This window comes from Schistocerca nitens, chromosome 9 (genome assembly GCF_023898315.1).
Source record: "Schistocerca nitens isolate TAMUIC-IGC-003100 chromosome 9, iqSchNite1.1, whole genome shotgun sequence".
In the NCBI taxonomy this organism is placed as follows: Eukaryota; Metazoa; Arthropoda; class Insecta; order Orthoptera; family Acrididae; genus Schistocerca; species Schistocerca nitens.
In genome coordinates, this window is record NC_064622.1 from 161,467,533 (window position 1) to 161,589,428 (window position 121,896).

The 121,896-nt window shown below is 43.1% G+C and overlaps 1 protein-coding gene across 1 annotated transcript; it reads left to right on the forward strand.

Annotated features, from left to right (window-relative positions):
• The first annotated feature begins 49,596 nt into the window (after positions 1-49,596).
• LOC126204077 (zinc finger protein SNAI2) lies at positions 49,597-121,009 on the forward strand. Its single transcript, XM_049938497.1, has 7 exons — positions 49,597-49,800; positions 66,640-66,716; positions 77,577-77,812; positions 95,878-96,017; positions 108,462-108,619; positions 114,914-115,027; positions 120,865-121,009. Exons 1-7 carry the CDS (start codon positions 49,597-49,599, stop codon positions 121,007-121,009), a joined length of 1,074 nt encoding a protein of 357 aa, XP_049794454.1.
• The last annotated feature ends 887 nt before the right edge of the window (positions 121,010-121,896 follow it).

Below are 121,896 nucleotides of genomic sequence, written 5' to 3' on the forward strand. Positions count from 1 at the left end.
AGATCAGTATCTAGCACGTCAGATATTCTGAACGTGCGTTTGAACGCAAATCAATGAGATGGAAGAAAGCCACGTACTTCACATGACGTCAGTACAGACTTGCGACACATCATAATGGCTTTCAGTTGAACACCATACGTACACATATACAGGGTGGTCCTTTGATTGTGACCGGGCCAAATATCTCACGAAATGAGCGTTAAACGAAAAAACTGCAAAGAACAAAACTCGTCTAGCTTGAAGGGGGAAACCAGATGGCGCTATGGTTGGCCCGCTAGATGGCGATGCCATAGGTCAAACGGATATCAACTGCGTTTTTTTTAATAGAAACCCCCATTTTATTACATATTCGTGTAGTACGTAAAGAAATATGAATGTTTTAGTTAGACCACTTTTTTCGCTTTGTGACAGATGGCGCTGTAATAGTCACAAACATATGGCTCACAGTTTTAGACAAACAGTTGGTAACAGGTATGTCTTTTAAATTAAAATACAGAACGTAGGTACGTTTGAACATTTTATTTAGGTTGTTCCAATGTGATACGTTTACCTTTGTGAACCTATCATTTCTGAGAACGCATGCTGTTACAGCGTGATTACCTGTAAATACCACATTAATGCAATAAATGCTCAAAATGATGTCCGTCAACGTCAATGCATTTGGCAATACGTCTAACGACATTCCTCTCAACAGCGAGCAGTTCTCCTTCAGTAATGTTCGCACATGCATTAACAATGCACTGACGCATATTGTCAGGCGTTGTCGGTGGATCACGATAGCAAATATCCTTCAACTTTCCCCACAGAAATCCGGGGACGTCAGATCCGGTGAATGTGCTTCGACGACCAATCCACTTGTCATGAAATATGCTATTCAATACCGCTTCAATCGCAGGCGAGCTACGTGCCGGACATCCGTCATGTTGGACGTACATCGCCATTCTGTCATGCAGTGAAACATCTTGTAGTAACATCGGTAGAACATTACGTAGATTTAGATTGCCATCGATAAAATGGGGGCCAATTATCCTTCCTCCCATAATGCCACACCATACATTAACCCGCCAAGGTCGCTGACGTTCCACTTGTCGCAGCCATCTTGGATTTTCCATTGCGCAATAGTGCATATTATGCCGGTTTACGTTAGCGCTGTTGGTGAATGACGCTTCGTCGCTAAATAGAACGCGTGCAAAAAATCTGTCATCGTCCCATAATTTCTCTTGTGCCCAGTGGCAGAACTGTACATGACGTTCAAAGTCGTCGCCATGCAATTCCTGGTCCATAGAAATATGGTACGGGTGCAATCGATGTTGATGTAGCATGCTCAACACCGACGTTTCTGAGATTCCCGATTCTCGCGCAATTTGTCTGCTACAGATGTGCGGATTAGCCGCGACAGCAGCTAAAACACCTACTTGGGCATCATCATTTGTTGCAGGTCGTGGTTGGCGTTTCACATGTGGCTGAACATTTCCTGTTTTCTTAAATAACGTAACTATCCGGCGAACGGTCCGGACACTTGGATGATGTCCTCCAGGATACCGAGCAGCATACATAGCACACGCCCGTTGGGCATTTTGCTGACAATAGCCATACATCAACACGATATCGACCTTTTCTGCAATTGGTAAACGGTCCATTTTAACACGGGTAATGTCTCCCGAAGCAAATACCGTCCGCACTGGCGGAATGTTACGTGATACCACGTAGTTGTACGTTTGTGACTATTACAGCGCCATCTCTATCACAAAGCGAAGAAAGTGGTCCAACTAAAACATTCATATTTCTTTACGCACTACACGAATATGTAATGAAATAGGGTGGTTCCTATTTAAAAAACGCAGTTGATATCCGTTTGACCTATGTTAGCGCTATCTAGCGGGCCAACCATAGCGCCATATGGTTTCCCCCTTCAACCTACACGAGTTTCGTTCTTTGTAGTTTCTTCGTTTGGCGCTTATTTCGTGAGATATTTGTCCCAGTCACTATTAATGGACCACCCTGTATATGCCGTTTCAAAGCACCCGAAAATTGTGTATCTCTTGAAAACCCATCTTTAATTGTATGATTTGTTGTAATGAATGACGGGAAACGTCATATTGGTGGTTAAAGAATTATTATAATTTGCGTATTGTGAAAGTATACGGTTTCAAAGCAACGGCACAGTGGGGATACAACAAAAACGCATTTTTCTTGGCACAATTTGTTATAGTTAAATGTCAGTCAATAACATATCTGCGATTAAAGCTTTCAGTACATGGTAAGATGGAAAGCGTGATCGTAAACATTCATGGCCGGTGTAACGTAATGGATAGAGACGAAAAATTGTAAGATGTCGGATGTTGGTTGCTGTCTCACTGGATTCCCAACATCTTTTTACCAACCTTCGCGTTTTCCAATAGGTTCTGATAATTTCTCTTTAGTTTAATAGAAGTGTATTCTGACGAATTTGTTCGATTAGACTTTAGCTATAAGACTACTTGCAATGAGAGAGTTTGCATTTTCAACTTTTATATTTCATATGCTGTAAAGATTCTGCTACTGGATAGGAACAGTGATCAAGTAAGAATGGCCTTATGATTTTACTATGAAGAGAGAATGACGAAATAATTTTTATCTTATGTGCAGAACTACTGCAAATTTTTTTCGCACTATTTGTAATATAACTTTTATAAGCAAAGGTGCTTTCCTTTATGTCTTACGACATGTTGATGGATACTGAAGTTTTTATTTATGAGTAGGCCTACTACGGACAGAACAACATTACTAGCATACGGACCAGGGAAGAAATTTGCGTTTTCAAAGGGCTAACGTGGGAATCTTATGCCCCTCCATTTCGCTAATAGTGGAATCTACGAGCCAGACACAGCCGACAACTGCCACGGAAGGGCGCTGCTATCGCGTATACCACGTAGAGGCACACGTGCCGTATGTGCAAGTCCCATCGGTTCTGAGCCTTTATCAGCACTTTGAAGTCGGCGCGCTCAACGTTGACGTTCGGAAGCACGGCCCGTGTGCTGACGACTTTAGCCTCCACAAGCTGGACGCATCCACCTGAACGGAAGACAGCACCGCCGTGTCACTTACTGGATGACTGCCTCATTTGGATGTCAAGGCATTGAGTTCCGCAAGAGAATAACGACCGACACGGCATTCTGTGCAATATGAAAACCTATGGCAAATATTACTTGACTCAAATACTGAAAAGAAAGTTTTACAATCCGCTGGACTAACAAAGAAAGAGACTCTGTAGAAGTTACCACATGGAGTTATTAGAGTTGGACTCGTGTATGGAAATCTAGTGTTTTTTCACTCAAATTTAAACGGATAAAGTGGTATGAGGGACGTTTAAGCAAGCGAACATGCTTCATGGTGCACGCAACCAGGCATTTAAAAAGACATTTGAAAGTGCACAGTTCCGGTGTCCTCACCTCTGATGAATGGGGGCAAAAGTGGAATTTAGTGACGAATAGCAGGACATTCCCCGTCTTCTGTATATCCTGCAGTTGATCATAAACATTCGTAACCACAAGAACACGTGATTTCGCTGCAAGCCGATGTCGGTCTAAGGCGCTGTAGTCATGCACTGTGCGGCAGGTTCCGGCGGAGGTTCGAGTCCTCCCTCGGGCATGGGTGTGTGTGTTTGTCCTTAGGATAAATTAGGTTAAGTAGTGTGTAAGCTTCGGGACTGATGACCTTAGCAGTTAAGTCCCATAAGATTTCACACACATTTGAACATTTGAACAAGCCGATGTCACGAACTAAATTACTGGTCTAACAGCGGGTATCAATACTCAATTGTTGATGTAGATCTTGTAAATTAAACAACATGTGGCTGCAGTAAATGCGAATCACGCATAGTTACACTACACTGACGTTCTCTTGTTGCTAGCGATGAACATTTCCAAGCAACGAAATGTATCATAATACATTAATTATCAGATAAAGACGAACCTATTTGCAAACAGGTTACTTATTCAAGTTTCCTCAAATGAAATTCTCTGATATTTCCCTGGTTTCCAGACATGTTTTAGCATTTTGCTCGGGTAAACTTTGAGATCTCAAGGGTACCGTAAGTAAAGACGTAAGTTGATAAAAAAATGTAAGGACTTCTGTATGTCTAAACATGCGGGCAAAGTCTGAAGTACTAACATCAACATCTTTTGTAATGAACTGTTTTTAGATGGAGAAAGCAAGCCAAATGGTATATATGTTTCATTGCTCAAACGGAAACACATTTGGCGACCAAAATACACGAGGGAGTTTTAAAATACCTTCACTGCTTTCAAAAATAACCTCAGAAAAAAGTAGGCCTCTTGAAATAATTGTATAAGATGGGGAAGAGTTGTGTAAACCAGCATTATAGGTGACCGCCAATAAAATGTTGTATGGATATGGTGTCCATTCTTTCGTACATGTCCGAAAGAACAGATACAATAGGTGACCTGCAACCGTCTAGAACGAAATTAGAATTATATTAATACCTTCAGCTGCTCATGGGCGTTGATATATATCAACAGGGACAGGTGAAAATGTGTGCCCCGACCGGGACTCAAACCCGGGGTCTCCTGCTTACATGGCAGCCACTGTATCCATCTGAGCCACCGAGGGCACAGAGGATAGTGACTGCAAGGACTATCTCGCGCACGCCTCCCGCGAGACCCACATTCTCACCTTGTATGTCCACACACTACATTCGCAGTGTCCCACCCCAACACACTCATTACTAGTGGAAGACATTCGCACCAAGTCCCGTAAGAGTCCGGGGAATATGTGTGTATCCGCACAGAAGGAGGTCATGGCCGGTATTGCCAGAACTATATACTTATATGGATATGGTGTCTGTTTTTCCGGACATGTCTATTATTGTACAGGTATTGCGTGATTCTTCTTTCGAGAGATACACGGGAACACAGTGCACAAACTGTCAGCGACTGCCACAGATTTCTTCTTCTTATCGGCCGTACTTTCAAATATATGAACTACTTTCGAAGTGCCAAAATGTACTGGAATAAATAGAACGTCTGTAGAACGCAGCACTGTGCAATGAAATTGCGGTGAGGCAGTCGCAATTCCTGAAAGCCATCGCCTGTGGCCTGTGGCCTGCCGTGGAGCACCACAGTCCTGGGTCCATGGATAAACCACGAAAATCAGCCGCATAACGCCACACACAGACAGACCCTGTCTGCGGGCAGATAGGTGAGATTAGATCCAATAGGCAGGACCCGCACATTAGTAGGAAACTATAGGCTTCAGATCGGCAAGCCCGATCCGTTAAGAGATACCCACAGAAATGGTCTGCGGTTTTGGCCCGTCATGGTAGTCCACTAGTGTGGCAAGCTATTCACGTGTCACAGACATCATGTTGATGAAATGAGATCGCGGTGATCACCCGCGCAACAGGTAACTTGTTCAAATACTCTGAGAATCAATACTAATGTTGATAGGTAGCAACTCACCGTAAAGATGATAGCTAACAAGGGGAGGCCGCCAATTGTGAAATTCAGATTCGATTCATACTGCGCATAATAGAAGCTCATGGCCAGAGGTGTAATGTGGCAAAGCACCAAGATGCACTTCTCAGCCGTTGTCGAGAAAATCGACAGTTAAAAGAAACCGTTGCTGTGAAATATTCTCTACGATTCATAATTTTATACAGCGTCGTGGCGCAGCGGTAAGCGCTCGGGTTCGTAATCCGAAGGTCGCCGGATCGAATCTCGCGCCATGCAACCTTTTTTTTATTTTTTTTTTTTTTGTAATTTAAAATTTATATATATATAATTCCCGGCAATCTGTTGCAACAATTATGCATATAATAAGTTGTTAAAAGTCGTTTGTCGTGGAAAAATAAAACTTGAAATAAAACACAATATCACAAATAGTATTCAAGTGGATACAATTTATTGAAAAGTTCGGTATACACTCGCACATAATTAACAATTAGTGACCAGAAGTAGCTGGAGTATCGCACGAACCAGAGTGATAGTTATCATAGAAACATGGAAAGCAGAAAACAGCACTACATCGAGCACATCTGATAAGCGATGCGTTTTTACAGGAACAATTGTTTTTTTAAATTATCTGTTGGGAGACACACCTGATTGACATTCTGAAAAATTGTTCTATCATTCGTCAGGTTTGATGCATACCACACGTATCGTATCATATCGGCAAAAATCGGAGAAGACAATTGGTGGTGGACGATATATATATATATATATATATATATATATATATATATATATATATATATATATATGTGTGTGTGTGTGTGTGTGTGTGTGTGTGTGTGTGTGTGTGTGTGTGTGTGTGTGTACATCTGAATTACAATAAACCAAAAACAAAATGTTGCATAGCGCGAGATTCGATCCGGTGACCTTCAGATTACGAATCCGAGCGCTTACCGCTGCGCCACGATGCTGCAGAAAATTGTTAATCGTAGAGAGTATTTCACCGCAACGGTTTCTTTTAACAGTCGATTTTCTCGACAAAGGCTGAGAAGTGCATCTTGGTGCTTTGCCACATTACACCTCTGGCCATGAGCTTTTATTATGCGCAGTATGAATCGAATCTGAATTTCACAATTGGCGGCCTCCCCTTGTAAGACACAAACAAGCACACAGAAAAGACAATCACACTCTCACAATTAAATTTCTGGCCATAGCCCTTGTCAGAAGACGAGAGCGCACACACATTCACACAATCACTCAGACACAACACATGCACTCACGACCGTTGTCTCTGGCCACTGCATCAATAATCTCTGAGAATCAGATCCAAACAAACCGCTCCTCACGCCTCCCTGCCTCTCATCGGCAGCTGCTAGACTACCAGCAAGTAGTGGTGGCAGCACCGACTGCGAGCTGTGAGGAGGGATGGGAAGGTGGGAAGCAGTAGGAATGAGAGAGTGGGGAAGCGGTGCACTTACTCAGCTGCGCGCAGCCAGCGACTGTGGCGTCCTCGCTCTAACCGCGTGCTGATATTGTCGACGCCGTAGAGCTGCTACTGCCGCAGCTCTCGCAGTGGAGTTGAGACACGATGCGCGCTGGCGTAGGTCCCCGTTGGTGAACGGGAGACAGAAATGCGAACTCGTACGATGGATGCTTCTTCTGATTTAAGATTGAATCATTCATTGCCCGGATATGCAATAGTTGTTAAATCTTATCTCATCCGCATCGTACACACCACCAGTTGCGAGGAAACATTGTAATTGTCGGTCTTCTCGTACGTTGTTGGCTCGTTGCTATGGAGTTGTTGAACCTGTATGAAGCGAGATCCACAGATACCCTTTGATCACGTCTGAGTGAACTTACGCCGTAATGTTAAAAATATGTTCAAAAGTTCTCTTTTCAATTACTGAAGTAGGTAGTTTGATATTCAGATTAAATTGTCCCTGCTGAACAGTCGATGGTTAACTATCATTGATTAAATCACTTAATAATGTAGTCCACGCTTGATATTTCACTTGGAACGAACAGTTTATTGTTCCTTGGCCACTAAATACTTTATAACTTTCGCACCACACGCACACGCAGTTGGTTGGTAAAGTCAGTTCTATTAAAATTAAGTTTCTTGACAATTACGACAACTTGACTCGTCAGTGTAATTGTATTATCTTCGTGAAGTCGTGTAATTGTGTCCTACTCGAGACTAACCGAGTGTAGTCCTTTGATATACTATTCACTCTTCTTTTAGTTCCAGCTATTTGAAAGTCAAGTCCAATATCCACTAGTTTCGTCAATAAAGGTGAATTAGCCCGTTATGCACGGTTAAACGCGTCTATCAGTTCCTGTCTCTGCTTAGAAAATCAGTTTCCGAAGTTCGTGAATCACGTCACGCAAGAAACACTTCTGAACGCAAAACAATCTCGTCGCGTTGCGTACTCTCAATAACTAAGACAAGAATACTTCTCGCACGTCTTTACAGGACGAGAGCCAGCAAGCGACTTCTTCTGTGAAAGAGTATTGTAGGCGCATTGAATTTCTTCGTTGCGCTTACAACTCTCTTCCACATAAAAGTTATCGCTTACTAACACCACCTTGGACTTAGCTTTCAAGATATTAATTGCAATTATCACTTGGATATTTGTCCATTAACTAAATCTGGGGTTTCTTCCTCCTCTTTTCAAAACAAAAACTCTCGGTGATGTATAATGTTGTTGTTATCAAAACTTCTTGGTGTTAGCTTATCGGCAAAGATGTCGTATTTGCCAAAATATCTCTTCCCTACTTCATATTATGGTATTCTGTCTTATTTGACTTTAAGGGGGTCGTTGGGATGTTATACGACGAAGCATGACATCTCAGTAAACAAACAATTTCATACTACTGAGACAAAAACGAGACTTTTCCAGTGTTTTCTGTGTTAAAATTTCCCTCATATTTCCCTGATACATTTGAAATTCCTTGATATTCCCTGATTTCCAGAAATTTTGGCAACCCTGGTAATGCATTTAGTAAACAGTTTTACCAACCTCCTGTTGATGAAAAACTATATGCTGCACTGATTCACAGAGCAGCATTGAGTGTCAAGCCTTAATGAAAAACTGATATCGCCCCTATGAATGTTTTACGTACAGGGCCTTGTGCGGTTTGAAGAGCAACACGCCAGCCGACCTGTGCAGCGACCGTCAGCTGTCTTCCGCGGCGGCTGTGCCTGTTGACTTCCCCGCACCCCTGCTGGCGCGACGCAGCCTACCTGCCGTCGCCTGGCTTCAGTCACTCGTCGCAGCACAAGGATGCGGCAACCGCGGTTCAATCATCGACGACGTCATTTTATGTTTACGTACAAAACGTTTCTGGAGAACTAAACTCTGGCAAAAAATATCGACGGTAAACAAACAGAAAGATTTTATGACTTTATTAGTCAATTATCTGTGGATAATATATTAAAACACTAGAAACCCGCCTCGATTGCGAAAAAAGCACCTAGTGTTAACCTAGATTTCGGCGTAGATAACTACACCTTCTTCAGAACAATAAAACCCACAAGTGCCTAAGAAGACCTTTGTCAATGATTAAAAGAACACCATAGCTATACATTTATAAACGAAAAAAAAGGAAAACACAAACAGTACATATGTACAAAGTCTAAACCGTTACTTAACTTAATGGTGTGAGGTGGAGGTTACAGTATTAAGTTAAGTAACTGTTTAGACTTTGTACATATGTACTGCTTCTGTTTTCCTTCTTTTCGTTTATAAATGTATAGCTATGGTGTTCTTTTAATCATTGACAAAGGTCTTCTTAGGCACTTGTGGGTTTTATTGTTCTGAAGAAGGTGTAGTTATCTACGCCGAAACTTAGGTTAACACTAGGTGCTTTTTTCGCAATCGAGGCGGGTTTCTAGTTTTTTAATATATTAACCAACGATTGCTGACGCGCTGCGATGTTGAAGGTTCTTAAATATGTGGATAAAGCAATTATGAACACTCTATGCACATACTTTTTTAAGTGTGTAAATGCCGAAAAGTATGTAAAATCTGAGATTCCGTGTGTCAAAAACGCATGACTGTAACTCATGAACGCGTTCCTAAATACACAATTTTGAGTCAGAGCAGTAAATGTTGACCACATGATGACGTCGCTCACTTGATGTTTTTTGTTTTTTCTCGTTGGCTCTTTTTTCCCGCGAGATGATCCCAGTTGGGGAAGGACTGAGAAATCAAAACCATAAATGAGCCAAGGACATTGAGATGACTGTTGAGTTCTCATCACGTACTGAAACACGAAAATTAACTTAGTTTTCATTTGGATAGTTAACAATGGAGCAATTACCCTGAATCTTTTTAAGAGTTGTCATATTTGTAAGGTTTCCTTAACAATTCAACCACAAAATATTTTATTTTCTATTTCTTGTCTTACATTCTGTGTTCCTTTACGAAACGATTTGAATGCTTGTAGTGTATGCTTTTGTCACGATAACTGCAAGCGTTCAAGGGGGCGACAAAACGTTTCCACAAAATGCAAAAGTGGTGAATGTAATGAAGCCACCGACTAAAAAAGTGAAGAGCGATGCTCTTTAATGTTCTGCTTGCATCATCACCGTTTCGTCGTTGGAGTTCGACCTGAGTGGATGTAAGTGTACATTACACAGATCAGCCAGAACATTATGACATCCCACCTAATACCGGTAAGTCCATCTTTGGCACGGATAACATCGGCGACGCATAGTGGCATGGAAGCAATGAGGCCACGGCAGGTCGCTGGAGGGAAGTTGGCACCACACCTACACACACACGTCACCTAACTTCCGTAAATTCCGCAAAGGGGCGATGAGTTCTGACGCCACGTTCAGTCACGTCCTATATGTGTTCTATGGAATTCATTTACATTTAAATTTATACTCCGCAAGCCACCCAACGGCGTGTGGCGGAGGGCACTTTACGTGCCACTGTCATTACCTCCGTTTCCTGTTCCAGTCGCGTATGGTTCGCGGGAAGAACGACTGCCGGAAAGCCTCCGTGCGCGCTCGAGTCTCTAATTTTACATTCGTGATCTCCTCGGGAGGTATAAGTAGGGGGAAGCAATATATTCGATACCTCATACAAAAACGCACCCACTCGAAACCTGGACAGCAAACTACACCGCGATGCAGAGCGCCTCTCTTGCAGGTTGTCACTTGAGTTTGCTAAACATCTCCGTAACGCTATCACGCTTACCAAATAACCCTGTGACGAAACGCGCCGCTCTTCTTTGGATCTTCTCTGTCAACCCGTCCTGGTACGGATCCCACACTGATGAGCAATACTCAAGTATAGGTCGAACGAGTGTTTTGTAAGCCACCTTCTTCGTTGATGGACTACATTTTCTAAGGACTCTCCCAATGAATGTCATCCTGGCACCCACCTTACCAACAATTAATTTTATATGATCATTCCACTTCAAATCGTTCCTTACGCATACTCCCAGATATTTTACAGAAGTAACTATTCAAAAAAAATGGTTCAAATGGCTCTGAGCACTATGGGACTTAACATCTATGGTCATCAGTCCCCTAGCACTACTTAAACCTAACTAACCTAAGGACAGCACACAACACCCAGCAATCACGAGGCAGAGAAAATCCCTGACCCCGCCGGGAATCGAACCCCGGAACCCGGGCGTGGGAAGCGAGAACGCTACCGCACGACCACGAGATGCGGGCAAGTGACTGTTACCAATGTTTGTTCTGCTATCATATCATCATATAATAAAGGATTCTTCTTTCTATGTATTCGCAATACATTACATTTGTCTATGTTAAGGGTAAGTTGCCACTCCCTGCACCAAGTGCCTATCCGCTGGAGATCTTCCTGCATTTTGCTGCAATTTTCTAATGCTGCAACTTCTCTGTATACTACAGCATCATCCGCGAAAAGCCGCATGGAACTTCCGACACTATCTAACAGGTCATTTATATATATTGTGAAAAGTAATTGTCCCATAGGACTCCCCTGTAGTAGGCCAGAGGTTAGTTTAACGTCTGTAGACGTCTCTCCATTGAGAACAACATGGTGTGTTCTGTTTGGTAAAAACTCTACAATCCAGCCACACAGCTGGTCTGATATTCCGAAGGCTCTAACATTGTTTATCAGGCGACAGTGCGGAACTGTATCGAACGCCTTCCGGAAATAAAGAAAAATAGCATCTACCTGGGAGCCTGTATCTAATATTTTCTGGGTCTCATGAACAAATAACGCGAGTTGGGTCTCACACGATCGCTGTTTCCGGAATCCATGTTGATTCCTACATAGTAGATTCTGGGTTTCCAAAAATGACATGATACTCGAGCAAAAAACATGTTCTAAAATTCTACAACAGATCGATGTCAGAGATGTAGGCCTATAGTTTTGCGCATCTGCTCGATGACCCTTCTTGAAAACTGGAACTACCTGTGCTCTTTTCCAATCATTTGGAACCTTCCGCTCGTCTACAGACTTGCGGTACACGGCTGTTAGAAGGGGGGCAAGTTCTTTCGCGTACTCTGTGTAGAATCGAATTGGTATCCCGTCAGGTCCAGTGGACTTTCCTATATTGAGTTATTTCAGTTGCTTTTCTATTCCTTGGACACTTATTTCGATGTCAGCCATTTTTTCGTTCGTGCGGTGATTTAGAGAAGGAACTGCAGTGCGGTCTTCCTCTGTGAAACAGCTTTGGAGAAAGGTGTTTAGTATTTCAGCTTTACGCGTGTCATCCTCTGTTTCAATGCCATCATCGTCGCAGAGTGCCTGGATATGCTGTTTCGAGCCACTTACTGATTTAACGTAAGACCAGAACTTCCTAGGATTTTCTGTTAAGTCAGTACATAGAATTTTACTTTCGAATTCACTGAACGCTTCACGCATAACCCTCCTTACGCTGACTTTGACATCGTTTAGGTTCTGTTTGTCTGAGAGTTTTTGGCTCGTTTAAACTTGCAGTGAAGCTCTCTTTGCTTTCGCAGTAGTTTCCCAACTTTATTTTTGAACCACGGTGGGTTTTTCCCGTCCCTCAGAGCACGTACCTGTCTAAAACGCATTTTACGATTGCCTTGAACTTTTTCCATAAACACTCAACATTGTCAGTGTCGGAACAGAAATGTTCGTTTTGATCTGTTACGTAGTCTGAAATCTGCTTCCTATTACTCTTGCTAAACAGATAAACCTTCCTCCCTTTTTTTATAATCCTATTTACTTCCATATTCAGGGATGCTGCAACAGCCTTATGATCACTGATTCCCTGTTCTGCGCTTACAGAGTCGAAAAGTTAGGGCCTGTTTGTTATCAATAGGTTCAAGATCTGGAGATCTGGAGGAAGGGGAGGGGGGGGCAGCACATCAGTTCGAACCACTCCATCACACTCCTGTCCTTGTGACATGGCGCATTATCGTGTTGAAATATGTCACTGCCTTCGGGAGGAAACATGATCGTCATGAAGGGGTGTACTTGGACTGCAGCCAGTGTACGATACTGCTCGGCAGTTACGATGCCTTGCACGAGGTCCACTGGACCCGTAGATGCCCACGTGAATGTTTCCAAGAGCGTAATGGAGTCACCACCAGCAATACAGGTGTCAAGGAGCTGTTCCCCTCGAAGATAACGCATTCGCGCCTTCACATCGCCATTGTGAAGAAGGTATCGGAGTTCATCAGACCATGCAACCCTCCGACACTGTGCCAACGTCCAGAGCCGTTGGTTAAGTGTCTATTTCAGTCGCAGTTGGCGATGTTCTGGTGTTAACATTGACACACGCATGGGCTACAGAGGCCCATCGTTAGGAGTGTTAGGTGCACTGTGTTCACACCTCTGCTCTGACCAGCATCAAAGTGTGATGTTACTTCCGCCACAGTTCTCCTCCTGTCCTTTTCTACCCGTCTGCCAAGCCTACGACGTCCGACATCTGGAACGAAGGGTGGCCGCCCAATCTCACGACGTTAAGACGTGGTTTCACCTTGGTTTCACAAGGTGTTGGAAACACTTACCACAGAACTACTCGAACACGCGACAAGTCGTGCAGTTTCCGAACTGCTCGTTCCCAGCCTCCGGGCTCTCACAATCTGCCCTCCGTCGAAGTCTGATAAATCGCGCGCCTTCCTCGTTCTACACACGGACAGCACACTCTCTGATATTACACGCACCGTGCGTCTGTCTGACTAGCAATCATTCCTCGCCAGCTGACGCTGCTCTGATTTATATCGACAGTAGGTACAGTGGTCATAATGTTCTGGCTGATAAAGATTATTCAGACATAACTGTTGTTTCGGCTCCTTTATTAATTAATCTTACCTTATCTTGGATTCCGTAGAAATATTGGAACACGTGAGGCAACACTGACCGTACGACTTATCTTAGAAGCTAGATTAAGGAAAGGCAAACCTACGTTTCTAGCATTTGTAGACTTAGAGAAAGCTTTTGACAATGTTGACTGGAATACTCTCTTTCAAATTCTGAAGGTGGCAGGGGTAAAATACAGGCAGCGAAAGGCTATTTACAATTTGTATAGAAACCAGATGGCAGTTATAAGAGTCGAGGGGCATGAAAGGGAAGCAGTGGTTGGAAAGGGAGTAAAACAGGGTTGTAGTCTCTCCCCGATGTTATTGAATCTGTATATTGAGCAAGCAGTCAAGGAAACAAAAGAAAAATTCGGAGTAGGTATTAAAATCCACGGGGAAGAAATAAAAACTTTGAGGTTCGCCGATGACATTGTAATTCTGTCAGAGACAGCAAAGGACTTGGAAGAGCAGTTGAACGGAATGGACAGTGTCTTGAAAGGAGGATATAAGATGAACATCACCAAAAGCAAAACGAGGATAATGGAATGTAGCCGAATTAAATGGGGCGATGCTGAGGGAATTAGATTAGGGAATGAGACACTTAAAGTAGTAAAGGAGTTTTGCTATTTGGGGAGCAAAATAACTGATGATGGTCGAAATAGAGAGGATATAAAATGTAGACTGGCAATAGCAAGGAAAGCGTTTCTGAAGAAGAGAAATTTGTTAACATCGAGTATAGATTTGTGTGTCAGGAAGTCGTTTCTGAAAGTATTTGTATGGAGTGTAGCCATGTATGGAAGTGAAACATGGACGATAACTGGTTTGGACATGAAGAGAATAGAAGCTTTCGAAATTTGGTGCTACAGAAGAATGGTGAAGATTAGCTGGGTAGATATACAGTATAACTAATGAGGAGGTATTGAATAGGATTGGGGAGAAGAGAAGTTTGTGGCACAACGTGAGTAGAAGAAGGGATCGGTTGGTAGGAAATTTTCTGAGGCAGCAAGGGATCACCAATTTACTGTTGGAGGGCAGCGTGGAGGGTAAAAATCGTAGAGGGAGACCAAGAGATGAATACATTAAACAGATACAGAGGGATGTTGGTTGCAGTAGGTACTGGGAGATGAAGAAGCTTGCACAGGATAGAATAGCATGGAGAGCTGCAGCAAACCAGTCTCAGGACTGAAGACCACAACAACAACAACATCTTTTAATCGTTTATGTTGTCTTCTTCACATGTTACTGGTAAAATAGTTGAGGCTGGCGGCTGATTGTTTGGATGCGAACAGTGTCGTTTCACTAATTTTTTTTTCAGTCAAGTGTCCGAAAACCCATGAGATGTTCTTTCAGATCACTTCTCGGCTGTATAAACATTTTGCAATTGAAACTGCTCCGGTCTGATCGGATGCATTTTCCGAACAATGACGTCAGACAGCCTTCTCAGTGGCCTAATGCCACGCAGATCTGCAGGTAAAAATAACGAGGGTTGATTTCAGTAGCGTAAACTGTTGTGCTAAAGCAGGGAATTTTCATGTGACGCACTACACTGTGCACTTTTCAGTAAAATCGTCCGTCCTCATTGAACGTTCCTTGCATGTCGCGACAGTTCTATTGTTTTTAATGTGCCTCATTTGTAAACTGTTAAATTCTTGATCCCTTTTGAGCAATGCCTCATCTGGCTCGCATCTTAAGACTGGAGGGAGAAACGTTTCGGCTTTAGACACAATACTATGTCTAGAACTGTTGCAAAGCGCACCACTGTATGTTGACAATATTCTCATAGCAAACAGATACTTGGGAAGAACACTTACACATTCTAGAAAAGACACTAGAAAAGTTTTCACAGCAAGGATTAACGGCAAATCTACAAAAATCTAAGTTTTCGAGAGAGGAGATCAAATTTTTAGGACAGCTAATATCTTCACAAGGAATAAGACCAGTTTCTGATAAAATTAGGGCAATCAAGAATTTCCCATATCCAAACGCCGAGACATTCCTCTGACTCTCCTCATTCTTCCGCCTTTTCGATCCAGACTAATTATTAAACAGTGCATCATTACTAGGTTTACTTAAGGAGAACGTTTTTTTGGACACAACAATGCACCAATGACTTTAACGCAATGAAAGAAGCATTAGTTAACTCAGATAACTTGTCTCATCCTAATATGAGCAAAGATTTTTTTGTTACTACAGATGCCTCAGACACAGGTTTGAGTTCATGTCAGTTTCAGATTTATCAAGAACAGGGTAAGTATGAAGTAAAAGCAATCACCGTTGCTAGTAGAACACTCATTGAATGCGAGTCTTCCTACTCAGCGACATAATTAAAAACACTGGCGATTGTGTGGGCATTCAAGAAGTTCAGTTATTACGTATGTGGTAAAAACATAAAAGTATGTACTGACCATCGATGATGTCATGCAAATTATTACAATCACGCCTAGCGCGCTGGGCACTGTCTTTGCACGAATATTCGTTTCAAATAAATCATACACCAGGAAAACAAAACATCGTAACTGACTCGTTATCTAGACTATCACAAGCTCTAACTGAAAATGCAGAAACACTAGAACACGTAACAGAATATCGCACTTTACTCATGAAAGGCAAATACTATGTACAGAAACATGATAAAATTACAACAAGCAGATTCACATTGGCATAGATGAGGAGACAGTTAAAACGGAATAATGCAGGTCGTATGACACAATCTTACACCTTATACATTGACGTTTTGTTCTACAAGAGACATCTTAACACAAATACCTGGTGTGTGTTCATTCCGTCTGAAAATGCAGACGTTACGGTGCCACAATAAGAGTAAGAAAACTTAACCTGTTTTGCTATTTTCCAAATATGTGACGAACAGCACATCGATTACTAAGCACTAGTGTTATCTATCAGAAAGCAAAACCAGTCAACAGAACTTGTCAGAGTGAATTGCACTCTATTTTGCCTGGTAAACTACTTGAAAATGTAGCCCTTGATATTGCTGATCCATACCCGACCATCTGTGGAGGTATGAAATATGTTGTCGCATTATATAACTTTTCATTACCACGGTAGGAAAACCAAAGTTACTCTTCACAAACAATGCATCTTACTGAACTGATTACAAATGGAAACAGTTTTTGCAAGACAGTGGCATACAAGTAATTTTAATATCACTCTTTAGTCCGCAAACAAATCCCTCCGAACGAATGTTTAACTAATTATGCAGGTTCATACACCTATAATCAACACATACGTTTCGTGCAGTATCTTGATTTGTTTGAGCAGATAGTTAACTATCTTCCTATATACGAGACACAAAACACACCATCAGATTTGAGGTTGAAAGTCAGAGAAAGCAGCGAGTGGGTAGACCCTCTTCTGAAAATTCCAAGACAAGCAGAATCCTACGAATAAAAGGTAAGGTTTGTGTTAATCGCACTCACTCGCCGCGCACATCTTAGAAAATCATAGTATAACAAGAAAATCAGAAACATGCAGACTTATGAAGTAGGAAATTATGTTTTACTCAGAACTCACCGCAAGTCTTAACATCTCAATCGCAAATAGACTCGTATTTGCTGTTCTTTTCCGGGCAAATAGACTCGTATTTGCTGTTCTTTTCCGGTTGGGATGTTAAGACTTGCGGAGTTTTGTTAGAGTGAAAAATAAATTAGTGGTATGCGGCTGATAATCAGTGACCAGTCGTGTGTTGGGAATAGAGAATGAGTGCATGGCGTGTAGTCTTGATCCCTGGAGGAGTGGCCAGGTAAAACGTACACATTAACACACGTTCGACAAAACAAAACTTAAGGACACGCGATAATCGTATGAACTCAACAACTTTCAACTCTTGTAAAAAAGCAATTTAGCCTCCAAACAAAGAACGGAATTTCAGCTTGAATTTGTGTAAAGTAATGTTATTCCTATGCCATGAAGAATGTCAAAGCCTTTCCCACTGAAAAAATACAGTAAAAACATGAACAGTTGTGTATTACAATCCTATATTGTTATCTATTGTGAAGAAGTGAATCTAGGATTTCAGCTTTGCCTGAATTTGTGTAAAGTCATGTTATTCCTATGCCATGAAGAATGTAAAAGCCTTTCCCAATGATAAAATACAATAAAAACATGAACAGTTGTGTATTACAATCCTATGTTGTTATCTATTGTGAAGAAATGAATCTAGGATATTTATCTACTGCAAATTGTATTTCACTATACTCTACTGGCCATTAAAATTGCTACACCAAGAAGAAATGCAGATGATAAACGGGTATTCATTGGACAAATATATTATACTAGAACTGCCATGTGATTACATTCTGGCCGCCTGGAGTGACCGAGCGGTTCTAGGCGCTACAGTCTAGAGCCACGCGACGGCTACGGTCTCAGGTACGAATCCTACCTCGGGCATGGATGTGTGTGATGTCCTTAGGTTAGTTAGGTTTAAGTAGTTCAAAGTTCTAGGGGACTGATGACCTCAGCAGTTAAGTCTCATAGTGTTCAGAGCCATTTGAACCATTTCATTACATTTTCACGCAATTCGGGTGCATAGATCCTGAGAAATCAGTACCCATAACAATCACCTCTGGCCGTAATAACGGCCTTGATACGCCTGGGCATTGAGTCAAACAGAGCTTGGATGGCTTGTACAGGTACAACTGCCCATGCAGCTTTAACACGATACCACAGTGCATCAAGAGTAGTCACTGGCGTATTGTGATGAGCCTGACGTTTTCAATTGGTGAGAGATCTGGAGAATGTGCTGGCCAGGGCAGCAGTCGAACATTTTCTGTATCCAGAAAGGCCCGAACAGCACCTGCAACATGCGGTCGTGCATTATCCTGCTGAAATGTAGGGTTTCGCAGGGATCGAATGAAGGGTAGAGCCACGGGTCATAACACATCTGAATTGTAACGTCCACTGTTCAAAGTGCCGTCAGTGCGAACAAGAGGTGACCGAGACGTGTTGCATGGGGGCTTAATTCTATGTAATGAAAATGATTTTGATTTCTCGCTTTAGCAGCTGTCTGTCCGTTTACGAAGTCTCGTAACGGTTGGCCCTGACTAGTATTATTACGCTATCTGACTGCATAGAACAACAAGGAATGAAATGGAAATTTTCATTAACACAATTAATTAATTAATTAATTAATTAAGTCCCCAGCAACTATAAAACCTACGAAACCAAAGCACAAGTATCACTGTTCTGTGTGTGGGAGTGTGACTCAACGTACACATCTGGCACGGTTCTTCTTCAAAAGACAAGAATTTCAAATACCATTTATACTGAATTAATTAAAGAAAATACAAATACCATAATTACTCAAGAGAACCACAATTACACTCTAATCCAAGAACACAAGCCAGATGCTTTGTTGACTGAACCTGTAATGACACATTATTTAAAACATGGAAATAATGAAAAATAAATCAAGTTTCGTTACCTTCATATATTGACCAAAATCACTCTCATAATTACAATATATCTCCACACCGACTCGCTATTACCACATCTCAACAAGAACCTTTCAGCATCACATCTCAGCAAGCACTCCCTACTAGCACATCTGAACACGAACTGACTACTACGAGCTCTCGACAAGCACTGCCCCTACGACATCTCAATAATGACTGCCCGTGGAGGCGGCGGAACAATGCTCTCTAGCGATCTCTGGCGCTGTGGCTCAGTGTAGCCACCTTTCATATGCCCTTCCTCCACGGCTAGAATTTGATGGTATTTTTGCCAGCATTGGTGGTGAAAATACCACCAAATTCGTCAAAAAAATACAGACAAAAATAAAAGATAATATTAATACGTAAATATCATATAACTAGATAAAATTTTGGCTTTGCACTGACCTTTCAATAACCTAATATATAAAATACAGTAAGCAATACAAATTCTTTCATACATGTGACTTTACATAATAGTTTACACAAGTATTATGTGGTTAAACAGTTCAATCAATAGCGTCAGCAATGACGAATATGTGCAAGTAAGAGTCTCATAATTTTTCACTAACAGTAATACACAAAAAATCAGTTTATACAAATATTCACATAAACGCTTTCCATAGCTCAAGAATAAGCAGTTGACAGTTCCAGCAGTAGCACCCAGCAATGGTCAACAGGTGCTGACACCAACAAGTGACATCATCTCAGTAGAATCAGTCCATTAGTGGCACCAGCAATGTTGATCAGGTGCACACAGCGACAGGTGACTTCATTTCAGTAGAAGCAGTCCATCAGTGGCACCCAGCAATGTTGAGCAGGTGCACACAGCAACAGGTGACTTCATTTCAGTAGAAGCAATCCATCAGTGGCACCCAGCAATGTTGAGCAGGTGCAGACATCAACAAGTAACACCATTTCAGTAGAAGCAGTCCATCAGTGGTACCCAGCAATGTTGAGCAGGTACACACAGCAACAGGTGACATCTTTTCAGTAGAAACAGTCCATCAGTGGTACCCAGCAATGTTGAGCAGGTACACACAGCAACAAGTCACATTTCTCAGCAGAAGCAGTTCAATAAAATACACTGTCACTGATCACACTGTTCATCAGAGTTTATAAGCAGAAATTAAACATGTCCTAGTGGCACCAATATTGTAGAAAAGGTACAAGTAACAGTCCATAATTTTTTTTTACAATCACTGATCACACAGTTCATCAGCAGAAATTAAACATGTCCTTGTGGCACCAATCATGTAGAAAAAGTGCAAGTAACAGTCCATACTATTCACCATAACTACTGAGACAGTTCAGTCATGAACAATAGTTTGAATGCACATACAATTTCTTTAACAAAATATAATCAATGCTCTTACACTAAACATACAAATCATAATAAACACACAAATGATATCAGTTAATTGTCACATTAACTATTACAGTACACAATAACAGTTAACCTATAATATTTATGGGTGTCAGTGCAAGCCACAACAAACAAGTGAAATAATATTTAGGAGATAGGTTGGGATCACTTCTCTGGGATTATAAAAGGAAAACACACAAAACACACTCACTCATCTTTCATCCACATTAGTGCTACTGTGTAATTGAATAGTGTTAACTGTGTAAATGTAACTCTGTCCAAGATTTGATGTTCATCATGTGTACCAAGTACTAGTGGCAGCAATGTATAACAGTCAATAATAGTTAAGTCAACGTCATAGTCATCATGTTAAGACCAATGTTTGCCAAGCCAGATCAAAATGTACGGTTGCTGAACAACTGTCAGTGTACCAAGATATGCAAATGCTTCCTCTCTCAAAAAAAAGTATATACTGCTTAGTGATTTAACAAGTGTGTGTATAGACAATCTTCCTTCCACTTTAGTGTTCTAGTCTGCCATCTTCATCCTCCTTGTTCCATATAAACCAACAAAACAATATGCTCCTCATTTACTTTACCTCTTATCCACCAAAACTCCAATAATCATCAACTTCACCTAATCTCAATACCTCAATAATACGTCGATACATATAAACCTCAGCACCAATATCATTTCACTTCCATAACAACTCTTTCCTCTAGTCAGTCTCCTCGAACAAGTACAGACAAAATCCTAGTGCAACTTCAATTCAGCACCCCATACAATCCGAAGACACAGTGTCCACACACAACCTCTGTGTAATCCATCTGACCCAAATTTTCTACTCATTATAAATTATAAGATACATTTTGGTTCCTTGTCCATCATTAAATAAAAGAAATGCATACATGACCTCTAACAGACTTTAGTTCGAATAACTCTCAGTAATTAAGTACGATTACGGAGTGTGAATGATCATAATATTTCACAGTGTGTACACCACTTCAAGAATCATAGCAGAAGCAAACATGTGGAGTATTTTTTGTGTCAAGTGTCACTTCCTATTTCAATTGCTCACGAAAATGCAGTGTAATACTGTCAATGGTCTAAACCTAGTTTTGGTCTGTCATGTCGTTAGCTTCCTTCCTATTAGCATAAATTTATACAGCTTCCATAAAACCTCAGCTCATGTGACTTCTATGACTTTCTTTTACTAATGTCGTTCGTCGAATTATAGCAGTTCATTTTCTTATCTTAAAAATATAAGGCACTGAGCGTAAGCAAAACATGCAATAGCGAGTAAATATACCAGTAGAGAACAGAATGTCAACAAGTGGATGCAGCACAATTCTTACAACGAGGCTCTGCCAAGCGAACAATCTATAATTAATACCACAGTGTAACCTAAACTCTATGTTCGTACACAGTATATCAGCATTTCTATATTCTAAATTGAAGAGTAGTTATGACAACAAAACAGAAATGTGTAAATATGCAATCCATACGCACAGCAGCAAACATGCCTTACACAATAAACAGGTCATTAGAATCACATCGCCATAAGCAAATAAATCTTCATATGTAATCTTAATAAGTAAACATGAAGGCGCAAGCAGATAAATCACAAAGTATAACTTACATATCTAACCACATCAGCACAATTAATCAGGTGACAATTATAATTTAAATAACTAAGCACAGCAGGCACATAATAAAAAAAATATGACATCAGTGAAAAAGCATAGCAGCCAAGCGATGCATAATATACGCAAGTAATAACACTGTTCATTAATCAATAATTGTCAAAATCAGTAAATGTACACAAGCACGTCGCTTCACAAGTAATTTCATAGAACATAAAATTTAGCACAAAGTATGAGTCACGTAATCGCGAGCAGCAAATTACGTCTAAAGTACGTACCTAAGTGAAATTATGTTACCTGAAAAATAAACTCAATTAATAGTTACCCTTTTTAGTTTATTAGTTTCATCTTCGAAATGACCTTCTTCCTGAAAATTTTCTCCAAAGCAAGTCGTCTTAACGTCGGACACGCACAGAATTTACCTGAAGGTCTTAAATACTTTATACAACCGTATCCTGAAAAATACTGAACGTTAATAACATAATTTATGAAGTCCTTATAGCTTTATACAGAATTTAGTCGGAGAAATTAGACTGTGTATTTGTTTACGTCTGTCAGTGCATTCGCACTGAGCGCTCGATCAGCTGTAGGCGCGTGACGTAGGAAGGTAATTGTTTGCGGTCAACGACTGCCTTGTGCGGCGCGCAGACTGACTGTTGCTTTGAGTATGTGCCGCCGCCAAAACACAGCGCGGTACTCTTGCATTCTCCGCATGTTTACGTAGCTGTTAGTTTCTCTAAAGTATGTCATTCTACAAGAATTTTTACGTTCGATATATGATGTATTCCCTTAGAGCGCCGAGATTTAAGAGTTTCTACTTCAACAGTGTTATCATGAATAATTTTGCGAACTCTATACGGACCGTTATAAAGCAGAAAAAATTTGCGACATAAGCCTTTTCCTTTATGAGATAAACGGTGGGACTTAATTAACACCTTCTGGCCAACTGACAAGATTTTTAAACGACCAGGACGCTTAGCTGATTTCTCTCTTCTAGCAGCCGCCGATGCAATATTTTGTAGAGCCAAGTTGACAACTTCAGAATGCCGCAGTTTCCGTGAAGGCGGAAAAGGAACGATTTCAGAAATGCGATTTGTTGGTACTTTATTTTTTAATATCAATAGAGGCGGTAAAGAAGTTGAGTCATTAGGAAGTTCATTCAGAATGTTTTGAAAAATATGAAGATACTGATCCCAAGTTCTGTGATTCTGATGACAATAAAGACGGCACAATTTATTGATTTCCTTCATCCATCTCTCTGAAGCATTAGATTGAGGGTGAAAAAGTGAAATGAAGATTGGTTTAATCTTCCGACGCCGTAGAGTACGAAGCCAAATTTTAGAGCGAAATTGTGATCCATTATCTGATATAACCTTATCAACATGACCAACTTCTTTAAGAAAATGTTTGATGAAAGCGTTAGATACTGAACGAGCTGTTGCTTTGCGTAAAGGTGTAAAACACACATATTTTGATGTCAACTCCACTGCTACGAAAATGTACGCAAAACCATTAGTAGAACGAACCACTGGACCGAACAAATCGACTGCAGCCATGTCCTTTAATTTCGCTGGAATGATAGGAAACAACGGTGCTCTGTGAGAAACAGTTGGCGGCTTAGCCATTTGACATAATTTGCATTTGGCAAGAACGGATCGAATACGTTTTTCCATATTACTGAAGTAGCAATTTTCTCGTAATTTATGAAAGCATTTTCTGGGACCAAAGTGCGCATAACTGAAATGTGTGTACCAAATCAATTTATTGACCCACTCATCAGGAATACAAACTAACCAAACAGAGTTGTCGACCGATTTTCGTTTGAAAAGAATATCATTGCGAACTAAATAATACTGTCTGATCGCTACGCTTTCCTTTCTCCTCCACTTCTCCTTAATGTCCTTCCAGATTGGATCCTTATTTTGCTCCTTAGCGATGTCCTCGAGCGAAGACGAGATAAAGTTCTCAAACGCAACACCTTGAATGTACATCAAACAATAATGGTTTTCTTTGCCGTCCTCTTCGGCACTTTGTTTCAAACCCATAGGTGCACGTGATAAAGCATCAGCAACAATATTTGAAGATCCCTGTATGTAAACAATACTAAAATCAAATTCCTGTAGGTACAACGCCCATCGTGACAATCTGCCATGAGTTAATTTTGTCGACATAAGAAATTCCAGAGCTCGATGATCGGTGTAAACCTTAGTATGTCTGCCAAACAAAAATGTGCGAAATTTTGTGAAGGCCCATACAACAGCCAAAGCTTCAAGTTCCGTAATCGAATAATTCTTCTCTGATTTAGAGAGAACACGGCTTCCAAAGGCAACAGTTTTCTGTACTACAACGCCGTTTTCTTCTATCTCTTGAAATAAATGTGCACCTAGGCCTTTGTATGATGAGTCCGTCGCCAAACAAAAATCTTTAGATAAATCCGGATGTGAAAGAAGTGGGGCAGCAACTAAAGCATCACGAAGTTGTTCAAATTCTGACTGAGCTTCCTCATCCCAACACCAATTAGAATTTTTTCCAGATAATTCACATAAACGAGGTGTGGCCAAATTGTCCAATCTAACAAAGCGTCTAAGAAAATTACAGACACCAAGGAAACTACGAACATCACGTTTTGTGGTAGGAACAGCATAATTATGAATAGCGTCTACTTTCTCTGGATCAGGGAGAATACCTTCTGTAGAAATAATGTGACCGAGAAATTTCACCTGAGAACGACCAAATTCAGATTTTTCCAAGTTCACTGTCATGCCAACTCGTGCAAAAATACGTAATAATGAATCCAAAATTTTGTTATGCTCACTCCAAGAACGTTTAGCAATAAGAATGTCGTCAACATAAGAAGTAATATTGTCACGAAGATAAACAGGTAAAATTTCATTTAAGCTACGAATGAATGCTGCTGAAGATACAGTAAGTCCAAACGGTAATTTCCGAAACTGGTAACAGTTACCAAAGGCTAAAAAAGCAGTATATTTTCTACAATCAGGGTGGAGTTCTATTTGCCAAAAACTTGCGCGCATATCAATCGTGGATAAAACTTTAATTCCATGGAAATGTTGAAGAAGTTCATCTAAATTTTGTGGACGGTCAGTTTCAGGAATAATAATATTATTTATCTGTCTGGAATCCAGAACCAAACGAATTGACCCATCCTTTTTAAGAACAACGTGTAATGGGCTGGTATAAGGACTGATTGCTGGCTCAACAATGCCCTGATCTAACATGTATTGATGGCTCAACAATGCCCTGATCTAACATGTATTGAAGTTCATTCTTAACCTTGTCTCTGTAAGCCAAAGGAATAGCGTACGTTTTTCCGCGAAATGGTGTGTGTTCTTTTACTTTAAATAAATATTGTAAGCCTTGTATAGTTCCTGTGTGATGACTAAACACTGTAGCATGTGAAGTCAAAATATGGTGCAGCTCTTCTCTTGCAACGTCATCTGGCACTTCAGCTTTCTTAACCTTTTCATTAATTAATTCTTCGCTATTAATTACATCATCCATCGCGTCCCTGTATCTATTGTCATTGTCATGAATAAACACACTGTCGTCATAATGCTCAACAAAAGCATCAGAAGTAAGAAACCTTAAACATTTTGTATCTGATTCAGATCTTGCTAAACACTCGAAAAATTTCAAACATTTCAGCATTCCGGCAACAGTCAAATTCACACTTCCTTCTTTAAAGTTCAAAATTGCCTTATGTGCGTTAAGAAACTCCATACCTAAAATAATCTGTGTACTGAGTAATGGAACAATAATAAAATTAGCAGAAAATTCGTATCCTTGACAAATGAAATTTAGGTTGGTCTGTTGTTTAACTTCCACACCCTTTCCAGAAATCGCTCCTCGAATTGTAGTTTTAGAAATAGGTAACACGGGACAGGCAATAGTTCTTTCACATATACGAAAAACTGATTCACTAATGACGTTCAATGGGCTCCCAGAATCTAAAACTGCAGTGAACTTATTCTTACCCACACATACTTCAATAACAGGATGTAAAAATGCGTCTACATTAGTTTCCTTTTCGTCTAACAAAATGTCTCTCATGTCTTCCAGTCGTACGTAGTGTAAAGTCGAAGTGTCATTACTTTCTGAACCGTCTATATTGCTGCCAGAAGCCGAAGCTGCTAGTCATTGTCGATTGTTTGCGTCACGTCTTTGATTATTCGCGTCATTTCGCGGATCAATTTCTACTAATTGCACTTGTCTCTCTGAAGTTCTGTCACGTGGAGGATGCCAATTAGGTCCTTCCTGTCTGTTAGATGCAAATTCTTGGTTGTGTCTGTTATTAAAATTTCTGTTTTCCTGTCTGTCTGCATAACTACTTCTTGTGTAATTTCGACTGTCACTTCTGAAATTATTGTTGTATCTACTACCCTGGTTATTTCTGTAGTAAGAATTTCTGTTACTGTATGAATAATTTCTATCTTGATGATACCGATTACTGTTTCCGTATGGTTGATCATTCCGGTAGGAATTACCGTTATTATAATTGTCTGTGTAATTTCTGTTAGAACGTCTGTTATTGTCATAAGGCTGGTATCTATTGTCCTGTCTGTTACGTCTGTCATTCTCAAAGTTACCCAAATAACGTCCGTTCCGATCACTATCCCTTTTCTCTGAAAATGTATTGTAATTACTGCTACTGAAGAAATTACAAGAAGTCCCGTCGTCGTTGTCATACTCAAGTTCTTGTAGCAAAGTCTTAAAAGTCTCAATGTCGTCTTTACATCTTCCGGCTAAAGCAATTTGTCTTATGGATTGTGGCAGCTTAGTTAAACAAATGCGAATTAATTCAGTCGGGCTGTAGGGGTTGGAAAGGAACTGATTCTTTCGAATCATGTCTTCAAAATATTCTGCTGGCGTGCGGAATTCAGACTGTTTGAAATTACGCTGCATAATAAGACTGTGTTTGACTCTGTCTTGCGTGTTTTCGGACCAATATGCCGATAGAAATGCATGATAAAAATCATTCAGATTATTACAATCTCTAATGAGTGCACGCATCCGCGTCGCCGGTTCGTTTTCTAAATATCCACACATAAATTCCAGTTTGTGACTTAGTGGCCAATTTGGTGGGAGTGCATACATAAATTGATCTAACCATGCACATGGATGTATGTCATTCTTAGAATTGCGGAAGATCTTAAATTTCCGAACAGTCAAAAAGTGTTTATAGTCAAAGTTTTCGCCTCGTGGCGACAAAGACCTACCGCGTCTGTCCCAGTTTGAATGTCGATTATTGTCAAGTTCGCGCGCCTGGCGCTCTCTTGTTGTGTCCCGTAAATGAAACAAATTACTTTCTTCAAACCCCTCTGCTACATGTGATTCTAAATTTCTTTTGCTGTCTTTTCCTACAATTTCACCTTCGATTTGTTTGACTTGCTTTCGTAATGCCTCTACTTCCCTTTTAACGCGTTCATTAAACTTTCCCTGATTTTCAACATGCTTATTTATGTTCTGGTACTCTTCGGTTTCTGCAAATGGTAATGGAGCTGTATCATCCGAATCTCTGTCCCCATGTAAACTAAGATTTGTCAATTTATCTGAAATTTCCTCAACTCTTTCCGATAAGTCACCTATTTTTTCTCTCTGTTTACCTACGTCTTCCGTAAGTGTCGCGACTCGGGTTTCAGTGTTGACACATTTGGTAGTTAACTGTTCATATTGTTGTGTTAGGTTATTTATTCTGTCATTTGGTACGGATTCCTCGATTCTCTCAAATATCTCTTCCTTATCGTGTGCACGTTGTAAATTTAACTCTGAAAATTTTTGTACTATCACGCGATCTCTTTCTTCCTGTTCTCTATCCTGTTCCCTTTGTCTAATCTCTACTGCAACTAATCTACTATTGTGAGTATTCAAAATTGGTTGTACTTCTTCTCTGATTTCTCTCTTTAATTCATCTTTCATATTTTTAAAACAAGTCCCTATTCGTGAATCTAACCGTGTTTCCATTGTTCCCATATCATTTTTTAATTCAGATCCCAAAGTTCCCATCCGTGTTTCCATTCGTGTTTCCATTGTTCCCATCTGTGTTTTTAATTCAGATCCCAAATTTAATATTATACCCATCAACTGCTCCATTTGATCTGGTTCGAAATTCTTTTCGCCCCTATCATTTCTCGCAAAACCAGTTTCCTTCGTCATAGCTGTATAGCCATCTGTGTTCGATACTATTCCAGAATCTTCTGTCGTTAGTCTCGAATTCTGAAAATTTTCTAATTGTGAAAAGTTTTGAATTGGTTCCGGACTATTTTCCCGACTTATTACATTGTTTTCCACTTCATTATTCAACATACTGTTCTCTTGTGTTGGCGAGTTCGCCATGTCAACAATTTCATCATTCTCACTATTCATCATTTTTGCCTTTTTCATTGATCGCGTAATCATTTACAAAACAAACAAAACTCGTCACTGTACGAAAATTACACACAATGACTCTTTATCATCAACAATACCATTCACTCGAAATGTTTCCCTCAAACACGATTAACGAACAATTGAAATAATTGCACTAAATCGTCAAACGCGTATGCAAGACAACAAATCAAATTCAGAGAAAAAATACCATTATAAGAATGACAATTACCAAATCTACACATGCAAAACAGACTATAATTACTAAACTACAAGTTACTACAACAATGCTACTGTCTACTATTTTTACAATCAGAAGATTCCAAGGGACGATCCGAAGCAGTGGTCGCCACGTGCATGGGGGCTTAATTAAAAATGAAATGCAAATAATTTTAATTTTTTTTTTTTTTTGCTTTAGTAGCTGTCTGTCCGATTACGAAGTCTCGTAACGGTTGGCCCTGACTGTTATTGTTACGCAATCTGACTGCTTAGAACAATAACAAAGAATGAAATGGAAATTTTCATTAACACAGTTAATTAATTAAGCCCCCAGCAACTATAAAACCAACGCAACAACAAGCACAAGAGTAACTGTTCTGTGTGTGGGAGTGTGACTCAACGTACGCATCTGGCACGGTTCTTCTTCAACAACACAACAATTTTTAAATAACATTATACTGAATTAATTAAAGAAAATACAAATACCATAATTACTCAAGAGAACCACAATTACACTCTAATCCAAGAACCCAAGCCAGATGCTTTGTTGACTGAACCTGTAATGACACATTATTTAAAACATGGAAATAATGAAAAATAAATCAAGTTTCGTTACCTTCATATATTGACCAAAATCACTCTCATAATTACAATATATCTCCACACCGCCTCGCTATTACCACATCTGAACAAGAACCTTTCAGTATCACATCTCAGCAAGCACTCCCTACTAGCACATCTGAACACCAACTGACTACTACGAGCTCTCCCCAAGCAGTGACCTCTAGCACATCTCAATAATGACTGCCCGTGGAGGCGGCGGAACAATGCTCTCTAGCGATCTCTGGCGCTGTGGCTCAGTGTAGCCACCTTTCAGTGTAACCAATGGCTCCCCATACGACCACGCCGGGTGATACGCCAGTATGGCGATGACGAATACACGCTTCCAATGTGCATTCACCGCGATGTCTACAAACACGGATGCGACCATCATGATGCTGTAAACAGAACCTGGATTCATCCGAAAAAAGGACGTTTTACCATTCGTGCAGCCAGCATCGTCGTTGGGTGCACAACCGCAGTCTGTGATGCTGCATCAGGGGTAACCGCAGCCATGGTCTCCGAGCTGATAGTCCATGCTGTTGCAAATGTCGTCGAACTGTTCGTGCAGATGGTTGATGTCTTGCAAACGTCCCCATCTGTTGACTCTGGGATCGAGACGTGGCTGCACGATCCGTTACAGCCATGCGGACAAGATGTCAGTCATCTCGACTGCTAGTGATACGAGGCCGTTGGGATCCAGCACGGCGTTCCGTATTACCCTCCTGAACCCACCGATTCCATATTCTGCTAACAGTCATTGGATCTCGACCAACGAGAGCAGCAAGGTCACGATACGATAAACCGCAATCGCGATAGGCTACAATCCGACCTTGATGTCACTTCTCCAACAGATTCACAGACAGCACTGCACCGCGCGCGCCAGCCGGTAAGTGCTTGGAATCAACACTCAGCACCAGAACTTTATGTCGCTCATATATTACGCTAATAAAGGACAAGTCTATGCCAAGCACTTCAACATAACTGAACAGAGCGCTTACTGCAACTGTTTTTATCAAACAAGAAATAGAAATACGTACATATTAATTTTTCTACATATTAATTTCTCTGTTGTACAAAATTTGAATGACTACTGAAAACAAAGAGACGTGTTGTACCGCAGTCATTCAGGGGGCATTATAAGACCCGTTTTCTAAACTCTTATGTTTTGTGTAAAAATTTGTACAAACATTTTCCTACAAAAGATGCGATACTACTATTTGTATTATCTGTGTAATAGAAGAAGGCGCAGCTTACAAATTTTTTGAGAGCAACTACGGTAAGTGTAGCTCTTCGCACTTGTCTTTCTGTCTTCAGCTTTTGACACGTAAGCATAGTGGGATTTAGGTTTAGTAATTTCACAATGTACTAACTTGTTTTGAGTTGCTCATATGCTGTTTTATCATTAGTCAACCAGTTCACATGATTAATTTCATTATTCATTGTGTCATGAGTTTTATTGTTCAAGATTTCTAGCAGGGACGACGCAACACTTAGATGTGGTACCGATCCGCTATTGGCGTGATTTTATTACTAATTTATAATGTCCATTCTCTTTTATTATATATGTGCGGAACGTGTAGTCATTCAAAAATGGCTCTGAGCACTATGCGACTTAACTTCTGAGGTCATCAGTCGCCTAGAACTTAGAACTAATTAAACCTAACTAACCTAAGGACATCACACACATCCATGCCCGAGGCAGGATTCGAACCTGCGACGGAACGGTCGCTCGGCTACAGACTGTAGCGCCCAGAACCGCACGGCCACTCCGGCCGGCTTCTAGTCATTCAGAAGAGAAGTCCAGGTTTTTCAGATCCATCATACAACGCAGTGCGACTGCTAGATCGCGATTTGCAAATTAAATCTACTAAGACTCAATCGGTCCACATCCTCTGTTAAGCCGCTGGGATCCAAATCTTCATCCTGGTAACGAAATTCTAAAATGTTTGCGTTGGCGGAGGTGGAAGGCAACTTACATATTGAGCATGTAAAAGAGTTAGAATAATTAAACTGGGTGTTGTCAGTCGATTGTAAACTAATTGTATACGATATAAAAGAAACAGTAAACATGATCACGTGGTATGATCGTATCTAAATAATAAAACTGATTACCAAAAGCCGTATTGTCACTGAACATTTAAAAGGTTTGAAACGACTAAATTGAGTGGTTTCAGTCGGAAAATGTCAGCAAAATTGAAATACATATATGTTAAACTTAGGGCATTACATAATTATATTAAGCTGAACTTAAATTCAGATAGAGCGAGAAACCACAGGTGTGTCAATACAGGGTGGTTCATTGATAGTGACCGGGCCAAATATCTCATGAAATAAACGCCAAACGAGAAAACTACAAAGAACGAAACTCGTCTAGCTTGAAGGGGGAAACCAGATGGCGCTATGGTTGGCCCGCTAGATGGCGCTGCCATAGGTCAAACGGATATCAACTGCGTTTTTTTTTAAAAATACACGAACACACGAATAAGTAATAAAAAATGGGGGTTCCTATTTTTAAAAAAAACGCAGTGCCATCTGGTTTCCCCCTTCAAGCTAGACGAGTTCCGTTCTTTGTAGTTTTTTCGTTCGATGCTTATTTCGTGAGATATTTGGCCCGGTCACTATCAATGGACCACCCTATATACGCAACACCTGATCCAACGTATCCGGACACCCTCGTGCAGTGCAGCATTGGCCACTAGGTATCACCAGGGGCGGACCCGCTAGTAGAATATGCGGCGGGGAGTATTGCGTTGTCACTGGAAAAACTGTACCAGCACAATGGATCGGCCAGGAGAGGTCTGTAATTTCGAACGTACACCATGTGATCAAAAGTATCCGGACACCCCCAAAAACATACGTTTTTGATGTTAGGTGCATTGTGCTGCCAGGTAGTCCATATCAGCGACCTCAGTAGTCATTAGATATCGTGAGAGATCAGAATGGGGCGCTACGCGGAACTAACGGACTTCGAACGTGGTCAGGTGATTGGATGTCACTTGCGCCATACGTTTCTACGCGAAATTTGCACACTCCTCAACATCCCTAGGTCCACTGTTTCCAATGTGATAGTGAAGTGGAAACGTGAAGGGACACTTGCAGCACAAAAGCGTAAAGGCCGACCTCGCCTGTTGACTGACACAGACCGCATGCAGTTGAAGACGATCGTAATGTGTAATAGGCGGACATATATACAGACAATCACAAAGGAATTCGAAACTCCATCACGATCCACTGCAAGTAGGATGACAGGCGGGAGGTGAGAAAACCTTCTGGCCGAGCGGCTGCTCATAATCCACATACCACCCCGGTTCATGTTAAACGACTCCTCGCTTGGTGTAAGAGGCGTAGACATTGGACGACTTGTAACGCCGGAAATGCATATCCTCCTATTTCCATCTATTGTACTATAATTTTTTTCCATATTTTGTTACCTGAATATATGACGTTTCTGTGTCTTTGTATATTGTAATTGTTTTACTATTTGTATATATATGCATTTATGTCGATGTATAATTGGTTTGTTGTGTAAAGATTATTTGTGTTTTTACGCTGGGTCTGGCCTAGGGAAACTATGCTATCGAACCATTACATCGAGAGGTCGTGTGGAGAACGAAAGTGTTTAGGATCTTTGGTAGTGTTAACTCTGCCGCGTGGAGCGCGGGCAGAGCAGAGAGAGTTTGGCTGGGGTAGTGCAGTGGGGCAGGTGTGTTGTGTGAAGCTCCCACGAGTTGCCGCGCTTTCGGGGTTTGGCAGCATGTAATTGCGCTCGACTTGCGATGATAGTTTCTGACTTGGTGTCGCGGACGGGAAGCATTAGCTGGCGCACATCAAGAGCCCGTTTCGTCTGGTGACCGTGTCGAGAAGAAGGCGCGCCAACATCCAGCTTCTGCAACAGCGACGGCCGACAATGAGTGACTGTCGCCACCTTCTCGATCGACGGCTTCAAACCTTCAATCAGCCAACAAGGAAGACTGGAAGCTCGTAAAGTTTTAGAACTGTATGGCAGACGTCAGCTTTTCAAACTTTTAAAATTGTTGCATCACAAAATTACAGCAACTTAGCATGAACCTTTGTTGCTCATTGTCCCAATTGCATTGCCAAGCAGGGTCCCTTCCTCTTCCGGAATGAACCCGAGTGTCGTTGAAATTCAAACGCCAGCATTAAAGCAATATTATTCTATTTCACTGCTTTAATTTCAAAGTTCAGTTAAAGTATTCATAGCTGGCTACAATATTTAGATTACACAAGCACAAATTATGAGTGCGAGTTTTGTTACCATATATTAGCTTACCTGTGACTACAGCTCAGCTTGGTAAGTACTAAATTTCACTATTGTTAATTTTTCAGAATCATTTAATTCAAGTTCAAAGTTAAATCTCTTATTTCTAAATTGCGTAGATTCAAGTAGCTTTTGAAATGATTGTTGAGGTAGTCCAAGACTAACCGTATTTTACTCAATTTCAATGTGCTTCAGAAAGAAAGCTCACTATTAACTTCAGTCACTAAATTTCGATTTTCCGGTTTTATTAATTCTTTTGCTAAATTAAGTCAGAGTGTAGCGAAATTTATTACTTCAGACAAACTTTCAGTTTTTCACACTGCACGTGTCAACCTTCAGTTGCCACGCTTATAGTGCTAATTATATGTGTAATAACCTTTCTTTTTCAGTTACTATAGTAATTGTCCTTAGGACTGGCGACCGTAATTTCCCCCAAATCTCAAATATCTAATTACCGCTAGTTAATTGTTAACGTAACGGCCGCACATTTACTTTCTTTATTAACTTTACCCCTTTTCAAAATTAATTTCCACCAGTTTCATTTGCATTTTTCGTTTCATTTAGATGTAACCCTTTCCTCCCTCTTTACCGACAAATTAACTTCGGTGACGATTGCTTTTCCCAAATTTCCATTAGGTACACGCGGTTTAATTTTTCACTGTCATTAAGGTCGATAAGTGAGGGGGAGGTTACAGACTGAACTGTGGAAAAACGTTCTGTGGAGTGAAGAATCACCGTACACAATGTCGTGATCCGATGGCAGGGTGTGGGTATGGCGAATGCCCGGTGAACGTCATCTGCCAGCGTGTGGAGTGCAAACAGTAAAATTCGGAGGTGTTGTGGTGCGGTCGTGTTTTTCGTGGAGAGGGCTTGCACCCCTAGCTGTTTCGCGTGGTACTATCACAGCACAGGCCTACATTGATGTTTCAGGCACCTTTTTGCTTCTCACTGTTCGGGGAATAGCGATTGCATCTTTCAACACGATCGACCACCTGTTCATAATGCACGGCCTGTGGCTGAGTCGTTACACGACGATAACATTCCTGTAATGGACTGGCCTGCACATAGTCCTGATCTGAATCCTATAGAACACCTTTGGGATGTTTTGGAACGCCGACATCGATACCTCTCCTCAGTGCAGCACTCCATGAAGAATGGACTGCCATTCCCCAAGAAACCTTCGAGCACCTGATTGTACGTATATGCGAGACTGGAAGCTGTCATCAAGGCTAAGGGTGGGCCAACATCATATTGAATTCCAGCATTACCGATGGAGTGTGCGCCGGCCGGTGTGGCCGTGCGGTTAAAGGCGCTTCAGTCTGGAACCGCGTGACCGCTACGGTCGCAGGTTCGAATCCTGCCTCGGGCATGGATGTGTGTGATGTCCTTAGGTTAGTTAGGTTTAATTAGTTCTAAGTTCTAGGCGACTGATGACCTCAGAAGTTAATTCGCATAGTGCTCAGAGCCATTCGATGGAGTGTGCCACGAACTTGTCAGTCATTTTCAGCCAGGTGTGCGGATACTTTTGATCACATAGTGTATATAAGTCTTCGAATATCAGTTGAGTAACAAACCCGTCAGGGACGTTTCAATCCCTTTTAGCCCCCCTCGCCCCAGTCGACTTTGGTGATGTGATTGTGAAGTGGAAACGCGAAGGAACAACTGCAGCTGTACCAAGACCGGGCAGACTTCAAATACTGACGGATAGGGATTGAAAAGCATTGCGACTGATGATTGTAAAAAGTGAAAGAGACCACTCGTGAGTTCGAAAGTGCTACCAGCAGTTCAGTAGTAGCAACGACTAATGTGCCTAGGGGGTTAAAAGTGTAGGGAACAATGGTCGACCAACCTCATTAGCCACATTTCTCTGTAACCAATGCTAAGCGGCGGTTCAAGTGTAAAAAGGAACGCCACTGAACGGTAGACGGGAAACTAGTGATTTAGACCAGTAAATGACGCTAGACCATGTGGTAGTCCGATGGGAGGGTTTGAGTTTGGCGAATGCCTGAGGAACGTTACCTATCATCATGTGTAGTGCCAACAATGAAGTATGGAGGATGTGGTGTTAAGATATATGAGTGCTTTCCATGGTTAGTGTGAGGTACCCCTACTGCGCTTAAGCAAACACTACATGCCGAAGGATATGATCGTATTTCACAGCATTTTGTACTTGGTAGAGTAGAGTTCGGAGATGGTGATTGTTTGTATCAGCAGGACAATGCACCATGTCATAAAGCAGCATATGTGAGACAATGGTCTTTGGACAATAACATTCCTGAAATGGACTGGTCTGCCCAGAGTCCCGACATGAACCCAGGTGCGATCAGCTAGGATGTCGCCTTTGCTGCAAATCACAGCGCCCAACATCACTACCTGCTCTGGTTTCAGCTCTTGAGGAAGAATGTGATGTCGTACCTACGACATTCAAGCACCTCATTAACAGTGTTCCCAGCAGAGATCATTCCGTAACCCAGATTGATGTCCACAATAGGCGTCTGCACAGTTTTGAATTTGAATTTGTGGTAAGTTTCTATGGGACCAAACTGGTGAGGTCATCGGTCCCTAGCCGGCCGATGTGGCCGAGCAGTTCTAGGCGCTACAGTCTGGAACCGCGCGACCGCTACGGTAGCAGGTTCGAATCCTGCCTCGGGCATGGATGTGTGTGATGTCCTTAGGCTGGTGAGCTTTAAGTAGTTCTAAGTTATAGGGGACTGATGACCTCAGATGTTAAGTCCCATAGTGCTCAGAGCCATTTGAACCATCGGTCCCTAGGCTTACACACTACTTAATTTAACTTAAACTAACTTACGCTAAGGACAAAACACACACACACACACACACACACACACGCCCGAGGGAGGGCTCGAACCTCCTATGGGGGAGTCGCGCGGACCGTGACAAGGCGCCCTAGACTGCGTTGCTATAGTTTTGATCAGATCTACATCTACATCTACATCTACATTTATACTCCGCAAGCCACCCAACGGTGTGTGGCGGAAGGCCCTTTACGTGCCACTGTCATTACCTCCCTTTCCTGTTCCAATCGCGTATGGTTCGCGGGAAGAACGTCTGTCTGAAAGACTCCGTGCGCGCTCGAGTCTCTCTAATTTTACATTCGTGATCTCCTCGGGAGGTATAAGTAGGGGGAACACAATATATTCGGTACCTCATACAGAAACGCACCCTCTCGAAACCTGGCGAGCAAGCTACACCGCGATGCAGAGCCTCTCTTGCAGAGTCTGCCACTTCAGTTTATTAAACATCTCCGTAACGCTATCACGGTTACCAAATAACCCTGTGACGAAACGCGCCGCTCTTCTTTGGATCTTCTCTATCTCCTCCGTCGACCCGATCTGGTACGGATCCCACACTGATGAGCAATACTCAAGTATAGGTCGAACGAGTGTTTTGTAAGCCTCCTTCTTTGTTGATGGACTACATTTTCTAAGCACTCTCCCAATGAATCTCAACCTGGTACCCGCCTTACCAACAATTAATTTTATATGATCATTCCACTTCAAGTCGTTCCGCACGCATACTCCCAGAAATTTTACAGAAGTAACTGCTAGCAGTGTTTGTTCCGCTATCATATAATCACACAATAAAGGATCCTTCTTTCTATGTATTCGCAATACATTACATTTGTCTATGTTAAGGGTCAGTTGCCACTCTCTGCACCAAGTGCCCATCCGCTGCAGATCTTCCTGCATTTCGCTACAATTTTCTAATGCTGCAACTTCTCTGTATACTACAGCATCATCCGCGAAAAGCCACATGGAACTTCCGACACTATCTACTAGGTCATTTATATATATTGTGAAAAGCAATGGTCCCATAACACTCCCCTGTGGCACGCCAGAGGTTACTTTAACATCTGTAGACGTCTCTCCATTGATAACAACATGCTGTGTTCTGTTTGCTAAAAACTCTTCAATCCAGCCACACAGCTGGTCTGATACTCCGTAGGCTCTTACTTTGTTTATCAGGCGACAGTGCGGAACTGTATCGAACGCCTTCCGGAAGTCAAGGATAATGGCCTCCACCTGGGAGCCTGTATCTAATATTTTCTGGGTCTCATGAACAAATAAAGCGAGTTGGGTCTCACACGATCGCTGTTTCCGGAATCCATGTTGATTCCTACATAGTCGATTCTGGGTTTCCAAAAACGACATGATATGCGAGCAAAAAACATGTTCTAAAATTCTACAACAGATCGACGTCAGAGATATAGATCTATAGTTTTGCGCATCTGCTAGACGACCCTTCTTGAAGACTGGGACTACCTGTGCTCTTTTCCAATCATTTGGAACCCTCCGTTCCTCTAGAGACTTGCGGTACACGGCTGTTAGAAGTGGGGCAAGTTCTTTCGCGTACTCTGTGTAGAATCGAATTGGTATCCGTCAGGTCCAGTGGACTTTCCTCTGTTGAGTGATTCCAGTTGCTTTTCTATTCCTTGGACACTTATTTCGATGTCAGCCATTTTTTCGTTTGTGCGAGGATTTAGAGAAGGAACTGCAGTGCGGTCTTGCTCAGTGAAACAGCTTTGAAAAAAGGTGTTTAGTATTTCAGCTTTACGCGTGTCATCCTCTGTTTCAATGCCATCGTCGTCGCAGAGTGTCTGGATATGCTGTTTCGATCCACTTACTGATTTAACGTAAGACCAGAACTTCCTAGGATTTTCTGTCAAGTCGATACATAGAATTTTACTTTCGAATTCACTGAACGCTTCACGCATAGCCCTCCTTACGCTAACTTTGACATCGTTTAGCTTCTGTTTGTCTGAGAGGTTTTGGCTGCGTTTAAGCTTGGAGTGCAGCTCTCTTTGCTTTCGCAGTAGTTTCCTAACTTTGTTGTTGTACCACGGTGGGTTTTTCCCGTCCCTCACAGTTTTACTCGGCACGTACCTGTCTAAAACGCATTTTACGATTGCCTTGAACTTTTTCCATAAACACTCAACATTATCAGTGTCGGAACAGAAATTTTCGTTTTGATCTGTTAGGTAGTCTGAAATCTGCCTTCTATTACTCTTGCTAAACAGATAAACCTTCCTCCCTTTTTTTGTATTCCTGTTAACTTCCATATTCAGGGATGCCGCAACGGCCTTATGATCACTGATTCCCTGTTCTGCACATACAGAGTCGAAAAGTTCGGGTCTGTTTGTTATCAGTAGGTCCAAGATGTTATCTCCACGAGTCGGTTCTCTGTTTAATTGCTCGAGATAATTTTCGGATAGTGCACTCAGTATAATGTCACTCGATGCTCTGTTCCTACCACCCGTCCTAAACATCTGAGTGTCCCAGCCTATATCTGGTAAATTGAAATCTCCACCTAAGACTATAACATGCTGAGAAAATTTATGTGAAATGTATTCCAAATTTTCTCTCAGTTGTTCTGCCACTAATGCTGCTGAGTCGGGAGGTCGGTAAAAGGAGCCAATTATTAACCTAGCTCGATTGTTGAGTGTAACCTCCACCCATAGTAATTCACAGGAACTATCCACTTCTACTTCACTACATGTGGACATGCCAGTGAGAATTTGTTCTGCGTCCGCAGAAGGATGGAATCGATGTCATAAGTGTGTTTTGAGTATCACTGATTGGCAGAATTCAGCTGGTGGCTTAACTTCTGACTGCTGTCGTCGCTTTTACTGCATTTCAAGATTTTCTTAAAGTTTTACCTACTAGGGTCGGGTATATTTGTGTTGTTCGTCAGTCGCTTCATCCCGAAGTGATGCTAAGCAACAGCGAGCACTCCTGAGAGACCCCTGTTTTATTGAGAACTGTGTCACTTCATGCAAGGCTCGGGGGATAGAGGCAAGAAGACAAGGTGCACCTTGCAACCGAAGGAAATAATGCAAAAAAAAAAGGAAAGCTAAACATTGAAAGAAAAAGTGGAAAAATCGGTAAAATCGATCAGTCAAGAGACATTTGTCGCTATGTTATGGTAATCCGAGATTTCTTTTTTTTAAATAATTGTGAAGCAAGGATAGAAGAATAATTTAGCTCCTCCATCCAGGTTAAAGATCAGTGTGCATTAGAAATCGAAAATCAGTCAATTAAATCTGTAGGTCAAAGAGGGCTAGAGGTGTGTAAATGTTTCGGCCTTGACAATGACGGAGCATCTGCCGTGAGTGGGGCATGAATGGTGTGCAAAAAATAACCGAGTCACGCGGGAGCGCCGGCAGCACAGTCATAGCGCACGCACGGGCGGCCTTTCTGCGGCTGCCAGCAGGGGGCACCAGGAGCGCCGCTTTCCTCTAACTACGAGCGTCTTCCCGCGCACGCGTATTGCCTGCTCCCGGCACGATAAACTCCGACGCCGCCGCGCGATTATCACAGTCCACCTTCTCCAGTACGCTGCTGACACCACCTTCCTGGCTCTCTATCCAACCCTTCAACGGTCCCAACGTACCCTCCAAACCCACCTTAACCAGTTCACCACTTGGTGTAACCAGTGGTTCCTCCGTCTCAACCCCTCCAAAACCCAGGCAATCATCATAGGCCGCACCACTCGCTCCTTTCGCCTCCATGATTTCTACCTCACCCTTTATGGTCGTCCCATCCAGCTCACCCCCACCCTGAAATACCTTGGCCTCACCCTCGACCGACACCTCACCTGCACCCCTCATCTCCAGACCATCCAGCAGAAAGCCCATTCCCGCCTCCGCCTTCTGAAACTCCTGTCTGGCCGGACATGGGGACTGCATCCTTCTACCATCCTCCACACCTACAAATCCCTCATCCGTCCTATCCTCTGTTATGCCAGTGTTGCCTGGATCTCCGCCCCCACCCGCTTTTACAAGGCCCTCCAAATCCTTGAACGCCATGCACTCCGCCTTGCCTTCCGTATCTGCCTTCCTTGCCCCATACGGCTCCTGTATGAACTGATCCCCTTCCCCAACCTCCTCCTGTTCCTCCAACATCTCCGCATCCTTTACATTGTCCGCAGGCTTGATCCCCCCCACCCTCTCGTTTCCTCCTTCCTCTCCAACCCCAACTGTTGCCGCGCCTCTATCGCTGTATCCCTCCCTCTCTCCACCTCCACACCCTCCATCTCCTTCATCAGGACGCCTCCCCCTTCCTTCCAACTATAAACTGGCCTTGCCCCCCCCCCTCCATAGGGCCCCCTTTTTCCTCTCCCCTCCTTCTCCCAGAGCGGATTTTCCTCCTCCCCCCCCCCACCCTGAGACCCTGCACCCCATCCTTGCCTCTTTCCTTCCCACATCCCTCCCTACCTGGCCCTCTTCAGCTCGCTCCCCACTCATCTCCCCCATCTCTTCCCCTCCCTCCCTTCTACAGGTCTCCCTCATCTCCTAGCGCCTGGCAGATCCTCTGTATTGATCATCATCAGTGTGCCACATCAGTGTTGTGCTTAGTGCTGTTTCTCCTGTGTGCCAAGAGGTGTGATTTTACTTGTGTACTGCCTTGCGGTTCGCCGACGGTGTTCGTTCTGTGCTACGCCATCTGTCGATAAGTTTTATGCTCCAGTCATACTGTGCCTTGTCTTCTTTTAATTGTCGCAGTGTGTGGCTTTTTGTGTGTGCTACTTTTAAACAGTTTTTTATCTCCATTCTACAGTCACCCCGTTTTTTATCTATTGCCTTCCATGATGTTCCCCCTTTTGTATATCCATGTTCACCATCTTCTCTCCTTTGTTATTTTAAAATGTCTTCTGTTGTTTTTTCTATGTCTTTCGGCTGAAGAGCAGCACATATGCTGCTGCCAGTCCGCCCCGATGGGGAATTGAAATACAATAAAGAAAAAAAAAGCGATTATCACCAGTCGCGCCCTGCAGCAGTGACAGCAGCAGTTGCGTCGATGAAATATTGTGCGAGTTACACAATACGATCCGGCAGAAAGCCCGAGAAGCGTATTCGCAACCGAGTCACACTTTAAAGTTAGTCCTTAAAGACGCTGTATGGCTAAGAGAGTAGTTAAGGAACATCGCTGTACTTCGTAATAGTTAACACTGAGAAATATTTTGGCCACAGCATATTGCAGTAGTAGGATTTAAAAATTAGTTCCGTGAGTATTTTCTAGGTACCGCTAACGACAACAAATGTAATATGTCCACTGGCAGACGCGACACCACTTAAAGAAAGGCCCATAGACGTTGTCAAGCGTCGATAAAATAATTCGGAAAGAGTAGGGAATTTAACGAACGAAATATATCAATTGCTCTTACAAATAAAAATGAATGCTACAGCTTTGGTACCAGTTTAGGATTCAGTGTTAAGTATTTGAGCGAATTAAAACAACACCTAACATCTTGCAGTCTAATACACACATCAAAAAATGTTTTGCATCACCCCGCTTCCCAGAACTCCTGAAGATAGACGTTGACTGTCTATACTGTATCACAGGCACAGTCCTTTTGACTATTCGGAGATGTCACTAAACCTGCCCAAAGATGTAAACAACCAAGCATCAGCAATTCCTACTAGATGGAGAGGTCAGACAGCCGAGCATTTCCAGTCATTCCACGAGGAAGGAGGTACATGGCTCTTGTTGTCTATCGTTGAACCATGCCTAGACGGTCAGTACCGCGGTTCGATCGCGTCCGCATTGCTACTTTGTGCCAGGAAGGGCTCTCAACAAGGTAAGTGTCCAGACCTCTCGGAGTGAACCAAAACGATGTTGCTCGGACATGGAGGAGATACAGAGTGGCAGGAACTCTCGATGACATGCCTCGCTCAGGCCGCCCAAGGGCTACTACCGCAGTGGATGACCAATATCTACGGATTATGGCTCGGAGGATCCCTGACAGCAACGCCACCATGTTGAATAATGCTTTTCGTGCAGCCACAGAACGTGGTGCTACCACTCAAACTGTGCGCAATAGGCTGCACGATGCGCACCTTCACTCTCCACGTCCATGGCGAGGTCCATCTTTGCAACCATGACTCCATGCAAAGCGGTACTGACGGGCCCAGCAACATGCCGAATGGACCGCTCGGGATTGGCATCACGTTCGTTCACCGATGAGTGTCGCATGTGCCTTCAGCCGGACAATCGTCGGAGACATGCTTGGAGGCAACCCGGTCAGGCTGAACGCCTTAGACACACTGTCCAGCGAGTGCAGCAAGGTGGCGGTTCCCTGATGTTTCTGGGAGTGGATGCATTATATAACATTACATGCAAAAATGTCAAAGGTTTCCATTTCAAAGTCTCTGAGGCAATGTAACTTTGTTCGGGTCATATTCGCCTTTTTTGTATTGTGATACGAGCATTTTTCATTCTGGTACACAATAAGTATAAGAAACTAGAAGTATCAATGAGAATAGAAGACCGAGTAGAAAGCGCTCGAATTACAAATTTTGCAAGGCAGGGCTGCAGTCTTTTTCCCATACTGCTCAGTCTATTCAACAAAGAAGCGACAACGTAAGTAAGTGATAAGTGTAGGAGTGGGTTTAAAACTCAGGTTGAAAGAATATCAGTGAGAAGATTCTGTAATGACATTGCTATCCTCAGCGACATCGAAGAAGAACTACGGGGCATATTGAACGGAATGAACAGTCTACTGAGCATATGACACAGACTGATGGTCATCATCATCATCATCATCATCATTTAAGACTGATTATGCCTTTCAGCGTTCAGTCTGGAGCATAGCCCCCTTATGAAATTCCTCCATGATCCACTATTCAGTGCTAACATTGGTGCCTCTTCTGATGTTAAACCTATTACTTCAAAATCATTCTTAACCGAATCCAGGTACCTTCTCCTTGGTCTGCCCCGAATCCTCCTACCCTCTACTGCTGAACCCTTGAGTCTCTTGGGTAACCTTGCTTCTCCCATGCTTGTAACATGACTCCACCATGTAAGCCTGTTCGCCCTGACTGCTACATGTATAGAGTTCATTCCCAGTTTTTCTTTGATTTCCTTATTGTGGACACCCTCCTGCCATTGTTCCCATCTACGAGTACCTGCAATCATCCTAGCTACTTTCATATCCGTAACCTCAACCTTGTTGATAAGGTAACCTGAATCCACCCAGCTTTCGCTCCCATACAACAAAGTTGGTCGAAAGATTGAACGGTGCACAGATAACTTAGTCTTGGTACTGACTTCCTTCTTGCAGAAGAGAGTAGATCGTAGCTGAGCGCTCACTGCATTAGCTTTGCTACACCTCGCTTCCAGTTCTTTCACTATGTTGCCATCCAGTGAGAACATGCATCCTAAGTACTTGAAACCGTCCACCTGTTCTAACTTTGTTCCTCCTATTTGGCACTCAATCCGTTTACATTTCTTTCCCACTGACATTACTTTCGTTTTGGAGATGCTAATCTTCATACCATACTCCTTACATTTCTGATATAGCTCTGAAATATTACTTTGCAAACTTTCAATCGAATCTGCCATCACAACTAAGTCATCCGCATATGCAAGACTGCTTATTTTGTGTTCACATATCTTGATCTCATCCAGCCAGCCTATTGTTTTCAACATATGATCCATAAATAATATGAACAACAGTGGAGACAGGTTGCAGCCTTGTCTTACCCCTGAAACTACTCTGAACCATGTACTCAATTTACCGTCAACTCTAACTGCTGCCTGACTATCCATGTAAAGACCTTTAATTGCTTGCAAAAGTTTGCCTCCTATTCCATAATCTCGTAGAACAGACAATAACTTCCTCCTAGGAACCCGGTCATATGCCTTTTCTAGATCTATAAAGCATAGATACAATTCCCTGTTCCACTCATAACACTTCTCCATTATTTGCCGTAAGCTAAAGATCTGGTCCTGACAACCTCTAAGAGGCCTAAACCCGCACTAATTTTCATCCAATTGGTCCTCAACTAATACTCGCACTTTCCTTTCAACAATACCTGAGAAGATTTTACCCACAACGCTGATTAAAGAGATACCTCTGTAGTTGTTACAATCTTTTCTGTTTCCATGTTTAAATATTGGTGTGATTACTGCTTTTGTCCAGTCTGATGGAACCTGTCCCGACTCCCAGGCAATTTCAATTATCCTGTGTAGCCATTTAAGACCTGACATTCTACTGTATTTGATGAGTTCCGACTTAATTTCATCCATCCCAGCTGCTTTATTGCCGGTCGGAGTGGCCGAGCGGTTCTAGGCGCTACAGTCTGGAACCGCTCGACCGCTAAGGTCGCAGGTTCGAATCCTGCCTCGGGCATGGATGTGTGTGATGTCCTTAGGTTAGTTAGGTTTAAGTAGTTCTAAGTTCTAGGGGACTTATGACCTAAGATGTTGAGTCCCATAGCGCTGAGAGCCATTAGAACCATTTGAGCTGCTTTATTGCACTGCAGTCTATTGACCATTTTCTCCACTTCCTCAAATGTGATCCTATTTCCATCATCATTCCTATCCAATTCTACCTCGAAATCTGAAACATTGCTGATCGTATTTTCACCTACATTGAGCAACTCTTCAAAATATTCCCTCCATCTGCCCAAGGCATCCACAGGGTTCACCAGCAGTTTTCGTGACCTGTCCAAAATACTTGTCATTTCCTTCTTACCTCCCTTTCGAAGACTGCTAATTACACTCCAGAATGGTTTTCCAGCAGCTTGACCCATAGTCTCCAACCGGTTTCCAAAGTCTTCCCAAGATTTCTTCTTGGATGCTGCAATTATCTGTTTGGCTTTGTTTCTTTCTTCAACATAACTTTCTCTGTCTACCTGAGTTCTAGTATGTAGCCATTTTTGATACGCCTTCTTTTTCCTTTTACAGGCTGCCTTGACTGTGTCATTCCACCAAGCTGTTTTCTTCCTCCTACTTTTACACACTACTGTTCCAAGACATTCCTTAGCCACTTCTAGTACTGTGTCCCTGTACCTTGTCCATTCCTTTTCCAATGACTGTAATTGACTACATTCAACTAACTGGTTCCTTTCTGAGATCGCTGTTATGTACTTGTGCCTGATTTCTTTATCCTGAAGTTTCTCCACTCTTATCCTCCTACATATGGACCTGACCTCCTGCACTTTCGGCCTCACAATCCCAATTTCACTGCAGATTAAATAATGATCAGTTTCATCAAAGAATCCCCTGAATACACGTGTGTCCCTCACAGCCTTCCTGAATTCCTGATCTGTTATTATATAGTCAATGACAGATCTGGTTCCCCTGCCTTCCCAAGTATACCGGTGAATGTTCTTATGTTTAAAAAAGGAGTTTGTGATTACTAAGCCCATACTGGCACAGAAATCCAAGAGTTGTTTCCCGTTCCTGTTGGCCTCCATATCCTCTCCAAATTTACCCATAACCTTTTCATATCCTTCTGTTCGATTTCCAATCCTGGCATTAAAATCACCCATGAGCAGAACACTGTCCTTGTCCTTTACTCTAACAACTACATCACTGAGTGCCTCATAAAAACTATCCATCTTATCTTGATCTGTCCCTTCACAGTGCGAATATACTGACACAATCCTAATTTTCTTGCTAGACACTGTCAAATCTATCCACATCAGTCGTTCGTTTACATATCTTACTGCGACTACGCTGAGTTCCATTTCTTTCCTGATGTAAAGCCCTACACCCCATTGTGCTATTCCCGCTTTGACTCCTGACAGGTAGACCTTGTATTCTCCCACTTCCTCTTCTTTCTCACCCCTTACCCGAATGTCACTAACAGCTAAAACGTGCAGCCCCATCTTACTTGCAGCCTCTGCCAGCTCTACTTTCTTCCCAGAGTAGCCCCCACTGATATTAATAGCTCCCCATCTCGTTACCATTTGTTTGCCAAGTCGTTTCTTAGGAGTCCCTGGTTTGTCAGAGGTGGGAGTCCGTCACCTCCAAAGGTCCGAGGCATTTTGCTCTGATTGTTGCCAGCATCATATTTAAAGTACCAGGGAAGCAGGTTGCTAGCCTTACTTGCCCCGAGTCCCATTGAGTTTTACCCCTAACGGTTGAGGGACTAACCGGTGGATTTGGTAGTCTTTACCGTATGAGCACAAAGGTGACCACGACTCAGAATATGTCCGAGATGCCCAGCCTTATTCCAAAGTAACTGGGATCCCGACTGTCGGGACCACTTACTTGGTCACTCATACGTTGCCTGTGGTTCATGAACTAGGACATGACTACAGGAACCCACACCATGAACCACCAGACTGAGGGTAAATGAAGAAAAAACAAAAGGAGGAGCAGAAATGAGATTAATGAGAAACATAACCACCAGAATTGAGGTCCACGAAGTAGAGGAACTGAAGGTATTCTGCTACCATGGAAGTAAAATAAGTATGACGGATGAAGCAAGGAGGACTTAAAAAGCAGGTTAGCACAGGCAGGGCATTTCTGACCGAAAGAAGGCTGCTAGTACCGAGTGTTAATTTTAATCTGAGGAAGAAAATTCTCCTATTGTACTTCTGGAGCAGAACGTCATACGGCAGTGAATCACGAACTGTGGGAAAACAGGAACAGAAGAGAATCAAAGCGCTCGAGAGGTGGTGCTACAACTGAATATTGAAAATTTGGTAGTGTGGTAAGAAACGAGAGGGTTCCCTGCAGAATCGGCAAGAAAAGAAATATATGGAATACACTGACAAGAAGAAGGATGTTCGAACATGTGTTAAGGCATCAGGGAATAACTTCCACAATACTAGAGGGAGCTGTAGGGGGTATAAAACTTCATTTTGGCTCAATGGCTAGCTTCCAGTCTTTCAATTGGACGCCACTTTGGTGACTTGTGTATCCCTGACCTACCCCAGTTATCCAGCCGGGGAGAGGAGAACTATACCATAACGTGGAATCCGAGCCACGTGTCGTTTCTCACATCGTTGAGACGAGAAGGCTCGGTTAAAACGGAAACTGGAAAATACGCAGTCCGACCACGATTCGATCTCGCGACCTGTCGGTTTTCAGGTACGCGCGCTTCATAGCTTTTTTTTTTTTTAACGCTCAACGTTGTGTTCACAAACTACAAAACTCACCACTTTTTTTAACTTTTTGTTTTCTTTTGTTTTGTGTTTCTTTTTGGGTTAGATTACAGGCAGACTAAAAATTTCTGTGATCAGACCGGGATTCGATCCTGCAATGTCTCGCTTTCCCGGCACGTGCTTTACCACTTTCTTTTTTATCTTTGACTTTCGCGAGAAAGTGCTCTACCGACTTATTTTCGAACTGAACAATATAAAAATGAAACGAAAAAGAAATACCAAACTGATATTCGAATTACACGGTTACCATTTCCCGACGCTGCTTCTTTTCAGGAAAATGGTACACAGCTTCAGGTTGCATAGAGAGAAGGTGGGCAGATGTCGAAACCGGAGACCTGTTAACAGTGCCTCTCCCTCGTCATTCCCTGTGTGCGTGTCCCTAACATGGTACTGACCAGCATTTTTTATTTTTTTATTCTTTTATTTTCTTATTTTTTTGAAACCTTACAACTTTTTAGTCCAAAAGAATGAAACAAAATCGGAGTTAAGCCTACAGGGTTTCCGTCACTTAAAAAAGAAAAAGGAAGGTTCACTACCAGTCACCTGCAAAAAATCTTTTGTTTATTTTTTTATTAATGTAAAAAACACGAGATAAGCAGGAGTCACAGAAATGAAATAAACTGTGTAACAATGCACCCGAAAAGGCGCCACGACGAGCATACATACGAGGGCCGGTTAACTCTCCCGACACCTTGACGACGTAAAACATATTGGCGAATAAGTCGCGATACCGTGGCTGGGGCAAACACTTCCAGCACGCAGCGGCCATATATTGGTGGAAGGTGAGTGGTTCCATATTGCCCCCCCCCCTCTATCTATAATGTAATGAACATAGTAAGCTAACTGGACTTTGCCAGGAGGAGTCTGGACGCATTAGGTTCAAAAATGTTCAAATGTGTGTGAAATCTTATGGGACTTAACTGCTAACGTTATCAGTCCCTAAGCTTACACACGACTTAACCTAAATTAGACCGCTAGGCTAAACGCATTAGGTACTTCAGGTATGTGCGGGTTGGGATTGGGTTGTTTGGGGAAGGAGACCAGACAGCGAGGTCATCGGTCTCATCGGATTAGGAAAGGACGGGGAAGGAAGTCGGCCGTGCCCTTTCAGAGGAACCATCCCGGCATTTTCCTGCAGCGATTTAGGGAAATCACGGAAAAACTGAATCAGGATGGCCGGACGCGGGATTGAACCGTCGTCCTCCCGAATGCGAGTCCAGGGACGCATTAGCATATCCATTGAAAAGTCAGTGTCAACGGACCGAGTTAGAAACGCAAATTGTTTTTTAAGTATGCACCATTTCGCTTCGTGACCATGACAGGTAAATCATGTTGTAGCGCGTCTATGGAGAGACGGAGATTACACAGACCAGTGACACTAAGTCTAATAAGAAATAGGCGCTCACTGTAGGATAACAGATTGTGTATCACTTAACAGCTCGAGGACGCAGCCGCCAATGATAGAACAGGAAGGCTAACATGAAGCCAAATCGTCTTCCAAGAAGTTTGCCCTGATGCACATTCAACAGGCGCTCTCTCCCCCGCCGTTAGACCACCGGGCCCGACTGTAGAGGCTAAAAGAAGTATCACCTGACGACGACGGATCTGGTTTAATAGCGGCTTGCAAAAACGCACGTGCGCAGACAGTGAGCTCAGTGCCGTAGATGGAAGGGGATGCGGGGCTGGACGGGTGGGAGCCAGCGACAGGGGAGGTTGTTCGGGTTGGAGGGTGTGGCGCTGCAGGTTGGGACGAGGGTGGGCGGCGCACTTGCAGGCGGCCGCTTGTATTTATATTAAAAGATCATGCACCCCACCCGGCCCGGGGGCGGCAGCCGCAGGGGTGACGGGGTGAGGGGTGGGCTGGGCCGGGTGGACCACGCACGCCCCCTCTTGTCGTCAGTGGGTCGCGCCGCAGTCTCCCGGGACACACTGTCCTAAGTCATCGCGCCTCCCGCTGACCCAGCGACACTATCCATTCCGGCGCGGGCCCCTCAGAGGTAATTTGTATGCCGGCTCGAAAATTAATCGTGGCTCTGTCGCGCGCGTACCTCAACCAGTGGACAACTCAGTATTGTGGAATCTCAGACTTCTCTCGTGGTAGCGGCAGCTGCACGAGTCTAGAGGACCTGCCCTTCGAGGAATGCAGGGTTGACAGCACACACCACCACCTGTGGAACGACGTCTTCCTCCGGATTTCCTCAGCCACTCAGGTAAGGGAAAGTGGGAGGAACAGTGTACGCTTGAGCAAAAATTAATGGTAAAATCATTTTAAAAAATCACAGTAGACTGTCGATTTTATTACGTAAGATGCCTTTATTGCACCATGTATTCATACATCACAAAGGACGGATCTAGCCGGTAATGTGACGCATACAGTGTGTCCCAAGAGGAATCACCAATTATTATTATTATTATTATTATTATTATTATTATTATTATTATTTATTTTATGGCCTTCATTGGACCACTCTAGCCAAAATACAAAGTTGTAAACAAGTTGTTATACAGGGATACAATTTGGCTCAACAATAACTTAATATGATATTTAGGTAATATAATTATTAGCGTCTATTCTTATATGAAAGGAGTTTTGCTCTTCTGTCTGCCCAATATTTCTTCATTCTTTCAGATATTTTCTTTCTTTCTTCATCTGAGACCACTCTTCCTGTAGTCCTTTTATTGATTTTCATTTGTAGCCTGGTTTGCGGGTCTTGCAGTATTCTGGTTTTCTTTGTCTTGTTTTTTAGGTCACCTACTGTAATTTGGAGTTCTTTTATATCTTCCTTAATTCTGTGATCCATTTAATGTCGCTCTTGCTATTACACATTTTTTGTATTATTTTTTTACTAATTCTGTTTTCTGGAGTTCTCATCAGATGTCCGAAGAATGAGATGCGTTTCTTCCTGATCGTGCTCATGACTGGTTCTATTTTCTTATATACTGTTTCATTTGATGCTATTCTCCAATGTCCATTTATTTTATACTGCTTATTTATACATGCCCTAATTATTCTTCTTTCTATTTTTAGCATTCTGTCAATTTCTGCTGTATTAGTTTTTTTGAAGATAGTTTCAGCTGCATACGTTATTTCTGGTTGTGTAACTGTTTTATAGTGTTGTAATTTTGCATCTATAGATAGGCTTTTTTTGTTGTATGTAGTTTTGTTAATGTAATTTGCGTAGTTCAGTTTTTTTATTCTATTCTGCCATGATGGCTTCTCATTTACATTGTTTGTTATTATTTCGCCTAAATATTTAAATTTATCGACAATTTTGATTTCCTGTTCTCCTATTGTAATTTTGTTTGCAAGTGGTGGATCAGTTAGCATAATCTCCGTTTTTTCAAATGATATTCTAAGGCCTACTTTCTCTGCTATTTCTTGTAGTGATTTCACTCGTTGCCTGGCTTCTTGAACGGTGTTGGCTAGGAGAGCAAGATAATCAGCGAATCCCAAGCAGTTTAAGCTAATATCATCTTTTGCACTTCCAATTCTTGTCATCTTTGGATTGTCCTTGCACCATTCTCTCATGTATTCCAGTGCACAGTTGAACAGTAATGGTGATAGGCAGTCACCTTGTCTTAAGCCTGTTTTTATGAGGAATGGTTCCGAAATTTCTCCGCTAAACTTCACTTTTGATTTGGTGTTGGTTAGAGTGAGTTGTATTATTTTAATTAGTTTTGGATGGAGTCCTAGATTTCTTAAAACCACCAATATTCAGGGATATGACAGAAACTTTCATTCGAAGCAAAAAAAGTCCAGTAAACATGGCTCTAAAGTGCATACATTAGGAACTATGAGCACTTATTCGTCTTCGTTACTGTGAAGCAAATCTCTTCTACTGAACAAGTGTTCGTAGCTCTTGAGGCACGCACTTTAGAGCTCATTTTTACTTGACTTTTATGCTTCAAATGATCGTACTGTTATATCCCTGACTGTTGATCGTTCCTCCTGCAACATCCTGTATATAAGGTGCAATTAAGCCATCTTGCATAATAAAACTAACAGCCTACGTTAATTTTTAAAATGGTTTCATCATTCAAAAGACACATTGAGGCTGTGGACTCATACACGAAGAAATTAACGAGAATTATTAATTTGGTACATTCATAAGAAGTAACAGAAAACTAATTGTATGTAATATTGTTGTAGTTTCTCTACTTTTACTATACTAAACCAATTTAAATGCAGAGAAACAGCACAAGGGAATTTAACTGCAAAACTGTCAAAGAATCGATACCACACGATTCCCCAACCCGTAAGGTAACTATCCACAGTGATTGGGCAATTGTCTGCTTTAGAGGGGAAGCTCATACAAAATATACACGTGTGAAAATAATCGACATCTAAATCATCTGCTAATTTCTGATAGAAAGTTAGACTAATGAAATGTATTTAAACAATAACGCGAAATTTGTAATCACCTTCATTTCCACACTTCAATAGTTTTTAGAACGTTCATTTATTGGATAAGCAGCGATTAAAAACATTGTCTTGAGGTGCCTTCTCCATTAGCCTACATGGAACATGATTCGAAGCAGAGCTCCGAACACAAGTGTGCCACAGTTTTTTCGCTTTACCTACTCCTTCACAGAAGCAATATAACCCATTACTGCTTTCAATGCGCCACTAAACTGACTATCGTAATCATCGTCATCATCAGAATTGCTGGAGACGTCAGATACCTCCGACGACTCTGGTGTTCCATCCTTACTTCTGTTTTTCTCTCTCTTCTTTTCTGGCTGCTCATTAAAGCACCGACGTACAGCTTTCCCACTCTTGTTCTTCAACTCATTTTTTGTTTCTTTTCATTTTTTTGCTCTGTTCTTCGTTTCAGTTTATTCCAGCTTCTTTTTATAGGGGGTGAGCACGTATTCTCTTTGAGTGCACCATTACCCCAGTCTATCAGATTCTGATATGTAACTGTTAGATTTAGAAAACAAATCCATGCAAATGATACAATTAATTACAAGTTTTAAAAACACATTAGGATACAATTAAAACAATGTTAGCTGTCTGCCGAAAATGCAGTAACAAGAAACTGACCTTTTTATTTGCCACACACACTAGCCCATTCCAAAGCTCAAGTGGCTCCTGTTCTCATGTTCCAGTTTGATATTGGAATCAGAAGAACGCAGCAGTAGGTGGAAGTCGTCCTGTTCACTGCAAGCTTGATATATTGAATGCGTGTGACTACCCAACTCTCTCCTATGTGCAGGAAGCTGGCTAAAGATTGAGTTCCTCTGATTTTTTTTTTTTTCAGAGACCGAACTTCCAATTATTTTTAATTCAAGGAATTCTTGTTCACTGTGGATGCGATTCGAATTGGTGGCGATATTTTACGTTTCGTGACTGAACCTAATATTACTGATGTATGAATAGAAATATCTGTTATGACTATTTCATATAATTATTTGCTAATTTGTCGATCATTTTAATGGATACTTGATGTATTTAATCATATGAGGCAACAATTGCAGGACACTGAGTTATCAGTTAGCCATGATAATATCGCTAGACAGTCTTTGAGGCTAGTGAACTCCTCTACGACATACAACAAGCGTTGTCGTTTGTATGGCGTTTATTTACGAATACGTTAGAGCTGTGACGATGTAACTCACTGTTCCAAGGATATTACCAGTAAGACTTTTCACAGCAGAACATTCTCCTTGTAGTAAAACTTGAAGACATGATATATCGCCGTTCCACAAGTGAGCCATCTTCATGCACAGATTCTTCTTCTTCAGTAGCACTACAGCCCTTGGTGAGCCTTGGCTTCTTCAACAATCCTCCTCCACACTTCTCGGTTATTTGCTGCTCTTTTCCACCCCCGGACTCCCATATTGGTTATATCCATTATTACCTCGTCGATCCATCTTCTTCTAGGTCTCCCTGAATGGATCAGACCTTTCATCATTTTCTTTGGTATTCTATCCTCTGCCATTCTCTCCAAGTGTCCTAGCCATCGTATTCGCTGTGATTTCACAAATTTTACTATGTCCCTGCCTTGTATTAACTCTTGTAATTCGGCATTGTAGCGTATTCTCCAGCCTTCTTCCTCCCTTATTGGCGCATAGATTTTGGGTAGTATTTTCCGCTCAATGCTTCTTAGTGCATTTTTATCGTGTTCTGTCAACGTCCATACCTCTGAGCCGTATGTGATAACTGGGCGGACTAGAGAATTATGTATTAGCAGTTTAGTTTTTCTTGTAACAAGGCTATTTTTTGAAAAGCTGCATATTTGCAAAGTAAGCTCTATTTCCTGCTTGTATTCTTTCCCTTATAGCCTTTCCAATACTGTTATCATTTGTTATTAGGGCTCCACAGTAGTTAAAAGAGGACACTCCATTGAAGCATTTCCCATTGATGTTTAGGTATTTAGGGGTTCTTCTGGCCTCAGATTGTGGCATTACCATATATTTTGTTTTGTTTTCATTTACTATGAGGCAAATTTTTAAGGCTTCTGTTTCCATTGCCCGGTATGTTTCTAGGAGTGTATTGGTATTTCTTCCTACTATAGCAATGTCATCGGCGTATGCACGTATCTGGCTAGTTTTCATAGATATGATGCCGCTTTTGTTGATTTTATTTACCACACTATGCAGGGCTATATTGAATAGGACAGTGGAGAGACTATCCCCTTGCTTCACACCTTTATTAAAGTCAAAGCTTTCACTTGTTCTGCTAAGGACCATTACTTTTGCTCTTATCTCTGTCATTGTCATTCTTATTAGTCTTATTAATTTAGCACATATACCAACTTCTTTCAGTACTCTGTATAGTTCTTGCCGATTTATGCTGTCAAAGGCTTGTTTGAAATCGATGAATAGGAAATGCAGATCTATATTGTCGAAATCTTACGTAAACTAATATTAATATTAACTACTATTTGTCTGAGAAATAAATAACTATTCCCCACAACAAGATGAGTACTCTTACGAAAATAACAAAAAAATTATTTTTTATATGATTGGTTGTACAACTTAAATCATTACAGTTTGAAAACAATCACAGAACATTTGAAGAAGCATTAGTTATTACTGTATTACGAGAGCGTAAGTAGACTTTAGACGAAAGGGGGAAGAGGGGTGAGGATTCAGGCCGCAGTCGCCACAGACTAATTCAAGCTGCCCGTTGAAAAAATTCTTTTACAAACGAACGAACTATAAAATGGGCTGTCATCACGTACCCCTACCGCTTCCCACAAACCCCTGCCCATCGCTCTGTATCGGAAAAGGTTTTCATAATAATTGAGCACCGCGTATGTGACTAGAGCGGGCGATATTTTCCCATTTGGGCTACTGATCATAGAATTTTGAAAGGATTGCAACCATCGCCGTTTGGGCGATAGTTCTGTTGAACAATGCTATTTTTGGGCGACACAGGTAAATCCAAGTATCTTTTATGTACTGATTTTACGTAGTGTTACTTGTGATAGGTGTTTACCGTTCCGCTGCCTTGTGAAATACTGAAATAGCGCAACCCCACAGTTCTACCATTTTCCAAATAATTACTCCAGTGCTAACACTGAAATGCTTTAGATAGGTGATCAGATTCTTGGTGTAGTGCGTACACATTCGTAACTTACCATAAAACTAGCGAACGAATCAAGATCGGTTTCCATCTTCTTTCTCGTCATAAACGTATCCGTAAGTAGAAATTATCAGAAAGCACACAGCATAAATGTAATAAATGGCAGCACCTACATTAAATTCAACTGCAAGTAAGACTGATTTGATTGACGAAACAACAACTGAGCTCAAGGAAGGCCAACGAAGTACAGTAATTGGTCTTGGCTAAAATATGGATGGGCGACAGCCGACGGTGCTGTCGATAAGTCGACAGCTTAAATCTATTGTTGGCATTGTTGATTATCGAAAGTGCGTATCCCTTTTTTGTCGTGTGATTGAAAACAAAAATATTTTTAGATTTCACCATGCAGCAACTAGCTCGCGTATAATTTAATTGGGACCCTCGTTACCCCTTCATCTACTTCCTTGAAACAGTCACGTAAAAAACCGTCCTTTTCGTGTCTTGTCCTCTCTTTGATAAACTTCTGTGGACGCCATGGTCTAAGATTGTAAATCTTGAACAATGAGAGCTGAGTTTTAGGCGATAAATATTGTATAGCGCAGCCTAAACGTCGTTTGTCGCGGTCGCAGCTATAATCATCATTATTGGAGTTTTATCGTAATCCCAACGATACCAGTGACAAAGGCAATGATTATAACAACAATAAAATACTTCGATATGCATGACTGTTCTTAAATTACTCCCGGATTCTGGCAAGAATGTTAAATTGTAGAGTATATCCGGGATTTTCCGGGCCTCAGCTTATCCTATTACAGGACACCAAGTCGCGAAGGAAACAAAGGAGTAGATTTATGAGAGTGCGGTTGAACGTAACGCAGCGTAACAAATAACTTTGACCAAACGAACATCATTTTGCTACTACTGGGTCTTTCAAGAGATATCCTTTTCTCGCCTGTGAAGTGTTCAGCACTTCGTGTGGTCTCTTATGCTTCTGGTACAACGTCATGTGTGGTTCAATGAATGCAGAAATCGTGAACATGTCGTGTTATTCCACTTGGCGTAGTTTAACTGCTTTCTATGTGCGACGTGTGCCGGAGGTATGAATGGTTAGCTTAACCAGTATTCTTCAAGATTTAATGAGAAACCGCTTGAATTCAGCACACAATCATTGAGATACACACAATCATTCAAACGGTAGTTTCACACTCTCCCTCTCCCCCCTCTCATACTCACATACATACATAATTCAGTCCTCTGTTGCTTCAGGCGTCTGATGTCTTTCTGAATCTACACTACAGTTCTGTTGTTCTACAAAACAACTTGTCAGTTTCCCAGGGCACTTCATCAGGCGTCTGAATTCATTGACGTACTTTGAGTTGGCATTCTTCATTATCCATAGAGTAGGAATATATACTGAGTGAACCTTCAGAAGCGCAGAACAGACCTTATGTCGCCAAGATTCATTGGTTCCAAATGTCACGTGAATTTGCGGTACTTGCTAATGAAAAGTAACTGTTACTCCTTTCATATGTTTACATTTGCACCTGTAACACCAACAATTATTCACAAACGATGTTGCTAGTAAATAAATGTGTAAAAAATGTAAAAAAATACGTCTATTATTAAAGTTGTAACACCCCACCCGTTGCTTGTCCGATTTTTTCGTGTGTTCGCCCCTGACAAACAACTTACATAGAAATTGGGAGTGGAACTGTACGCAAAAATGGATAACGCTAGATTTAAATGTGGCCCTGTCACCCCTAATTAATCTGCGGTGGTAGCGTTGACGATAAATCACACCTGTTTTTACTTCCAAACATGAACGATCACGAACACTTAGGGTATTCAATGACATCAAACACATACACAAAAATAAAATAAAGCAAAAGGGTGAATTCAGGATCAACTACTGAAAGTAAAGGCTCTACTGAATCACAATAATTTTATTATAACCTTCAGATCAATGCTGAATAAAACACAATGAACAATTTACAAATTATCCTCCTGACTGGCATTGGCAGTGAACTGTGTTAAAATTGGTCCAAAACGCGATCTCTTATAACTTGGCTGACCGACTGACATCGACACAAAACGTAAAATACGAAGAAGCACTACACCCCAAAGTACCGTGAAACCTCTGTGGAAACAGCAATTGCACGTGATCCAACTATTTAACGTTACTCCTAACACAGGCCGAAGCGGGAGCGATCTCACCGTAATGTTCCTGTTGCAGCGGCGGTCTCCGACGGCGACGGCGCGCTGTGTGCTTGGCGTGTGGCGTCTCGGAAAGTACACTCCTACACTACTCGGACAACAGACCGCTGTCCATAAACATCTCTATATGCAACGATCTTCCCGGCAGCAAAGAGCTGGTGCGGCTAACGTCCACTCAGAACGAAAGACCAAGACGGGAGACGACTTGGCTAACGTCTCTCAGAACGAGAGCCCAGAACGGAAGACCCTTACCGAGAGTCCAGCTAGATCGCTCTTCACCTTTGTTTTCTCCCCTCAACTTTTACCGAGCGAATCACATCACTAGAAGCTCTCGAAATAACCAGTTTGCCAGTGCCGACCAATGTACGGCCTGGGAACAGAACTCTTTTCCACCATTCTTTTATTTCTACAAAATTACACAATTAAACTCCGCCCTCGCCGGCTGGGAAGAACCACAGCTGTGGGCAATAACACATTTACTGGAAGTTTTCTCCCAAGAGACCACTCGAGATTTTCCCGGCAAGATTCCCCGTCGTAGCGAACACAGATTCTTGCATTGAAAGTTTGTTATTCGGAACTCCTGGCCTACCCCACCTGAGTTACTCGAAGGCGTAAAATTAGTGGGACATAGGCGAGAGCAGCCGCACGTCCTTCAGAGGCTGGCGACCGCTGTGGCCCCTCTAAACGGATTACAGAAATCCCTTGTTATTTCAGACCATATCCCTGTTTAACGGTCCAGAATTTAGCTTCCCTAGATTTCCGTAGATGTCTTTTGGTGAATGCCGGGATGGCGCCCTCTTCCAGTCTTGGCCATCTAAAGTTGGGCACTAGTTGTATAGAACCTATTTTCGATTGAACTTCGTGATCCACGCAAAAAAGAAAGACGATTTAATTCTGTTGATTTTAACCTCTCTGCTAAATTTCCGATGCATAGTATAAGGGGCAGTCAAATGAACACGAGACAGATGGAAAAAAGTAATAAAACTCTTTATTATTTCAGAAGCAAGCACCATAACTGTTGATACATTTGTCCCAGTATGAGGGAAGACGTTCAGTGCCTTCATGGAAAAAGTGTTTGCGGTTGCCGATGGAGTCATGATTGTACTCAAGCGTGCATCTCTCCGTCCGAAGCAAATCGACGATCACCAATATCTTCCTTCAGGACTCCTAAAAAATGGAAACCACATGAGGAGACATCAGGACTGTATGGAGGTTGTGTAAGGGATTCCCAGCGAAACTTATTCCAAACAACCTGCCAACAAACTGCTCGACCACATTTTGCCACAGTTGTTTCGACTACGCTGCAGAAGTTTCACTGCGAAGCCCGTACACAACCTCCATACAGTCCTCATGTCTCCTCATACGGTTTCCATATTTTAGGAGTCCTGAAGAAACATGTTGGTGGTCGTCGATTTGCTTCGGATGGAGAGATGCACGCTTCGCGACAACCATGGTTCCGTAGACAAAACACAAAGATTTTTTTCATTAAGAGATTGGCCGCCTTGCCTCACAGTGGTATAAATGTATTAACAGTCATGACGATTACTTTTGAAATAATAAACAGTTTAGTCTCTTTTTTCTATCTGTCTCGTTTTCGTTTGATCCCCCCTTATATTGCATAAGCCTGTTTCCCATTTTCTAACTCAGTTTCAATCATTTGGTACTACCATACGATGCTACGGTGTCATAAACTAGTCGCCAGGAGAGACCACTTTATTTTCCGAGCGAATATTCCGAATTTATAGTGACGATAAAATAATGTGCTTACATCACTAGAAAAGTTGCGCGTGATGGCGCAATAGTGTTCGAACCACCAATTTTTATTTCATGTCCTTAGAGTCTGGAAGACGACAATGGTTTGCAGATGATTACCTAAGATTACGTATGAAATAACGATTCGCAAGTATCGAATGGATTTTATTTGTCACTAGTCTAGTTTTATCGGAAGAGTATCGTCCAGTTTATTGGATCTTCAAAATAACCATGATGCCAATCCAAAAAAGTGGAGGCTTTTTAATTGTTCAGAGACTTAACATTTGAGTAAAAGACAACAGACTTACAGTATTCAAAAGGTGCAACATATACACTACTGGCCATTAAACTTGCTACACCACGAAGACGACGTGCTACAGATGCGAAATTTAACCGACAGGAAGAAGAAGCTGTGATATGCAAATGATGAGCATTTCAGAGCATTCACACAAGGTTGGCGCCGGTGGCGACACCTACAACGTGCTGACATGAGGGAAGTTTCCAAACGATTTCTCATACACAAACAGCAGTTGACCGGTGTTGCCTGGTGAAACGTTGTTGTGATGCTTCGTGTAAGGAGGAGAAATGCGTACCATCACGTTTCCGACTTTGATAAAGGTCGGATTGTAGCCTATCGCGATTGCGGTTTATCGTATCGCGACATTGCTGCTCGCGTTGGTCGAGATCCAGTTACTGTTAGCAGAATATGGAATCGGTGGGTTCAGGATGGTAATACGTAACGCCGTGTTGGATGCCAAAGGCCTCGTATCACTAGCAGTCGAGATGACAGGCATCTTATCCGCATGGATTTAACGGATCGTGCAGCCACGTCTCGATTCCTGAGTCAACAGATGGGGACGTTTGCAAGACAACAACCATCTGCACGAACAGTTCGACGACGTTTGCAGCAGCATGGACTATCAGCTCGGAGACCATGGCTGCGGTTACCCTTGACGCTGCATCACACACAGGAGCGCCTGCGATGGTGTACTCAACGATGAACCTGGGTGCACGAATGGCAAAACGTCATTTTTTCGGATGAATCCAGGTTCTGTTTACAGCATCATGATGGTCGCATCCGTGTTTGGCGACATCGCGGTGAGTGCACATTGCAAGCGTGTATTCGTCATCGTCATACTGGCGTATCACCCGGCGTGATGGTATGGGGTGCCATTGGTTACACGTCTCGGTCAGCTCTTGTTCGCACTGACGGCACTTTGAACAGTGGACGTTACATTTCAGATGAGATACGACCCGTGGCTCTACCCTTCATTCGATCCCTGCGAAACCCTATGGTGGTCGAGCAACTGGCTCATCACAATACGCCAGTCACTACTCTTCATGAACTGTGGTATCGTGTTGAAGCTGCATGGGCAGCTGTACCTGTACACGCCATCCAAGCTCTGTTTGACTCAATGCCCAAGCGTATCAAGGCCGTTATTACGGCCAGAGGTGGTTGTTCTGGGTACTGATTTCTCAGAATCTATTCACCCAAATTGCGTGAAAATGTAATCAAACGTCAGTTCTAGTATAATATATTCGTCCAATGAATACCCGTTTACCATCTGCATTCTTCTTGGTGTTGCAATTTTAATGGCCAGTAGTGTATTTAATTAGCTGATACTTACTATTTATATGTCACACCTGCGAAACGATACAAATGTTCCCGCTTGATAAGACTTTAAGTATTGGTGATGCAAACTACTTTGCAGTCTATCCAACCTGGATTATTCGTTTCAAGAAATGGTATAAAACTGGATCTAGGGAGATGACACTACACGTATCGAGAAAAATATCGGGAAAAATACAGTCAAACTGAGGTCATCGGATCAAGCTCGCCTTCCATGTAGAATGGGTGTACTCAGAGAGCACATTTCTGAAATTTGAGAAATGTACAGCAACCAGTCGATAATAATTTGTTTATTGCAGATCTAGTTATATTTCAACTACGGTGTGACTATCACTAGTGCGCTAAGATGCACGTCAGGTCATCGTTAACGCTTGCCTGTACAAATAGCTCCTACTGCACTATCCATATTTCTGTTTACTGAAATACTGAAATTGCTAGTCTAGTAGTGACTTTTCGTATAGGCAAGCGATAATTATGATCTGACTTGCATCGTAACGCACTAGTAATACCCAGTGGTTGAAATCTAGCTAGATCTGCAATAAACAGATTATTAGCAACTGATTGCTGTACGTTTCTCGGTTTTAATTGGAAGTGATCGAAGCTTTTGTTGTATATATAAAGAATACGAAGAAGGATTTAACAGAGTACTGAAAGACCTAAGTCGGAACAAGGCCTCGGGAGTAGACGATATTCCGTTAGAACTACAGATAGCCCTGGGAGAGCCATGACAAAACTCTCCGATCTGGTGTGTAAGGTGTATGAGACAGGCGAAATACCTACGGACTTCAAGAAGAATGTAATAATTCCAATTCGTAAGAAAGCAGTTGCTGACAGGTGTGAAAATTACCGAACTATCAGTTTAAAAAGTGATGGGAAGAAATTTAGAAACACACGAGGCACTACTGACCCTACGACTTACCTTAGAAGATAGTTTAATGAAAGGCAAACCTACGTTTACAGTATTAGTAGACTTAGAGAAACCATTTGACTATGTTGACTGGAATACTCTCTTTGAAATTCTGTAACTAGCAGGAATAAAATATAGGCTATTTACATCTTGTATAGCCACCAGACGGCAGTTATAAGAGTCGATTGGCATAAAAGAGAAGCCATGGTTGAGAAGGAAGTGAGTCAGGGTTGCAGCCTATCCCCTATGGTACTAAATTGTACCCTGAGCAAGGAGTAAAGGAAATCAAAAAAGTTTAGAGTTGGAACCAAAGCTCAGGAAGAAGAGATAAAAACGTGGAACTTTGTCGATGACATTGTAATTCTGTCAGAGACAGGGAAGGATGTGCAAGACCAGTTGAACGAAATGTACAGTGTCTTGAAACGAGTATGTAAGAAAATCATCAACAAAAGCAAAACAAGGATAATGGAATGTAGTGAAATTAAATCAGATAATGCTGAGCGAATTAGATTAGGAAATGAGACACTTATGGAGTGGCCGAGCGGTTCTAGGCGCTACAGTCTGGAACCGCGCGACCGCTACGGTCGCAGGTTCGAATCCTGAATCGGACATGGATGTGTGTGATGTCCTTAGGTTAGTTAGGTTTAAGTAGTTCTAAGTTATAGGGGACTGATGACCTCAGAAGTTAAGTCCCATAGTGCTCAGAGCCACTTGCGCAATTTTTTTTTTTGAGACACTTAAAATAATAGCTGAGTTTTGCTATTTGGGCAGCAAAATAACTAATGATGGCCGAAGCAGGGAGGATATAAAGTGTAAACTAGCAAAAGCAAGAAAAAAGTTTCGAAAGAAGAGAAATTTGTTAGAGTCGAATGTAGACTTGAGTGTTAGGTAGTCTTTTCTGAGGACATTTGTCTGCGTGGAAGAGAAACATCGAAGGATGTAGGCTTCAGTGGTTATTCGGAGACGAAGAGGCTTGCACAGGATAGGGTAGCATGGAGAGCTGCATCAGAGCATTCTTCTGACTGAAGACGACAGCAACAACAAGAAGATATATAGGTTTCATGAATCTTGAGTATATAATGCAGTTAACACTTTTATTTAAATGTGTTTCAAAGATATATCTGTTCATCTTACCTACACCATACTGTTGCTTTCAAGATTCGATCATAAACTTCGGATTGCGTGTTCAAACATAACGTTCTACGAGGAAAATAATGTCGTTGACGTATTGCAGTCTGGATATATGAGAAAGGAAATTTCTACTTTTTCATGAGCCACATTTTCTTTCTTTTAGTGGGATCATGTCTCTTTTCCTTCTATCTTCTTAATCAGGTCATTAAAAATAATGAAAGTCGCGTCGTGAACTTTCACTGAAAAAGAAGTACATGCACTAGAGATTCCATCTCGTATAACGAATGTAGTTCTGACTTAGAAATGACTTTGCAAAATTGAATCTCTATGTTACAAAATGTTTGCTTCAAAGAAATTATAGTTGAAGAGTAAAGATTATTAAATATAGAACTTATTTTACCTTTACCTTATTGAGTAGCTTGCCACTGGATCGCCTTTAAAGATCCTTCCTCTTAGTTTTAGAATAGGTGCATCTTCAGCGAACAACATGATTACCAAAACTGCTGTTTCACTGTAGGACGAACTAAGACCGTAGCACATGCCAGTGCCAATAAACGGGACTTAGAAAAAAGGAGAAGCATTCTATAATACAGCATATGTAACATTTCTGTCGGAATGCCATTTCTCCACTTTTACCGAAAAGGTGTGCAGTTAAAAATTCTTACATTAGTCATATCGTCCTACAATATACAAGGGTCAATCAATAAGTAAGGTAATAAGATTTCTCAAGTGCAAATTAAATTCCATGTATAGACAGAAGAGACGATGAAAGCTTCCGAGAACCGCCGAGATGTATGTAGGAGTGCCGTTGCACCTCGAAATACAGTTTCAAGATGGAAGCATTGATGGATAAATGGGCGGCGGATGGAGTGCGAAGTGCATTAAGGTTATCACGTATAGAGAAAACGTCCCCAGTTGCTAATCATCGCTAATTGGTGGAAGCTTACGGAGGGAGTGTAATGACAGGGAAACAAGTGTGATTTTGGCACCAGGAATTTGATAATGGCACAACAGATGTATGAGATGAGGAGGTCAAGGTGGCTAAGCATACTCGCTCCACAGGACACCGTGTGCCGAGTCGAAGTGTCGATTCAAGCCGACAGTCGCTTTCGCATGGGACACGTTGCACACGAACTGAACATCTGCTTTTGGAGTGTAGTGGATACCCCGCACAACACATCGGACAACTGGAAGGCTTGCTCTCGCTGGGTACCGCCACAACCCTCAGACGAGAATTAAGCCACTCACTTAACACGGTATAAACCGGACGGTGTTCCATTCCTTCACCGTGTCGTCACAGGTGTCGTCACATGTGTGTTTCTGCACAAAATCATACGCGATTTTTATAAAGAAATTTTGTACCCCACAATCTGAAAAGCGTTTTTTTTAATCAACAAATAAATACCGAATTACCATCGAGTCGAGCCATCAAATATTGCAGAAGGTATTTCTATTAAACCACTAACAAAGTCCCAGAATCTTTTAAAAGACATGAACAGTATAAAAAACAATAGTAAGAATCAATAATCTATCGGCTCACAGTTCCGTGCCTCTGTTCACCATGCTACATTTAATAACAGTTTTGCAAGTGTATGTCTATGAAGCAATGACCAACCAAACCTGAAAATATTTTAGTCACTAATACGATTCCAGCAGAAAAACGCGACACCCTTACGTTCAGAATTGCTGCAGAGTGGCTCCAGGAACGCTCTTCTGAGTTTCAATGCTTCCGCTGGTCAATTACCTCCCCAGACATGGACATTATTGAGCACACCTGGGACGCGTTGCATGGTGCTGTTCAGAAGAGACCTGTACCCCCCGTGCTCCTATGTGTTTATGGACAGACCTGCAGGATTCACGGTGTGAATTGCCTCCAGCACTACTTCACACATTAGTCGAGTCCATGCCACGTCGTGTTGGGGCACTCCTGCGTGCTAACGGGGTTCTACAGTATATGAAGCCGGTGTACCAGTTTCTTTGGCTCTTCAGTGTATACAGGGTGTTACAAAAAGGTACGGCCAAACTTTCAGGAAACATTCCTCACACACAAATAAAGAAAAGATGTTATGTGGACATGTGTCCGGAAACGCTTAATTTCCATGTTAGAGCTCATTTTAGTTTCGTCAGTATGTACTGTACTTACTCGATTCACCGCCAGTTGGCCCAATTGAAGGAAGGTAATGTTGACTTCGGTGCTTGTGTTGACATGCGACTCATTGCTCTACAGTACTAGCATCAAGCACATCAGTACGTAGCATCAACAGGTTAGTGTTCATCACGAACGTGGTTTTGCAGTCAGTGCAATGTTTACAAACACGGAGTTGGCAGATGCCCATTTGATGTATGGATTAGCACGGGGCAATAGCCGTGGCGCGGTACGTTTGTATCGAGACAGATTTCCAGAACGAAGGTGTCCCGACAGGAAGACGTTCGAAGCAATTGATCGGCATCTTAGGGAGCACGCAACATTCCAGCCTATGACTCGCGACTGGGGAAGACCTAGAACGACGAGGACACTTGCAATGGACGAGGCAATTCTTCGTGCAGTTGACAATAATCCTAATGTCAGCGTCAGAGAAGTTGCTGCTGTACAAGGTAACGTTGACCACGTCACTGTATGGAGAGTTCTACGGGAGAACCAGTTGTTTCCGTACCATGTACAGCGTGTGCAGGCACTATCAGCAGCTGATTGGCCTCCACGGGTACACTTCTGCGAATGGTTCATCCAACAATGTGTCAATCCTCATTTCAGTGCAAATGTTCTCTTTACGGATGAGGCTTCATTCCAACGTGATCAAATTGTAAATTTTTACAATCAACATGTGTGGGCTGACGAGAATCCGCACGCAATTGTGCAATCACGTCATCAACACAGATTTTCTGTGAACGTTTGGGCAGGCATTGTTGGTGATGTCTTGATTCGGCCCCATGTTCTTCCACCTATGCTCAATGGAGCACGTTATCATGATTTCATACGGGATACACTACTTGTGCTGCTAGAACATGTGCCTTTACAAGTACGACACAGCCGGCCACGGTGGCCGAGCGGTTCTAGGCGCTTCAGTCAGGAGCCGCGCGACTGCTACGGTTGCAGGTTCGAATCCTGCTTCGGGTATGGATGTGTGTGATGTCCTTAGGTTAGTTAGGTTTAAGTAGTTCTAAGTTCTAGACGACTGATGACCTAAGATGTTAAGTCCCTTAGTGCTCAGTGCCATTTGAAGTACGACACAACATGTGGTTAATGCACGATGGAGCTCCTGCACATTTCAGTCGAAGTGTTCGTACGCTTCTCAACAACAGATTCGGTGACCGATGGATTGGTAGAGGCGGACCAATTGCATGGCCTCCACGCTCTCCTAACCTCAACCCTCTTGACTTTCATTTTTGGGGGCATTTGAAAGCTCTTGTCTACGCAACCCCGGTACCAAATGTAGAGACTCTTCGTGCTCGTATTGTGGACGGCTGTGATACAATACGCCATTCTCCAGGGCTGCATCAGCGCATCAGGGATTCCATGCGACGGAGGGTGGATGCATTTATCCTCACTAACGGAGGACATTTTGAACATTTCCTGTAACAAAGTGTTTGAAGTCACGCTGGTACGTTTTGTTGCTGTGTGTTTCCATTCCATGATTAATGTGATTTGAAGAGAAGTAATAAAACGAGCTCTAACATGGAAAGTAAGCGTTTCCGGGCATATGTCCACATAACATATTTTCTTTCTTTGTGTGTGAGGAATGTTTCCTGAAAGTTTGGCCGTACCTATTTGTAACACCCTGTATTGTGCACAGCTATTCCAACCGGCGATGTTGATCTTGCTGCAAACACCCATCCGTGCCGTTATACTGATTTCCTCAACTGTATACGGATGTCTGTGTGTCCAGGAGCGCGCGGTCATGTTCCCCATCATCCCCCTGCACCTGAGCCTGCGCCAGGCGTCGCTGAAGCCGGCGTCAGGGCGGTGCGCGCCGGCAGGCGGACCGCTGAACGCCGCGGCGCCGACGACGACGCCGCCGGCAGCGCCCCTGGCGGCGGGCGCCTACACCGCGCTGGAGCCGCCAGACGCCGCCGGCAGGGAGTTGCCGGGCGCGGTGGCAGAGTGCCCCCTGCCGGCGCTCGCCCGCTCCCACCCGTTCAGCGCCCGGGACCTGGTGCGAGTCGCCGCCTCCAGGTTCCCTGCAGCGGTCAGTCTCACACGCATACCAAACCTACTCACCACACACCACACTCTAACTCTTTAACCCTTTCGCTACCATTGGGATATACAGGGGGTGGACAAAACATGGAAACATAAAGCTTTGCCGTTCCTAACACTGTATAGGAAAACCGTTGATGTTCAATGCAGCTTCCATTCGTCTCGGAATGGACAAAAACACATAAAAGTGCTCACACTGATTCATCACCTTCATTTTATAACGAGAACTAGAGCCGCAGGCACGTTTTGCCGGTAGGTTGTGTTGCGCCGCGATATCAATGTTGAGCAGTGGGCCTATATGGTTCAAATGCTGATCATTTCTGCAGTACATACTAATGTACATGTCCTGTGAGTTAGAGCGTACCATCTCTAGTCGTTCAAGGTGTTCCGGTTTTTTTCTGAACATGAGTGCATAATATACCGGATGATCAAAAAGTCAGTATAAATTTGAAAACTTCATAAACCACGGAATAATGTAGATAGAGAGGTAAAAATTGACACACATGCTTGGAATGACATTGGGGTTTTATTAGAACAAAAAAAGTTCACAAAATGTCCGACAGATGGCGCTGGACAGCAAAACGTCAGTGACTGCGGATAACAATCGTGTACAAAAGGAGCTGTAATGAGGGAGAGAATCAGATGCGCCATCAGTCGCAGCATGTTGACTTTACCTGAAAAGACTCTTTTAGTGAAGCTGTATTATCAGAATTGGGAATGTGATAATGGTTCAAATGGCTCTGAGCACTATGGGACTCAACTGCTGAGGTCATTAGTCCCCTAGAACTTAGAACTAGTTAAACCTAACTAACCTAAGGACATCACAAACATCCATGCCCGAGGCAGGATTCGAACCTGCGACCGTAGCGGTCTTGCGGTTCCAGACTGCAGCGCCTTTAACCGCACGGCCACTTCGGCCGGCCTAGGGGAATGTGATAGTTCCTATCACCATAGGAAGGGGATTCGAACGGGTAAAGGTCCGTTGACAAATGCAGCTGTGGCGAGAATGATTTCGAAGTTCGAAGCCACGGGTTATTTAGACGATAGACCCCGTAGTGGCCGAGCACAAGGCGTAATGCTGCTGAGACAGTTCAGGAAGAAATGGAGACTGTAGCGGGTTCGTCTATGCACGGGGAAGTCAGCGCCCGTGCAGTCGCACGTCGCACCGGCATTCCATACAATACTGTTTGGTTGGCACTTAGGCGTACCCTCCGATGCTATCCGTACAAAATCCATCGGCATCATAAACTGTTACCTGCTGATTTAGTGAAGCGGAAGGCATTTGCGATGTGGGCGTGTCAAAAGATGGCGGAAGATGACGACTGGTTGAGTAACGTGTTGTGGACCGACGAAGCTCATTTCACGCTCCGAGGGTCTGTCAACGCCCACAACTGCAGAATTTGGGCTACCGAAAATCCTAGAACTGTCGTGGAAACTCCATTGCACGACGAGAAAGTCACGGTATGGGTTGCCTTTACCACATCTACCGTTATCGGGTCTTTTTTCTTCGAGGAAATGTGTGATTCTGGTTTTGTAACTGTTACCGTGACGGGTGAGAGGTACGCCGATATGTTGCAGAATCGCATCATCCCCAGCCTGGCTGATAAACACCTGCTGGAACGTACGATGTTTATGCAGGATGGCGCTCCACCCCATATTGCTAGACGCATGAAAGATCTCATGCGCGCGTCGTTTGGTGATGATCGTGTGCTCAGCCGCCACTTTCGTCATGCTTGGCCTCCCAGGTCCCCAGACCTCAGTCCGTGTGATGAAGTCGCAAGTGTATCGTGATCGACCGACATCTCTAGGGATGCTGAAAGACAACATTCGACGCCAGTGCCTCACCATAACTCCGGACATGCTTTACTGTGCTGTTCACAACATTATTCCTCGACTACAGCTATTGTTGAGGACTGATGGTGGACATATTGAGCATTTCCTGTAAAGAAAATCATCTTTGCTTTGTCTCACTTTGTTATGCTAATTATTGCTATTCTGATCAGATGAAATGCCATCTGTCGGACATTTTTTGAACTTTTGTATTTTTTTGGTTCTAATAAACTCCCATGTCATTCCAAGCATGTGTGCCAATTTGTACCTCTCTATCTACATTATTCCATGATTTATTCAGTTTTCAAATTTATACTGACATTTTGATCATCCGGTATATGACGCCCAATCTGACCACGTTTGTTTGTCATTTCAATGCTTACTTTACTAAACCCACATGTTAGATTTGTGATGGGTTTTACATATTTTAATTTTGATGTCTCGAGCCCATAATGTGTCATCCATATGCATGGCTTATTTCAATAGTGGTACAAGTCAATTTTTGTTCATTGTGAGATACAGAGTCCTAAAGTTAAATAGGGCTGAAAAATCTGCAGTTGAGATACCAAAAATATTCAAGCATATGGCTTCTTGCTAGAGATGAATCTTTCTTTCTGTTTGATTTGGATCATTAATTGCAGAACTATTATTGGCAGAAAAGTGGAGGTAATGGACTTGTACCACTATTGAAATAAGCCCTTGATATAACGATTTACTTATCATTGTCTTTATTACCATTAATTTTTAACACTGTTGTTACCGTTTTTATCCCTTGCTCATTCATTTTACCCATATACCATTGCCTTGTTGTCTAAAAAGTCGGCCGGCCGCTGTGGCCGAGTGGTTCTAGGTGCTTCAGTCGGGAACCGCGCTGCTGCTGCGGTCCCAGCTTCAAATCCTGCCTCGGGCATGGATGTGTGTGATGTCCTTAGGTTAGCTAGGTTTATGTAGTTCTAAGTCTAAGGGACTGATGACCTCAGATGTTAAGTCCCATAGTTCTTAGAGCCATTTGAACGTAAAAACTCACATATTGTCACATGCTCGAGACTTATGTAGCCTATCGGCGTACCATAGTTAGTTCATATTCTATTATGTTCTTAAATAAAGTATTGTAAGCCCTCGGGCCAGTCAGTCCAGCTTTTCTATATCTTCGCTGATAACATCAGCCTACTTGTTTGGTGCTTGCGCCACACCGCGCTTCCAGATCTCCGACGTGGCTCTCCACTCAGCCGTGGCTGTCGTTCTTGCCACGCGGCTGCCCGGCGGTGGACAATGTGAGTACAGCGTTTGTCATCGATTTCTGTTTCTTTTGTAGCACCCACCAGGAGTTACGGGTGATATTTTTATTAGGCCCTCACCTTCTTTCTACACTCATGCTCATAAATTAAGGACAATGTTGATACATGTTGAAACAGCGCACTGGTGGGCGGTTTGCGGGTTTAAATCACCTCGGGGTATGACCATGCGGTGCATTTGACCTGCGGTCGTCATACGGTCGCGCTGGCAGTAGTCCACATACACAGAGGTGTGTCGGTGCATGTCAGAGTACGGTACAGCGAGTAAGTGTGCAAACGTTTTCACACGTGCTAATGGTGACTGTGTGTTAAAAATCGCTCAAAGAACACATATTGATGACGTTATGAGGGGTAGAATACTAGGGCAACTGGAGGCTGGTCAAACACAGTAGGTCGTAGCATGGGCCCTCTGTGTGCCACAAACTGTGATCTCAAGATTATGGTAACGATTCCAGTAGACAGGAAACGTGTCCATGCGCTACAGTACGGGACGTTCACAGAGTACAACACCACAAGAAGACCAACATCTCACCATCACTGCCCGCAGACGGCCACGGAGTACTGCAGGTAGCCTTGCTCGGGATCTTACCGCAGCCACTGCAACATTTGTCTCCAGACACACAGTCTAGAGACCACTGAACAGACATGGTTTATTCGTCCGGAGACCCGCAAGGTGCATTCCACTGACCCCTTGGTCACAGGAGAGCCCGTAAAGCCTGGTGTCCAGAACACAGTACATGGTCATTGGAACAGTGATTCCCGGTTATGTTCACGGACAAGTCCAGGTATAGACTGAACAGTGATTCTCGCCCGGTTTTCATCTGGCGTGAGCCAGGAACCAGATACCAACCCCTTAATGTCCTTGAAAGGGACTTGTATGGAGGTCGGGGTTTGATGATGTGGGGTGGGATTATGATTGGTGGACGTACACCACTGCATGTCTTTGACAGAGGAACAGTAACAGGTAATGTGTATCAGGAAGTTATTTTGGGTCCCACCTTCCTCCTGATGGATGATAACGCACGGCCCCACCGAGGTGCCATCGTGGAGGAGTACCTTGAAACAGAAGAGATCAGGCGAATGGAGTGGCCTGCCTGTTCTCTAGACCTAAACCCCATCGAGCACGTGTGGGATGCTCTCGGTCGACGTATCGCTGCTCTTCTTCACACCCCTACGACATTTCAGGAGATCCGACAGGCACTGGTGCAAGAATGGGAGGCTATACCCCTGCAGCTGCTCGACCACCTGATCCAGAGTATGCCAACCCATTGTGCGTCCTGTGTACGTGTGCATGGTGATCATATCCTGTATTGATGTCGGGGTGGATGCTCAGGAAACAGTGGCGTTTTGTAGCACATGTGTTTCGGGAAGATTTTCTCAAATTATCACCAATACCGTGGACTTGCAGATCTGTGTCGTGTGTGTTCCCTATGTGACTATGCTATTAGCGCCAGTTTTGTGTAGTGCCACGTTGTGTGGCACCACATTCTGCAATTATCCTTAATTTATGAGCATGAGTGTAGTTCCGCCAACATGCAGTGACTGGGACTCTTTCACTGACTGTCCCGACCACATGTTACGTGTTACCAAACAGAACAGGTAAGTCGCCTTCTTTCGGCTCTTGTGGTTTTTGTACATAGCCTAGTCAGAAAGAAACTAAACATTCAGATAAAAAACCATGCGACTTTGTCCCATTGCTCCACAGACCAGGTTTTACGGCACCAGGTTTTTCTGTTACGGGCATTTGCATCACTAATGAGTGATTTTGGAATTCCAGCCCATGCTGCAGTTCCCTGCTTATGGAGCTTCGTGTCGTTTTTGTGGTGAAAGGATTTGCGAGTGTGACATTCAGTTCTACAGTGACTTTTTCAGCTGTTGTCCTCTTATTTTTCGTCACAGTCCTGTTCAATGACCGTCTGTAACCATCACTCAACACACACTGTCGACCACGTTGTGACTTAGCGGACGACATTTTTCCGTTTCTCCTGCGTGTGATATAATTCTTCGGTACGGTGCTTCTTGACACACTAAACATTACGGCCACCTTGATTACGGAATCATATGAACACCAAATATTTGCCCACGTTTGAATTCACTTAGCTCCGACGTAATGCATCACAACTACACATAACACCGTACTGACGCGATTGACACTTGCAACCTGTTGAGGACGTTGCGCAGGTATCGCTCGTGGTCAAATACAACAGCGCAACCTGCAGGTTTGGCTCGCATCTTCATTTATGTTCAAGCATGCATTTCTCGCAGTGTTTTTTCATATTTCTGCCCAGTTCCTATACATCTACATGGCGCATAACCCTCCTATGAGGAGGGATACATTTACACTGATGGGTTGTATTAGAACTGTTGAGGATGTTACTCGCTATTTATCTCTATTTACTTTACGTTAAGCGGCCCTTTGTTTTCAGTTGAGCTATGAAAGTTTGCTCACTATCTCGCATTTCATTAAAAGTACTCAGGTTGCGTTGTTTTTTACTCATAGGTAAAATTTCATATTAAGTGGACTGTTTTCGGGGCATTATTTCTGGTATCTTGCTATGACTCACGGGTAAAGGCTTAAGAGGACTGGCAGCTCTTAGTACGTAGACAGAATGCATGAAATGAATACCCATAGCTACATACAGGTGTTGATATAAGTCAACAGGGACAGTTGAACATGTGTGCCCAGACCGGGACTCGAACCCGGGATCTCCTGCTTACATGGCAGACACACTATCCATCTGAACTTCCGAGGACACAGAGGATAGTGTGACTGCAGGGACTTATCACTGGCACGTCTCCCGTGAGAACCACATTCGCAGCTTATTGTCCCGCACTATATTCATACTTCCCCTGCCCATTATACTCATTTCTCGCGGCTTTGCCGATTCCCGTAAGATTTCGGGCACTGTTTGTGCATCCGCACAGAATAAGATGGTCAAATGGCCGGTGAGCCTTATATATATATGAAGATCGTGTCTGTTCTTGCCGGCCGGGGTGGCCGAGCAGTTCCAGGCGCTACAGTCTGGAACCGCGTGACCGCTACGGTCGCAGGTTCGAATCCTGCCTCGGGCATGGATGTGTGTGATGTCCTTAGGTTAGTTAGGTTTAAGTACTTCTAAGTTCTAGGCGACTGATGACCTCAGAAGTTAAGTCCCATAGTGCTCAGAGCCATTTGAACCATTTTTTTGAACGTATCTGTTCTTTCGGACATGTTGTTGAGTCACCTAACATTACCGCTGGATATATTTCGTAAACCACATCAAATACTGACGATTCGATTCCACAGACCGAACGTGAGGGTAGGGGCTAGTGTAATTGGTTAATACAAACCATAAAAAAATGCACGGAAGTATGTTTTTTAACACAAACCTACGTTGTTTTAAATGGAACTCCGTTAGTTTTGTTAGCAAATCTGAACATATAAACGAATACGTAATCAGTGCCGTTTTTTGCATTGTAAAATGTTAATTACAAACGAATTACGTATGGATCCAAAGGGAACGGTGATGGACCTTAGGTACAGAAGAGACTGGAACAGCACCTTACGTCCACATGCTAACACCTTTTTATTGGTCTTTTTCACTGACGCACATGTACATTACCATGAGGGGTGAGGTACACGTACACACGTGGTTTCCGTTTTCAATTACGGAGTGGAATAGAGTGTGTCCCGACATGTCAGGACAATAGATGTTCAATCTGGTGGCCATCATTTGCTGCACACAATTGCAATCTCTGGCGTAATGAATGTCGTACACGCCGCAGTACGTCTGGTGTAATGTCGCCGCAGGCTGTCACAATACGTTGTTTCATATCCTCTGGGGTTGTAGGCACATCACGGTACACATTCTCCTTTAACGTGCCCCACAGAAAGAAGTCCAGAGGTGTAAGATCAGAAGAACGGGCTGGCCAATTTATGCGTCTTCCACGTCCTATGGAACGCCCGTAGAACATACTGTCAAGGGTCAGCCTAGTGTTAATTGCCGAATGTGCAGGTGCACTATCATGCTGATACCACATACGTCCACGCGTTTCCAGTGGGACACACTCTATTCCACTTCGTAATTGAAAACAGAAACCACGTATGTACGTTTACCTCACCCCTCATGGTAATGTACATGTGCGTCAGTGAAAAAGACCAATAAAAAGGTGTTAGCATGTGGACGTAATGAGCTGTTCCAGTCTCTTCTGTACCTAAGGTCCATCACCGTTCCCTTTGGATCCATACGTAATTCGGTGCTCTCCGATCGAACAGCGGAGGAGTGGTACTCAAGCGTCAACTTTAGGTTACAATATCTCCGGATGTAATTAACATTTTACAATGCAACAAACGGCACTGATTACGTATTTGTTTATATGTTCAGATGTGCTAACAAAACTAACGGGGTTCCATTTAAAAAAACGTAGGTTTGTGTTAAGAAACATACTTCCATGCATTTTTTATGGTTTACACTAGCCCCTCTCCTCACGTTCGGTCTGTGGAATCGATTCGTCAGTATTTGATGTGGTTTACGAAATATATCCAGTGATAACGTTAGGTGACTCACCCTGTGTATATATATATATATATATATATATATATATATATATATATATATATATAATTATTCTTGATAAATACGAGGGGTGTTCAATCAGTAATGCAACGCATTTTTATATGAAAGAATTTGTTTCATTTAGGATTTCAATACCCTATAACATTATTATTCCCCGCTCTTTGGGCTATAAAACCCTATTTTTCAAGATAATCTCCATTCAGTACGAAGGGATTACGCCACCTTATTTGGAAGGCTTCTACGCCCGCACGGTACAAATCTACTAGACGACGTTGGAGCCAATGTTTTGCTTCATCAATAACCTGTCGACGAAGTGCTTCCCGCGGAATATATCCTTCATTGGGCTAAAGACATGGAAGTCAGAAAGTGCGAGATCCGGGTTGTAGGGTGTATGAGAAAGAACAGTCCAATGAAGTTTTGTGAGATCCTTTCAGCTGCACAGACGTGTGTAAGGCCTTTTGTTGTCATGGCGAAGGAGAAGCCCACTGGCATTTTTGTGCCGACGAACACGGTGAAGTAGATTCTTCAATTTCCTGAGGGTAGTAGAGTACCCCTCGGACCTGATCGTTGCAACCAAGAGGGAGGACATCAGACAGACCCTTCAGAGTGGCAGAGACCGTTGCAACGACTTTACTGGCTGACAGTGCGGCTTTTAATTTGTTTCTTCGGAGGAGAGGTGGTTTGGAGCCACTCCATGGACTGCCGTCTTGTTTCCAGTTCGAAGTGATGAACCCAAGTTTCATTGCCTGTGACGATGTTCGAGAAGAAATCGTTACGATCAGCTTCGTAACGCGCAAGCAATTCTGCACAGATGGTCTTTCGTTGCTCTTTATCGACTCCTCTTAAGTGGCTAGGAACCCAGCGGGCTCACACGCTTGAGTACCCTAACTGGTGACCGAATGTGTCGGAACTACCAATAGAGATGTCCAGTTGTCTAGGAATGTGTTTAATTGTGATCCGTCGATCACCTCGAACGAGAGTGTCCGCGCGTTCCAACATTGCTGGAGTGACACCTGTCTGAGGCCGGCCGGTACACAGGAGGTCGGACAGGTTTGCACGATGCTGTAGCGATGATGACAGACGCTTCGCTTTACTACTCACCGTGCTTTTATTCACTGCGCAGTCTCCGTACAAACTCTGCAAACGCCTATGAATATCTACGATGCTCTGGTTTTCCACCAAACGAAACTCAATTACAGCTCTCTGCTTGGAACGCACCTTCGTTACAGACGCTAGACGCTACTTTCAAGGCAACGTATAGCGCCGCTACCTATCGGAGCTCCATGCAACTACACTACTGGCCATTAAATTGCTACACTAAGAAGAAATGCAGACGATAAACAGGTATTCCTTGGACAAATATATTATATTAGAACTTACATGTGATTACATTTTCACGCAATTTGGGTGCATAGATCCTGAGAAATCAGTACCCAGAATAACCACCTCTGGCCGTAATAACGGCCTTGATACCTCTGGGCATTGAGTCAAACAGAGCTTGGATCGCGTGTACAGGTACAGCTGCCCATGCAGCTTTAACACGATACCACAGTTCATCACGGGTAGTGACTGGCGTATTGTGACGAGCCAGTTGCTCGGCCACCATTGCCCAGACGTTTTCCATTGGTGAGAGATCTGGAGACTGTGCTGGTCAGGGCAGCAGTCGAACATTTTCTGTATCCAGAAAGGTCCGTACAGGACCTGCAACATGCGGTTGTGCATTATCCTGCTGAAATGTAGGGTTTCGCAGGGATCGATTGAAGGGTAGAGCCACGGGTCGTAACACATCTGAAATGTAACGTTCACTGTTCAAAGTGCCGTCAGTGAGAACAAGAGGTGACCGAAACGTGTAACCAGTGGCACCCCATACAATCACGCCGGATGATACACCAGTATGGCGATGACGAATACACGCTTCCAATGTGCGTTCACGGCGATGTCGCCAAACACGGATGCCACCATCATGATGCTCTAAACAGAACCTCGATTCATCCCAAAAAATGACGTTTTGCCATTCGTGCACCCAGATTCGTCGTTGAGTACACCATCGCTCCTGTCTGTGATACAGCGTCAAGGGTAACCGCAGCCATGCTCTCCGCGCTGATAGTCCATGCTGCTACAAACGTCGTTGAACTGTTCGTGTAGATGGTTGTTGTCTTGCAAACGTCCCCATCTGTTGACTCAGGGATCGAGACCCCGCTGCACGATCGGTTACAGCCATGCAGATAAGATGCCTTTCATCTCGACTGCTAGTGATACGAGGCCGTTGGGATCCAACACGGCGTTCCGTTTTACCCTCCTGAACCCACCGATTCTATATTCTGCTAATAGTCATTGGATCTCGACCAACGCGAGCAGCAATGTCGCAATGCGATGAACCGCAATCGCGATAGGCTAGAATCCGACCTTTATGAAAGTGGGAAACGTGATAGTACGCATTTCTCCTCCTTACACGAGGCATCACAACAACGTTTCACCAGGCAACGCCGGTCAACTGCTGTTTGTGTATGAGAAATCGTTTGGAAACTTTCCTCATGTCAGCACGTTGTAGGTGTCGCCACCAGCACCAACCTTGTGTGAATGGTCTGAAAACCTAATCATTTTCATATCACAGCATCCTCTTCCTGTTGGTTAAATTTCGCGACTGTAGCACGTCATCTTCGTGGTGTAGCAATTTTAATGGCCAGTAGTGTATATGGTCTGAAGCGGGAATTTTCCACGATGGCCCAAAACGAAGCCCGCAATATTTCAAGTAAAATTTGCTGGAAAAAAATGTGTTGCATTACTTTTTGAACACTACTGGGAGACTGTCAGCAGTGCGTTATTGAGAGAAAGTGAAAGAGAGGAAGAGTGTAACAACGTGCACGCGTTTCGCTGGTGCCGCAGGTCCCCGTGAGGGTTGACGCGGCGGGCGTGCTGGAGGCGGCGGACCTGCCCCCGGCGAGCGTGGCGGCGGCGGCGCGGCTGGCCCCCGACTGCCAGGCGGCCAACGCGCTGCTGGTGTTGGAGGCGGGAGCGGACAGCCGTAGCGACATCCCCAGCCACAGCCACAGCCAGAGCCCCCAGCTGGCCGTCCACACGCTGCGCGCCGTCGCGCCCGGACACCAGCTGCTCCTCTGGTTCTCCGACCAGCTGCTCGCCAGCCTCGCCGTACCTTTCCTCTCGCCGGGAAACATTCGAGGTAATCGTCATCAGCTCCATAAACTGAATGAAATCAGTCGTACAGTTTTCAGTTATTACGTTTTGTTGTGTTGGCAGAAGAGCCAACACCTTGTTACTAGTGGAGACCGAAACGCCCGCGTTTTAGCTCACGCAGGCTGGCGTAGGGAGGGAAGGACTATCCTGACGTGAGGTCTGGAACATGACAAGGAATTAGAATTCAGAAAGCTAACGTAATTAGTTTGATACTTAACTTTAATCCATTAATGATGAACGTCGCTCTTGACGGTACATATTGCATAATATTATCTGTTCAGAATACGTTCGTAGTAACAGAATATGGCGCCTTGCAAGGTCGTAGCAAATGACGTAGCTGAAGGCTATGCTAAACTGTCGTCTCTGCAAATGAGAGCGTATGTAGACTGTGAAGCACGCTAGCAAAGTCGGCTGTACAACTGGGGCGAGTGCTAGGGAGTCTCTCTAGACTAGACCTGCCGTGTGGCGGCGCTCGACCTGCAATCACTGATAGTGGCGACACGCGGATCCGACGTATACTAACGACCGTGGCCGATTTAAAGGCGGTGACACCACACTTATTATTGACAGGATATACGAGGTGGTCCATTGATAGTGACCGGGCCAAATATCTCACGAAATAAGCATCGAACGAAAAAACTACAAAGAACGAAACTCGTCTAGATTGAAGGGGGAAACCAGATGGCGCTATGGTTGACCCGCTAGATGGCGCTGTCATAGGTCAAACGGATATCAGCTGCGTTTTTCTAAATAGGAACCCCCATTTTTATTACATATTCGTGTAGTACGCAAAGAAGTATGAATGTTTTAGTTGAACCACTTTTTTCGCTTGGTGATTGATGGCACTGTAATAGTCACAAACGTATAAGTACGTGGTATCACGTAACATTTCGCCAGTGCGGACGGTATTTGCTTCGTGATACATTACCCGTGTTAAAAAGGACCGTTCACCAATTGCGGAAACGGTCGATATCGTGTTGATGTATGGCTATTGTGATCAAAATGCCCAACGGGCGAGTGCTATGTATGCTGCTCGGTATCCTGGACGTCATCATCCAAGTGCCCGGGCCGTTCCCGGATAGTTACGTTATTTAAAGAAACGGGAAGTGTTCAGCTACATGTGAAACGTCAACCACGACCTGCAACAAATGATGATGCCCAAGTAGTTGCTTTAGCTGCTGTCGCTGCTAATCCTCACATCGGTAGCAGACGAATTGCGCGAGAATCGGGAATCTCAAAAACGTCGGTGCTGAGAATGCTACATCAACATCGATTGCACCCGTACGATATTTCTATGCTCCAGGAATTGCATGGCACCGACGTTGAACGTCGTGTACAGTTCCGCCACTGGGCACAAGAGAAATTATTGTACGATGACAGATTTTTTGCACGCGTTCTATTTAGCGACGAAGCGTCATTCACCAACAGCGCTAACGTAAACCGGCATAATATGCACTATTGGGCAACAGAAAATCCACGATGGCTGCGACAAGTGGAACATCAGCGACCTTGGCGGGTTAATGTATGGTGCGGCATTATGGGAGGAAGGATAATTGGCCCCCATTTTATCGATGTTAATCTAAATGGTGCAATATATGCTGATTTCCTACGTAATGTTCTACCGATGTTGCTACAAAATGTTCACTGCATGACAGATTGGCGGTGTACTTCCAACATGATGGATGTCCGGCACATAGCTCTCGTGTGGCTGAAGCGGTATTGAATAGCATATTTCATGACAAGTGGATTGGTCGTCGAAGCACCATACCATGGCCCGCACGTTCACCGGATCTGATGTCCCCGGATTTCTTTCTGTGGGGAAGGTTGAAGGATTTTTGCTATCGTGTTCCACCGACAACACCTGACAACATGCGTTAGCGTATTGACAATGCACGTCCGAACATGACGGAAGGCGAACTACTCGCTGTTGAGGGGAATGTCGTTACAGATATTGCCAAATGCATTGAGGTTGACGGACATCATTTTGAGCATTTATTGCATTAATGTGGTATTTACAGGTAATCACGCTGTAACAGCATGCGTTCTCAGAATTGATACGTTCCCAAAGATACATGTATCACATTGGAACAACCGAAATAAAATGTCCAAACGTAGCTACGTTCTGTATTTTAATTTAAAAAACCTACCTGTTACCAACTGTTCGTCTAAAATTGTGAGCCATATGTTTGTGGCTATTACAGCGCCATCTATCAGAAAGCGAAAAAAGTGGTCCAACTAAAACATTCATATTTCTTTACGTACTACACGAATATGTAATAAAAAATAGGGGTTCCCTTTTTTAAAAACGCTGTGGATATCCGTTTGAGCTACGGCAGCGCCATCTAGCCGGCCAACCATAGCGCCATCTGGTTTCCCCCTTCAAGCTAGGCGAGTTTCGTTCTTTGTAGATTTTTCGTTTGACGCTTATTTCGTGAGATATTTGGCCCTGTCATGATCAATGGACCACCCCGTATATTATTGAGAACTTTTTAAGATTGCAGCGCGTCAGCAATCGTGAATAATTTAATGATTATAAAGAATCCGCCTCGATTGCAAATAGAAACCGGATGTTGACCTAGGTTTCGGCACGGATAACCACGCCTCCTTCGGAACACACTGAAACTACAAACCGCCTACAGAGGCATGGCCTAACATTAAAACAGAACGCCCAAAAGGGCAAAAGACTCGCATAAAATGTAAAATAAACGGTACGTGTGTACCATGTCAATCGCTGTACTTAGCTCAAACGTCAGAAGCGTGCTTCCTCACCCCAGCCGACGTTCGGTCCGCCCCGGGCTCTCAGGTAAACTTAAGTGGCGCCGGCAGCTAGGCTGTGAGAATGTCGGAAAGGAACGCGCATGCGCAAATTGAGGGATCGTCTTCTACCATGTGTTACGAAAGTGATCCGATGGCCGAGTCGAAGGCGCAGGAAGTTAATGCGTGTGCAACACATTTTTTGCCAATCACATGGAAGAAGAGGATTTCTCAATTTGCGCATGCGCGTTCCTTTCCGACATTCTGACAGCCTAACTGTCGGCGCCACCTCAGTTTACCTGAGAGCACGCGGTCCACCGAACGTTGGCTGGGGTGAGGAAGCACGCTTCTGACGTTTGAGCTAAGTACAGCTGTTGACATGGTATACACGTACCGTTTATTTTACATTTTATGCGAGTCTTTTGCCCTTTTGGGCGTTCTGTATTAATGTTGGACCATGCCTCGTTAGGCAGTTTGCCGGCCGGAGTGGCGGTGCGGTTCTAGGCGCTACAGTCTGGAACCGAGCGACCGCTACGGTCGCAGGTTCGAATCCTGCCTCGGGCATAGATGTGTGTGATGTCCTTAGGTTAGTTAGGTTTAATTAGTTCTAAGTTCTAGGCGACTGATGACCTCAGAAGTTAAGTCGCATAGTGCTCAAAGCCACTTGAACCAGTTTTTTAGGCAGTTTGGAGTTTTAGTGTGTTCCGAAGAAGGCGTGGTTATCCGCGCCAAAACCTAGGTCAACATCCGGTTTCTACTCGCAATCGAGGCGGATTCTTTATAATCATTATATATATTATTACACTTGCTGGCTGGCGCAGTAACATGCGCTAGGCAGAGCATGTACCATTTAGTTGCTCATGGTTGACGGGAAAATTTTAATTCAGTTACTAGGAGAACATATCAAATAACTCAGAAGATGCATCCCCTGACTCAAGTAACCAAGAGCCAGCAAATACACCATACGAAAAAAAGGCGCACCACGGAGAATGGGACGGAAATCGATAGATGTGGTGTGCCGGCCGAAGTGGCCGTGCGGTTAAAGGCGCTGCAGTCTGGAACCGCAAGACCGCTACGGTCGCAGGTTCGAATCCTGCCTCGGGCATGGATGTTTGTGATGTCCTTAGGTTAGTTAGGTTTAACTAGTTCTAAGTTCTAGGGGACTAATGACCTCAGCAGTTGAGTCCCATAGTGCTCAGAGCCATTTTTGATAGATGTGGTGTACATGTGCGAACAAACAAATGACTACAATTTCAGAAAAAAAATGGGTGATTTGGTCAAGACAAATACCTTTACAAACTGAACAAGTCAATAGCGTGTTCATGAACCTCTGACCCACATGCAAGTTGTTGTTCGGCTTGGCATTCATTGGCAGAGTTGGATGTCCTCCTGAGGGACGTAGTACCAAATTCTGCTCAATTGGCGAGTTAGATCGTCAAAACCTCGAGCTGGGTAGAGGGTCCTGCCCATAATCCTCCCAAATCTCTCGACTAGGAAGAGATCCGACGACCTTGATAGCCGAGATAGGGTTTGGCAGGCGCGAAGACAGGCTTTAGAAACTCTCGCATTGTGCGCGCTGGCATTAACCGGATAATTCTTTCGCGATGTGTCGTTTTATTATTTTTTTATGTTTGTTGAAGTGCACCAGAAAATGAGGCACTAAAAATAGTCGATGACTCATTATTACGGCACCTGGTAGAGGGAGAGGGGGGGGGGGGTAGTGTTGACAATTGTAGAGGGAGGTCAAGGCTCATACACAGTAAGCAGTGTGAAACGAATGTAGCTTGCAGCAGTTATTCAGAAATAAAGAAGCTTGCACGGCATAGACTAACGTGAAGAGCTGCATCAAACCAGTCTCCGCACTGAAGACCACAAAAACAATAATGACAATAGTGTTAAAAGAAAAAGAAAGATTTACAAGAACCGAGAGGGGACATGAATTGATGGACAAGATGTAAGTGCTCGGATTTAAAAGAGCGTTACGGAGGGTGCAGTCTTTTGGCCCTACTGTTCAACTTGTACATCCAAGAAGCAATGACGGAATTAACAGAAAAGCTCAAGGTTGGGTTTAAAAATAAATTTCCTAGTATCAAGCACACAGCATTATTTGAAGAGGGAGCAGCCAAGAATTCATGTGTGGATTACAGCATTGTACTCAAGTGAATCATGCACTGAGTAAAAACTGAAATAGAAGAGAATCGAAGCGTTTGAGATGCGCTGTTACAGATGTATGCTGAAAATTATCTGGACTGATAAGATAAGAACTGTCATTGAGGAAAGGTATATCAGGAAAACGCTTGCTGGAAGAAGGGACGGGATGGAAGGACGCTTGTTAAGATGTCAGTGAATAACCTCAGTGGTATTAGAGGGAACTGTAGAATCCAAAAACAGTAGGGGAAGACAGACATTGGAATATATCCAACCAATAACTGCTGTCGTTGGATAAGTGCTATTCTCAGGTGATGAGCTTGGTACGGTACAGGAAAAAGCAGTTATGGCGATCGCAACACTAATGACAAAAGTTAAAGTTAAGGGAAAACATACTGATAAGTGCGAATAGGACCGAAGGTTCCCTCCGAGCTTAAATATTTATGTAGACAGTTCGTCCAACCCGAGAATCTTGAATTTCGACGATTTTTGCCTATCATCGATATCGATGCTGCCAAACAAATCTACCAGTTTCTGAGAACAAGCAGTCGTAACAGACGGATAGACAGACAGTCGGATACCAGACGAGAAAAAAATTTTCATGCCATATAATTACAAATTAATAATTTTAGGATTTTTTCCTTTACTTGTACTGTGAACCCTTTCTTCTTGCCAAATCGATGATTCTAGGTCAATGGGAAGTACCCTACAGAAACTTTGCGAGTATCAAAATGTGTGACATAAATGGCTGTATCTCTTGATTGCGTTGACTTAGAAGCTTAAGGTTTTTACACCGCCAAAGGGCCATAGACCTTAGTATGTGACATAAGTTTCAACAAGATATGTCAACCCGTTTCTAAGAAAAGGGGTCTTAAACAGGTTCAGTTTTTACCAATTGAGGTGCAGACCCCAGAAAGTGCTTAAACCTTGGCTACATGTTTTCCTATCATGTTTCTTGTTTGTTTGTTTTTTTTTTCGATGTTGAATTTATCCCGTTTATCCCTAACCTCATGAAATTTAAAATTGCAGTTGTTACCAATTCGCGGTTCCCGCTAATCTGTTATTGTCAGTATAGAATGTACAACAGGGCGTTTCATACTTATTTCGTGTGTGACATACCACTAGAGGCATTATAACTGTAATTAACTAGTGCGTAAACCATAAATTATGAAATCATTTGAATAAAATATGGAGTAGTAAAATTTACAATCGTTTAACAACAGCGTAACATTTTCGCCCCTAAAATGTTCTAGGGTTCTGTAAGTCGCGTGCTCAGTGCATTGTAAAATTCTGCCTAGTTATTGTCGACTGTGTAGGAGAACGGTAGGCGTGAAGCCGGTAATGTCTTCTTGAATTTTGTACGGATATTTTGGATTGTGTAAAATGTGGCCACCTTTGAAACAGAAATAAAGAAAATATCATTTCGATATGCGAAAAGAACGCCCCGTAAATCTATCAGAGCGGCAGAAGAATAAAATGCGACCAGTTGCTAGTGATGGCCATCAGCCTGCGCTGGCTTATAAAAACAATCATGGACGTTGTCATGCCAGGAAACTGCAGAGAGAATGTTATCAAAGTATTCAAGCACTGTTATTCCAGTATAAAAATCTGAAAGAAAGATAGGAGTCGATAATTAGCAGCGATAGTTTTCTGTGGCATGCTTTGTGCAAATACACTGTGGAGAGCGTATAAAAGATGGTTGTGCTACATTTGGCAGCATACTTAGGACCTTTGGGAGGTTCGAATCAGCTTTTAAGTTGTCAAGGACAACTGATGGAAGTTGTTCAAGCCCTCTTCAGGACAAGGCGTTTTCTTTTCAGACGAAGTCGATGCTCTTCCCAGTAAACAGTGATTAATTTACTGTTTGTAGGAAATTTACCCCTTTTTTCAGGACGTCAGCCAAATACGAATATTTTTCTTAAATCCACTAAATCCAGCTTTTTTACATAAAACAGATAAACATTAAATTCCTCTACGTTTCCTCCCAAGTGAGTTAATTCCAAATTCTAAAAGACATTCTTTACAAGATGCAAGGGACCAGGATTTTCCTTTCCATTGTGTCCGAATTCAGAACATAAAAGAAGATCCATCTGTCGAAAATTACGCTTCAGGAACGATAATTAATCATATTATATAAATTTCGTGTTTCTTGGAAATTTTAGTTTCTTCGTTATACAGAGTGCGTTCACGAAGTTTCAAGACCGATTTTTCTTCCAGAGTAGGGGAGGGCGGGCAGACAGGTTCCACCAACAGGGGGGGAGGGGGGTTTGTCAGCTGACCGACCGCTAAGCTGCCAGTTGCCCCGAGACGCTGGAGTGAGCAGATCGCTAGCGGCGTGAGTGGGCGTCAGTGATCAGCGTCGAAAAATCGGAGAGTCGAAAATGCATCGTCATTTGGAGCAGAGTTATTCGAGAAAGTTCCATGCGAAACTGAACAAAATCAGTACAGATACTTTTGGTAAGATTCACGAGGCCTCCACATCAGAAGCCGTGTCACGTGTAGTGGTTTTCATGTGACACGGGAGGTTCAAAGACAGCCGCAAGGACTCTGAAGACTTGACCGCGCTGGGAGATCTTCAACAAGCCGACCTGATGAAAATTTGGTAAAATTGCGTTCGTTCCTGCGAGACAGACCGTCACAGGTTAGTTTTACGACAGAATGCTCTGCCGTTGGAAGGATAGAGTCCGCCCAGAGATAAAAGACGATTGGGTTCTTCACCATGACAATTCGCCCTCTCACACATCACTCGCCGCCCACGAAATTTTGGCCCATTTCATCGTGGCAACACTGCCGCAGCCACCCTGCAGCTCCGACCTAGCTCGCAGAGACTTCCTTTTGTTCCCCCAGATTGAGACACACCTGAAAGGGAAGCGATTCGACACCATTCCAGCAGTCCAGGCAGCTTCAACGAGGTCTCTTGGAAGCCTTCGCCGCGAAGAGTTCCTGGTAGTCTACGAACAACGGAAAGAACGCTGACACCGGTGTGTTGATAAACAAGGGTCATATTTCGCTGTTCAGAAATGTTTAGTAAATTTTTTATTCCGAGGCCGGTTCTAGAAGTGGCTGAAGAATGTCTTGGAACAGTAGTGTGTAAGGGTAGGATGAAGCAAACAGCTTGGTGGAATGACACAGTCAAGGCAGCCTGTAAAAGGAAAAAGAAGACGTATCATAAATGGCTACATACTAGAACACAGGTAGACAGAGGAAGTTATGTTGAAGAAAGAAACAAAGCCAAACAGATAATTGCAGCATCCAAGAAGAAATCTTGGGAAGACTTTGGAAACAGGTTGGAGACTTTGGGTCAAGCTGCTGGAAAACCACTCTGGAATGTAATTAGCATTCTTCGAAAGTGAGGTAACAAGGAATTGACAAGTATTTTGGACAGGTCAGGAAAACTGCTGGTGAATCCTGTTGATGCCTTGGGCAGATGGAGGAAATATTTTGAAGAGTTGCTCAATGTAGGTGAAAATACGATCAGTAATGTTTCAGATTTCTATGTACAGTGGGATAGGAATGATGACGGAAATAGGATCACATTTGAGGAAGTGTAGAAAATGGTCCATAGATAGCAGTGCAATAAAGCGGCTGGGGTGGATGAAATTAAGTCGGAACTCATCAAATACAATGGAATGTCAGGTCTTAATTGGCTACACAGGATAACTGAAATTGCGTGGGAGTCTGGACAGGTTATATCAGACTGGACGAAAGCAGTAATCACGCCAATCTTTAAACATGGAAACAGAAAAAATTGTAACAACTACAGAGGTATATCTTTAATCAGCGTTGTGGGTAAAATCTTCTCAGGTATTGTTGAAAGGAAAGTGCGAGTATTAGTTGAGGACCAATTGGATGAAAATTAGTGCGGGTTTAGGCCTCTTAGAGGTTGTCAGGACCAGATCTTTAGCTTACGGCAAATAATGGAGAAGTGTTACGAGTGGAACAGGGAATTGTATCTATGCTTTATAGATCTAGAAAAGGCATATGACCGGGTTCCTAGGAGGAAGTTATTGTCTGTTCTACGAGGTAATGGAATAGGAGGCAATCTTTTGCAAGCAATTTAAGGTCTTTACATAGATAGTCAGGCAGCAGTTAGAGTTGACGGTAAATTGAGTTCATGGTTCAGAGTAGTTTCAGGGGTAAGACAAGGCTGCAACCTGTCTCCACTGTTGTTCATATTGTTTATGGATCATATGTTGAAAACAATAGACTGGCTGGGTGAGATTATGAATGTGAACACAAAATAAGCAGTCTCGCATACGCGGATGACTTTGTTGTGATGGCAGATTCGATTGAAAGTTTGCAAAGTAATATTTCAGAGCTAGATCAGAAATGTAAGGACTATGGTATGAAGATTAACATCTCCAAAACGAAAGTAATGTCAGTGGGAAAGAAATATAAACGGATTGAGTGCCAAATAGGAGGAAGAAAGTTAGAACAGGTGGACGGTTTCAAGTACTTAGGATGCACATTCTCACAGGATGGCAACATAGTGAAAGAACTGGAAGCGAGGTATAGCAAAGCTAATGCAGTGAGCGCTCAGCTACGATCTACTCTCTTCTGCAAGAAGGAAGTCAGTACCAAGACTAAGTTATCTGTGCACCGTTCAATCTTTCGACCAACTTTGTTGTATGGGAGCGAAAGCTGGGTGGATTCAGGTTACCTTATCAACAAGGTTGAGGTTACGGATATGAAAGTAGCTAGGATGATTGCAGGTAATCGTTGATGGGAACAATGGCAGGAGGGTGTCTACAATAAGGAAATCAAAGAAAAACTGGGAATGAACTCTATAGATGTAGCAGTCAGGGCGAACAGGCTTAGATGGTGGGGTCATGTTACACGCATTGGAGAAGCAAGGTTACCCAAGAGACTCGTGGGTTCAGCAGTAGAGGGTAGGAGGATTCGGGGTAGACCAAGGAGAAGGTACCTGGATTCGGTTAAGAATGATTTTGAAGTAACAGAACATCAGAAGAGGCACCAATGTTAGAACTGAATAGGGGATCATGGAGGACTCTTATAAAGGGGACTATGCTCCAGACTGAACGCTGAAAGTGATGATGATGATGATGATGATGATGAGACCGGTCTTGTAACTCTGTGAACGCACCCTGTACATCCCTTTCGAAACGCGTCCTTCACTACTGATCCAAATATTCAAGTCATCACAGTTCTCTAGCCCTTTTCATAAGACGTCTTAGCCGTCCATATTCTAGAACAGCAAAAAATTAGTTGAAAACGTTATAAATTGTGACCGTCACTCTGCATCTAGAGCTCTGGAACACAGAATTATTTCACAGGCTTGAAGAGTATGTATCTCCTTCTTGTATCTACTTCTGCTTGTATCTACGTTAAATCAAGGTCTACTTAACTATGTGTGGTATATCATATTGCCATGTACCTGAGTGCCACTATTTGATCCTTGACTGCTGCTGCTGCTGTTGTTGCAGTCTTTGCCTGCCAAGAATGATAACAACGGTGAAGTCACTGATGACAGTGACACTAAAGCTGAGTTATTAAATACGATTTTCCGAAACTCCTTCACCAAAGAAGACGAAGTAAATATTCCTGAATTCCAATAAAAAACAACTGCCAAGATGAGAAACATAGAAGTAAATATCCTCGGAGTAACGAAGCAGCTTAAATCACTTAATAAGGGGAAGGCCTCCGGTCCAGATTGTATACCAGTCAAGTTCCTCTCAGAGTATGCTGATAAAATAGCTCCATGTTTAGCAATTATATACAACCACTGTCTCACAGAAAGATAAGTACCTAAAGACTGGAAAATTTCTCAATTCACACCAATACCCAAAAAGGAAAGTAGAAGGAGTATTCCGCTGAATTACAGGCCTATATCACTAACGTCGATTTGCAGTAGGGTTTTGGAACATATGCTGTATTCAAACATTATGAAGTACCCCGAAGAAAGCGATTTATTGACACATAGTCAGCACGGGTTCAGAAAATATCGTTCTTGTGAAACAAAAGTAGCTCTTTATACTCATGAAGTAATAAGTGCTATCGACAGGGGATGCCAAATTGATTCCATATTTTTAGATTTCCAGAAGGCTTTCGACACCGTTCCTCACAAGCGTCTTCTAACCAAACCGCGTGCCTACGGATTATCGCCTCAGTTGTGCGACTGGATTCGTGACTTCCTGTCAGAAAGGTCACAGTTCGTAGTAATAGGCGAAAAGTCACCGAGTAAAACAGAAGTAATATCTGGCGTTCCCCAAGGAAGTGTTATAGGCCCTCTATTGTTCTTGATCTGTATTAACGACATAGGAGACAATCTGAGTAGCCGTCTTAGATTGTTTGCAGATGATGCTGTCATTTACCGTCTTGTAAAGTCATCAGATGATCAAAACGACTTACAAAATGATTTAGATAAGATATCTGTATGGTGCGAAAAGTGGCAATTGACCCTGAATAAGGAAAAGTGTGAAGTTATTCACATCAGTACTAAAAGAAATCACCTAAATTTCTATTAGGCGGTAAGTCACACAAATCTGAAGGCTGTAAATTCAACTAAATACTTAGGGATTACAATTACAAATAACCTAAATTGGAACGTTCACATAGATAATATTGTTGGTAGAGCAAACCAAAGACTGCGATTCATTGGCAGAACACTTAGAAGGTGCAGCAGGTCTACTAAAGAGACTGCTTATACCACGCTTTTCCGCCCTATTCTGGAGTATTGCTGTGCGGTGTGGGATCCGCATCAGGTGGGACTAACGGATGACATCGAAAAAGTACAAAGGGCAGCTCGTTTTGTATTACCGCGAAATAGGGGAGATAGTGTCACAGACATGATACATCATTTGGAGTGGAAATCATTAAAACAAAGGCGTTTTTCGTTGCGACGGGATCTTCTCATGGAATTTCAATCACCAGTTTTCTCCTCCGATTGCAAAAGCAGTCTGTTGGCACCCACCTACATAGGGAGAAATGATCATCACGCTAAAATAAGAGAAATCAGCGCTCGCACAGAAAAATTTAAGTGCTCGTGTTTCCCGCGTGACATTCGAGAGTGGAACGGTAGATAGACAGCTTGAAGATGGTTCTGATTCATTGAACCTTCTGCCAGGCACTTTATTGTGAATAGCAGAGTCATCATGTAGATGTAGATGTAGATTTCCCACTCTCTCACACCTCTTATTGTATAGTACTTCGGACACCTTTGGCAAACGACAAACGCAATGAACCCAGTTGTTTGTAATCCGATCTTCACCCATCATGTAATCTATTTCTTTGTTTAATCATCTCGGCCTACCCCGTTCTTCAACAGATCCAGTGATTCATCTGTTGTTTTCCAGAGTCTAGTTCTCTTGTATCTCTACATCGATATGTGCTATATTGTGCGTAGTAAACCATACTCTCATATACCTGAATTCCTCTGTTATTCTTGACATCAGTACGTATTCCATCTTACTGCCCATGGCGCTATCTTTGCAGCCTTTCATACGGTGCCTTCAGTCACGCTTTTCAACTGGATTTTGTTGTAACTCTTCACCACTGTGTTGAAGGAAGGCAGGAAGGAAGAAAGGAAGGTTGGGTTTAACTTCCCATCGGCCGGACGCCAGTTTCAAATGCCGTCCTCCCGAATGCGAGCCCAGTGTGCTTAACCACTGCGCCACCTCGCTCGGTGCCACAATCTTATCTGAATAAACTCACCATTTATGAAGTCTATGCAGTTTTGCACTATACTGCCGTCATTTCCGAGGAACTCACTAAAGAATACTTGGAAAACCCAATTGCTACTCCGAGGGTGAGCCAAATGAAAACCTTACATTTGTAATAACAAATCTAAATTTTGCGCCGTTATCCTGTAAGTTGGTAAGGGTGGTACAAACAGCGTGCAGAATGGCCTGTAGGTGGTAGCATAATGCAGATGCACACATACCGTCGCAGTATCAGTCTAAAGAGGCCGCCCCACTTGCGACTTGTACCAGGGACGAACAGCGTTCTGTTATTCGGCTTTTGCGTAGTGAAGGTGTGAAACCTATTGAAATTCATCGACGAATGAAGGTTCAGTATGGTGATGCATGTTTGTCACAGCAGCAAGTCTACGAATGGAGTAGGAAGTTCGCAAATGGTGTGACTTCAGTGGAAGATGCTCCTCGTCCAGGTCAGGCGCAACGAGTTGTGACTCCACAGAACATTGCAGCAGTTAAAGCCATGGTGAAGGAAAACCGCCGAGTGACACTGAATGACATTGCAGATGTTTACAGATAAGTCTTGGGTCAGCACACCACATTGTACATGATGTACTCCAGTTTCACAAAGTGTCTGCAAGATGGGTACCACGGCAGCTGACTCCTGAAATGAGAGAACGACGTGTTGATGCTTGTGAAGAACTTCTTCGGCGCTTTGAACGAGAAGGTGATGGCTTCCTTGCAAGAATTGTTACTGGGGACGAAACCTGAGCCCGCATCTCGTGGTCGTGCGGTAGCGTTCTCGCTTCCCACGCCCGGGTTTCCGGGTTCGATTCCCGGCGGGGTCAGGGATTTTCTCTGCCTCGTGATGGCTGGGTGTTGTGTGATGTCCTTAGGTTAGTTAGGTTTAAGTAGTTCTAAGTTCTAGGGGACTGATGACCATAGATGTTAAGTCCCATAGTGCTCAGAGCCATTTTTGAACGAAACCTGGGTTCACTTCCACCAACCGGAAACGAAGAGAGCGAGCAAGGAATGGCGCCATTCCCTATTACTAAAACCATAGAAGTATCGAACCATCAGCAGGGAAGGTTATGCTGACTCTCTTTTGGGACGAAAGAGGCGTCATTTTGGAGCATTACATGCCTAGAGGGACCACTGTCACCAGTGCATCATACACAGATCTCCTAAAAAATCATCTTCGGCCTGCAATCAAGTCAAAGCGACGTCGATTGCTGTCAGCAGGTGTCCTTTTGCAACATGAAAATGCAAGGCCCCACACTGCCCGTACAACAGTTGCAACAATCACAGACCTGCATTTTGAGTGTCTTCCTCATCCGCCATACTCATCAGACCTTGCCCCAAGAGATTTCCACATGTCTGGACCACTCAAAGATGCAACTGGAGGAAAGAAGTTCCGTTCTGATGAGGAGGTACGCCATGCGGTGCATGAGTGGTTGCGCGGACTAACAAAAGAATTTTTTTCTAAAGGAATTTATGCACTTTGTAAGCGCTGGAGGACTTGCATTGAGCGTGCGGGAGATTATGTTGAAAAGTGATACAGTTTTGTACCACTTCTGCACAATAAATAATATTTTTTTAAAAAAATTAAGGTTTTCATTTGACTCACCATCGTACGTTAACTGTTGACACATACAAAAATATTTACATAGAATGAATCTGAAATCTAACGACAAATTTTTGGAGGTTGTTCAGGGATACTTCGAATAGTTTAGTATAAGCGATCCATGATATCCTGTTCAAACAAATGGCTCTGAGCACTATGCGACTTAACTTCTGAGGTCATCGGTCGCCTAGAACTTAGAACTAATTAAACCTAACCAACCTAAGGACATCACACACATCCATGCCCGAGACAGGATTCGAACCTGCGACCGTAGCCGTCACGCGGTTCCATACTGAAGCGCCTAGAACCGCACGGCCACACCGGCCAGCTGATATCCTGTGGCTCGTTACAGAGTACTTGCGTTTGATTTCTTATCGCACTGAAATATCTGCGTAACAATGCAAATGTCGACGGCGTATGTTGTTTGTCTTGTTTGATAACAAGCTTATTCCACTCATTTGTGATATTTGCTGTTGACAACAGCAATGCCCGTTCTAATCTTCTCCTTCAAGCTTGCATTCCGTGCTGCTCGGTTCATTCTCGGGTTGGCTTTTCTGGCAGTGTTAATCGTGCGTTAACAATGATACGCAGCAATATGGATAGGTTTATTCATTAAGAATTGGCCGATATTCTCCTTGTGCATGGATTCACAGAATGCAACGGAAGAGCGAGACGATGACGCTACACTGAGCTGTTCCAGCACCGACAACCACAAACAAGTAGTTTTGTTTCATCTGAGGCATGTTGCACTACTCTGCAGTTTTTGTATTGTACGTTTCACTGATTGCGTGTCACTTTCTTTTTTTTCCAGGCAATTGCGTTAACAAGACGAATAAATTATGGTTTGTAATTAGACTTGGCTGTCTTAACAAGCGTGACTAAATGTTTCTTTCAAATTTATTTGACTTCAAGTACATTAATCAAGCCATAGTCTCAGTAAATTACAGAAAGTTCACATGACTAGTTTTGGTAAAGCTCAGTCACCATTATCAAATGTAACAAGTATGAAATAAGTCTACTATTAATTATGAGAACCTGAAATATAAGTAACATCTAACCATAATACCTTCTGCCATAGGAAATAATACAGTGAATTTATCCTGTTAAATTAAACCTCGTTATGCCATAATGGCAAAGAAATAACATCACTACAGTTCTTCGCTGTGAAGCCTTTATCTACTCAGAAAATTAAAATCTTAACGTCGTACATGTTGGAACAGAATAGGTGTTGTCCGACTACTTGCATAAAGAACCTGACAAGTGAAAATCTTTTCTTAATAATCTTAGCAATTCTGCTGTTATTCTGAAACATACATTGCTCAAGTATGAGGTGGAACTGTTAAATGAAGTATCAGAACGCACCTTGATGATGTTAATGAAATAATAACATCCATGCAAGAATACTGTGTTTTATTATCTGTATATACTGACTCTAAACCAGCTGGTCAACTCTGAAACAAAAATCTCCGCATCTCATAGTCTTAAAGTTGAAAATACATAGCTTGTAATCTTGAAGACAGCATTCAGTAGCACAATGTCCAAGAAACAACTGTTTATTTGGAAGACACATATATAGCCGAGGTTAACACATAAATGATCAACACGATGGACACAGCACTCAATAGCACTGTGTCCAAGAATCGTTTTCTTGGACAACATGTATACAGCCGAAGTTACAATATGACTGCCATATGCATAACGACGTTTAATTCAACATGATAAATTCAAAGTATTGTTGTAACTAACCTGTTGCTACGGGTTATTACGTTAAGATTAGGGTCGCCACCGACTCTAACCATACAACTAATCAAAGGTTTGGCCGAGTCGAAAAATAAATTAATTTGATCACAGACCAAAAACTCATACAAATGCATACGTCGTGATATCGCTCATAGAGGATGCGATGTAATTAATGGTATTGCCCGTGCACTGTTCACGAGAATCAAACATTTAAAATAAACTAGAAAATGCATGAACACTGTGCATAAAATCAGCTCCCAGCAACACACCTGAAAATAAGACTTAATCTAAAGCATTCGTTTAAAATAAAAGGGGCAACTAATCACTGGACCTGTGCGTAAGGAAAACGCGTTGGATGTGCTAACGGGAAAGCTACGAGGTGAGTGGCTTAGGTGCAAAAACGTAACCTCGGAACACAAGAGAAAATTGTAGATAAAATCATTTATTCCTAAGACATGGATGTGAGGCACGTACACAATTCCTGATAACATTAATTCCTAAAACATTAAAGAAAAGCATCGATACATTCACCGTTATAATCTACACCTAAAATCATTGGTGTGAATCATTCATACAACTGCTGTTGCCTGATAACTGATCGCAATAACTCGTGAAACGGTACACGTTTCGCTGTACACCCGCGTGCCCACGTGGTTTGTGGAGACACAATGTCTAGGCATCGTGGCCAAGTTGCAACAATATCACATCACACAATCATGAACAGTTAACATTCTTTAACACAAACATGAGACCGGGCAGTTAGTGATGACGGTAGCCCAACAAACTCTAATGTTCAACCACGTGGTTGGCTCCCCACGGACGAAAGACACATAAAGCAAGGCAAATTTATGAGAAGGCAAAGCTATTAATACTTAGAAAAATAAAAGTCTATACAGGCACAGCTGAAGGCAAACAGACATTCATACAGAAGCGAGTGCTCACTTCTTATCGACATCTTCGTGTGGCGCTCTTCCGGCGGATCCAAGTCTGCTATAGAAATTTACTAAAAGAAAAATCTGCCAAAGTTTGCTGCGACAAGGCCAAGCAATCTTTCAGAGTTGAAAAGCGAGACCAAAAGCTAACAGCTCTCCCCTCGCCAGGTAAAAGCGCCACGCGGTCAGTCTAACTCACCTTTCTTCGACTGGACGCTTCCCGTACCGGCGACAGACTGCCTCCCTTTTTCTTCTCCAGCCTCTTCTACGCTCCTCGTGGCCCGGAAAACCCAAAGATTCCATTTCCGCCACCAACCTAACGCAGGTGGATTTCTCACAAGTAGCGCAAACCTACTTGACCACTACTAGAGTTGGCTATTCTGTACAACTGCTGCTGAATCTGTCCGGCCGGAGTGGCCGTGCGGTTCTAGGCGCTACAGTCTGGAGCCGAGCGACCGCTACGGTCGCAGGTTCGAATCCTGCCTCGGGCATGAGTGTGTGTGATGTCCTTAGGTTAGTTAGGTTTAATTAGTTCTAAGTTCTAGGCGACTGATGACCTCAGAAGTTAAGTCGCATAGTGCTCAGAGCCATTTTGCTGAATCTGTATGACTGTCGCAGACTTTCTGCAGCAGACTATGCCACCGTCTAGCAACGTGACACACAACCACATTCATTCAATCACACCACTATGAGAGTTACGAGAAAAGATAAACAAGGAAAAGAAAGAGAAATGCTAGTGAAAATGGGCTACCGGACTAATGAAAGGAAGCTACAGGACCCTTTCATTGCTTCCTATGACAAAGGTATTGTGGTTAGATGTTAATTATATTTCAGGTTCTCATAATTAATAGCAGGCTAATTTCATACCTATTACATTTGGTAATGGTGACTGAGCACCAGAACCAGTCATGTAAACTTTCTGTAATTTACTGCGACTATTGCTTGACTGCTGTACTGAAGTCAAATAAATTTGAAAATAGAATGAGTTATAATTACATTATTACTCTGTAATCAGCCACCAGAGACCACGGGTTCCTTATACCAGAATACTCAGAATGTGTACTCGAGAAAAGCAATGCTTTTAACGTATTCCAGCAACCTTCTACCAAAACGCCTGTATCCGTGTCATATTCCAGCACGTCACTCCTCTTGCTTCACTTGCCTGCTAGCCACATCAGGTACATAACTTGACTTTCCACAGCGAACGCGCGCTACCAGTGCGTGGAATGCGGTCTCCACTTCGAGAGCCCCAACCCGCTCAAGCTGCACCTGGCGCTGTCTTGCGGCAGCCTGCCCGTGCATGCGCTCTGGGACAGGCTGGTGGTATCTCCAGAGAAGCACGTCAGTGGGGGTAAGTCGTCACATAGTCTTACGTTAAGGCACAGCCCAGTGTAGGACACAACGCAAAGTTAATGAAAGAAAGCGTGTTCGTTCATAATACTGTTACATTTTCATGAAATAGTGGAATAATCCTGTTAAGCAGCGTTGAGTGTTGGCAAGAGTGATCCGGTTTAGTTACAACTATCAACGAAGATGCAACATGTAGTTGTTTCTCGTCAGGTATTGTAATATACTGGTGTCAAACGTATACTAAAGAAACGTACTACAAAATGATAAACCATTATTATCATAAAAAAGATACAGTCTGAGTTAAAGGACGATCAAACTGCACTATTCAGCTCTGTTCAACACCGAACTTTTCGTCTGCTATCACCAGTTAGAGAACACGTTGCAGTTTCATCTTTTCCCGTCTTTTCTCTTACTGCTCCTACCTTGGAATCACCCTGATTTCAATACTTTCCTTCAGAAAACAGTTCTTTCTGGTCTTATTCTCGTGTGTGTTGTGTATTCCAAATTCTTTTTCAACTCCTAAGATCCAGTTGTATGTTAATTTCTTGTTCCAGAGAAGCCTGAAGATAGGTTCTGTTACTTGTTTACACTAATTCTCTGTGAATGCCCAAAAAATATAATTATTTTCCTTATCGTTTCTGTATGAATATCAAGGGCTCAGATGGAAAACCAATCCTAAACAAACAAGGGAAAGCAGAAAGGTTGAAGGAGTATATAGAGGATCTATACAAACGAAATGTACTTGTGGGAAATTTTACGGAAATGGAAGAGGACGTAGATGAAGATTAGATGAGAGATATGACACTGCATGATGAATTTGACAGAGACTGAAAGATGTAAGTTGAAACAAGGCCCCGGGACTAGACAACATTTCGTTAGAGCTACTGATGGCCTTGGGAGAGCCATCCATGACAAAACTCTTCTATCCGGTGAGCAAGATGTACGAGACGGGCGAAATACCCTCAGACTTCAAGAATAATTCCAGTTCCAAAGAAAGCAAGCATTGACAGGTGCAAAAATTACCGAACTATCAGTTTAATAAGTAATGGTTGAAAAATATTAATCATTTACAGAAGAATGGAAAAAGTGGAAGAACCCGGCCTCGGGGAAGATCAGTTTGGATTCCGGAGAAATCTAGGAAAACGCGAGGCAGTACTAAAGCTACGACTTCTTATAGAATGTAGGTTAAGGAAAGGCAAACCTACGTTTATAGCAGTTGTACACTTACAGAAATCTTTTGACAACTTTGGCTGGAATACTGTATTTGAAATTCTGAAGGTAGCGGGGGCAAAATATAGGGAGCGAAACGCTACTCACGACTTGTACAGAAACCAGATGCCAATTATAAAGTTGAGGGGCATAAAGACAAGCAATGTCTGAGGAGGAAGTGATGCAGGCTCGTAGCCTATCCCGATGTTATTCAATCTGTACACTGATCAAGCAGTAAAGGAAACGAAAGAAAACTTTGGAGTAGGATTTAAGGTCCATGAAGAAGAAATAAAAACTTTGAGCTTCGCCAATGACATCGTAATTCTATCAGAGTCAGTAAGGAACTTGTAACAGAAGTAAAACGGAATGGACAGTGTCTTGAAATTAAATGAGGTGATGCTGAGGGAATTAGATTAGAAAATAAGAGAAAGTAGTAGATGAGTTTTGCTACTTGGGCAGCAAAATAACTGATGATGGCCGAAGTAGAGAGGGTGTAAAATGTAGTCTGGCAATGGCAAAAACAGCGTTGATGAAGAAAAGAAATTTGTAAACATCGAGTATAGATTTAAGTGTCGGGAAGTCTCTTCTGAAAGTATTTGTACGAAGTGTAGCCATGTATGGAAATGAAACATGGACGATAAATAGTTTAGACAAGAAGAGAACTGAAGCTTTTGAAATGTGTTGCTACAGAAGAATACTGAAGATAACACGGGTAGATCATATAACTAATGAGGAGGTATGAATGGAATTGGGAAGAAAACAAAATTTGTGGCACAACCTGACTAGAAGAAGAGATCAATTCGTAGGACACATTCCGAGACGTGTCCGCCTCGATAGCTGAATGCTCAGGGCGGCAGGATGCAATGCAAAGAGGCCCATGTTCGATTCCCGGCTGGGTTGGAGATTTTCTCCGCTCAAGGACTGGATGTTGTGTTGTCTACATCACCATATCATCCCCATCGACACGCAAGTCGCCGAAGTGGCCTCACTTCAAATGACTTGCATCACGCGACAGGTCTATCCGACGGGAGGCCCTAGCCACACGACATTTCATCTCATTCCGAGACACCAAGGGATCACCAATTTAGTACTGGAGGGAAGCGTGGGGGGTAAAAATCGTAGAGGAACACCAAGAAATGATTACGGTAAGCAGGTTCAGGATGACGTAAGTTGCAGTAGTTACTTGGAGGTGAAGAGGTTTGCACAGGTGACATGGAGTGTTGCATCGGACCAGTCTTCGGACTGAAGACCACAACAAGAACAACTCGTTTCTCTTAGTGGTTCTTTGGATGCTTTTCATGGCTTCTTCTTGATTTCTTGGATTCTGTGCATTTTATTGAATTTCAGACTCTTCACACAGTTCTCCTCTGTAATACTTTCAGTTTGTTTATTCGGCGTTTCTTCATCTTTTCGATAAGTGAAAGCTGTCCACATTTATTGTGGAATACGTCAGTTGTTTCTGTTTCAATGCAATGTTCTGTAACTGCTTTATTTGCTACAAAGGTGTCAGTTATTTCAAATAATATTTACATGCATTAAAAAGTTATTTTAAAATTGACCCAAATTTCTTAAAGTATCCTAAATTTAAAATAACATTATCAAAAATGACATTTAAATTTATATTTTAATTAGATGAGCGGTACTTTTTACACTCGCAGACATACGCAATATTAGGTTTTATGGATAACATTCTCATGATGGGTTTCGGTGTTTGTTTTTGCTCGACGTATAAGCTGAGAATCCTGTTGCACACATCACATATATATAAGGGGAGTTTAATAAGTAATGCAACACATTTTTTTTCTGAAAGCAAGTTTGTTTTATTCCGGATTCCAGTACACCAAGTTATTCCACAATCTTTTGGCTACAAAAGACTGTTTTTTAACATAATCTCCGTTCAGTGCGACGGCCTTACGCCGCCTTATTGGGAGGACGTGTATGCCCGCATGGTACCACTCTACCGTTCGACGTCAGAGCCAACGTCTTGCCGCATCAATGACCTCCCCATTGTCCACTGCTTCCCGCAAAGTGCATCCTTCGTTGGACCAAACTGATGGAGGTCAGAAGGTGCGAGATCCAGGCTGTAGGGTGAATGAGGAAGAACAGTTCGATGAAGTTTTGTGAGCGCCTGTCGGATGCGCAGACTTGTGTGAGTCCTTGTGTTGTCATGGTGAACGAGATGTTCGTTTACGTTTTTGTGGCGACGAACACGCTGAAGTCCAACAATGCAGGAGTCACAGCTGTGGGCGGCAGGTCGGCACGCGGGAGAGGTTCGCGCGGCCTTGTAGCGATGATGGCAGACGCCTAGTCCAACGACTCACCGTGCTTTTGTTTTCTGCCAGGTCTCCGTAGACATTCTACAAGCGCCTATGAATATCTGCAATGCTTTGGTTTCCAGCCAAAGGAAACTTAATGGCACCTCTCTGCTTGAAATTCACCACCGTAAGAGACGCCATTTTGAAGGCTGCGCATTACGCCGCCTTCAGTCGGAAGTTCAAAAAACTGAAACGGGAATATACCACTATGTCCCACAATAAATTCCGCATTTTTTCAATCGAAATTGGTAGAGGAAAATATGTGCAGCGCAACGTATTGAACGCCTCTCGTCTGTAGCAGCAAATGGTAAAAGTACATCCACAGCATTTTGCAGCAATTGAGGATCCTGTAGTCGGTGTCAGGATGGCTTGCTGTGGGCGAGTGATTCTCTACAGGAGATCGACGAGAGTGCAGTAAAATAAGGGAGCTCGTGGACACAAAAGGCCTTTATCGCTCAGTATTATCATTCATTGATTTGTGTAAAGGCTTCAAAATTTAAGAATTTTGTTTCAACCTTCGTTTGTACTGAGTCGTTCAAGTATTCTCTCATTATAAATTCACCAGTGTCTCTGTGCGCCGCAGCGTACGTTTCAGTACAGAAGCAGTTCAGTTCAGTTAAGCTGCTCAATCCAAGATCACGCCACTCTTCGGGCGTCTCTGCGGAGGAGTCCTCTGTCTGAGGCTAGGGACATGTGAAGACGCCTGGTTTCCGGCAAGTAGAGCTGTGGTATCATGAGATAGCCCAACTGTCCGGTGGTGACTAGACAGCACAGGTGAGAGTGAATGCGGTAGTCTGGAGCTGATCATGCAGAAGGAGAAAAAGAAGTTCTGTCGCATTCCTCTGTCACGCGGGAGCGCCACGAAGGGCGGTCGGTGTCCGAAGGCACGCTCGTTGCTTCGTACAGAAATAGGTTGAAGCACGGAAATGCCACGCATTAGAGAGTGCTTCTGTCAGTATAGATATAAAAAGTGTGAGGTCATTCACAAGAGTACTAAAACAATTCCATTAAATTATGGTTACACGATAAATATCTCAGGTTTAAATGGTGTAGATTCAACTAAATACCGATGAACTATTACTAGAAACGAATTAATGGCTCTGAGCACTATGGGACTTAACATCGGATGTCATCAGTCCCCTAGAACTTAGAACTACTTAAACCTAACTAACCTAAGGACATCACACACATCCATGCCCGAGGCAGGATTCGAACCTGCGACCGTAGCGATCACGCGGTTCAAGGCTGAAGCGCCTAGAAACAAATTAAATTGGAAGCATTACATAGGAAATATTGCAGGCAAGGGGTAAATTATAAATTTAGAAATTTGTGGTAAGTTCTTATGGGACCAAACTGCTGAGGTCATCGGTCCCTAACCTTACATACTACTTAATCTAACTTAACCCTAGGACGCCTAAAGGGAGGGGGGGGGGGGGTTCGTTGAACCCACAATTTTTTTATGTCCCTTTTGCCTAAGTAACTTTCATACTACATATTCCCTTCGAGTTATTGTTTGTTGGCTAGTTTATGAAATGTTAGTGTCAATATATTTTATACAAAATTCCTGCTTTGAAAGAAAAAAATAAATAAACTTATTATGGCTCCAACAACCTCTCCCCCCCCCCCCCCTTAGGCTTCCATGCTATAGAAAATTTCCCTTAGTAGGATTTCGTACTTCTCATCTCTACAACAATGTAAATTAGTTTCTTGTTGGTTGGTATTATTGATAATCACAACAATCGGTTTACTTTCAGAAGAAGTGATTGTTGGTGTCAGTCAGCTGTTATTTATCTTGTAAACTTGCAGTGAGTTAGTGCAGTTCCCTACCGTTCACACCCAGACTTAGAAATGACTAAAACAATACGTGACTCGTCTTTAGAAAGAGTTCTGAATGAAATTTTAGATGAAGATTCTGACTCGGGGAGTGAAATTGAATATGAGGATGGTGTTATGTGTGGTGTCACCGCCAGACACCACACTAGCTAGGTGGTAGCCTTTAAATCGGCCGCGGTCCGTTAGTATACGTCGGACCCGCGTGTCGCCACTATCAGTGATTGCAGACCGAGCGCCGCCACACGGCAGGTCTAGAGAGACTTCCTAGCACTCGTCCTAGTTGTACAACCGACTTTGCTAGCGATGGTTCACTGGCAAAATACGCTCCCATTGGCCGAGACGATAGTTAGCATAGCCTTCAGCTACGTCATTTGCTACGACCTAGCAAGGCGCCATTATTCAGCTACTATTGATATTGTAAATAATGTACAGACAAGAGCTACGTTCAACATTAATGGATTAAAGTTAAGTATTCCACCAAGTACCACCTTTTTTCTGAAGTCTAAATTCCTTGTCCTGTTCCAGACCTCACGCCAGCCTGCGTGAGCTTAACCGCGTGCCTTTCGGCTTCCTCTTACATTAGTGGGTTGGCCCTCTTGCCAATCCACAACATTATGGAGTATGATTCAGATCGGGAAAGTGATGTGGATGTTGGAAAAGATGAAGATAGCGCTCAGGCAGTGACCATCAGGTTGTTATTGTGGCCAAGTCTGGAGGAAGGTACGCAACCACACAGCCTAGAATTCCTCGGAGGAACTCTCCAGTCAAACAGGAAGCATATTCCAGACATAATGAAGAACATGTCAAATTGAGAGCTATATTCGTCAATGTTCTTGTTCACAGACCCATCAACAGGTAGGCCTCCAGTAACTTTGGTGTCCTTCATAGCAAAAACGAAACCAAGTGAAAACTTACTGATGTTGTCAACAATGCATCAAGATAAAGGCACTGCTGGAAGAGAGAAGAATAAAACCGAGATAAATGCATATTATAATTGATACCATTGATCAAATGGCGCGTATGTACACCTGCAACAGGGGAACAAAGAGATGGCCTCTATCTGTATTTTACTCTCTCATCGACATTTGTGCTATCAATGCAACCACCATACTCATCCAGCAACATCCAAGATGGAATGAAAAGAAACACAACAAACGGAAACTTTATCTTCTGCAAGCTGGGATGGAACTAGTGAAATTGCAGGTAGAAGAAAGAAGTGCCAATGCAAAAAGGTTATCTAACCAAATTGTTCAATGAATGGAGACTATTCTACAAAAGAAAATCAAAGAAGTGACAACAGAAGCACGTCAGCCTCCTGCAGGGAAAGGTCGGTGCCATATTTGTGTAAGAGAAGCTAAAACAAAGAAGCAGAAGTACAACAATCTAAGTAAACCAAAACAGTATTGTGGACAGTGTCATAAACATATGTGTAACACACATTCAGAAAAAATTGTGAAGTGTGTCTCTTGCCTTGAAGTTGAGGACTCAGAGTAGTCTATTGTATATTAACACATCTGTATTTTGTATTGTAATATGTCAATTTTTTATTCACTCAATCCAATATTTATAACAATTAACAACATTTATAAACCGATGCATTAGTTAAAATACATAAACCATTTTGAAAGATTGTAATTTTTCGTCAGTAAACTTATTTAATACCTGTGGGCACGCCGAACACCCCCTACCCCCCCCCCCCCTTAGGCATCCAAGTTAGAAAAAAAGGCTTGGGCGTCCTAGGGTTAAACTAACTTACGCTAAGGACGACACACACAACCACTTCCGAGGCAGGACTCGAACCTCCGACGGGGGGAGCCACGCGGACCGTGACAAGAAGCCTTGGAGCGCGCGGCTACCCCGCGCGGCTCAGGCTAGGGGACACATAGATTGTGTTTTATTGACAGAACACTTAGAATCTACTGCCTAGACTATGCTTCTCCACCTTCTTCTGGAGTACTGTTGTACGATTCCACATTATAACGGAGGAGTTCGAAATATTCGATGACGAGCAGCTCGTTTCGTATTATCGCGGAATAGGGAAGAGAGCATCAAGCTTAAAAGAGCTAGGGTGGCATATCATTAAAACAAAAGCCTTTTTCGCTGCGGCGAGGTCTTTTCACAAAATTCCAATCACAAACTTTGTTCTTCGAGCGTGAAAATATGTTGTTGACTTCCACCTACGTAAGGAGAAATGTTCGTCGCAAAGAGAAAAAGAGAAATCGGAGTTCGTAGCGAAAGATTTAGGTGTTTATCCTTCTCGCTTGCTATTCGAAAGTGGAAAGGTGGAGAAATATTCTGAAATTGCTTCTATGAAACCTCAGCAAAACACTCAAGTGTGAACTGCAGAGTCATGACGTTGATGTCATGTAGGTGAAATACGATGGGGTAATTATCACCCTTAAAAAATGCGATATAGAGTTTGTGATTACTTCTTTAATTCTCCTCTAAGTGGTTACCATCCAGATTTATGCATTTTCCCCAGCATTTCTTGGGTTTCAGAATGCCTTGATTATAGAAGTCTGCAGATTTTGCCTTAAGTCACTTTTCCACTTCACTAATGACGTCCTCTGTTTTGTCAAATCCTTCATTTCTGTATAGGAGCAAAAGTCACTTGTTGCGAGACGGGGAATAAGGCGTACGCTGCAATATCCCAAAGCGACATGCCCTCCTTTTGTCCACTGCGACTTGAAATGAATGGGCTAGTGCATTGCAGACCAGAAGACGAACGATAGTGGAGAACACACCGGGACGTTTCTTAATCAGAGCTTCTGTTAACTTGTCCAGAAATTTGCTGTAGTGTGATCATTTGACCCTTGGCAAGGTCATCTGCGGGTATGACTCCACAATAGTCCCAAATACTGAAAGCATGACCTTCCCAGCTGACATATGCCCTTTTGGAAGGAGAGGGTGGGAGTCGGCATGCTTACATTCCATGAGCATGGTTTCCGTTTCTGGATCTCAGTGAGAGATCCACTATTTACCCAAGGTTACCAGACTATGAAAAAAATCACCTTCATCCTGTTCCAACAGCATCAACGTCTGTCTTCAAAATGTCATGCCGTGTTTGCCTTTGGAAAGGGGTTAGCAGACGTGAAACCCACTGTGTGAACAGCGCATTTCGTAATGAATAATTTTCCAAGCACTACTACAACTAAAATGAGTTTCATTTATGATCATTTAGATGGCTGCTGGTCTATCTTCCAGGCTAAACACTCATTTTCTTCACTCTGATCACATGGTCTTTCATTGGCAGGTTACCATATCTTGACTCGTCCACCTCACAATGGTGTCGTAAGATGAGCAATCATTTCCATAAACAGCCGATATCCCATGCTCTTTTACCCTTCAAATGTCTTTATCACACTACAAGCCTGAATTTTCTCCATCTTACACCTCAGTCCACGTAAAAAATAAATAAACCCCCAATTAACTGAAATTTTCGACATGCGCTGAGGGACCAATGATAACACAGAAAATTTCATGAATACAGTATAATACAGGGATACTAATCAATATAGCATAATTCAAAAATAACATTTAACTGTGAAAAGTGTAAATAACTTACAGAAATGTATTATAAATCACTGAACGCAGTAACAGTCATCTTGGAGTCGTATAACAACATGGTGTTGTTCATGGTCTCATGAATCGAAATCCGCTACTACGGTTCACAGACAATTCAGGACTAAATATCGCAAGCCACCACATCAAAGACAAACTCTTTTTAATTGGTACTACCATCTCACCGGATCTGGCTGCGTATCACATAGGACGGTGGGTCGGGGTCAGCCAGCAGTCTCTGATGCAGCAATTGAACCAGTTCGTCAGCCTCACATTCGCAGTCCAGGTTAATCGACGAGACGTGCCAGCTTAGAATTGAATGTGCCTAGTGTTAAAAGTCGGGAGGTATTATGGAAATACCTGTCACCTAAAACCTACAAATTGGAGCGTTTGTAAACTTTGAGAAAAAGTGACAAAGAAAACGAGCTGATTATTGTGTAGAAGTGTTTAACAAAATGCAGATCGAAGATGAATTTCTTAATAAAACGTGTCCAGTGACGAAGTCACCATCCGCACATGTGGTCAAGTGAATCGGCATAACGTTCGGATATGGTGCGAGCAGAAACCGCGTCACTTAATCGAACATGTTCGGGACTTGCTTAAGGTAAATGTGTTTTGCACTGCAAACTGTAACAAGATTTGCTGAACTTTCTTTCTTTTCCGAGGCAACTGTTACTAGCATATCGTACCTGGTCATGCTTGAATATCATCTAATGTCTCAGCTACAACAGGATATGAGCAAGGAATTTATTTTGCAGCAAGATTACTAGCTACCACATTATCGACGTGAAGTTGCCGCGTGCCTCTGTAGGAATATTCCGCCTTGGATTGGGCGTGGTGGAAAATATCCTGGCGACCACGATCAGCTGATTCCCCAATGGACTTCCTTGTAAGGGGTTACATTAAAAACATGTTGGTTTTTTTTTATTTTTTTATTTGGCCTTTGAGTGCGTACTCAATTTAGCCATCGGCAACACATAGTGACAATGTACATATAATTGAATAAACAAAAACAGAAATGCATATTTACAAGAATAAAAAGCTTAACTGTTACCGTTTTGTACATAATGTTTTAAAAATTGAATTGAATTGAATTGGAAAATAATTAAAAGTGTCTTGGCTTACAATTCACACCAATTCTGAAATATCTTCATCAGCAAGACATATTTATAATTTACGTACACCATTAAAACCTACAGATTGTAACCAGTACTCTTGATGAAGTTAACTATTACTTTATATAGACGAACGTCTTTAGTACACAAAAGAGAAGAAGCTGATTGAGGAAGATGGTAGCCCACACAACATGTTTGTTCCTCCACTTGTCGACGATCTGTGACAGTGGATAACACAAGCAGTTGCCACCATACATCAAGACTTGCTACATAGGATTTGGCACGAAACTGATTACAAATGGGACATTTGTAGTGTTAAAAAATGGTAGTCACTGTGAACATTTGTAGATAAAACTTGAAGATATACTGCATTCAGTACTTGATCAAACATTTCTGTAACCTATGTATCCTTCCATAATTAAGGGTTACTTTTGTATAACTAATTTATAAACACCCTGTAATTTCCAGATGATTATTACAACTTTACGATACCCCCTAATACGTACCGGGTGATCAAAAAGTCAGTATAAATTTGAAAACTTAATAAACAACGGAATAATGTAGATAGAGAGGTAAAAATTGACACACATGCTTGGAATGACATGGGGTTTTATTAGAACAAAAAAAAAGAAAAAGAAAAAACCAAAATTCACAAAATGTCCGACAGATGGCGCTGGACAGCAAAACGTCAGTGACTGCGGATGACAATCGTGTATAAAAGAAGCTGTAATTAGAGAGAGAATCAGATGCGCCAGCAGCTGACGTTACCTGAAAAGGCGCTTTTAGTGAAGCTGTATTATCAGAATGGGGAATGTGCTAGTTCAGCGTTACGATCCTATCGCCATAGGAAGGGGATTCGAACGGGTAAATGTCCGTAGACAAATGCAGCTGTGGCAACAATGATTTCGAAGTTCGAAGCCACGGGCCGACCGAGCACAACGCGTAATGCTGCTGAGACAGTTCAGGAAGAAATGGAGACCGTAGCGGGTTCGTCTATGCACGGGGAAGTCAGCGCTCGTGCAGTCGCTCGTCGCACCGGCATTCCATACACTACTGTTTGGTTGGCACTGAGGCGTACCCTCCGATGCTATCCGTACAAAATCCATCGGCATCATGAACTGTTACCTGGCGATTTAGTGAAGCGGAAGGCATTTGCGGTGTGGGCGTTTCAAAAGATGGCGGAAGATGACGATTAGTTGAGTAACGTGTTGTGGACCGACGAAGCTCATTTCACACTCCGAGGGTCTGTCAACGCCCACAACTGCAGAATTTGGGCTAGCAAAATCCTAGAACTGACGTGGAATCTCCGTTGCATGACGAGAAAGTCACGGTGTGGGTTGGATTTACCACATCTACCGTTATCGGGTCTTTTTTCTTCGAGGAAATGCGTGATTCTGGTTTTGTAACTGCTACCGTGACGGGTGAGAGGTACGCCGATATGTAACAGAGTCGCATCATCCCCAGCCTGGCTGATAAACACCTGCTGGAACGTAGGATGTTTACGCAGGATGGCGTTCCACCCCATATTGATAGACGCGTGAAGAATCTCTTGCGCGCGTCGTTTGGTGATGATCGTGTGCTCAGCCGCCACTTTCGACATGCTTGGCCTCCCATGTCCCCAGACCTCAGTCCGTGCGATTATTGGCTTTGGGGTTACCTGAAGTCGCAAGTGTATCGTGATCGACCGACATCTCTAGGGATGCTGAAAGACAACATCCGACGCCAATGCCTCACCATAACTCCGGACATGCTTTACAGTGCTCTTCACAACATTATTCCTCGACTACAGCTATTGTTGAGGAATGATGGTGGACATATTGAGCATTTCCTGTAAAGAACATCATCTTTGATTTGTCTTACTTTGTTATGATAATTATTGCTATTCTGGTCAGATGAAGCGCCATCTGTCGGACATTTTTTTGAACTTTTGTATTTTTTGGTTCTAATAAAACTCCATGTCATTACAAGCATGTGTGTCAATTTGTACCTCTCTATCTACACTATTCCGTGATTTATTCAGTTTTCAAATTTATACTGACTTTTTGATCACCTGGTATTATTGCCTCTTTATCACACATCTAGCCCTATTGTGACGAAACAAATATCCGTACCACGCAAAGACTGTCTTGTAAAACTGAATGAATGTTCTCGAAACACCCTGTACTAAAGCCAATGAATGCTCCCAAAGAACTTGGCCCCGTAAATACGGTACGCTTGCAGGAGGTCTATCGGTAGTTCCAGAGGCAGCAGCCTCTGCTGGCGGCCGGACATCGGCGTTCCGGCCGTACGAAAGGAGACCGTCGGCGTCTGAGTGCGGAGGCAGCGGCTCGTCGCCCGGCGGCGGTGGCGGCAGCGGCGAGGTGGCGGAGCTGCCGGTGCTCGGCGGGTTGCTGTCCTCGCAGGGGCGCCCGTCCCTGGCGGACGCAGCAGAGGAGCGGCTGCAGCAACACGTGGAGGCGGTCGCCACCAGCCTGGGACGCGCCACGGCCGCGCCGGGACACCTGTGCGTCTACTGCGGGAAGCTCTACTCGCGCAAATACGGCCTCAAGATACACATCAGGTGAGGCGGGCGTCCCAAATGGTACCTGTAGCTTCCTGAAGCCCTCGGCACACGGGGAAAGTTAGGTAGCGTGAACGTGGCGCTCTACGAGTTTTCTGACGTAACTTCCTGCTACTTCACTTTGAGGAGCCATTTCGTCACGTGAAACACGACATAAGTTCTGAGATATTTCGGCGTCGTGTCACGTAAGACAGAACCAATAGAAAGCTAGAGTGCTCTATGTCACAAACAGAAACTTGAGGCCCGCAGACGGCAAGACGCCATGTCGTATTTTTCGTGTTCAGTAGAAGTCGATATGTGGTGGTTTTAATGTCATACCTTATACCCCACGGATATCTGCTCTTTCTAAGCACCATTACATTGAATGTCTCGAGAAAGAAACGTTAATGGTAGGATTTGCTGCAATAAAACGATGGGAAACGTCATATTTTGTGGTTAAAGAATTTTCTTATTAGTTATTATAGTGTTATAACTTCTTGTTGTGAGATTCACGAAAAACGCGTCGTTTTTGTTAGGATTTGTTATAATTAAACACACTGAAGAGCCAAAGAAACTGGTACACCTGCCTAATATTGTGTAGGGCTCCCGCGAGCAGGCAGCAGTGCCGCAACACGACGTGGCATGGACTCGACTAGTGTCTGAAGTAGTGCTGGAGGGAACTAACACCATGAATTCTGCAGTTCTGTCCATAAATCCGTAAGATTACGAGGGGGTGGAGGTCTCTTCTGAACAGCTCGTTGCAAGGCATCCCAGATATGCTCAATAATGTTCATGTCTAGGGAGGCCCGCATCTCGTGGTCGTGCGGTAGCGTTCTCGCTTCCCACGCCCGGGTTCCCGGGTTCGATTCCCGGCGGGGTCAGGGATTTTCTCTGCCTCGTGATGGCTGGGTGTTGTGTGATGTCCTTAGGTTAGTTAGGTTTAAGTAGTTCTAAGTTCTAGGGGACTGATGACCATAGATGTTAAGTCCCATAGTGCTCAGAGCCATTTGTCTAGGGAGTTTGGTGGCCAGCAGAAGTGTTTAACCTCAGAAGACTGTTTAAACTCAAACGAGTGTTCCTGGAGCCACTCTGTAGCAATTCTGGAGGTGTGGGGTGTCACATTGTCCTGCTGGAATGCACAATGGACATGAATGAATGCAGGTGATCAGACAGGATGCTTACGTATGTGTCACCTGTCAGAGTTGTATCTAGACGTATCAGGGGTCCAATATCACTCCAACTGCACACGCCCCATACCATTATAGATCCCCCACCAGCTTGAACAGTACCCTGCTGACATGCAGGGTCATTGGAATCATGAAGTTGTCTCCATACCCGTACACGTCCATCCGCTCGATGTAATTTGAAACGAGACTCGTCCAACCAGGCAACAAGTTTCCAGTCATCAACTGTCCAATGTCGTTATTGACGGGCCCAGGCGAGGAGTAAAGCTTTGTGTCGTACAGTCATCAAGGGTAAACTAGTGGACCTTCCGCTCTGAAAGCCCATATCGATGATGTTTCGTTGAATGGTTCACACGCTGTTACTTGTTAATGGCCCGGCATTGAACTCTGCAGCAGTTGCGGAAGGGATGCACTTCTGTCACGTTGAACGTTTATCTGCAGTCGTCGTTGGTCCCGTTCTTGCAGGATCTTTTCCCGGCCGCAGCGATGCCGGAGATTTGATGTTTTACCGGATTCCTAATATTCACGGTACACTTGTGAAATGGTCGTACGGGAAAATTCCCACTTCGTCGCTACCTCGGCGGTGCTGTGTCCCATCGCTCGTGCGCCGACTATAACACCACGTTCGAACTCACTTAAATGTTGATAACCTGCCATTATAGCAGCAGTAACCGATCTAATAACTGCGTCAAACACTTGTTGTCTTATATAGGCCTTGCCGACCGCTGCGCCTTATTCTGCCTGTTTACATGTCTCTGTATTTGAATACGCATGCCTATACCATTTTCTTTCGCGCTTCAGTGTATAAAATTATAACATTTCTGGGATTAAACCATTTAGAAGACTATAGCATAAAACATATAGTCCCTTATGGGGAATGTTTTGTAAACCATCGTCGCCAGTTGTATAAAGGCCTCGTAGCTATTGCTGTGGAGGCCGAGTTGCCACTGTTGTTACGGTAGGCCGAGTCTGTGCGTGAAACGGCTTCTGGTGCGGTACACCGCTAAGACAATTTCTCCCAGCCACTATTACACAGCTATGCTGAAGGGTCAGGTAACAGGACAGGAGAACGAAGGTTCTACAACACTCCAACAAATTAGTAACAAAGTCACATAAGTGAGTTAAGAGGTTCACTCATCTCTGTGACTTGCTGAATAATGAAGTGTGCAACACTGCTTGTAATATAACACAAAAATGGCCCTCAATGGCTAAGTGCTAATGGTCCTAGGAAAACTTCACAGTACACAGCAAATGCAATTTACAGCAACTGTCTGTTCACCTGTAAGAATTTATGAAACGACGTTCCCTGTCTGAGTCAGCCCTGGACGATGATCTATAAGCAAGTGGGCTGGAGCTGCTGTTGTAACTTCCGAGTAGGCTTCTATCCGTTTTCGTCCGGTCATTGACGCTTTGTACTCGGCCGGCAATTGGCCGAGGCGAAGTCGATATCTTCATTCCCAGCGTCGCCCGTGGGGCTGGTGGAACTCGCGCATTTGGCGATTCTCTATGGCACTAGCACCTGCTCGCATTTTTACGCCTTGGTGCTTTTGCACTGGCTGTGTCTTGTTCGGACGACAAGGCAAAAGTTACGGCGAAAAATAAATAAATGAATAAGACGAAGTGAGTAGAGGCACCATGTTACACAACAGAGCGTAAGACCGTAATAGGTTTGAGCCCTGCTGCGGATGATTTATTTTCACCTTGACATTTTATAAAAGTTTTTGTGACTTTCTTACTAAATTAATAGAAATAATTTAGGTAATTATTGATGTTATGTAAATAAAAGTGTTACTAAAATGTAGACTTTCACGGCCGGAAATATCATGTCCATTATAATTATCCGGGCTGTTATGCCGTGGTCGGTTGATGAATTATGTGTCGATTCCCGTTTCGTCTCCGACTGCGGGAGACATCTTCAAGGGGGTCCGTAGCTCAATGGAAGGTCCAACACACCCTTACTGACTGGAGATGTATGTTTCCTTTTTGTCTTATTACATGCTCACAGATATTGAAGTTTTTATGTATGTGTCCCACACACACAACATTATAAGTAGCGCATGAACAAGGAAGGAAATGCGCGTTTTAACAGAGCTAACACAGGAATTTTACGTTTGCCCATTTCCATGAACAATCTGTATTGTCTGCAATCCATATCAAGCCGACAACTCCCGCTGATGAGTGCGAAATCACTTTAACCCTCTGCTGAAAGCGCTCTCTCTCATAAGGTCAGATATCCTATTCGCGTGCACCTCAACGTTAGCTGCCTCGTCCCGTGTGACGACTGCTTTACGCCCTGTACTCGTAACTCACAACCAAAAGAAACTCAGATCGTCTGATACAGCTGCCAACGGCACCCAAGGAATTTTTAACCTGAAATTCAACTTAACTGTAACAGGTATGGATGTATTACCTAAAGCGACATACGAAAATTTGTGCCTGTCCGGGACTCGAACCCGCATTTCCCGCTAAATCGTGAGCGGTCGGCTTGCCACTTAGGCTATCCGAGCACGCTCCTTGGACCGATCCAACTTTCGTATGTTACACACTTATCTGTTTCTTTTTCCTCCTATATTATTAATTCATTTGCCTACACTCGCACATCTCATGATTCCTGTGCAGGTTTTAGAAACAGGACAACGAGAAGACATAATCGTTATCACTTTCGTCACAGGCCTGTCTTCGCCTTATACAGGGTGGTCCATTGATAGTGATCGGGCCAAATGTCTCACGAAATAACCATCAAACGAATAAACTACAAACAACGAAACTCGTCTAGCTTGAAGGGGGAAACCAGATGGCGCTATGGCTGGCCGGCTAGATGGCGCTGCCATAGGTCAAACGGATATCAACTGCGTTTTTTAAAATAGGAACCCCCATTTTTATTACATATTCGTGTAGTATGTAAAGAAATATGAATGTTTTAGTTGGACCACATTTTTCGCTTTGTCATAGATTGCGCTGTAATAGTCACAAACATATGGCTCACAATTTTAGACGAACAGTTGGCAACAGGTAGCTTTTTTTAATTAAAATACAGAACGTAGGTACGTTTGAACATTTTATTTCGGTTGTTCCAATGTGATACATGTACCTTTGTGAACTTACCATTTCTGAGAACGCATGCTGTTACAGCGTGATTACCTGTAAATACCGCCGGCCGCGGTGGCCGTGCGGTTCTAGCGCTGCAGTCCGGAACCGCGGGGCTGCTACGGTCGCAGGTTCGAATCCTGCCTCGGGCATGGATGTGTGTGATGTCCTTAGGTTAGTTAGGTTTAAGTAGTTCTAAGTTCTAGGGAACTGATGACCTAAGATGTTAAGTCCCATAGTGCTCAGAGCCATTTGATTTGTAAATACCACATTAATGCAATAAATGCTCAAAATGATGTCCGTCAACCTCAATGCATTTGGCAATACGTGTAACGACATTCCTCTCAACAGCGAGGAGTTCGCCTTCCGCAATGTTCGCACATGCATTAACAATGCACTGACGCATGTTGTCAGGCATTGTCGGTGGATCACTATAGCAAATATCCTTCCACTTTCCCCACACAAAGAAATCCGGGGACGTCAGATCCGGTGAACGTGCGAGCCACGGTATAGTGCTTCGACGACCATTCCACCTGTAATGAAACATGCTCTTCAATACCGCTTCAACCGCACGCGAGCTATGTGCCGGACATCCATCATGTTGGAAGTACATCGACATTCTGTCATGCAGTGAAACATCTTGTAGTAACATCGGTAGAACATTACGTAGGAAATCTGCATACCTTGCACCATTTAGATTAACATCGATAAAATGGGGGCCAATTATCATTTCTCCCATAATGCCGCACCATACATTAACCCGCCAAGGTCGCTGATGTTCCACTTGTCGCAGCCATTGTGGATTTTCCGTTGACCAATTGTGCATATTATGCCAGTTTACGTTACCGCTATTGGTGAATGACGCTTCGTCGCTAAATAGAACGCGTGCAAAAAATCTGTCATCGTCCAGTAATTTCTCTTGTGCCCAGTGACGGAACTGTACACGACATTCAAAGTCGTCGCCATGCAATTCGTGGTGCGTAGAAATATGGTACGGTGCAATCGATGTTGATGTAGCATTCTCAACACCGACGTTTTTGAGGTTCCCGATTCTCACGCAATTTGTCTGCTACTGATGTGCGGATTAGCCGCCACAGCAGCTAAAACACCTACCTGGGCATCCTCATTTGTTGCAGGTCGTGGTTGACGTTTCACACGTGGCTGAACACTCCCTGTTTCCTTAAATAACGTAACTATCTGGCGAACGGTCCGGACTCTTGGATAATGTCGTCCAGGATAAATGGTTCAAATGGCTCTGAGCACTATGGGACTCAACTGCTGAGGTCATTAGTCCCCTAGAACTTAGAACTAGTTAAACCTAACTAACCTAAGGACATCACAAACATCCATGCCCGAGGCAGGATTCGAACCTGCGACCGTAGCGGTCTTGCGGTTCCAGACTGCAGCGCCTTTAACCGCACGGCCACTTCGGCCGGCTCGTCCAGGATACCGAGCAGCATACAAAGCACACGCCCGTTGGACATTTTGATCACAATAGCCATACATCATCTCGATGTCGACCTTTTCCGCAATTGGTAAACGGTCCATTTTAATACGGGTAATGTATCACGAAGCAAATACCGTCCGCACTGGCGGAATGTTACGTGATACCACGTACTTATACGTTTGTGACTATTACAGCGCCATCTATCACAAAGCGAAAAAAGTAACAGCATGCACACGACGACAAATTTCATCACTGACACGCCATACTCACTCATCTGAAATGATGCGAATCATGAGGTGCACGCCAGTGAACGCTTGCCTCAAAACGGCAGAGGTGGAGACGCATACAGTTTGCCTCGGGCATGGATGTGTGTGGTGTCCTTAGGTTAATTAGGTTTAATTAGTTCTTAGTCTAGGAGACTCATGACTTCAGATGTTACGTCCCATAGTGCTTAGAGCCATTTGCACCATTTTGAACGCATACAATAAACAGGCAAGTAACCTCAGTGAATTTGTCAGCGTGGTTTCTATAAGAACACAAAGTATTTCCTGCCCCATCCCCATCGTCTCCTAACCTACAGCCTTTCTATTGTTCCAGGACTCACACAGGGTACAAGCCACTCAAATGCAAGGTATGCCTGCGAGCATTCGGTGATCCGAGTAACCTCAATAAGCATGTCAGACTCCACGCCGAAGGCCAGACACCATACAGGTGAGTTGTATTTGTAACTACTTTAGTACACTTATTTCGCTTAATCACTCAGGCAATCTCTTAATTACATATGAAAGCGATTTCATCAACATAATCATCGTTCCTTTTCCGGTAACTATTAGGCAAAAGATATATGCATGCGCCGAAGTGTCTTTTGTTCATGGAGCATAAAAATTGTGTTTTGTTTTGATTGGTTGGTTGGCGGGAACGGACCAAACAGCGACGTCATTGATCCCATCTTATTAGGGAAGGATGGCGAAGGAAGTCGGCCGTCCCCTTTCAAAGGAACCATCCCGGCATTTGCTTGAAACGATTTAGGGAAATCACAGAAAACCTAAATCAGGATGGCAGGACGCGGGTTTGAACCGTTGACCTCCCGAATGCGAGCCCAGTGTGCTAACCACTTTGCCACCTCGCTCGGTGTTTGATTGTTTTTATTGTTTGTCACCCAATGCTTTGTCACAACAAAGTTCAAGAAAAGACTGCCTGAACAGTAACAGAGAAAACAATGACTTACTAATATTTACTTTTAAAAAAAACTAAGGGCTGATGGCCTGGACCAATTTACAAAAGTTACTTTTGACTGGTCCCCAATCACTGTATTGAAGTTCCTTGTAGCCGCGCAGTCTAAGGCGTCTTGTCACGGTCCGCGCGGCTCCCCCCGTCGGAGGTTCGAGTCCTCCCTCGGGCTTGGAAGTGTGTGTCGTCCTTAGCGTAAGTTAGTTTAAGTTAGGTTAAATAGTGTGTAAGCTTAGGGACCGATGACCTCAGCAGTTTGATCCCATAAGACCTTACCACAAATTTCCAAAAAGTGCCTTGTACGAGGGGCGTTGAGTAAGTAATGCAACACATTTTTTCCTTAGCCAAATACGACTGAAAAATGCGGAATTTTTGTGGGACATCGTGCAATATTCCCACTCAGCCCCTACAATTTCATTAAGTTCCAAAAGGGGTGGCGCTATACGTAGCGTGCAAAATGCCGTTTGCAACGGAGGTGCGTTCCAAGCAGAGACATGCAATTAAGTTTCTTTTGGCGAAAAACCAGAGCATCGCAAATATTCATAGGCACTTGCAGAATGTCTACGAAGACATGGCAGTAAACAAAAGCACGTTGAGGCGAGGCGTCTGTCATCCTCGCAAGAAGGTCGCGCAAACCCGTCCGATCTCACGCGTACCGGCTGGCCGCACACAGCTGTCACTCCTGCAGTGTTGGAGTGGGCGGACACACTCATTCGAGGTTTATTTTATTTTAATCGTATGGCGATTTATACAATATATATATGATACAAGACAAGATTAAAACTTAAAGCCCGTATATACGAAGACAGTAACTTGTTCTCGAAAGAACAGTTACTGTTGATGACCGTGCAGCTTTTGGCCTGGAATAAATGATGACTAACTGACAACCTCAGCTGCCGACAGGTGTTGTTGATATACCTCGATGTGGACAGCTGAAAATGTGTGCCCCGACCGAGACTCGAACCCGGGATCTCCTGCTTACATGGCAGACGCTCTATCCGTGAGTCTCACGGGAGGCGTCCACAGGGATAAGTCCCTGCAGTCGCGCTATTCATCTGTGTCCTCGGTGGCTCAGATGGATAGAGCGTCTGCCATGTAAGCAGGAGATCCCGGGTTCGAGTCCCGGTCGGGGCACACATTTTCAGCTGTCCACATCGAGGTATATCAATAACACCTGTCGGCAGCTGAGGTTGTCAGTTAGTCATCATTTATTCCAGGCCAAAAGCTGCGCGGTCATCAACAGTAACTGTTCTTTCGAGAACAAGTTACTGTCTTCGTATATATAGTTATAGGCTAACCAGCCATTGACCTTCGTCTGTGCGAATGCGCACAGGTTGCCCAAACTCTTACGGGAATCGCCAAAGCGTGCGCGAGTAATGAGTGGGTGGGCAAATGTCTATAAGGCACAATACATATGTAGAATTGTGGACAGTTGGGAGTGTGAGTCTCACGGGAGGCGTCCAAGGGATAAGTCCCTGCAGTCGCGCTATTCATCTGTGTCCTCGGTGGCTCAGATGGATAGAGCGTCTGCCATGTAAGCAGGAGATCCCGGGTTCGAGTCCCGGTCGGGGCACACATTTTCAGCTGTCCACATCGAGGTATATCAATAACACCTGTCGGCAGCTGAGGTTGTCAGTTAGTCATCATTTATTCCAGGCCAAAAGCTGCGCGGTCATCAACAGTAACTGTTCTTTCGAGAACAAGTTACTGTCTTCGTATATATAGTTATAGGCTAACCAGCCATTGACCTTCGTCTGTGCGAATGCGCACAGGTTGCCCAAACTCTTACGGGAATCGCCAAAGCGTGCGCGAGTAATGAGTGGGTGGGCAAATGTCTATAAGGCACAATACATATGTAGAATTGTGGACAGTTGGGAGTGTGAGTCTCACGGGAGGCGTCCAAGGGATAAGTCCCTGCAGTCGCGCTATTCATCTGTGTCCTCGGTGGCTCAGATGGATAGAGCGTCTGCCATGTAAGCCGGAGATCCTGGGTTCGAGTCCCGGTCGGGGCACACATTTTCAGCTGTCCACATCGAGGTATATCAACAACACCTGTCGGCAGCTGAGGTTGTCAGTTAGTCATCACTTAAAGCCCGTGTTTTTCAACCAAATAATTAAGCTGGGTGTGAGAGTGAACAAGTCGTCGGGAATTCCAGGGTATGAATGAAGTGGACAGCATTGGACTAGATGTTCAATTGTCTGCTCTTCTTTATTAAATTCACACATTGGTGAACTGATCCATCCCCATTTGTACCTGAAGTAGCTACAACAATCAGGTCCAGTCCTTAAACTGTTGAGGTGGCACCAGAGGTTCCTCGGTAGGTCAAAACCTTTTGGCTTCTTTGTAGGTCAAGGTGATGGGCTCTTATTCTCAATGTTTTTGTTGACCATTCATGCTTCCAGCTTTCATTTAGGTCAAAACCATCCGCGATGAGTTGTCCTGCAGTAACACCTGCTGGTCTTCTTCATCGCAGTCGTTGCTGTGGCGGATAACAGAATTCCTGGTGCGATGGTAGAGAGGGTGATGCAGAGATTTTCTTGGCCTCCCTCAGTAGAGCTTGTTTCCACCTTAAGTGAGGTGGAGGGATGTGACTCAATACAGGTAACCAGTGGCATGGGGTTGATTTGATACAACCAGTAATGCAGCGCATTGTGTCATTCAGTTTTGTGTCTACCTTCTTCACATCTACACTTTCCAACCACACAGGTGCACAGTACTCGGCAGCAGAGTACACAAGACTGATACCAGTTAAACGCAGACAGTCAACAGAGGTTCCCCAGGTGGTACCACTGAGCTTATGTAGTATGTTGTTCCTTGCAGCAACTTTATGAGAAAGCTTGGTGATATGCTCTTTGTAGCTCAGGTCTCTATCTAGAGTGATTCCGAGATATTTTGGGAAAGGATTGTACCCCAACATTTGTCCATTGAGCAGAACTCTTGGTTTGTAGTTCGCAGCACGATTCGCTAGATGGAAACAAGATACTTCAGTTTTTGACGTGCTTGGGATCAATCTCCATGTCTTAAAGAAAGTTGACATCTTCTCCAGATCCTCCGTAAGAATTCGTTCACCACCTTCGAAATTACTGCTCTGTGCTACCAGTGTGATGCCATCAGCATACATGAATTTAGTTGATGTTGTGGTTGGTAAATCATTAATGTATAAATTGAATAGTGATGGGGCTAAAACAGATCCCTGTGGTAGTCCATAGTTTAGTTTCCGTTTGTGGCCTCTAGAGCTGCCTAGAAACACTTCAAATTGTCTTTCACTAAGCAATCTGGATATTAGATACACCATTTCTCGACTTGGTACAACTTGCAGTAGCTTGTAGATCAGTCCCTGTCGCCAGACAGTGTCATACACGGCTGTCAGGTCAATGAAGACGGCTCTTGATTTCAGATGGCCTTGAAAACCTGCTTCAATATGGGTAGTTAGGGCAAGAACTTGATTGGTGCAGCTGCGTCCTTGTCTGAAGCCAGCTTGTTCAGGAGGGGTAGCAGCCTCGACAAACGGTATTTTCTGGTTAGGATGATTCGTTCCAGAAGTTTGAATGTACAACTGAGCAGTGCTATAGGGCGGTAGCTTTCAGGGCTGTCTTCAGGCTTGCCAGGTTTGAGAGTGGCTATAATTTTCGATAGTTTGAATTGTCTGGGAAGTTTATTCTCTTTGAGTATGTAAGTGAAGAGTGAAGTGAGCCAGCTTATGCACTGTGGGCCCATTTTCTTAATAAATTCATTATAGATATTGTTATGGCCAGCAGCCGTACCGACTTTCAGTTGCTTGACAGCACTTTCTACTTCCGCTATGGAGAAGGGCCTGGAAAGGTGATCAAGGTGATCACATATGACAATCAAACAACTCGCTGCTCAACTGGATATTCTGTTGGTAGTGCTGACACACCCGTCCACCAGTTGTGGTACTTAAGAGTGTGAGCCCGCTGGGTTTCTCACCGCCTACCAGAAGACCATAAAGAGCAACAAAGGAGCTCTATGCGGGACTGCTTTTGTGTTACGAGACTGATCTTGAGAATTTCTGGTCAAACTTCGTAACAGGTGATGAAACGTGGATTCATCACTTCAAACTGGAAACAAAACAGCAGTCCATGGAGTGGCGCCAAGTTCAAAGCTGCACCCTCAGCCAGCAAAGTCATGGGGACAATCTTCTGGGACTCTTCCTCCCTCATGTTGCAACGATCAACTCAAGTGTATTGTGCTACCCTTAGAAAATTGATTAAACGGCTTCAGTGTGTTTGTCACCAGAAAAATGCAAACGAACTTCCCCTTCTCCATGGCCATGGCCATGAAAGGCTTCAAGCATGTCTTTGCACCCAAAAGGAGCTCACAAAACTTCGTTGGACTGTTCTTGCTCATCCACCCTACAGCCCGGATCTCGCACCTTTCGACTTCCATCTGTTTGTCCCAAAGAAGGATGCACTCCACAGGTAGCAGTACGTGGAGGTTATTTATGCAGCCAGATGCTGGCCCTGATGAAGAGTAAAGTGGTACCATGTTAGCATACAGGCCCTCCCAGTATGGCAGCGCAAGGCTGTGGCATTGAACAGGGATTGTATTGAAAAATAGTGCTTTGTAGCCAAAAGTGTGGGGAATAATATGGTAAATTGCAATCCTGAACAAAACCAACTTGCTTTCAGACAAAAGTGTGTTTCATTACTTACTGAACACATCTTGTAATAGTTCTGTACATCATTGGAATAGAGGGAAAATTTCCTTGTAGTATGTGTCTCCTATGGCAAGGAAGAAAAAGAAACTGTTGCAAATTAGCACTGAATCGATCCTCTGCCATGTTACATAGAAAGCACGCAGGCTGAATATTTTAAGTAAAATGACAACCAAGAAAATTTCTAATAACAGCAATTTTATTTTCTGAAAGGACTCATCTCCTCTTTGAATAGAACTACAATACAGACAGAACTATTTTTGCGTAATAACAATTTCTCTTACCCTTGTACTCAACATAATTTGGACAAGTGTACATGGCATCCAACATTAAATGATTTTATTGATGGTATTGGTATCACTCCCTCCCACTTGTGGCTGCTTTCATCCCTAGACACTATGCTGTGAGCTATTGCTATGTCTTGCAAACTCTACATATACCTATGCACAGCTAGGCAAAACTAAGTATGTCCATTGTATTTTCAGATACTATCTGTCACATCCCACTGAGATTACTGTTTAAAGATTATGATACTGAAGCTCTTGTAGAGTTAATTTATTTCATTAGTAACACATCTTCTGGCATTCACACCACTTGTATTACTGTGATTAATGTAATAACCATAGTGAAATTTTATTTCAGATGCGACTTGTGTGGGAAAGTCCTAGTTAGACGCAGAGACTTGGAAAGGCATCTTAAATCTAGGCACTGTACCTGGGGCAGACATGACACCTCATGTGATGAAGTAACACAAAGAACACAGTTCAGAGTAGCGGAATTATGCTGACACCACTGCAGCCTATAAATATAGTTAATTATTAGCACTGAACAGAAAGTGATGAAAAAGTAACATCACCTATTGAGTGACTGTACAATCTCCTGTCTGTATTTCAGAAGCACAATTAAAAACATTTATTGCAATGTGTTGAGGAAAACATCCTTCAAAATAAACCTTTGTATATATTGTAAAAGAACATTAAATTGTTTCATATTTATTGTAATTTTTGTGTTGCACCCTAAAAATAAAACTGAAAATCAGCTATCAATAATATAAATTAATGATCTCTGTCCCGTATTTAGCCATAGTTACTAAATTTAGTTTCATTTCCCAGAATGGAAACATGAAACTTATCCTTGACATACAGCATTAGTTTCTTTAATCAGTACATATGAAACTTAAACCACTTAAAAGATAAAGTAAAATGTGTTTACTAAAAGTTGATTTGTTAAAATTCCAGTTTAAATTTTCAGAAATAGATGTAAAGTTACAGGAGCTTGCATACTTCCAATACACAATGCCACATGTAGAGACCTGAAAAAACACACATTTGCAATAAATACAAATATAGATGGTAATTCCAATTCAGAAGACTTTGTAGCAAATTGTTACCAAATGAAATATTTCACCATTAAATGTTTCAATTGCCTTTTCTCCTGCACATAAATATCAACGAAGTAACCAACTTTTGGTTGGGTGTTTGCATGAGAGACAGATACTGGCACAACCTCAATGAGCTCCAGGTTATGCTCCAGTGTAAAGTCAACTGTTGGATGGGGTTAAAAGTCTCATACAAGATATACAACACAGGACTTGGCAGTGGTGTCTGGCATTGTACAACAGAGAAATGTGCACAATTCACTTTGGTTCTTATCTTACAATTCCCTGGTGTGCCT

Coding starts and splice junctions, on each gene's coding strand:
- LOC126204077 (XM_049938497.1), top strand. CDS start 49,597: ATGCCGGCTCGAAAATTAATCGTGGCTCTGTCGCGCGCGTACCTCAAC. Junction 77,813..95,877: donor CTCGCCGGGAAACATTCGAG/GTAATCGTCATC, acceptor GACTTTCCACAG/CGAACGCGCGCTACCAGTGC. Junction 108,620..114,913: donor GGCCTCAAGATACACATCAG/GTGAGGCGGGCG, acceptor CTATTGTTCCAG/GACTCACACAGGGTACAAGC.